General features: G+C 28.7%; 8 protein-coding genes across 10 annotated transcripts; 3 read left to right on the top strand and 5 right to left on the bottom strand.

Annotated features, from left to right (window-relative positions):
* Positions 1–10,843: 10,843 nt before the first annotated feature.
* LOC123294625 (cationic amino acid transporter 3-like) lies at positions 10,844–44,631 on the bottom strand. The gene is made up of 9 exons (XM_044875717.1): positions 44,582–44,631; positions 33,714–33,943; positions 16,425–16,553; positions 15,379–15,534; positions 14,506–14,610; positions 14,154–14,440; positions 13,395–13,735; positions 12,191–12,645; positions 10,844–10,988 (listed from the first exon to the last, which is right to left on the bottom strand). Exons 2-9 carry the CDS (start codon positions 33,937–33,939, stop codon positions 10,855–10,857), a joined length of 1,833 nt encoding a protein of 610 aa, XP_044731652.1. The 5' UTR covers positions 33,940–33,943; positions 44,582–44,631; the 3' UTR covers positions 10,844–10,854.
* Positions 44,632–56,485: 11,854 nt separating this feature from the next.
* On the bottom strand, positions 56,486–66,486 carry LOC123295791 (tektin-1). The gene is made up of 6 exons (XM_044877249.1): positions 66,315–66,486; positions 65,396–65,626; positions 64,846–65,118; positions 58,923–59,145; positions 57,183–57,401; positions 56,486–56,728 (listed from the first exon to the last, which is right to left on the bottom strand). Exons 1-6 carry the CDS (start codon positions 66,473–66,475, stop codon positions 56,591–56,593), a joined length of 1,245 nt encoding a protein of 414 aa, XP_044733184.1. The 5' UTR covers positions 66,476–66,486; the 3' UTR covers positions 56,486–56,590.
* A 2,012-nt stretch (positions 66,487–68,498) lies between these two features.
* On the bottom strand, positions 68,499–79,922 carry LOC123296316 (cytochrome P450 4C1-like). The gene is made up of 7 exons (XM_044877777.1): positions 79,886–79,922; positions 74,902–75,066; positions 72,953–73,059; positions 72,783–72,873; positions 70,366–70,988; positions 68,846–69,200; positions 68,499–68,740 (listed from the first exon to the last, which is right to left on the bottom strand). Exons 1-7 carry the CDS (start codon positions 79,920–79,922, stop codon positions 68,580–68,582), a joined length of 1,539 nt encoding a protein of 512 aa, XP_044733712.1. The 3' UTR covers positions 68,499–68,579.
* Positions 79,923–80,844: 922 nt separating this feature from the next.
* LOC123296315 (general transcription factor IIH subunit 2) lies at positions 80,845–83,529 on the bottom strand. Its single transcript, XM_044877776.1, has 6 exons — positions 83,363–83,529; positions 83,088–83,289; positions 82,320–82,622; positions 81,769–82,022; positions 81,166–81,415; positions 80,845–81,000 (listed from the first exon to the last, which is right to left on the bottom strand). The coding sequence occupies exons 1-6, from the start codon at positions 83,419–83,421 to the stop codon at positions 80,845–80,847; spliced, it is 1,224 nt and encodes a 407-aa protein (XP_044733711.1). The 5' UTR covers positions 83,422–83,529.
* Positions 83,530–83,722: 193 nt separating this feature from the next.
* On the top strand, positions 83,723–89,140 carry LOC123295295. Of its 2 annotated transcripts, none has more exons than XM_044876587.1 (10): positions 83,723–84,355; positions 84,414–84,553; positions 85,378–85,608; positions 85,670–86,038; positions 86,328–86,506; positions 86,567–86,764; positions 87,026–87,105; positions 87,171–87,257; positions 87,564–88,439; positions 88,998–89,140. In XM_044876587.1, the coding sequence occupies exons 1-10, from the start codon at positions 84,262–84,264 to the stop codon at positions 89,090–89,092; spliced, it is 2,349 nt and encodes a 782-aa protein (XP_044732522.1). In that variant the 5' UTR covers positions 83,723–84,261; the 3' UTR covers positions 89,093–89,140. The 2 variants fall into 2 exon arrangements, with proteins under 2 accessions (XP_044732522.1, XP_044732521.1); XM_044876586.1 differs by having other exon boundaries at positions 83,726–83,966; positions 84,195–84,355; positions 87,171–88,439.
* A 1,600-nt stretch (positions 89,141–90,740) lies between these two features.
* On the top strand, positions 90,741–103,976 carry LOC123296314. The gene is made up of 22 exons (XM_044877775.1): positions 90,741–90,923; positions 91,311–91,548; positions 91,870–92,068; positions 92,126–92,243; positions 92,594–93,052; positions 94,026–94,250; positions 94,481–94,605; positions 94,980–95,181; positions 95,489–95,589; positions 96,950–97,259; positions 97,617–98,207; positions 99,272–99,587; positions 99,952–100,106; positions 100,259–100,569; positions 100,747–101,026; positions 101,349–101,494; positions 101,592–101,928; positions 102,703–102,858; positions 102,921–103,044; positions 103,381–103,516; positions 103,727–103,825; positions 103,967–103,976. Exons 1-22 carry the CDS (start codon positions 90,741–90,743, stop codon positions 103,974–103,976), a joined length of 4,821 nt encoding a protein of 1,606 aa, XP_044733710.1.
* On the bottom strand, positions 102,864–107,334 carry LOC123294533 (tRNA (cytosine(72)-C(5))-methyltransferase NSUN6). Of its 2 annotated transcripts, XM_044875593.1 has the most exons (8): positions 107,150–107,334; positions 106,976–107,089; positions 106,716–106,920; positions 106,498–106,657; positions 106,227–106,434; positions 105,865–106,170; positions 104,496–104,793; positions 102,864–102,882 (listed from the first exon to the last, which is right to left on the bottom strand). In XM_044875593.1, exons 1-7 carry the CDS (start codon positions 107,252–107,254, stop codon positions 104,512–104,514), a joined length of 1,380 nt encoding a protein of 459 aa, XP_044731528.1. In that variant the 5' UTR covers positions 107,255–107,334; the 3' UTR covers positions 102,864–102,882; positions 104,496–104,511. The 2 variants fall into 2 exon arrangements, with proteins under 2 accessions (XP_044731528.1, XP_044731527.1); XM_044875592.1 differs by lacking the exon at positions 102,864–102,882 and having other exon boundaries at positions 104,461–104,793.
* A 98-nt stretch (positions 107,335–107,432) lies between these two features.
* On the top strand, positions 107,433–116,114 carry LOC123294535 (ADP-ribosylation factor 1). Its single transcript, XM_044875594.1, has 4 exons — positions 107,433–107,563; positions 108,029–108,202; positions 114,293–114,528; positions 115,537–116,114. The coding sequence occupies exons 2-4, from the start codon at positions 108,055–108,057 to the stop codon at positions 115,699–115,701; spliced, it is 549 nt and encodes a 182-aa protein (XP_044731529.1). The 5' UTR covers positions 107,433–107,563; positions 108,029–108,054; the 3' UTR covers positions 115,702–116,114.
* The last annotated feature ends 28,065 nt before the right edge of the window (positions 116,115–144,179 follow it).

Below are 144,179 nucleotides of genomic sequence, written 5' to 3'. Positions count from 1 at the left end.
TGTCAGTTTTTTGCTAGCTATCACATATGTGCATAATTTCGGCACCAGGCCTCCACATTCTTGAAACCCAATAGAGCTAGGCTAATACTGATCATAAATCTGAAATGTATGGCCCAAATTTAGTAGGATTCCATACTTGATTTATCAAAATTGGATAAAATTTGGATGTGATAGAGCAAAATTAAAATTTTTGGATTCTGATGACGTCATAAAGTTCAAAAATTTGATTTTTTTGATAACACAAGCAATTTTTATCCGATCTTATTGAAATTTTTTTGAAACCCACTAATTTTGGGTCATTCTTTTCAGCTGTGATGTCAGTTTTTTGCTAGCTATCACATATGAGCTTAATTCCGGGACTAGGCCTCCACATTCTTGAAACCCAATAGAGCTAGGTTAATTATATAATATAGGGAAAAAGGGTTAAAACTAAATATTTATAGACTGAAGGGGTTGTATAAAAGAATAACTAAGCTAACTTACAACTCGTGATGAATAGTTTAGGCTGAAACATCTATAAGTTATTAATTAACCCTGTATATGGAAGTCCACGACTTTATTCCACTTTTTTTATAGCAATAAAAAGAAATGAAAAATAAATATCATTCATTTGGAAGTGTAAACAATCAACGAAGCAATAAAAACAGTCGAGCCATTTTCAATGTTAACCGGTGCTTTACTTCACATAATTAACAATTCAGAAAACGCGTCAAAATTAAATTAATTACCTTCATTATATTAAAGTTGATTATACTTTGATAAAAAATTTTATATTCTCACGAAAATATGAAAAAAATCATATTTATTTGTTTTGAAAGCACATGGGAAGAAAAATATTGAATAAAGACATTTGAAAATTAAATCTGCTTCTATGGATTTATATAATCAACTTATTTTAATAATTCGAAAATCGAATATTTATAAAAACAAATCGATCTATAATTATTCTTTAATCACATCAAAACATGTATACAATTTTAACAAATCTTTTTCTACTAGTATTACTTAGTGCAATCATTAAATCCACTTTTATTCTACCAGAATCAACAAGAATGGAATTTAAAAATAGCTGGAAATGTGCTTCGAAAATATTAGCACAATATTCAAATAATAAATATGATTTTATATACATTGATATGAGCTTATTTAATATAAGTTATATAAAAATTATTTATGAATTAAATGCAATATATAATTTAAATTTAAAAAAATTTATAAATTCAGATGATATTTTATCAAAGGCAACTTTTTATTTAATTTTAATTACTGAGGATTATTTAAAAATAATGAATTATTTTATTTATAATTCATCATGGAATCCTCGTGCAAAATTTATATTTATTTTTGAAATAAATCATAAAATTGATTTATTAAATTTTGAACAATTTTTAAAAAGTTATTATATTAATAATTTTATTAATTTAATACCGGAAAATGAACGAAATACTAAAATTTTAAAATGGACAATTAAAGATTTGACTGAAATTTATTTAATTAAAAATAAATCGTTAATATATGAAATTGGAGAATGCGATGAAGAAAATAAAATAATTTTAAATATTGAAGAAATATTTTTATTTCAAGAGAGAAATTATTCAAATTTTACTTTTTTAAAGAATGTTCGAGTGTTACCGGTCATCTATCCTCCTTCTGTTATTAAAACTAATATAAGTAATCAAACTGTGTACACTGGAATTGAAATATCACTAATACAAACCACGCTACGAATTTTAAAATTACATCTTAAATGGGTACATAATCCACTTACATATGGAGGATGGGGATACAAGGAAAATGGGCAGTATACTTTACCACTGAGTATTTTATATCAAAGGGATGCTGATATTCTTCTGGGTTGGTATTCAAGTTTTAAATATACTCTTCACTGAAGATTACCTATTTCTTAACTCTTTTTATCTTTTTGCACTGTAAAATAAAATTATTAAAACTATTTACAAGAAGATATGTTCTTAGCATTGTAAATTTTTTCTTGGATCAAGAAAATTTTTAACCAGTCAAATACTTATCTTCTTGACTTAAAATAAGCCCAGAAAATGAGATAAGAAAACAACCAAGTTAGTTGATAAAAAAATTCAAGTTAAGTTTTTTCACCGGGAATATTTTTATTTGAATGTAAGAAATAATCTATGAGAAGTCCATTGCAAAATCATGTGCGCTAACAAGACTAATCAAGGTCAAAGCTCGCGAAAATGGGTTTTTTTCAAATATTTCGTAAAAAAATAAGTTTATGGCAGTTTTAGCTGTTATAAAATTTGTTCGTCAGATAATTTTACATAAAATAGGTTCTATACAAAATTTCCGTAAAAGCGCAAGCTGCCGTAAACTTATTAGCTTACGATATATTAGAAAATGATGGAATTTTCATAGATTCTTCCATCCGAATAAAGATAATCCCGGTGAAAAAACTTAATTTGGATTTTTTAATTTTAAGGGGAAAAACCTTTATTATCCCGGCTCTGTAGCATATTGTCTAGCAAATTTCTCCTCATTCTTTTCCTAAACTGACATAGTTTTTATCCCCCCTTCAAGGCAGGCGTGAGACATCATCTTACTATCTAAATGCGTGTTAAGAATAATCGATTAGTCTCTCGAAAAATGTGTCGGGTCTCTGATCTGACCGTCTCTCACCTCAATTGTTAGAGCCCCCCCAAAAAACATTTCTAGCCTACCCTTATAATTTTCATTCATGTTCAATTCTTTCATTCATATTTATTTCGAAATATAGCGACATCCAAATTTTTGTCCTTAAATCTGAGCATCATTTAAGTAAATATAAAACTAAAAATGCTTGATAAATCACATTTAGATTAGTTCTTTAACTCACATCACATTTGGACTAGTTCTTGGTTTAAGTTCTATAAATTTAAAACGGATTTGGAAAAGACCCGAAATTTTGATATATCTAGACTTTTACTTAATAACCTGTCCCACCCTTAAATATCTAAAAATTTTATCAGTTTCAGTTTTAGATTTTTTATCGATATTGTATCGATACAATATCGATATTGATATTGTATCAATATTGTAAATTCTGGCAGGGGGCCCTTGGTTTGCTCTAGGTTCTCAAGTTTAGGGTATTAAATAGACCAAACTGTTACAGTTAAACTTTTCTGGATTTTATATGAGCAAATTTAGAGATAACACTATCAATATCGACTTCTTTAAGGAAATCATGCTCTATATTCTGCAAAGTGAGATGATTAAGACGTTCTTGACCCATCGTGTTCCTTAATTCATTTTTAATACGTTTTAATGATGAAAAAGAACGTTCGCCACTGCAGTTGGTGATCATGAGAGACAAGTTGCGCAAGGCAATTTCTAAGTTTGGGAAACGCGATTCTAAAGAACTCGTTATTAAAATTTATACAAAAATAAAATTCTGACTCTTGAAGGGTAGAAAGGAAATATAGATGCTAGTGTAAATATATCAATTATAACTAAACATTAGAACATTAAAATAAAAAAGTTCGTAAAATACTTACTAAAACCTAAGCGCTTCGCGTTTAAGGCATGGAAGACATTTTACGCTTCTATCTAAATTAATATTTAGATAGAAGACCCTCGACTCATTTTTGGGCTAGAGACTGTTTAACACAGTAATAATAAGTTTATAACACTAGATTGAGACAGATTTTCCGCAGTCCTCGAATATGATCTCCTCCGCGTAGGAGTATATCAATATCTATTCAGTTCACTACGTATTCAATTTTACGTATCAGCGTGGCGTACGAAAGGAAGAAATCCATAATATAATTTTAGGTGCATGGCATGGAAACGATACTGAAAATGCAGATTTTGATGGAACGGTTTGCTATTATACAGATAAATTAAAATGGTTTGCTCCAGCTGCAAGACCAATCGAGAAATGGCAAAATATGGTATTTGTTTTTACAAAAGAATTATGGATATATTTTGCTAGTACTTTTATAATATTTGCATGTATATGGATTTATATTGAATATAAATACAATAAACTGGATCCAGTTCGATTAATTTTTGATCTAGTAGCATTATTCCTAGAAGATAGTCCATCACAAAAAAATTTACTACGATCTTTTCGAATTATATGGGTTTTTTTTAGTTTAATTATGATAACTGCATTTCAAGCGGAATTAGTAAGTATTTTAACCGAACCAATTTTTACATCACAAATTAAATCTGTTGAAGAAGGACTTAGACAAGACTTTACATTCGGATTCTTCCCGGTTGTTTATAAAACACTTTATGAAGATAATACAACCGTCAGCAAGCAAATATTAAAGAAACGAATACCATGCGATAATACAATGACTTGTATACATCGACTTATAAAAGATCGAAATGTCATTGTAGCAAAAGCGGAAAGAGGAACAACTTATGGATTACAAACTCTGTACAAAAACTCTGGTGGAAGTAAGACAGTTTATAAATTAGAAAATAGTGTGTTTATTTTTGGAGTTCATATGTTGGTTACTAAAGGTTATCCAATTTTTGATAGTATAAATAATATTTTTGGAATATTGGCCCAAAGCGGTATTGCATATAAATTGGAAAATGATTACAAATTACAGCATGTGGAAGACGATTATGATAGTGATTTAGTGATTTTATCATTGTATCATTTAGCGATACCATTTATGATTTTGATAGGTGGTTATATTTTTGCATTTCTTGTATTTATTTATGAAATAAATATGGTATGAATCTGTTATGGTTTATTTTTTAAACGATTTTTTTTTTCTGAACTCACTAAATGTGATAAATATTTAGAAATAAAGAAATCAATAAATAATTAATACAATAATTTATTTCAATCGAGGAAATATAATCGAAAAAACAGTCTGACCCAAGAATCGACTCTTCTCCAGTAGCAGTTTTCATGAGATCCAGTGGAAAATGTTTTTCTAAGTGTAGGTACTCAACAAAATCATATTTTTCCGAACTTCGGACTTTTCGATTTACCAGCCCATAAAATGGGATAGAAGTACTGTCATATTTTAAACCTTGATAATTTTTAACTAACCTCATCGGTTTCGAAATATAAGCCTTTGAAAAAAAAAGAGCGGGTTTTTGCCAAAAATCCATTATTGTCGAAAATTAAAATTATTTTGTGGTTGTGATAAAAAAATTGTTGAAAGCAATAACATATTATTCTAAGCATTTTTGACTCTAAATAATTTTCATCAAACCTAACCGTTTCCGATATATAAGCGTTTGAAAAAAATAGATACCTATACAGTTTTTTGCCAAAAATTCGTTATTAACAAAAATACGGATTATTTCGTGGTTCTGGTCAAAAATTTGATTTGAAAACCATATTACTTATATTTTGGACCATTTTTAATACTTTTTAATGATACTCTAAAAGTAGGCATTTTTAACATTGGTCTTATAGTAAAACGGTAGATGGACCATATGTTTTCTTTCTCCAAAACTAGTCGGCGGAAATTAAAAAAAAAATTAAAATTAAATCCTTAATAAGTTATTGAAAAAAAAAAAACCGTTGTGACCGACTGCTTAAGGATGTGTGAGCACGTTAGGCGGGGCACAATATTAAAAAAAATATATATTCAATTTTGATGGTGAATTATGTTATAACTTGACGAAAAGTAAGAATAAAGTTTTTCGATATCTGGAGTAATTTTCAAGATATAGACAATTGAAAATTGTGTTTAATTATTTAGCTTTCGATTTTTCGAAAACGAAGGCATCATCGTCAAAGTAAACTTGCCTTAGCGCTCGTAAATCAATTTTAAACCACATTTGATAGTTTTTGAAAATAAATTGAATATCAATTATATTTCAAATAATTTGAGCAAGGCTATTAATCTTTTTTAAATAATAAAATTTAATTACAGGTAAATAAATCAAATTGATTACCCAGCCAACTGTAAAAATTTTTAACGTCTATATGCACACCTTTTTTACAGGTAGCATTTTCATTATTCGTAAAAATCAGTGGTCGCGCACATATTTTTGTCTAGAAACGAATTTTTTTTATTAAACCATAAAAAATTTTTAATACTGGTGTTTTGTATATTTAAAATTAGTATTCCTACATGTTCGATTGTTTAAAAAATATTTTGTTTAACAAAATATATCATTATTCAAAAATGAAAACGAAGCCTGAATATAGAGGTGAAAGAAATTTCACACCAGACTGGTTAGTAACTAAACATAAAGAGAGAAATGGAAAACACAGTATCATATGCATTTATGCGAGGAACTGGAAGAATTAAGAAATTATAAATAACTGAATACACTTTCAATTTCAATATTTGCCGCAGTTTAATTTAATTTGATAAATAATTACCGATAATTTACGTCCAAAAAAAAAAAAAATATTGGATTTTAAATATAAACATTGAAATTTATGACTTAGTTTCTAAAAAACAAAAATTTTATTAAATTGCATCAATAAAATAATTTTTAATAATTGAAAAATTGAATCACTTCACTGAAAGATAAATTTCGCTTTTTTATTATAATTTAAAATCAATTAAAAATTAAACTTTTAAGAATTTAAAAAAAATGAAAATAGTTTTTACCAATATTTTTCTATTATTAATTTTAATAATGGTAATTCAATGTAATTTTATTTTACCAAATTATACAGAAATAGAATCCAATAATTGTTGGAAGTGTGCTTCAAAATTATTACTAAAATATTCAAATAACAATTTTGAATATATCTATTTTGACATGAATTATTTACATATAAATCACATTAAAACTATTTATGAATTTAATGCAATATTGAATTTAAATTTTGAAAAAATAAGAAATTCAGATGAAATATTTACAAGGGCTACATTTTATTTGATTTTAATTACTGAAGATTATTTAAAATTAATGAATTTGTTAATTTATAATTCATCATGGAATCCACGTGCAAAATTTATATTTATTTTTGAAATAAATCATAAAATTGATTTATTAAATTTTGAACAATTTCTAAAAAGTTATTATATTAATAATTTTATTTATTTAATACCAGAAAATGATCGAATTACTAAAATTTTAAGATGGACGATAAATGATTTGACTGAAATTTATTTAAATAAAAATAAAACTTTTGTAAATGAGATTGGATATTGCAATATGGAGAAATTAAAATTAAATATAGATGAAACATTATTATTTCAAAAGAAAATTTATTCAAACTTTACATTTTTGCAAAATGTTCGTCTATTACCAGTTATTTATCCTCCGTATGTAATTAAGAAAAATATTCGATATTATGGAATTGAAATAAAAATTGTACGAAGTATTATGCGTATTTTGAAATTACGTGTCAAATGGGTTCATAATCCACTTTTATATGGGGCATGGGGATACAAACAAAATGGTCAATATACTCAACCTTTGAGTATTCTACACAATAGGGAGGCTGACGTTTTTCTGGGTTAGTTTGAAGGTCTTTACAATTGAAATTGAAATGCAAGTTTATATTTCTGAAGTAAACAATATTCGATCTGAAGAAAGCTAAAAGTCTACACACAATTCTATGCTTAAACGATGCCTCAGAATAATCGAATATGGACAATCAGTAGGATAGTGAAAACAGACAAGCAGAAAAGACTTTTCGAACATTTTTGTAAAAAAATGAATACAGCTAGGGGGAAAAAGTTACATAACAGCGAATCTATCGGAGTGAACTAACTTTTTGGCTTTTCTGTTTCTATATTTTTCTCCATCTCACTGTTTGCCTGTTTAGCATAATTTTGAAACAACCTTCAGAACTAATTTTCTAAACTTTTTTCAGGTGCGTGGCACGGGAATGACACTGAAAATGGAGATTTTGATGGCACGTTTAATTATTTAATCGAAAAAGGGATATGGCACGCTCCGGTAGCAGAACCAATTGAAGAATGGGAAAATATGATATATGTATTTCCAAAAGACCTATGGATATACTTTGGATGTACTTTCATAATTTTTGGAACAATATGGATATTTATTGAATATAAATTTTTTAACCATGATCCAGTTGATTTGATTTTTGATCTATTTGGAACATTTCTAGAAGATTGTCCACCATCATTAAATTATTTACAAAAGTCATTTCGAATATTATGGGTATTTTTTAGCATAATAATGGTAACTGCATTTCAAGCTCAATTAATAAGTATTTTAACTGAACCAGTTTATGAACCACAAGTAAAAACTTTAGAAGAAGGAGTTAAACGTGAATTTACTTTTGGATTTCTGCCAGTTCTTTCTAATGTTCTCAGAGGAGACAATACAACAATCAGTAAACAAATATTGAAGCAATCAATTTTCTGTGACATTGGAATGGGATGTATAAATCGGATAATTAAACAGAGGGATTTAATTGTGGCTAGGGCAGAAAGAAGTACATCTTATGCGTTAGAAACGACGTACAAAGAATCTGGAGGTAGTGCATTAATTTATCGGCTAAATAATTGCGTGTTCATATATGGAATTCATATGTTGGTCACCAAGGGTTATCCACTTTTTGAAAGAATAAATGATATTTTGGGAATATTGGTCCAAAGTGGTATTATTTATAAATATGACAATGAATATAAGTTAGATAGGGATGACGAGATATTTGAGGATGATTTAGTTATCTTATCATTGGAACACTTGACAATTCCTTTTATACTCCTTATTGTTGGCTATATTCTTTCATTTTTTATATTTATTTACGAAAAAAAGACATTTTGAAAGATAAATCGAGTTACTAAATGATAAAACTACCCAGTAATTTAAAAATCTGTGTATTATGGAATCCTAAAGTATTTTTATTGGACATTCCCACAAAACGATTAGTAACGAATTAGGAATGAATCAGTATTTATAAATTTCGAATGAAAAAACTAAAATAGCAGCGTATAATTATAGATTTGGAAACTTAAAAGAAATTCAATAGAGTCTGGAAACTATTAAAAATTTAAAATTTAAGTAAGGTATAAACAAATAAAAACAAGCAATTGACTGAGTTAATTGTTTAAATACCATGCATAGTCAGTGTTGATTTCTTTATCACATTACACATACAAACATGTGACACATACATAACTGAGTAAGTATAGTACATATTATAAAATTTCCGCCTAATTGGCGCCCTCACGGGTAAACAGTGATGTTTACGAAAAAATGTTTCAAACAAAAGTTGTTTAATTTTTGATAAGGAACATTTTTTATATTTAAACTTTTGTTCTATCTCTAACGGTTTACAAGATGAGTCACACGGACCCAAGACCCAATTGACCTATGATGCTCATTTGCGAACTTGACCTCACTTTTTACGTCCTGAGTACGCTGTAAAAAGTTTGATATCTTTTTTCGTTTTTGAGTTATCGTGTCCACAGACGGACGGATATATATATATATATATATAAAATAAAAAATTATATAAATGTTTTAGTACTAATTTTTTATTTATTTTAAAATATTTTATCACAATTTTATTTCTTTCAGAATGTACTAATTATGGTAAAATTTTGTAATAAAATATTATTTACAAAATATTCACAAAAAATAAAATAAAATCTTAATATTAATTAATTTATAAAATTCATTAAAGGTAAAATACATTATTTACAGGCGTATAAAATTCATATGTGGTAATATATATTTATAAAGAATTGAATTCCGATTCATATTCACTGTGTTTGGCCAAACTTAGCGTTTTCTAGATAGTTGATTCAGTAAAACTGTGTGCTGTGATCATTTTTTCACAAATGACCATTTTCGTCTATCATTTTACAGGGTGTTCCGACTTATAACAGGACTTCATCAAATGCTAGATAACGTAAGAATAATAATAATTTCCCAGTACACTTATAGCTGGGGAAGCGTCATTTTCTAAACAAAGGATGCTCAAATTTTAGATAAAAAGTTTATAATTGTGAATTTTGCCAAAATATCTGTTTAGAAAAATTGAAAATTTGGACCACACAATGTCCCAAACTTGAGGCATTACATAACGTTATTGTATTTGTAATAAAGGTCGTACGTTAGAGATATTTTCTCGAACTTAGTTACGTCATACCAATTTCTCTACCGCAGGTTTTTTATAATTTTTTAACATAAATTAGAAGCCGCAAATCATAACTTTCCAATTTTTCTAAGCAGGTGTTTTGCCAATATATTCACAAAAAAATCCTTTTTCTTTCAAAATTTCAACACCATGTGTCTAGAAAAGGACACTTTCCCGGCTTTAAGTTTATTAGAAAATTTGTCAATATTTTGACGGAGTCTTACTGTGATAATTTGGACCATTCTGTAAATATCTACAAAGTGGTATAGAAACATAAAAAATAATTTTAATAATACACCAAGTTTGGAAGTTGTTTGAAAGACTTATAACTACGAGAAAATGACAGACTTAAATCCGAATGAATTTTATGCGTTAGCTCAACAGAAATGGCAAATCTCCAAGTAACAATAAATATGCAATTAGATATAATCTATGGGATTAAGAAACATGAGTTAATTCTAGTTAATTCTTATCAGTAATGACAGTTGAAAAACGTACCTGCATTTTCATATAATCTTTGAGTCATTGTATATATCGAGTTATATAATTTAAAGTGATTAATTTTTTTATTAAATTATGCTCAGAATCTTTAAAAAGGCCAAAAGGAGGGTAATCGGAAATCAATTGATTTTTTATATTAAAAGTATTATAACGTATTATTTTCATATAAAAAATCACAATATCACAAAAAAAAAAACTTTGTCGCTGAATATATTAAAATATTTTTTAACTTAAAAACTAAAATTTAAAACTAAAAACTTTCTTGTTATATACAATAAAATCTTTTTAAAAAATTAATCGAAAATTTAAAAAAACATAATTATTTTACTATTGTGAACGGTTATTTAAAATTTCGTAACTTCATTTGCTGCTTTTTGTTGATTGTGTATGGCATCCATTTTTTGTTGATATTTTTTCATATCACGAGTTTTTTTCTCCGTGCTGTGGCTGATACCATAAAAGAAGTAAATTGAATAACCTGTAAGAAAAAGATCAAAATTGTATTTAATATACTATTAAAAAATTAGAACTCTACCAGTTCTCGAAACACTATCCAGGCTAGAGTCTTCCATTGCGTCACAAGCTACGGGATATTCATATTTTTCTATTGCAAATTTTGAACTGATTAACATCAGGGAAAATTATTCTTTTCGAATTTGTCCAATTTAATATTTTAGTTTGATAATTCGAGCGCCATATCTGTTATTCAAGCTGCCTATATGTATGGTCAAATAACAACAAAAGAGCGTCATTTTAAAATTATAAGGTTGAAATAATTTGTACCTTATTTTTAACTTTTATGATGAATTTTGTTATAACTACATTAAGTGGAGGAAAAATAAGAATAAAATTTTTCGATATCTGTTGCTTTCGAAATATCGAAAGCTAAATAACTAAACAAACTCTAGATATATCGAAAAACATGTAACATAATTCACCATCAAATTTGAAAATATTTTTTAATCTGTGTCCCCACTACCGTGCTCATACATCCTTAATTAGTCGGGTTAGGGTTTAACTTTAATTTAAATACTTTTTTTGAATTTACGCCGACTAGTTTTGGAGAAATTTATAAAAACATATCATCCATCTACCATTTTCCCATAAGACCAATGTTAAATATGCTGACTTTTGAAGTCATTTATTTATTTAAATAATCGAGCAATCGGGGAACCCCCCAACACCCGTAACTTTTAAATTCGATAATGGAAGGCTCTAGAAATTGGTTTTCTTTCAGAAGTTGAAAATGGTCAAAATAAGTATGAGAATCAGTTGCAATCTCTATATATTATAAATGAGAAAGAAAGGATGTTTGTCTGTTTGTTTGTTTGATTGTTACGTTTGCATGCTAAAACAAGCGAATGGTTTTTAATGAAACTGTACAGCAATATAGCTTATACTTCAGAATAACACATGAGATATAATTTATAAAGAATATTAAAAAACTATTTTAAATTATAGTATTTTTTAAAAATTTAAAATAGTAAATGTCAAATCATTCAAATAAATGGCCAACTTTTCTGATATACTCAATGAATTATGGCTATTGTACATTTAACAAAATTAAAAACTGTGCACATCAAGAGAGAAGGAAGCTTTAAAGCGGTGTTTTTTACTTTTAAGCCCAGTGAAACGGACGGGTATCAAGCTAGTAAATCTATAAAAAAAACAATAACTTACCTATAATCAACCATACAATAAATCGAATCCATGTATGTATATCCAATTCCAACATTAAATATATATTCATAATAATACTTAAACATGGTAATAATGGTACACATGGTACTTTAAAATTAACATCTAAATCAGATGCTGGCTGTCTACTAATTATATATATTGATATTAATAATAATGTTGTTATTAATATAAATATTAATAATAATGGTAAATTATCATTAAATATTTCATGTCCATAATGTATAATTATAAAACAGAATGCAAATGATATAATTGTAAATATACATATGGACCAATTAGCAAATAATCGTGTATATTCATTTGGATATTTATTCATATTTAAATTAAATAAATATTTAATAAATGTATATGGTGTCATTGTTTGTGTTTGTTTAAATTGTATTGATGGGCTTGTTTGAACATTATTGTTTGAAGATGGATTATTTTCTTCATATCTGAAAAAAAGTACAATAAATAGTTAAATAAAAAAACCAAAAACGGCTACAAAGTAATGGTACAGGAGCTCACAACGACGGCAAAACAAGAATTTTATTATGGCTGATTTTATGATATATTGTTCTTCTTGCTCTTTTAGACTAAATACAAGGTGTTCTGTTAATAACTGCAGATCGTCGGCCAACAGAATAATCTCATAAAGACGAAGGAAAAAGTCATTTACCAATTTTGGATTTGAGCCATAGTTTGGGCGCTACAGGTATGGCAAAAATTGATAAATTTGTTCATTCACTGACTATGATTCGATAACCAGCAGCCAATGATAATCAGTAGATATTAGTATATTTTATTTAATAATATTAAACTAAAGAAGGGATATGAACTGATTTCAATTGGATTATATCATTTTGAAAAAACATTTTAAAAAAGTATTTGATTGGTTTGGTCAAATCCTCCTTTTTTTATTTTTATTATATTTTTGCAAGAAAACATTAGATTCTTAGTAAAAAAACAAATTACGTCTTAAAAGGCGTTGTTTTAATTTAACGTAACAAACGTTAGAGTCTTCGTCCAGATGGACGAAGCACTAACTGAAAAAGCAAAAAGAACAAAGTATCATAAAATCAGCCCGGATTGGATTTTTGTATTTTTGTTTTTGTAACTTTAAGAACCCACCCACATGGTCGCAAAGTGTGTACCTCAAAAAGTTGGTCTCCAAATAGGGGGACTGGGGACTGGAAATTATTACCTTAAAATTAAAACTGACATAGCCACAATTGTATACGCTAACAAAGTTCCAATTGACATCATATCAATTAATTGATTTAAATCGAACATTGCACCCATTATTCCAGCAAAAACTCCTGATAATAGTGTTGCAATTAATGGTGTTTTAGTTCGCATATTAATACTGCCAAACATAGAAAATATTAAACCATCATTTGCCATTGCATATAGAACACGTGGTAATGGAAACATTGCACCTAATAAACTAGTACATAAAGCAAATATAGCACCAGTGGTAACAATCCACTTGACTATAGTCCAACCAACTTGATCAAATACATATGGAAATGGTGCTTTTTCATTCTGAAATTTAATAAAAATTAGTCAATTACGCCAGTAAAATCTTAAAATAAAAACAGCTAAAATCACAAAACGTGATGTAAAGCTACATTTTTTATATGTTATTTGGACCCTTAGGGAAGTGTGAAATCACATTTTGCAAGCAAAAAGTTGTGCTTCCTGCATAATACGCGAAAAACAGAAAAATTTTCGGACTTTTTTCAGTTTGATAGTTTTTATTTTTTTTTGTAAAATTTTACTGGCGCAAGATATGCAATATTATTATATTAAAACAAATTTTGTTATCCAGCACCATATGGGGCCGACTTAATCAGACACACTGTATTTCGGGAGACATTCTCAAAAAACCTTCAACTCATATCGAAATCCCCAGGATTTAATCATATATTCAGTTAGATGTTGTGATATAAATTTTCCTTACTTGATCATAGTATGGCCACATTAAAGTTAATACCCCCGAAATAGCAAAATATGCCAAAAATATAATAATTAATGACAAAACAATAGCAATGGGTATAGATCGTTTTGGATTTTTAGCTTCTTCACCCGTTGTGGCAACACAATCAAATCCAACAAAACCATAAAAACATTTAGCGGCACCAGCCATCACACCAGCTATTCCAAATGGCATAAAACCACCGCTACCAGCTGCATCGGCAAATTCTGGTGGTATATCTTCTTTTTGTATATTCCAATTGTTGAAATCAACTATAAAATAAATTTTTTGTTTAATGAAGGAAAGAATCCTAATAGTGATGCTTGAAAATACTTACTGTTGGCTGAACCAGCAACAATTACTATACAGACGGTAATTATATTTAAAAGTGTAAAAATATTGTTTAAACATGTCGACTCTTTAACGCCTATCGATAATAATACTGTAAAAAAAAAATATTAAAATACCAAAAAATTAATTGTTTTGATGAAAATCTTTACTAATATTATAAATGCGAAAAAAAATCTCTCTGTCAATCTGTCTGTCTGGGTGTCTGGGTGGCATCGAATTCGATCTAAGTTTTCAGGTTTAATAAAAACCTCACTCTGAATCATAGATAACAAACATTAGTGAAACGATTTAAAGTTATTCTTTATAAATACGCAAACATTTTTTTGCACGTCGAAAAGTTGAGACAGTAATTGATAGCAAAAATTTAGCTTTTTGTGCGTTTGTTCATTCAATTTCGACAAAAATGGTCTTAAGGCCTTCTATTGGATTTATTAGAAATATTTTTTCGAAGAGAGCCTAAATTTTGCAGAAACGATTATACGAAATAACAATTTCCATACGAAAAAAATTTGTGTAAAACTTGTCAGTACGTTTTTACCTAAACTGCAATTTTTGCGGAAAAATATTTAGAACAAAAATGCTACTTTGTTAATAAATAACAACTTTCCACTTTAAAGTGTTCATCTATCGATTACTAGTTATGGAGTAGAATGAGCTTTTCATTGAGCTTGAAGATCTTAGTCTGCGTATGATGTACATCTACACATCCAAAGTTTTTTGCTTGAAGCATTTTTATCGATAAAACTTATTTTTCGGTGTCAACTTTCGAATATGTCAACTTAAAAAAGATCATATAATCTAGATATTAATCTAGCTTAAAAACTTTTGCAAAGTGGACAAAAAATTACAATTTATTTACCTGTTAATAAAAGGACAATCCCAAACGAGAAAAAGTCTGGATATGGTGACAGAAAATCAACATTCATTGGAAATATTTCACGTAAATGATATTGCATTGTGTCATTTGCTAATGCATCTACGTAACCGCTCATTCCTCGTGCCACACTTGCTGTACCTAGAAAAATCAATAAACTACCTGGTTTAAAAAATTCGATTTATTTCATAAATACAAAATTTTTTTACAGAACCTATTACTTAACATTTTTCTCTTTTTGAAATTTTTCTCTTTTTATGATTGCAAGTGTGAAATTTTCGCTAGAGTCAAATTCTCAATTGAAATTTGAGTCGATCAAATTAGCAAAGCACTAGGTTAGTTTAAGTTAAGTTATATTGGCTGTCCACGAAGTACACATTTAGGCTATAGAGCCCATTGCGATACCATATTTGTGTTTTACATCCTTTTTCGCTGATAATTTAATTTATCGGCTCCTCAATTATTTTGAGAGGCTGAGTGCACAAGTGCTAAGAACACTTTCCTTGCACTACACCAGCCCACTGCAACTATTAATTAAATTAATTTTCGTTGTGACGGCGGGAATCGAACCCGCTACCCAAGGCATACCGCGAACAGAATAAATTACGCCTAAAAAAAAACAAAAACAAAAAACACTTTCCTTAAAGTATATTAATTTTGGAAACTTTTTAAAATTTTTTTGTTGTGTATGACTAGTCAAAAATTACCAAACACCATAAAATGCTTTTGTCTAACACTCCCTGCAAGCGTGACTTAAGAGAAATTATATAATGTATATAAAACAAGCTTTATAAAGTAAAGTAGTTAAATTTTATAGCCTAGCCATAATAAATAATACTCTTATCAAGTGTAAAGATTGATATTTGTCAAATGAATGGCTTTTAAGCTAAGTTAACAAAATTAAGTGCGTTATAAACTTAGTGATGCATTTAACTTGATTGACTTTTTTTAATATAAAGTCGAATTTTTTTGGGTAGCCACATTTTTTACCTGTTTATGACACAGGTAAATAAATAATTAATAATACATACCTATAACATATTCTAAAATTAAGTTCCAACCAATACTGAACGCTGTAAATTCACCTACACTAACATAACTGTACACATAAGCAGAACCTGCTCTAGGAACTCGAGACGCGAATTCAGCATAACAGAGACCTGAAATAAAAATTAAATCTTTAATTGTATACTACCAATCAAGGGGGCAAAAATAAAAAATAATGTGTTTAAAATTTATTCGGCTCAATAGAGGAAGGAAGCGGCAACTTCGTTTAGCACAGCGGGACGAAAGTTTTCACTTTACACCCGACCCGAAGAAGAGAAAAAACTATTCCAGCTTTCAGAGCCCAAAATTTTTGTTTTTTTAATCCCTTTACAAAAAGAAATGGTTAATATACATCAAATTATCGGTCTCAAAAAGACACAACAAATTAACTTCATAAAAACTAGAATTTTGAAGTTCTCTCTCCATTTCTGGTCGATTTTCAAAGATCATACCATAAAGAGGTACACACATTCACACAGATCAATACTTAAAAATTGGTTTGCTAGTTACATATGTTTTACATTTCGAAAATTGCGAAAATTTTCGAAATATTTTCTAGAATTTTTTTGTTTGTTTTTCGATAATCTCTCGCTAGACCACTGGTTAACTTCAACCTGCAAAATTGCATATCTGCCTATTTTAAACTGCCTATCTTTTATAGTTTTGGAGAAAATGGACACCAAAGATTGTCCTAATTTTTGCCCTCAAGGATAAATTGTGATGTTTACAATAAAATGTTTCAATCAAAAGTTATTTATTTTTTTATAAGGAACGTGTTTTACATTTATACTTCTTTTTTTTAATTCCAACGGCTTACAAGATGAGTTTTAGCCAATACCCAATTGGCCTATGTTGCTCATTTACGAATTCAAACTAATTTTTTATGTCCTGAGCAAGCTATAAAGATTTAGGCTCGATATCTCTTTTCATTTTTGAGCATTACAAACTTGGGACTAAAAATAGTAGTATATCCTGATATATATTTCATATATGTAGGGTATAAATAGTATGTTTAAAATCAAGAAAGCGGGAAGTAAAGATCCATTGTTGAAAAATCCGTGAAAAAGATTAGCTTTTATATACCTACGTTGATGTATGTAAAATTAGCAAAGCAACTTTTACCCATTAAATTTGAAATAGGCCAATTATTAGCCGCTATTTAATTTATGGAATTTATTCAATAGCGGCTAATTATGGCTCTATCAAAAATTGATTTGTAGTTATAACTTTAATTATCTTATAAGATAAAATGTTGTTTGGCTAAGTTGACTGTGAAGTGAGCAAAGTATCAAATATCTCCGTTACGGAAAGAGCGGATTTTTTTCTCGGTTAATTTACGGTTAAATAGCGGCTAATTATTGGCCTATTTCCAATTTAATCGGGAAAAGGTGCTTTGCTAACTTGACATACATCCTACGTGCGTTGTTATGTATAGACATAGAGGTAATATTTAAAATAGTTAGTTCCACTCTTGTTATTCATAGTAGAGTCATCGTAAAGCTGTTCCGGTAAGCTGCGCTTACTGATATCAGGTACTAAATAATATTGTTATAATATTTGGGTATAAAAATTTTTTTGTTTCACATTTAAATGACTTTTATTCTCCCTTCTTACTTTCATGATTTTGTTTGAGTTTTAAATGTATTTTTGTTTGTATTTCCGAATAGTATATTTATTTAATGTTTATTATAATTTCAGTAAAATGTACGTAATTTAAATTTGTGTTAAAAATAGAACTTTATTGAAATTTTTTTAATTAATTGGTTAGTTTTTTATTATATTAATTCAAACGTCAAAATCTTAAATTAGAAAAAGTCTAAAAATAGGCAATGCGCTAATACTAAAATCATGGGCGTATCGAACAGGGAACAGGTTTCTTTCTAGCAAAATATTATGATTTGCCCACTCTTACTCCAAAAATAATATATTCTAATTTGCCTGAAAGGCCATTCATTTAAGTAAGGATGATTTAGACGATTTTTAACCCTTGACCCCTACTCCATGTAAGAGTACATAAGATTCCCCGACCCTTTTCCTCTTCTTACGTGAGATTCTATTTCGTTTTTCAGAATAATAAAATGCTGTTAGAAAAAGATCAGTTACACTAAAACTCATTTAATAACCTCCCTCGTCCTCGGGACCTTTACGCACTTAATGAATGGCTTATTACCATAAGCCTATAGATGGGATATCCTCATTACTACAATAATAGGAATTTTCGTAAAAAAAGTCAGCATAAGCTATTGTGTTGAGAAAATCAGTAATGACGTCAAGCAATCAATATGGCAGTCATATGAAGGCTTAAATTTAAAAGAAAAGGTAGGTGAAACAGCTAGACCATAAATAGGGAACTATTTTTATTTGGGAATTCATTCAAGCATTTGAACAGTATTGCTGTAAATTACTATGGTATCTTAATATCCATCAATTTGTTCAACGGCCGCTGTTATCCAATTTAAGGACTATTTAAGTCACCGGATGTCGCATAACAAAATGAGTTTTCCAATTAATAACTAACTAAAGCTTTACAAAAATTTCCAGAAGTTTATTTATTGATAATAACTTATGCTGATAGGTATTCAGTCTAGATAAGACGTTCTATAAGTCCAATATTTATTTCAGTTAATTATTATTTCAACCTTAATTATTATATCCTTAATTTGGTTATTGTTATTTTTCATTAACAACTTTATGTTTAAATGATTTTGATGATTTTAAATGATAAAAGCGAATTAATTGCTTTATAAAATGAATATTAATACTTAAATATCATGATATAACTAAAAATTAAAACTCAATAATTAAACATTAACTATTTATAGACCAGATAGGTTAGGTTATATTGGCTCTGCCCACGAAGGACACACTTAGGCTATAGAGCCCATTGTGATACCATATATGTGTTTTACCACCTTTCCGCTGATAATTTCATTTATCAGCTCCTCAATTTCAGAAGCTGGGTGCACCTCCATCATGCATATACCATGCACTACACCAGTCCATCACAACTATTAATTACATTAATTTTGTTGCGACGGCGGGAATCGGACTCGCTACCCCAAACATACCGCGGACGAAATTGGTTACGCCCTAACCAACTGGGCTATTTTAAGCTTTTGTATAGAAATGAACAGAATATAAATAGGTATATATTAATTTTTCAAATAAATTAATAACGATAATGGAAATTTGATGTAAAATATTTTTGCATTTATATTTTAATTTAAAAATACACATCGTGTCATTTATGGGCGTTGAAAATTGAATAGAATCAATAAAACTAAATGTTAGTTATCGTACATATATACAAAAACTAGCTGTGAACTACCCGCTTTGCTGGGCAACATCCCCACATGAACCCCTCCCTCCACATTTCCTTGCGTGGGATAACAGTTTTGTAAAGTACACGCCATGCTCTTTTATTTGATACCCCACTTAGGTATATTTGTAAATATTCGATAATTCCTTCCCACTTTCTCGCTACACCTTTCTACCCTCCGAAGGTTAAAAGTAGATAAAAACAATAGATCTTTGAAGCTGGTTGTTTATCGTGTCAATATTTGAGCTTAATCGATGCACAACTTATTTATTTTTTGAATCATATCCCTTTCAACACCTATTTCAACCCCTTACTCTACTATAATATGGATGTATTATACATAAAAACCTTCCTCTTGAATCACTCTATGTATTAAAAAAAAACCGCATCAAAATCCGTTGCGTAGTTTCAAAGATTTAAGCATACAAAGGGACATAGGGACATAGGGACAGAGAAAGCGACTTTGTTTTATACTATGTATTGATATCGTGGAAATGAATAGGTTTTATAGATTAAATCTAGAATATTATATCTTCTAAGGAAAATCAAGTAGTTATTTAATTTATTTTGGTGAAAAAACTTTGATTTAGTAAGAAAACATTAAGTTTATAAAAAATAATTTTATTTCATATTGAATTCTTTCGATTTGAAACATTTAATGCCGTGTCATTATGTAAACACACAAACAGAAAAACAAATACAAATTTCCTTCGTTGAATCAAACAAATTTTACTTTGATTATTTTACCAGCTTTCATTTAACTAGCAATCAGACTAAGAGGGACATACAAGTTTAATTTCGAACAAGTACATGAATTTTCTTTTGCGGAAAATGAAGATTTAAGGTTACTCTAACAAATGGCGGAATATCAGCCAGGCAACCGAAGACGTTTTTTGCAACGAACACGTACGTAGCTGATATTTTATCAAGAAAAATGTTTTTCTGATACATCATATAACTGTCTGATAAAACGCATTTGGATTAGTATAATTATGTTAAATTTAAACCGAATTCAAAAGAAATGTTGTGTTAAATGAGTATTTTTCGAAGTAACCTTAAATAAGAATTATAGAACTAATATATAAATGTTTTTCGACTAGATTTTAGCAGTTCGTGTGAGTCAAATAAATATCAATCAATATTGTATTTTGCTATCCTATTGCACTTCGTATTTTGCAACAAAATGTAAGGAAACTGGTCTATAATGATATTTATTTTTCATTAGCAATAAAACACGAACAAATTATTATGTAATTAAGTGAAGAAATTATGTATTTTATAATGTTTAAATTTTAAAATATAAGAATCAATAAAAATGTTAGAAATATCATAATATCATGTATGATCAAATATTCATAATTTTCCTGAATATCCGATTTCTAATGTATTTTGTTCTACCAAAAATACCCATTATGAAAAAAATATGATGATAAAATCTAGTGATCGAATGACCGTTCACTTTTTAGTAATGCTTGTGTTGAAACATTTTATTATTAGGTAGGTCGGGCCCTGTAGAACTCGCAAAGTCCACAGATTCGATTTCCCCAAAAGAATCTGTTCCAAGATGTCGTGCAGTGGAAGTTTAAATGACGAAAAGTAGTTGATCAACACATGGATTGTCAATTGGATGATCTTTTAACTTTCTAAGGTGTTCTGGTCCCCAAAGGCGAAATGTAAGTTAGTCGGTTGAGATAGTAGCAGGTCAAACTACGCCTCGTATAGATTCAATGTGACAACCCAAACGACTCTTACTTAAAGTCACTAAATGACGCTTACTTAAAACTTTTTAAGTCAAGAACTTCTCCTTTGGCAAGACGTTTGCCATCTGAAATAAAGAAATTTGGGCAAATGTTTTTATTTGTTAATAAAAAATAAATTTTAATTCAATGAAACGATCAATGCAACTTGAATATGAAATATGCAACTTGAATGACTTATATGTTATACAAGTATAATAGTTTTTGATTATTTGACAAACACTTAACATTTACGTCATACAAGTTGTCTATTTACTAATTTTTTAAGTGAACTTTAATATTGATCGTTTCAGTGGATTAAAAATTTATTAACAAATAGAAACATTTGCACCACTAACTCATGCCTTAATAAAGATATTCTACACCTAAGAAACCCATTTAATGATGCTTTAACAAAATTTGTGCGGTTTCTTTCATTTTCCATTATTAGCCGATTTTTGTAACATCTTTTACTGTACTCACCATAATTTTGTTAAATTTCTTAGTTTATTAATTCCATTACATTGAATTTGTATAGCTATATGTATCTGTTCCTGACAGTCCCCAAAATTATTAATTTAAAAACCAGTTTAAATAAAAATGATTCTTGGCTACATTTGATGAAAATTTGTTCAATAAGTAAATGTAAAATTCTTTAAAATGCAATGAAATTTAACTTAAAGAAATTTCCTTTTAAGAAGTTTGCATCATCGAGTGTTTTTTAATTTTTCTAAATTTGCCATAAATGTTCTGAATTCAATAAATTTTGACTGAAAAATGCTTTACCAGCTTAAATTATTATTCAGAAGTATTTTTAATTTAATTTTAAAACTTTTTTTTCGGTCTAGAATCGAGAGCAGTTTTTGCCACATTTTACATAGCCGAAAATTTTAATATAGAATATCTGAAAGAACAAATTCGATAAAACAATGGAATCTCTCTATCAGAAAAAATTAATATCATTGCATTTAAAATTGCTACTTTAGTAAAACTGCATAAAAATATCCAAACTTATTTTCGGATTATTACCGTAATATAGTTTATTTGTTTATTTTTAAAACCAACCGCTTAAACTCAGCGGGTTTTTTTATTATTTTATTAACGATAATAAAAGTAAAGTATTTAAACTGATACGTTTAAGTTGCCTATACACATTATAGTTATACTAACAATTATCATATTAAATAAATGGGCTATAAAAAAACATACAATTTTTAACATAAATTTTAAAACATACAAAAAGTGCGTAATTAATTTTTATTTCATATAAACATGAGCACGGTTTTAATAAATGTATTTTTATTAATATTTCTAACTGTAATAATTGAATGTAATTTAATTTTATCAAATTCAACGAAAATAGACTCAAACAATAGTTTTAAATGTGCTTCAAAAATATTAGAAAGATATTCAAATAATAAATATGATTATATTTATATTGACTTAAATTCATTGAATATAAATTATATTAAAATTATTTATAAATATAATGCAATATTTAATACAAATTTTAAGAAATTTATAACCTCTGATAAAATAATTTCAAGGGCAACTTTTTATTTAATTTTAATTACTGAAGATTATTTAAAAGTAATGAATTATTTTATTTATAATTCATCATGGAATCCTCGTGCAAAATTTATATTTATTTTTGAAATGAATCATAAAATTGATTTATTAAATTTTGAACAGTTTTTAAAAAGTTATTATATTAATAATTTTATTTATTTAATACCAGAAAATAAACAAATTACTAATATATATAAATGGACAATAAATGATTTGACTAAAATTTATTTGAATAAAAATGAAACTTTCATAAATAATATTGGACGCTGTGATGGAGAAAATAAACTTATTTTAAATATAAAAGAAAACTTTTTATTTAAAGAGAAAAATTATTTAAATTTTAATTTTTTAAAGCTTCGAATATTACCAGTAAATAACCCTCCGTCTATGATCATTAGAAAAGAAGGATATTTTGGAATAGAAGCAAAAATAATTAAAACTGTTTCACAAATTTTAAATTTGACCATCGAATGGGTCAATAATCCATTAATAAATGCAGCGTGGGGATTTAAACAGAAAAATGGTCAATACACAGATCCTTTGGGAATTTTATATCGCAGGGAAGCCGACATCTTATTAGGTTCCTGGTATGGAAACTATACAGAAAATTCTGATTTCGATGGTACTGTTTCATATTTAACGGATGAATTAAAATGGTTCGCCCCAATTGCGAATCCAATTCCAGAATGGAAAAATATGGTTTTTGTTTTTTCCAAAGAATTATGGATATACTTTTTAATAACTTTCATTTCTTTTGGAGGTATTTTTATTTTTATTGAATATAAGTTGTTTAATCGTGATCCTGGAGCAGTAACTTTGTATATATTTGGATTGTTCCTAGAAGATTGTCCACCCCCTTCACAAAAATATTTAATACGTTCGTTACGAATGTTATGGGTATTTTTTAGTTTTATAATGATTACAGCATTTCAAGCTGAATTAGTTAGCATTTTAACTAAACCAATTTATACATCACAAGTTAAGTCACTTAAAGAAGCTTTAGAACGAAAATTTAAATTTGGATTTATACAAATTACAACGCAAGTCTTAATGGATAAGACCGAAATTAGTAGGCGTGTTGTACAAAATAAAATTATCTGCGATAATAGTTTATATTGCATAAATCGCCTTGTAACCAAACGTGACTTATTGCTAGCAAAATCATCGAGAGGAGCAATTTACGCTTTACAAACCAAATATAAAAATTCTGGAGGAAGTAGACTAGTTTATAAATTAGATGAAGATGTTTTGGATTATGGTATTCACATGTTAGTGATTAAAGGACACCCAATTTTTTATAGATTAAATAATATTTTGGGTATATTAGTACAAAGTGGTTTGGTTTTCGAATGGGAAGAAGAGTATAAATTTATTGATCATATCAGGGCAGGCGGAAAATTCATCACGCTTTCATTAGAGCAATTAGCAATACCATTTATGCTTTGGATTATTGGAAATATTCTGGCAATTTTTGTAATTATTTTTGAAAGAAATAAAAGTCTGTTTGTTGGCCGTATTTTAAATTTTTGGAAAGAAAAATAAAAGTTTTGAAAATTTGTATAATATTTATTTAAATCCATTAAAGTTCAAAGATTTAAAATGTAGGAAAAATCGGAACATGGTTTAAAGATACATGTTTCAGAAATAACATAGTAAAGTAAAAAAAAATATACCATGTATTTTAGTAAGATATATGTATTTGACTATTCATTCCCAATAGAGTATTCGACTATTTTTGAAAAAGTACTCCAAAATGTTGTTTTTGCTAATAAAAAGCCAACAAAAATTTGTTTCGGAAAAATACACACGCTTTCTTGCCAAAAACTTAAATTAAATTTTATACCTTTTTTAAACTGTCAAAAACGCGGGCATCCAATTTGATGACGTAATATGGGTATCACTATACGAAATAACACAAATAAGTTTGACAGATATATTCATAGACATCTGATTATAATATAAATATAAATACTTATCTATGCATATATTATACCCAACTGTCTACACTGAACTAACTGATGGTCTATGACTCATACCGCTATGACATCACAGCAGGGGTTATCCGCATTTTAGGTCTCGTGATATACAGTTTAAAAATTACGATTTTTAATTTTAATATTTTAAAAGAAAAATGTACTTTTATGACTCAGAATCAGAATATTTAAATATGTTTTTACATAAATTTTAACTTTTTTCAAATTTCATGATTTATTTTTGACTAACAATAATACCCTATTCAATCATATAAGTGGTAATATCATACTGTATACATTCCCGTATATTAATTTTCAACTACATTAATTAGGGATACAACCGCCTTTGAGAAAGTTTCCGAAAAGAATAAATGGGCTAGGGTTATATTTAACCATCATTGTAATAACAAGATAGATATAATTTTGAACAAATCTGGAATTTCAGTTGGTTTTACATCTCAGAAATTACAACACACCTTGGGTCAAATCAAGGATCCAATTCCAGACGCAAAGAAATCGGGTATCCACCAAATTTTTTGCTCGAATTGTTCTAAAATTTATTTGGGGCAGACTAAGCGACAGATGTCAATCCGCGAAAAAGAACATATAAGCGATGTCAAAAATCATCGAATCGAGATATCTTGCATTGCGGACCATGTTTTAAATACAGAACACAAAATTTTACCTGCCAAGTTAATTAAATCTGTTAGACATCACAATGGTTTAGATAATGGTTTAGGGATAAAGGTCCTATACCTGACTCTGAATTGATAAAATGGGCAACTGTTAAAGGTCAAGCCATAAAACAATTCTCGTCAATTACAGCGAACTTGGACACACCCATTTCACAAACGATATCAAATTTTAGATATAAATTTAGGCCGGTAAAAGAATTTTTCAAACCCACTAAATAATTTGTTGCGAAATGTTGGTGGTATTGAGAAATTTTTTCTTTAAATTTGTGATAATTTTTGTATTTTTATTTTTGTAAATCGTTACTGTTTTGTTGGTAATGTTTTGCTTATTTATTTTTAATTTTGTGTAAAATGTTTGTAATGTGTTAAATGAATAAATTTTGCTACTGACGATGATTGCGTTGCAATTGAAATATCGATTTTTAGTGACATGAAATTCAGTTGTATGTTTTTTAATTGCATTTTTTAAATAGAATTTCTTAATATACAATTTTATTTCGAGTATCATGGTGTTTATTTCAATAACTATGTCTCAACTCGAAGTCAACAAAAATTCATCCTTAAATGGCTACTTCAAATTTTTCCTGATTTCTCAAAACATTTTTTTTCTTTGTCTCTTGCAATTTTTTTTTTCTTAAAAAAATTCGAATGAACTAAACAATATGATATGGGCAATTTATGCTCATTTAATGATAGAAACAAGCATGGAGCTGTTAAATAGCTGGGTCGGGCGGCAGAAAACATTTTTAAATCGAGGCAAGATGCAAGAGCAAAGGTGGACTATGGCCTGCACCAACAACACCATGGAGTAAAGGCGGCAGGTAATAAGGAACGACAAATATGTTTTTTTTAGAAAAATTTATGAAGACAAAAAAAAAATACACATAGAAGGAAGTAGACAATTTTCGAAAAAAAAAACGCGGCACTGACTATTATCACACCAACAAAAGACTATTATCGTTTCGCATCACCACTAGTTGTAAGCTCGCTCTCATAAGGTTTGTGCGAAGTATTTTAACGGGTTTTACGGATGTACGAAGGCCAGGTCAATTTTGGATACAAGACTTGATATTTTTTATATAAAATTGGACTAAGTATAAATTAATTCTGATAATTAGAGGGGAGGTCCCGATTATTTAAATAAATGACTTCAAAAGTAGGCATACTTAACATTGGTCTTATGGGAAAACGGTAGATGGATGATATGTTTTCATAGATTTCTCCAAAAACTAGTTGGTGGAAATTAAAAAAAAACTATTTAAATTAAAGTTAAAACCTTAATAAATTATTGAAAACAAAAAAAAAACCGTTGTGCCCGCTAACTAAGGATGTATGAGCATGAAAGGGGGACTCAAATTTAAAAAAATATATATTTTAAATTTTGATGCTGAATTATTTTATAACTTGACAATACAAGACGAAAAGTGGAAATAAATTTTTTCTTTATATGGAGTATTTTTTCAAAATATCGAAAATTGAAAATTTTATTTAATTTTTTAGCTTTCAATATTTTGAAAACTAAGGCAAATATCGAAAAATTCTAATCTTATTTTATGTCTACGTTCATGAAGTTATAACAAAATTCATCATCAAAGTTGAAAATGAGGTACAAATAATACTACCTTAATTTTCAATTTAAGTTAAAAATAATTAAAAATATTTTGATTTATAGGAAACCAGTTAAAAACTTTATAACTGGTTTCCTATAAATCAAAACTGTTTATTTTTATGTTGTAATTATGGTAAAAGCATTTCAGAAATATTATATTTATATGGCATTAATTATAGAAATAATATGTTTTGAGTATAAATGCGGATAGTTTAGTTTCTTTATGAAGTGATCATGAAAATAATTTTCATAAATTTATTTTTATTAATATTTCTAACTAGAATAATCCAATGTAATTTTATTTTACCAAATTCAACAAAAATGGAATCTAATAATATTTGGAAATGTGCTTCAAAAATATTAGAAAAGTATTCAAATAATAAATATGATTATATTTACATTGATAAGAATTTATTTAATATGAAATATATTAAAATTATTTACAAATTTAATGCAATATTTAATAAAAATTTAAAAAAATATATAAATTCAGATAAAATAATTTCAAGAGCAACTTTCTATTTAATTTTAATCAGTGATGATTATTTAAAAATAATGAATTTGTTAATTTATAATTCATCATGGAATCCACGTGCAAAATTTATATTTATTTTTGAAAAAAATCATGAAATTGATTTAATAAATTTTGAACGGTTTTTAAAAAGTTATTATATTAATAATTTTATTTATTTAATCCCGGAAAATGAACAAATTACTAAAATTTTAAAATGGACGCAAAATGATTTGACGGAAATTTATTTGAATAAAAATGAAACTTTTATGAATAATATTGGACACTGTGATGAAGACAATAAACTAATTTTTAATATAAAGGAAAGTTTTGTTTTTCAAGAAAAAAATTATTCAAATTTTAATTTTTTTCAAGTTCGACTTTTACCGGTACATTACCCTCCGTCTATGATCATCACAAAAGATGGATATGATAGAATAGAAGTAAAATTAATTAAAACTGTTTCACGAATTTTAAATTTGACCATCGAATGGGTCAATAATCCATTAATAAATGCAGCGTGGGGATTTAAACACACAAATGGTCAATATACAGATCCTTTGGGAATCTTATATCGTAGGGAAGCCGATATATTATTAGGTTCATGGCATGGAAACTATTCAGAAAATTCAGATTTCGATGGTACTGTTTCATATTTAACTGATGAATTAAAATGGTTCGCCCCAGTTGCGCATCAAATTCCAGAATGGAAAAATATGGTTTTTGTTTTTTCCATAGAATTATGGTTATACTTTTTAATAACATTCATTTCTTTTGGAGGCATTTTTATTTATATTGAATATAAGTTGTTTAATCGTGATCCTGGAGCAGTAACTTTGTATATATTTGGATTGTTCCTAGAAGATTGTCCGCCCCCTTCGCAAAGACATTTAATACGCTCGTTACGAATGTTATGGGTATTTTATAGTTTTATAATGATTACAGCATTTCAAGCTGAATTAGTTAGCATTTTAACTAAACCGATTTTTACATCGCAAGTTAAGTCACTTAAAGAAGCTTTAGAACGGAATTTTAAATTTGGATTTTTACAAATTACAACACAATCCTTAATGGACAATACAGAAATTAGTAGGCGTGTTATACAAAATAAAATTATCTGCGATAATAGCGTATATTGCATAAATCGCCTTGTTACCAAACGCGATTTATTGCTAGCAAAATCATCGAGAGTAGCAATCTATTCTTTACAAACCAAATATAAAAATTCTGGAGGAAGTAAATTAGTTTATAAATTAGATGAAGATGTGTTTTCTTATGGTATGCACATGTTAGTGATTAAAGGTCACCCGATTTTCGAAAGATTAAATAATATTTTGGGTAAATTAGTACAAAGTGGTTTGGTTTTTAAATGGGAACAAGATTATAAATTTATTGACCGGGTCATAGCAGATAATCAATTAGAGGATTTATCATTAGAGCAGTTAGCAATACCATTTACAATTTGGATTGGTGGAAATGTTTTGGCCATATTTCTATTTATTTATGAAAGAAATAAAAATCTATTTGATTGCTTAAATTTTCGGAAAGAAAAAGTACAATTCTGAAAAATATAGTATCTTTTATTCACGTTTTTGTTATCCACCTAATTTTCTCTCTTAAATCCAAGCCATTCAAAAAAATTAACGTCAATGAGAATCAACTTCTGTAGTTTTAATGAAGTTCTAATCTAGTTTTTAAATGAAATTTTAAAACCCTCAACGAAAAAACTGACTTATATTTAACAAGTGAAAACATTTGTTTTTTAACATCATGTAAGTAAAGAAAGAAAGCCACTCTTACACACAAAGTAATAAGAGTATCTTTCATCTCATTTCCTCAGTGGACCATGTATATGCTATAAACAAACAAACATATACATAATATAGGTAGCGAATAAATCATACTTAAATATATTCATACTATATAATATTTCTGACCTAATTTTCGTCCTCACGGGTAAACCAGTGATGTCTACGAAAAAATGTACAAGATAAAATTATCTGCAAATTTAGCTGAAACTATTTTTGTACGTTATATAAGGTATTAAATAATTATTCATTAAATACTACTTAAATATTGACCCTGCATTCAAGTTCGTATAGCTGAGCGCTCCATTTTCTGCGCCCCCTATTTAAAAACGGCCCAACGTATATAAAAAACTTCCAGACAAAATACGATTGAAAGCAAAGGAAACGAAATATTCTCAAAAAATTATATTTCGCGACCTTTGACCTTGACTATCTAAGGACGCCCACACGTGATATGTGACTTTTCAGGCATTTGTATTATCAAAATAAACGTTTGTACAAAAAATTCAGCGTATTCCGTTAAATTCCGAGGTTGGCCACTTTTTTTGACTAGGATGATCGGGCTATTTTTACATTGAATGGCCGGAATATTTCTGTTTTTTATTTGATAATTACTTTTTTATACCAGAAATTCATTACAATTGAATAATGTTTCGTATGATGTCCCAATACGTGGTTTGCTAAGAAGGCCCGGCCTTTCTAAGCTTATGAATATTATATGTGATTGCCCTCCAAGCAATGAAACATGATTTTGACTGAAAATAAATCACTGATAAAACTAATTTTTAACCCCCGAACTAAAAAAAGGGGTGTTATATGTTTGACCGCTATATGTGTGTGTCTGTATGTTTGTCTGTCTGTGGCAATCGATTTTAATTTTTTTGGTTTCATTTGAAAGTTCTTAATTAATCTAAACGGAGAATGTTCTCAGCTATGTTTCAAGTGCGAGATTAAAATTTCGTACCCGAAGAATCTAAAAAATTGGCGATGATCTTCTAAACCGATTCAGTTTGGCAAAGGCATGACATATAATTTTAACATAGAAATGGTAAAATAATTAAGTAATTCGAAACAATAATTTTAAAGAACAAACTCAACTCAAATATTTCAATTACAATTAAAATATTTCCAAAAATTTGTCCCAAAAAATGATAGCTCTCTAAGTATCCTTTTCATCTCACCTGATGTCCTTGGCCATCACTTTGATAATGATTTAAGAAGGAGTGCTATAAGTTTAAAGTGTTTATCTATACGTCTAAGTGTTTCTCAGTGGCATAGCCCGTAGCTCATAAACGGTCAAACCGACTCGATTGATAACATTTTATAGCTAAGTTTCCAAAAATCCAAAAGAGTTTTTTAAATTTTGTAAATTTCACTTGTTCTTTGTATTTTACTATAAATGAATATGATAGATCTCATATATTTTTGATTTAAGAAAAAAATTTAAGTTTTGTAGCAAATATATCTTCCTTAGGGTTAAAAACTAGGTCACTGTAATGCAGATACACACTTTTGTATGTATTACTAAAAAGCGATTTAGGTGATAGAGTTGAATCTCAAAGTTAGACCCATATTGTTGAAACCTAATTCCTATGTTGTTATGGTGGGTCCACACGATACAGACTATTGTTTGTATAGATATCTGTACAGAGTGAAACTCTGAGTAAAAATGTTCATGTAAATATGATGACGAAATGTGTGTGGAGACTTATCATTAGTATGGGAATACTTCCAACTTTCGGGCTCAGACTTTTTTAACTCAGACTTTTTTACCATCATGCGGACTTTTGTTTGCACTGATTTGTTGCGCAGACAAATTTCGATAAAAGTCTGTGTGAAGTTGGTATCGTGTGGACCTACCATTAGTGTGAGGTATTTTAACGGGCTTTCATTTCATTTAACTTAAAAATAAAAACTTTTTAACTGCTTTTATATAAATCAAATGTGTTTATCTCTATATCATAATTATCGTAAAGCATTACATCAATATTAGGTTTAAACGACATCAATTATAGAACTAATACATTTTAAAACATTAAAAATGTAAATAGTTTATTTAAACTTCATATGAAATCATGAACATAATTTTCATAAATTTATTTGTATTAATATTTCTAATTAGAATAATCCAATGTAATTTTATTTTACCAAATTCAACAAAAATGGAATCTAATAATATTTGGAAATGTGCTTCAAAAATATTAGAAAAGTATTCAAATAATAAATATGATTATATTTACATTGATAAGAATTTATTTAATATGAAATATATTAAAATTATTTACAAATTTAATGCAATATTTAATAAAAATTTAAAAAAATATATAAATTCAGATAAAATAATTTCAAGAGCAACTTTTTATTTAATTTTAATTAGTGATGATTATTTAAAAATAATGAATTTGTTAATTTATAATTCATCATGGAATCCACGTGCAAAATTTATATTTATTTTTGAAAAAAATCATGAAATTGATTTAATAAATTTTGAACGGTTTTTAAAAAGTTATTATATTAATAATTTTATTTATTTAATCCCGGAAAATGAACAAATTACTAAAATTTTAAAATGGACGCAAAATGATTTGACGGAAATTTATTTGAATAAATATGAAACTTTTATAAATAATATTGGACGCTGTGATGAAGAAAATAAACTAATTTTTAATATAAATGAAAGTTTTGTTTTTCAAGAGAAAAATTATTTAAATTTTAATTTTTTATCACTTCGGATATTACCAGTAAATTACCCTCCAAATATGATCATAACGACGGGCGGATGTATTGGAATTGAAGCAAAAATAATCAAAACTGTTACAAGTGTTTTAAATTTGTCCGTCGAATGGGTTAATAATCCATTAATAAACGCGGCGTGGGGCTATAAACAAAGAGGCCAATATACGGATCCTTTAGGAGTTTTATATCGTAGACAAGCCGATGTATTAATTGGTTCGTGGTATGGGAACAAAACAGAAGATTCAGACTTTGATGGTACTTTTTCTTATTTATCAGATAACTTAAAATGGTTTGCACCCGTTGCACATCCGATTGCGGAATGGCAAAACATAGTTTATGTTTTTTCAAATGAATTATGGGTATATTTTTCCATTACCTTCATTTCTTTTGGAAGCATTTTTGTTTTTATGGAGTGTAAAATATTTAATCGTGATCCTGGAGAAGTATCTTTGTACATATTTGGATTGTTTTTCGCAGTTTGTGCTCCACGTTCTCAAAAATATATGAAACGTTCACTTCGAATAATGTGGTTATTTTTTAGTATTATAATGCTGACAGCATTTCAAGGAGAATTAGTTAGCATTTTAACTGAACCGATTTTTACGTCACAGGTTAAATCGCTGAAAGAAGCCTTAGAGCGAAAATATGTATTTGGATTTTTACCAACTACAACAAAATCTTTGGTATTGGATAAGACAGAAATTAGTAAACGTATTGTAGAAAATAAAATTATATGCGATAATGGTATGTATTGCATAAATCGACTAATTACTAAAGGAGATTTAATGCTAGCAAAATCAGCCAGAGGAGCAATTTATTATTTACAAACCAACTACAAAAACTCTGGTGGAAGTAAATTAGTTTATAAATTAGATGAAGATGTATTTTCTTATGGTATGCACATGTTAGTGATTAAAGGACATCCAATTTTTGAAAGGTTAAATAATATTTTGGGTAAATTAGTTCAAAGTGGTTTGGTTTTTAAATGGGAACAAGATTATAAATTTATTGACCGGGCCAGAGCAGATAATCAATTTGAGGATTTATCATTAGAGCAATTAGCAATACCATTCGCATTTTGGATTTGTGGTAATATTCTTGCAATTTTTGCATTTATAATTGAAAGAAGGCAATTTGTTGATTTATTCAATTCTTAGACAAAAAAACTATCAATTTTGAAAATTATTTGTGTGAATTTTATTCATTTTCCTTATCGACTTAATTTTAAGTTAATCTAGAATTAATATGTATAAATTTTGTGGTACATATTTTTAGAGTTTCATTAGATTTAAAATAATACGTTTGATAAATACTTACCAGCTATGCCAGAAGCAATAGCAGCAACTAAAAACGACAGACATACAGCTGGTCCTGCTACGGTTTTCGCAACCGATCCAGCTAAAACATAAACTCCAAGTCCTAGAGTACTACCAACACCCAATGCCGTTAAATCAGTGATTGTTAGTACTCTGGCTAATTTTGTTCCTGTATCTGTTACATCGATGGTTTTTTTTCGAGATAATGCCGAATAAAATTTTTCCATCACTCTGAAAAAAAAGAAAAACTTAATAATAAATAAGTAAATCGAAATAGCTTAATTCCAAATTAAGAGATTAAAATGTAAATTATTATAAACCTTGATGAAAGAAGAATATCAAAAAGTTTATACGTGACTTTATTAAGTTTTCTAAATATATTTGTTCCTACAAATATGTGACTTCACCAAGTTCATAGATGACCACACTATCAATTAACCAACATTTGCAATCGTGGTCCTGTGGTTAAAGCGATCACTCCGGAAGCATGAAGTCAGAGGTTCGATTCTCGGCTAGCAGTCATTTTTTTCCCCCTTTCGGGAAAGTTTCAACTTTCGCCCCACTGTGCTAAACAAAGTAGCCGTATTTCTCCTCCGTCGAGCAGAAAAATAGTATACGCACCACGAGAAGTAAAGAATGACTCAGCTTTCATGTTTGTCACCCTCGGCAATGAACATGAAATCTATGACATAATTCTTTACTATTGCTCCCTAAATATACTAGGGAGCAAAGCCATATACTAGGTTAATTGTAAATTTTTGGGTACTTTTCAACATTTTCAAAATAAAAATTATGAAATTTTAAAGGTTTTTTAGGCTTGGTGGTCCATCAGCATACATTGTCATTTCGATCTTCTCAATTTTCAAGTTGATGGACAACGGACCTATCCCTTAATTCAATGCCGGACAAACCGGTTTTTGCATTTTCCTTCATTGATTAACACAATAAAGCGGATATTCGTCAGATTGAAAGTTGTGGGGGCGATTAAAAACGTTTGGTGTTGGCGTGAAATAAAACGTACACACACACAAACTATTTATTTTTAAACTACAGGCAAAAGGAGAGGTTGTTTAAAGTTTAACATATCTGTGTATCTGTATGCTTGCCTGTGGCATCGTAGCTTGTAAGCGAATAAACTGATTTAGAATTTTTTTTTTTGTCTTTTTGTTTGAAAGGTAATTTGATCGAGAGTGTTTTTAGCAATGTTTCAAGTACAGGCTAAGAAATGTAGTGACGACACCTAAGCAAATTTTTTTAAAACATAGCAAGCTTACTCTCGATTAAACTTATCCACCAAGCAAAAAATTAGAATCGAGGGAAATCATCCATGCGATGCACAAGTAAATTTTAATTTATGTGTTATTATGGGGCTATTCATGTAATCCAATGCTATTTTCTAAACTATTGGACGAAAGTTGATTTTTCCACTTTTCACCGAAGGCCAAGCAATGAATTATTCATTATTATTTTACAATTAAAACTAATAATGTAGGTAGATAAAATTTAATAAAACGTGATTATTTTTTATTTTATGACAGAAAATATGAATTAATTACCATGAATCAAAAAAAAAAAAATTTGTTTCGCACGTAGATGAAATAATCATTTATCTATTATTCAGTCACAATAATTTATAATTAAGGTAATTGTTTTGTTTTGAAACCAAAATGTACAAACAATTAAATATGCCTTGAACCTTGATACGAGTGAGGGTTAAGTTTTCGAGAATGAATTTTAACCCGACTGAATTTTGGATATTTTTTTTCGTATGGAAATTAGGTAGAAAGAACTGTAAACAAAAAATTGACTGCGTTAATTGTTGAAATACCATGTATAGACTCTGTTGATTACTCTGTCACATTACACATACATACATGTCACACACATATACCTGATATACCCATATAATACATACAATTTGCGCATAATTCTCACGGGTAAACAGTGATGTTCACGAAAAAATGTATCAAACAAAAGTTATTTAACCTTTTGTTCTATCTCTAACGGTTAAGAAAATGGGTCCTACGGACGCAAGATGCAACTAACCTATGTTACTCATTTACGAACTTTACCTCACTCTTTACGTCCTCAGCACGCTATAAAAATTTCACCTTGATATCTCTTTTCGTTTTTGAGTAATCGTGATAACAGACGCGCAGACAGACAGACAAAACGAAATGGACTAATTAGGTGATTTTATGAACACCTATAGCAAAATTTTGTTCATAGCATCAATATTTTTAAGCGTTACAAAATTGGAACTAAACTTAGTATACCTTGATATATTTCATATACATAGTAAAACAAGGGTGAACAAATAATTGACTGAGTGAATTGTTGAAATACCCTGTATAGAAAGTGTAGAATTTATTTTTAAGTTTCAAACAAAATTTTTCTAATTAAATCTTGTAAATAGAATCTTTGATCCTTTTAAGGACGTATTCTTGAAAGTTCATTCACTAGGAATGTTTTTATCTAATCTTTAATGCAATTTTTACTCGATATTTAAATCTTTTAAGACTTAGCAATTTATTAATTAGTTTTAAAAACAAAAATATAGGAATTATTGCAATATATTTAATGCGTCTAACTAGAAATAATATATTTACGCAATAATTTGTCGTGGAATATTCAAGGATTATAATAAAAATATTTCACAAAAATTATAGATATTTTCAAAATGCTTTAATGTCAATAGTGTCAGAAAATCAAGTAGGTATAAATTTTATTTATAGAAAAAACTGCCTTGTAAAGTTTTCTCGCAATAGTCCCATACTCTTTGAGTTAATCGCAGTTGAAAATATGTATAGATTTTTGCAAAAATGTATGGCTTGTTTTATTCAATCCCGTTTAAAACAATACTTTCGGCATTATGGCTCATTGAATGTAGAATTTTGTTATAGTACAAGATCCGAATTAGGGTCGACCTTCACCCATCTGTTTACCGAATGAAAGTTATTTTTTATGAAATGTAAAATATTAACAAATATTCCTGTAACGGGTTGCCTTTAAAAATATGGTCCAGACCATTTTTAATATAAATATCAAAACTTGGAAAGCTTGTAAACATTATTTTTGACCAATATTTTGTGGCCAATCATATGCCACCGTAATTGTAACAAAATTATCTTTATTTAGATATGCGAGTCAATGAATTAACAGATGCACGTAATTACTATTTTCAACTTGTATAAATGCGATAAAAGTGAACGAAAAAAGGCAGACAACATAGCTGCTGCATATTCTTTATGGCTTTTACTTTCGAGTAGATCAAAATTCGTAAGATATGCAAGTCAGTGAAAAATTTCTAAAAATTTTACTCTTGATATTTTCACTAAAAGTAGTCTGGACCACATTTTTTTAGGCAACCCATTGCAGGGATATTTGTTAACATTTTATAATTCATTAAAAATAACTTTCATCCGGTAAACAGATGGGTGAAGGTCGATCCTAATTGGGATCTTAGACTATTAGCTAAAAACGAAAGTTGAATTAGTTCTTCAATACCCTTATAATGGAGAAGTGAAATATTATTCGGTGAAAACTGTTTGAACTTCTTGATATTATAATACTGAAATTAACGTCTTTAAGCAAGGATTGAAATGAAAGGACATTTACGATCAATTTTCATGATAATTTCAATGTGATTTTACAAATAAATTATACAAAATAAATTTTTTTATTTTTTTACAAACAAGGTAAAATTTTAAAAAATATTTGTCAATGTTATGGATATTTATAGTCTAGCACTCACTAGCACCAGAATTTCGAATTCACTTTAGAAATACAGTTCATGTTTAAGTTATGAATTGGTTGGGTGAAAAGTGTTTTTACCTCTCAAAAATGATGTAGGTTATGGACCGCCATAATCAAAGGAAAGCTTTTATTTTAAGAAAACCAGAAGACGCAAAGTACCAGTTAATTTTTAAATTTTTAGGCATTTTTCGGCACACATGCATTGATATGAACTTGATTATCATAAGGATGTTTTTAAATCAATGAGATTTTTTTAAATCAATAAAAAATAACATTTCAATAAATTAACCAAAAAAATAATAATAAACACAAACTATAGCTTAAGGCCACAGCAAATTTTAAAAAAAAGTATTTGAAACTTCATTATAAAGTTATTAACTGGTTTGAAGCAGTTTAAAATTAAATATTTAATTAATTGTAATACCTAAACCTACATAAATATTTATGAAAAAAAAATTCATATTATTGCTTAAACTAATTTTCTAGTCATTCAACTTATTCAAGAGTGATATTTACAAGTGTTTTTAATATTTTTACGGATTAGATGAATATTAAGTCATGATTTTGTCACGCCAATTGAAACATTTCGATATCTCATAAAACTAATTTTATATTTTTATAGTTTTTTTATCAAAAATACTTAATCAAAAAGGAGGGAAAAGTTGGGAATATTGAGCTTTTCTAGAAAAAGCTTTTAAGGTTATGTAAAACTATTCTTCATGATAATTTTTAGAATTAGATGTTCACTCTGTAAACTTTTCTAAATATAGCCTCAACAAAATTATATTCAGATAGGTCATAAACCAACGGTTCTTTAACAGGTATAGCTATTAATTTTTTTTCCTTATAAAATTAATAGCTATACCTGTTAATTAAAAATATTTTTATAGTCAAATAAAATATTTTTTCCTAGAAATAAATTTTGAAATATATACGTCATTGTAGTTGATTTTTTTGCGCTCAAATAAGCGAGTGAACAAAGTTTTCCAATAGCAACGAATTAGAAGTGTAATTTCTCATACGATAATCAAGAAAGAAAATTTCCTTTCAATTCGTCTAAGCCATTATGCCCAAAATTGGTCCCCTAAAAATGTAGCACATATTATTTATGTAATTAACGATGTTCCAGCATGGTATTTGCAGTTTCTATGTTAAAGCAATGGTACAATTTTTTTTTCGACAGAATTTAACGAAAAATTAAATTTAAAAATTTAATAATGCTTACTATTAATTCCCAAAGTTTCAGAAATTTTGACTGTTTAAAATGGGAAATAATTATGCCAACGTCCCAATTTCGATCAATTTACGTCAAAATTAATATCTCGAAAGTGAAAATTAATTTCTAAATTTTTTTAGAATTTTATTGTATAAACATTTTTTTCTACTTTTTCTTCAATATAAATATAATAATATCATAAAAAATAGTTGGAGAGACCGGACATTTTACATGCTTTAAATGGGACATGACCCTCAAAATCGCGAACTTTGTCTTTAAATATCTCGCGATCTAAACGGTCAAAAATTATGAAATTTCAGGAATTCATAAATAAAGCTATTATAAACCCGAGAAAAAAAATTCGGCCAAATCTGTCGAAAAGTGATTTCATGCTGGTACTACCTTAACACATTTATTTTGTAAAAAGAGTTAAAATTTTGGACATTATTAATAATTAAATCATAAGTACCTACTAGGTATTTAAAAAATATTTAATTAACTAAACTGCGCAATACAATTTAAAAAAAAAAACTGTGTTACACTGTTACCTCAATAATTTCTAAATTATTTCAACTACCTATAAGGAAAACCCCTATTGGGGATTTTTGATTTTATAGCTATTTATATAACATTATAAATTCAATCATACAATATGCATACTTTTATTTATCTACTGCTTACAAAATAATAATAACTGATTTTACTTTCTGACAGAAAAAGTTATTAAATTCACTCCAAAAATCGAAATAAAACAATTTAAAATAATCTATTGACAATTGAACAAATGAACAATTGAGTTAATTGTTTAAATATTCTGTATACACACTTTTCAATACCTGACCTTACTTTTATGCCCTCCACCTATTTGGAATCTATCTATAAGTATATTAAGTTTAGTCTCAATTTTGTATCTACAATTTTTAAACGTCTATCTTGTTTAGTTTCGAACAAAATGAAAACTAAAGGTTTGCTCCTATTAACTCTTGCAGAAAAACTATGAAGTTTACGAAAAATATTTTAAACAAAAGTTGTTATTTTCCAAAGGGGCATTTTTGGTACCTATATATCTATGCTACATGTTATATTTTATAAGATTAACCTATTTTGCTCGTTTACGAACTCAAAATCAATTTTCACATCCTAAATTAAAAAATTTTAGCTCGATTTTTCATTTTGGATGGACAGGCATGGTGAAAGTTTAATTTTGTATAATTTATCCCTATATATTATAAATGTGAAAGTAGGGATGTTTGTTTGTTACACTTTCACGCAAAAACTAGCGATTGATTTTTTAATGAAACTGTATACAGCAATATAGCCCATACATCAGAATAACACATGAGCTATAATAATTGTCCGACCGAACGTCGATTTTTGGCCGAGGCCGAAGCCGAAGCCGATTAATCGGCTATCGCCACAACCTTCGGCCGAAGCCGAAGCCGAGCCGAAGCCGAAGGTTTAAAAACATTAAAACGTTAATATTAAAGTTGATCTCTAGAAGTTGGTTTAGAGGTTATGATCTTGAGAAGTTGATCTAGAAGTCAATCTAAAGATGATTAAAAAAATTACCTTGAAATTTATTTCAAAATAATAACATTTAGAACAATTTGTTCAAATCCGACGTTTGCTAAGAACCTTCGGCCAAAGCTTCGAATGTTTGACCGAAGGTGGTTTTTTTGCCCGAAGGTGGCCGAAGCCAAAGCCGAAGCTTCGGTCGGACACTAGCTATAATTTAGAAAGATTTATTTAAAAAAAAAAAAAAATCAATCAATTAAATTTATGGTTCATATTGAAGATCATAGGTAGAACAGATCTATGATCATGATTTTGAACCATAAATGAAAGATTTGTGTAAAAATTTAAAATAGTAAATATCAAACCATGGCCACCTTTTCTGATATACTCAATGAATTATGACTATTTTACAATGAAAAAAATTAAAAATTGTGCTTATCTTTTAGCTGCGTAAAACAATCCCTTCAAGTGTTATGGAAGGGTTATAAGTCAGATCAAGAAAAGTGGCGGCTATAAAGTGTCGGTTTGTACTTTTAGACCCAATGAAGCGGGCGGGTATCAAACTACTTAATTATTAAAATAATTTACTCAAACTAAATATGAAAGGTCTTTAGTCTTAAGATCATATCCAACACCAATTCTTAAGATTATTTAGATTAACATAGACGCGGGGTTTCACCTACAATGTTGTTTGGAAAATTTCATTACAGTTGGTTGAACTTCTGATTTATGTGGGTAAAAAATTATTTTTTTTTAAATATTTCCTTGTGTAGGTATAATTTAGTATTGTGAAAGTTCACCTTTACGTATAGATAAAAATTAAAATTTTTCCTACGTATCAAATAAAAATTTTATTTTAGAGTAGAAATTCAAACATCTTGAGAGAAAAATATTAAAAAAGCAGCACAGAAAATATAGAAATTTCACAGCAATTTAAATGCAAGGAATGTTGATTTTTGATTTTGAAACGAATCCCTGCAAATTAATTAATGTTAGTACCTATAGAGATGAAGTACGTTTGGCACCAGAGAGCAGTTGCGTTAATTGCGTTAAAATAGTACACATTCCCGAAAAAAGCTGTAAAAATTATTGATTTTAAAATCGTTTTAAGACAGTTTTTCCGTTGCTAAAACAATGCCAGATATTATTCTAATCGTTTAAAAAACGTATGGAAATCAATTAGGTGGCCATGTAATTTTCATAGGATTTAATTTTATAATGGGCTTTTGTCCCAAAAATTTTTTATTTCCTCAATCGACGTTCGTAATTGTGCCAAAACATCGTGTGAAATCAATTTTTGAATAGCATCAATAACTACGAAACTATGAAATATTTAAATATACAAATAGAAAGAAAAGAAATTTGGCCATAGCCTGTCATAGCCTGTCTTAACACAACCGCACTCAAATGCAAGACGTACTTCTTCACTACTAATTCCTAAGTAAGGAAAAAAATTTGCGAAATTCAACCGTTTTATAATAAATTCTCAACAACGTTGCCAGCTCTCGTACCATATTATGCATGGGACGTCCAAAAATACAACTCAATATTGATTTTCATTGATTTAGGTATTTTTCAATGATATTATTTAGTTATAATTACTATAATTAGTTATGTTATCGATAAATAAAAGATTTAAATCAATATTGACGTTTCACACAATAACGATCGATAAATAAATAAAAATAATTTGATCATGATTTTTTTTCATGGTCAACAACTTTGAATCAAAACTATTCGGAAGTAAAAATTATTTATAATTGTACATAATAATTGAACACTGCACCTTTTTATGGTGTATTATATTTATAAACAAAACCAGTATATCAAATTATTGTTAACAATAACATGGATTCAATGGGGAGTCTGTCTACATGATTTGTAAAAAGTTTACTTCAATCAGCAATTAATTGAAATAAAATTATATATACAATGTTCAACATTGTATAATGTTTTGGATGTTACAAACTCAGGACTAAACTTAGTATACTTTTTTATACATTACATATACACAGGGTATAATAGTATAAAAAAAAATTTTAACGAAAAGAAAACCGATTTCAAAAGAAAAACTTTTCCAAAACAAATTAATATGCACAAAATATTTGTTATTTTTGGAGTCGGAGTCGCATAATTAATTGTTATTCTTGGAGTCGGTGTCAGCCAAGGAAACAACTATGACAAAACAGTTTGCTATATTAGCTTGGCTGACATCGACTCCAAAAATAACAATAATTTTAACTACGTTATATTATCGTTATTTTTTACTTTTTAGTTCATATTAATTTGTTTTGGAAAAGTTTTTCTTTTGAAGTCAGTTTTCTTTTTGTTAAGAGTTTTTTTTATTTATTTTGTGATTTTTAGTGAATCTGAAGTACACTAAGTAATTTATCACTAAAAAAAGAATAATCAAAATCGGTTGAAGTGGTATTCAGTTATTCGTCCTCTTGTCGTGCGTACTTAATGCAAATTTAAGACTTTTATGATTTTCTCAGAATGATTTTTGTTGTAAAAATTTATTTCCTAAATAAATTAGCCAGCCTGTACAAATACGGAGGGAATTACAGCATTTCTTTCTTAATAACAATACATAAATTTTATTCGCTTGAATAAAATTAATAATCATAATTTATCAAATAATAAATAATAAATTGCGTAAAACACATTTTACTCTTTATTAGATATCTACATTGGAATTTAATTGAAATAGTTATTATGTAAAATATAAATTATTTAAAATTTTGTTTTTAAATTGATAAAAAAAAAAAACAAAAATTTGGTTTGTTTTTAATTCTTTTTAGTGGATTTCTTTACCTTAATTCAACAAGTTAAGACATAATATTTTTTTATTTTTTTTGCCTATTATAGCCGAAAATTAATTTACTTAAAACTAAGTCATTTTGTAAACACAAAAGATTGTGTTTTATCTATAAGTAATTATGCAATTAATGTATTCGATATCAGAAAAACCTTAGCATAAAATAAAAATTGTTTATATTTAAAAACTTCTAAGTGCAATATGTAAGTTTCTGGAGCTTGCCTAAAGTTTTCGCCAGGCTAATAATTTTTTGTTTCTAGATAAAATAAAGCTAATTAGAAGCAACACTTGTCACAAAAGTAGTTAAACGATTCTCAAAGCTAAAAGATCCAAAACTACTTATTTTAACCCGTAAGCACTTGCGTTATGAGCAGTTTGCTCAAGCTCGATTTAAAACACAAATAACCTTTATTAACTTCCCAGTGGGATAGCTATGGTAATGGGTCCGATTTTGCAAATTGAAAATTAAGACAAATCTTCACGTTTCAAGGCCTTTAGAGTCGAATAGTATGGTTTTTAAAAGAATGTCCGCGTGTGCACATGTCTGTATGTACGTATGTATGTTCGGATTCAATTTTCCGCTCGCATATCTCGAGAAAAAATGATGATATTGACATGGGACCAGTTTCATTTAACGCATAATTATGTAACTTAAACCTGATTAGATTTTGAGCAAAATCGGTCAAGCCGTTTTTTGTACCTACCGAATGAAAAATTGTATAATTGTTACTATTATCACTTATATAGTTTTAACGTCATGGGGGTGCAGGGACGCTAGGGTTCCAAGGGGTGAAGCCCTTGGGGAGATGCATGGAGCAAAGCCCCCGATGGGGGTTTCATGGAAAAATGAAAAAAAAATTATAAATATTAAAACATATGATATTTGTTTATCCTTTCCACTGGGAAGTTAGTCGTGTGGACCTTTCGGGTCGCACCTAGACCGCTTTTTTTTCAAATGGTATATGTGATTGAAACTTTTTCTATCTTCATATAATTTTATCTATTTTCGAAATATGAATTTTTCAGGTTTTTCCAACTTATCTAGATTTTAAAAAAAGAACTTTCAACTTTTTGAGAATTTTTCTCATCAGAAGAATGAAGGTGTAAGCAGACTATATAGTAAATTAGGACCAAACTTTGGTGACTCTCCGAAACTACAAAAGATAAGCAGTTGAGAATTTGCAGGTAACTTCAACTAGTGGTCTTTGGAAACAGTCTTTGGAAAAACAAAAAAAATCCAGGGGCCGAAAGACCGCCATAATTGTGTTGGTTTCTTGAACTTTTCTAGTTTATACAATATTAATGCAAGCACTGCTATTCAACACTTTTTAAACAGGATATTTCAACATCTAACTCAGTCAATTGTTTATTTTCACTTGTTTTTAATTTTTTTCAAATAATTATAATAAATTTCAATTTTATTTCAAATTAAATATACCTAATCTTCACACTTAATCACTAATTTACAATTTAAATTTTTCATAGCCCTTTCATTTTAAAAAATAAATCATATTTTAACAAGTAAAATACATCTAATTATAAAAAATACAAAATAAACACTTACACGTTTTTTTTAAATCAATTTTTGGTAAAATAAAATCTTAAAATTTTTTCATTATCACTAAACACAATATTTTCTTAAAAAAAATTTTGATATTTTTTACTAAAAATTGATTTATATATGAAAAATGATTTTTTTTACAACAATTATCGAACTATTAAATTTTTTTTAACACCTTTATTTTTTATTTAAATCAATAACAACCGTAACACATAGGTATTAAAATTTAAATAAAAACAACAACAACTATACGTATCCAATATTACCGATTAATAAACAAATTAAAAAGTTGGCAAGAACATTTAGCCGCGTAAAAGTAGCTAATAATAATTATAGTAAGTATACCATCAAATGGTTATTGTGACTCGCTGTTTGGTTGTAAGTTACCTTGATATAATAATTAACCACCTCCACTGACTGACATGAGGTTTATTATTTATGAAATTCTGTATCTAAATCTGTGTATAGGTATTAATATGGTACGAGAGCTGGCAACTTTATCTGGAGTTTATTTTAAGACGAGTAAATTTCTAATATTTCTTTTCATTATTGAACTAAGATATAGGGATTAAGGTAGTACGAGCGCCAAGGCAAGTGTATACTTGTAATTGAAATTATTTGTACCATATTTTCAATTTGATGATAAATTTTATTATAACTTCATGAATGTAGACGAAAAATAAGAATACAATTTTTCGATATCTGACTTCATTTTCAAAATATCAAAAACTAAATAACTAAATAAAATTTTCAATTCTCGATATTCTGAAAATATAAGTTTTGGATAAATAGATGAAAAAATATCATCCATCTACCGTTTTCCCAAAAGACCAATGTTAAATATGCCTACTTTTGAAGTCATTTATTTATTTAAATACTCGGGCAACCCCTCCTTAAATTTCAGAATTGATCTAGACTAAGTCTAGCTTCATATAAAAAAAAATCAAGCCTTTTATCCAAAATTATCTTGACGCTCTTATATCCATCCTCAAGTATGTCTTGCACCTGAGAACGGTTGCGTAATTTATAGTGCGTTACGCATTAGTAAAGCAACATAATTTCTATCTGAAATTTACCGAATTTCTATCTATCTTTTAATCATAAAACTAAATTATATTAAAACAAGTGAAAACAAACAATTGACTGAGTTAATTGTTAAAATACCTTGAATAAAAAGTGATGAATAACAGTGCTTGCTTTATTTTTATAAATTAGAAAAGTTTTAAAAAATTCAGCCTAATAAAGCTCTTGTTTTGGTTTTCGAAACTTTTCGAAAGTACCAGGGAGCTTTTTGGACAACATTTCATGTTCAGTAGAGTTGCCTATCTATGTATGTAATAAATTATAATCTGTGAAATCAACTGTTTTGCGACGTTACCAGCACTATCATTATCTAGTAGGTAAATAAATTATTAATATAACTAATTCTTTTAAATTTTTGTATAAATAACAATACTTACTTAATGATGATTTTTTATCAAGTCAATTATCATGCATTATTGTTTTTTTATGGTCTAGGATAATAAGATTTTCACAAAGAATTATTAAAAGATTTAAGGATGCGTTAATTTTATGACATTTTTCAATGATTTATTACCAATTAAAAGTTTTACGTTGAGTCATTTAATTTTTATATAATTTTTTGTTTATTTAAATCTGATGAAATGTCTATCAAAATTTTCAATAAAAATATTTTTTAAAAGATGTTTATTTGTAAACATTTTCAATAAAATAGGAAAAATCAAAATAGGTCATTTATTAATTATTATTTTTATAAAAATCAAATAATAATTTTTTTTTAATCGAGTTGATTTTTATAGTTTGTAATGGATTTGATTTTAATAGAATTCATTCCTCAAAGATAAGAATTAGGACAGTTAACAATGTACTTGACTTCCGTTTAGATGACCGTAGTTCAAATCTCGCTAGAGATTATGGAGTATGGAACTAAAATTTATTTTTATTTTTTAATGTACTTAAAACTTTATTCTTAATACTAATTAATTAACACGATCAACAGGATGACTGACTTCTACATAGTTAGTTGATCTTAGTTCAAGTTTCGGTAAAAAAGTCTCAATTTTTGTGAATCTATTTTTTTTTTTTAAATTATTAATTTTTTTAATAAATAAAAATTGCTATATTTTTATAATCTGGGACAATAAGATCTCAAAGAGTAATTACAAAATTTAAAAATATTTTAATTTTATTTTTATCTATCTTTTTAACTACTTATTTTATCTTTTTAATTATTTATTTGCTATATCTTCTTATTAATTAACTTAATTATATCTAAATAAAAAAAAAATTATTGAAGATGGAGTTTATTATACCATGTATATATGTAGTATACATACTTACTTAGTTTATCGAAATTGGATAAAATTTCGATGTAATAGAGCAAAATTAAATATTCTGAATTTTGATGACGTCATCAAGTTCAAAAATTCGATTTTTTTAAATAACACAGGCAATTTTGATCCGATCTTATTGGAATTTTTTTTGAAACCCACTAATTTTGGGTCATTCTTTTCAGCTGTGATGTCAGTTTTTCGCTAGTTATCACTAATGTACTTAATTCCGAGACCAGACCTCCACATTCTTGAAACCTATTACTGCTAGGTTAATTTTGACCACATATTTGAAAAGTATGGCCCAAATTTAGTAGGATTTCATGCTTTGTTTATCAAATTGGATAAAATTTCGATGTAATACAGCAAAATTAAATATTTTGAATTTTGATGACGTCATCAAGTTCAAAAATTCGATTTTTTTAAATAACACAGGCAATTTTAATCCGATCCTAATGGAATTTTTTTTGAAACCCACTAATTTTGGGTCATTCTTTTCAGCTGTGATGTCAGTTTTTCGCTAGTTATCACTTATGTGCTTAATTCCGAAACCAGACCTCCACATTCTTGAAACCTATGAGTGCTAGGTTAATTTTGACCAAAAATTTGAAAAGTATGGCCCAAATTTAGTAGGATTTCATAGTTTGTTTATCAAAATTGGAAAAAATTTCGATGTAATAGAGCAAAATTAAATATTTTGAATTTTGATGACGTCATCAAGTTCAAAAATTCGATTTTTTTAATAACACAGGCAATTTTGATCCGATCTTATTGGAATTTTTTTTGAAACCCACTAATTTTGGGTCATTCTTTTCAGCTGTGATGTCAGTTTTTCGCTAGTTATCATTTATGTGCTTAATTCCGAAACCAGACCTCCATATTCTTGAAACCTATTATTGCTAGGTTAATTTTGACCACAAATTTGAAAAGTATGGCCCAAATTTAGTAGGATTACATACTTTGTTTATCAAAATTGGATAAAATTTCGATGTAATAGAGCAAAATTAAATATTTTGAATTTTGATGACGTCATCAAGTTCAAAATTCGATTTTTTTAATAACACAGGCAATTTTGATCCGATCTTATTGAAATTTTTTTTGAAACCCACTAATTTTGGGTCATTCTTTTCTGCTATGATGTCAGTTTTTCGCTAGTTATCACTTATGTGCTTAATTCCGAAACCAGACCTCCATATTCTTGAAACCTATTAGTGCTAGGTTAATTTTGACCAAAAATTTGAAAAGTATGGCCCAAATTTAGTAGGATTTCATACTTTGTTTATCAAAATTGGATAAAATTTCGATGTAATAGAGCAAAATTAAATATTTTGAATTTTGATGACGTCATCAAGTTCAAAAATTCGATTTTTTTAATAACACAGGCAATGTTGATCCGATCTTATTGGAATTTTTTTTGAAACCCACTAATTTTGGGTCATTCTTTTCAGCTGTGATGTCAGTTTTTCGCTAGTTATCACTTATGTGCTTAATTCCGAAACCAGACCTCCACATTCTTGAAACCTATTAGTGCTAGGTTAATTTTGACCACAAATTTGAAAAGTATGGCCCAAATTTAGTAGGATTACATACTTTGTTTATCAAAATTGGATAAAATTTCGATGTAATAGAGCAAAATTAAATATTTTGAATTTTGATGACGTCATCAAGTTCAAAATTCGATTTTTTTAATAACACAGGCAATTTTGATCCGATCTTATAAGAATTGTTTTTGAAACCCACTAATTTTGGGTCATTCTTTTCTGCTATGATGTCAGTTTTTCGCTAGTTATCACTTATGTGCTTAATTCCGAAACCAGACCTCCATATTCTGGAAACCTATTAGTGCTAGGTTAATTTTGACCAAAAATTTGAAAAGTATGTCCCAAATTTAGTAGGATTACATACTTTGTTTATCAAAATTGGATAAAATTTCGATGCAATAGAGCAAAATTAAATATTTTGAATTTTGATGACGTCATCAAGTTCAAAAATTCGATTTTTTTAATAACACAGGCAATTTTGATCCGATCTTATTGGAATTTTTTTTGAAACCCACTAATTTTGGGTCATTCTTTTCTGCTGTTATGTCAGTTTTTCGCTAGTTATCACTTATGTACTTAATTCCGAGACCAGACCTCCACATTCTTGAAACCTATTACTGCTAGGTTAATTTTGACCACAAATTTGAAAAGTATGGCCCAAATTTAGTAGGATTTCATGCTTTGTTTATCAAAATTGGATATTTCGATGTAATAGAGCAAAATTAAATATCTTGAATCTTGATGACGTCATCAAGTTCAAAAATTCGATTTTTTTAATAACACAGGCAATTTTGATCCGATCTTATTGGAATTTTTTTTGAAACCCACTAATTTTGGGTCATTCTTTCCAGCTGTGATGTCAGTTTTTCGCTAGTTATCACTTATGTGCTTAATTCCGAAACCAGACCTCCACATTCTTGAAACCTATTACTAGGTTAATTTTGACCAAAAATTTGAAAAGTATGGCCCAAATTTAGTAGGATTACATACTTTGTTTATCAAAATTGGATAAAATTTCGATGTAATAGAGCAAAATTAAATATTTTGAATTTTAATGACGTCATCAAGTTCAAAAATTCGATTTTTTTAAAAAACACAGGCTATTTAAGAGTGGATACCTTTCTTTATTTACATGACGTCAAAAAACAAACTATTGCGTCATCAACACTGTCTATGCATGGTATTTCAACAATTAACTCAGCAAATTGTTTGTTCCCACTTGTTTTTTCTTTTAATTTGACTATATTCAATATCGAATTTATGATTAATTCAAAAAAAATTCTATAACTATTAATTCAATAAAGTGTTTGACTTGCGAGTTGAATTTTTTTACATTTTAGCACTTTTAGTAAATAAATCAGTGGATTAATTTCTTGAAAAATCAACTATCTACGTTATTTCTAGCCATTGACACTAATGAAGGCTTTTTAAAAAAATTTTATGCATTTCATTGGAAATACCTTTATAGAGAGGCCTGTTAAAGTAAAATAAGATAAAACTATCTAATTACTTAACCTTGAATAAATTCGTGTTTATTTTCAATTTAATAAAAATATAAAATTACTCAAATTAGTACACTTATTTGTACTTTACACCATTTAAATGTAAGGTGATTTGTCCACATATCGCTTAAGTTAATGTTTAAAATAAGTTACTAATTAAACTAATGAACTCTTCAATGAGTTTATCCAACAAAATTTTTATTTCAAAATATTTACATTAAGGTAGTCCTTTCACTAACTAGACCTAAGGGCGAAATATCGTTTTTTTCGAAAATTAATTTTTTCCCTCCAATTTCGATAAAACTCTGTATATAAGGTAATTTTGACCCAAAAAATACAAAAATCGGTTTCATTTAACGATTGGGCGAATAATTCTCGAGATAATACCGGAAATCGATCCGAAATATCATTTTTTTCGAAAATTTCTCGGCCAATCGCCAAATAAACTCGATTTTTGAATTTCTTGGTTCAAAATTACCTTATAAACTTAATTTCATCCAATTCCGAAACAAATAATTTTTTACGATTTTTTCGAATTTTTCTAAGGGGTACCCCTTGAAAAAATTGCAAAAAATCGATACAAATTTATCGTCTCCAATTTCGATAAAACTCTGTATATAAGGTAATTTTGACCCAAAAAATACAAAAATCGGTTTCATTTAACGATTGGGCGAATAATTCTCGAGATAATACCGGAAATCGATCCGAAATATCGTTTTTTTTCGAAAACTTCTCGGCCAATCGCCAAATAAACTCGATTTTTGAATTTCTTGGTTCAAAATTACCTTATAAACTGAATTTCATCAAATTCCGAAACAAATAATTTTTTACGATTTTTTCGAATTTTTCTAAGGGGTACCCCTTGAAAAAATTGCAAAAAATCGATACAAATTTATCGTCTCCAATTTCGATAAAACTCTCTATATAAGGTAATTTTGACCCAAAAAAAACAAAAATCGGTTTCATTTAACGATTGGGCGAATAATTCTCGAGATAATACCGGAAATCGATCCGAAATATCGTTTTTTTCGAAAATTACTCGACCAATCGCCAAATAAACTCGATTTTTGAATTTCTTGGGTCAAAATTACCTTATAAACTGAGTTTCATCAAATTCCGAAACAAATAATTTTTTACGATTTTTTCGAATTTTTCTAAGGGGTCGTAAGGTCATTTGGGTCTTTGCTGCGTAGTACCTATCTTGTAAACCGTTAGAGAAAGAACAAAAATTTAAATGTAAAAAATGTTCCTTATAAGATATTAAACAACATTTTTTCGTAAACATCACTGTTTACCCGTGAGAGCACAAAATTATATAGTATGTATGTTATGGTTATATCAGTTATAGTATCTATCAGACAGAGTAATCAACACTGTCCATACATGGTATTTCTACAATTAACTCAGTCAATTGTTTGTTTTCTCTTGTTTTTAAATTAAAACATGACTTCGCTAAAAAATTTTCGTCAAGTTATCTGATTATTAATTTCTGGCATTACGTAAATTTTAAAAAGAAATGATTTTTTCTTTTTCGGTACATTTTTAGATACTAATCCAAAATTTTTAATTTTCTAAATATACAAGATACTTACAAGAAAATATTAACTTCTTTTTTATAGAAAACTTTATTACTTTAAATATCACTAACATATATCGTCACAAAAATTTAATATTTTATAACGTGAAATAATACCTCGTGTCATTGAAAATGATTAGCATTTAATTATTACTAAAATAAAAATTATTTTATTCAATTGAAAAAAAAATTTTTTTTTTAACTCTATAGATTTCGCAAATTACCTAAAATTTACTACTGCAAAATGTTTACTAATTAAGAATGCTAAATGTATACTAATTAAGAAAAGCGCCGAATGAAAAGTCAAATGAAAATGTTATATAAAATTTTATCTAAATTAAATATAGACAACATAGACTGCAAATCCACACCAGAAAACTTGCAAATTACTGATTATCACCGTTAAAGCTTTGTACAAGATAACGCATTTTACTACAATGCTGATATGGTATGGAGACATATACTTCTAGTATCTATATTAGTATAAGTAATATTACAGAAGGGCTATCCACCAGAAGTATTGTGTGTATAGCCAACCAGTATGGGCATGACGCCCATACTACATTGACTTGTCCGCCACAACTATTGCTAATGTTACTATTCCCTCAATGGTTAAATCAGTATGGCATTCACTCCGATATTGGCATAGTTATATCTAAAAAAAATTTCTTACCGTGTATCTACAAAAAAATATTTACCGAGATAAGTGTTCTTTATGTCCTGTCGGGCAACTTCTTACAGAAGAAAATTCTCTGTAGAGAGTCAACATACTTCATGTTACTCGAAAAATTTTTTATTGCTCCCCTATACCTCAAATTGATGGATGTCCTTTTTTGTTACTCTTACAACAAGTTTGTTTTGAATGTCAGGCAAAATGATTTTATTTATAGTTCGATGATCTTCCTGTTAAAAAAACAATAAAAAGACTATTCATTAATTTGAAGCTCTCAGGATAAATCTAAGCTACATGAAATATAAATCCCTGTTACCGAGAATTTTCTTTTATATAGTTATCCCACAGGACATACCAACAAAGTCTCTATACCCTATAATAATGTTAGCAATAAATGTTTTAAGGATGGGCTTTCGGACTAACATATTAAAAATTTTAAATGAATAGGTAATAATAAAAAAGTGCTTTAAAATTTAAATAATTCTATTTATATATTTTTATCATTATAATATTATTTTATGTGTTTATTACTTAACATTGTGTGTGTGTGTATAAAGCTATTTAATTTCAAGTATAAAGCTAAATATTAAGTTAAATAATAACGAAAAAGTAGTTTCTTTTTTTTAAATGAAAGTAAATGTCTTGATAAATTGGCTCTTTTTTGCCCCGATTTTTTTGGATCCATATGACCGAGAAAACAGACAATGAAAATCATTAAAATTCAAATGGCGAAAACGATCCGGAAACACACGAAGCTATACGAATGTCACTGTGACGTCAGTTCGACAGTTGACTTTTATTAATTATCATAAATATACGAATTGCGAATGAAATTAGCCGGCAATGACAGATGAATCGGTCAATATTGAAGATTAAAAATCGCGAATAAAAATATATCGGGCGTATTTTGTGCCTATGTGCCCAGATACTACTTCAAAACAGCCAGAAAAACTTAATTTTTCCGTTTCTAATGGATATGGCTATTAGAAAAAAGTGGTTTGATCGTGCTCATCGCAATGGTCCGACTGAAAAATTTAATTATTATTGTTGCAAAGATCATTTTGTAGTAAGTACAGTACGAATATTATCATTGTCATGATGAACATTTTCTTTTACTATACATGATGAAATTTACCAAAATTCAACATGCTACAAAAGTCCCCATAGCTATCCCTCGAAGACCTAAGAATTTTTTTATGAAATTTTATCAATCACTTTTTTTTCTAAAATGTTACGCATTTTCTTATTAAAATTACTACTTACAACTTCGGGTGCATTGTACCTGCTATCTTGCACTAAAAACTCCCATACCATAAAAATAATTATTAGATTTCCTTGATCTGCCATTGAAAATCCGTCGATTTTTAGTTACAGTTTATTCTTCACTTTCAAGAAATGATATAACATAGACAATACCCCTTTAAAGTTGCTATCAACGATATATTAATACGACTGTTGACACTGTTTTAGAGCCAAAAAACTGAAAAAAAATCGTTTTAAATTATTTCAAATATTGAGACTTTTTTACAATTTTTTTCATAGTGTTTTTATTGTTAAAAATGTGTAATTTTCGAGTTACAGGCTCTACTCGACCTATATTTTTATAAAAAATTAACAAAAAGCATTTCTGTTTTTCATGAAAAAGGTCTATTATTTTAAAATTATTTGTATGAATAATATACTATTTCAATTCTAGTATTATTTTTTTAAATATTTTCAAATTTTATGAACATATAAAACACACAAAAAACAAATCCAAAAAAAATAAACGGAGAAAGTGGAAACAAAATGAATATTACTATTAAATTAATTACTGGTTATATTTAGTTTCTATAATTTTTATTTGGCCTAAAAAACAAATTTTTAACACACTTTAAATAAAATTATATTTATTGATGTTGATTGTTGGGAACTGGTTTTTTTTTTCAATTTTAATTTATTTTAATTGACTTATATGCAATTGTATTTACATAAATATATTTTCTATAGTTTGAATTTCACGATTTCCTTATTTTTTATTGCAGTTGTAAACATTAATATTAATTTTTTAATAAGCATTTATTAATTAAAGAGAATTGAAAAAAAATACTCGAACCAGGACTTGAACCCGGACTTCTTGGATTCATGTCAAGCGCCCTAACAATTAGGCTATTCGAGTTCAAGACACGAATGCAATTTTTTCAACTCTGGTAGGGCGCTTGACATGAATCAAAGAAGTCCGGGTTCGAGTCCTGGTTCGAGTGTATTTTTTTCAATTCTTTTTAATTAAGATTACTAGACAAGATATTTGTCAATATTTAGTATACGAATGTGTAACATATTATATATCAAAATTAGTCGAATAGACCATGATGTAAATATCGTGTGCATGATTAAATGTAAACAACAACAATAAGTAATAAGCATTTAATGTTTATGAAATAATGTCATTCTTCATCTTTTTGGTGCTGCATACGGGATTATAGAATAATAAAACGAAAGAAAACTTACCGTGAAAAGCAATTTCATCATCTCTTGTACGAAAATGAATTAAAACATATAAAAATGTATAATACCTACGTAAAGCCCTAAAAGCGTAAAATCAATACCTACCCGAAATCAAAATCTTAAAAATTTCTAATCTCATATCTTGAAAATCATTTTTCACTTTTTTCTAATTTGTCCTTTAAGCAAATCGTAAAAAAATGGATAAGCGTTTTTTGAAACCAATTTTCAGAAAAACTTTATTTTAGATTAATTTGAAGATCTATCTTTACTCATTTCTTCCAAAACCAATTGTGAGAAAATCATAAAAATTCGCTTAAAAAAGTTAGAACCCCATTTTAATGAAAACTTGGCTTTAGACTAATTCGGACCCAGTTAAAATGATGCCATTTGTTAACATTTTCATTTTCAGCGTATGCCAATTTATAAATTACGAGGTATAGTTACATAGAACTCATTTAAGAATTATGGAAAAGTGTCAATCTTATATCCATAAAGCCGTAAATTTTAGATTTAGGCTATCTAATGTGTCGTATATTTCGTGTTACTCATATGCACGAAAATAATCTACATCAACTAAACATAAAAATTTGCACAACTACTATTGAAAATAGCTGAAAGTGCAAAATAATTATGTGAAAGTAGATTTTAAATACCGACCCTGGAATAATTAATAACACGATAAATTCATCTATTAGATGTTCTTTTTGCTTACACTTTTTACACACGGTGTAAAAAAAAGGATAGTGCTATCTAACGTTTTAACATCTTATTATTTTCTACTACACCAAACGTAAAAAGTTTATGCAAAAAGAACACCCTTTATGTAAATTTATTTTGCAATCATATATATGTACTAAATCAATCATGTGTACTAAATCAATTATGGCTGTTACTTAACAGATGTATAAATTGTTACTTATAGCAAATTAATTTCCATTCATAACACTCTGAGAATGAGATAATAAATCAGATTGACGTTAGAAGAATAAAAAAAAATCTAAATTTGTGTTGGAAGAATGGGTTACAGGCAACGGGACAGATTTTATTGAGTTCCTGTTTCGATAAAGATGGATGGGGTGCCTAGGTCGTTGCCAAAATTTGATGCCTTTAGATGCAAATTCAAGTCCTTGAAAACTTTACATTTTCTACACTCAGAAAAATTCGTGCTCGTGCAACGAAAACTGCAAACTATTGATTGCTTCTAAAAAATATACTAAAATATTGCTGCAAAAAAATTAAAATATTCAAGATTTTCGGATAAAAACTATTCTTGGCTGAACTGAGCTCCTAGATAAAATCAATAGAACACAATTAAGAAGAGCAGTGGGGCTCTTGACAGGATACTGTTGATTGAACTAACACCTTCATAATTGGAGGATGTCTGATGCTTCCCTGTATAGGGCCGGTAAGGAGGACAAAAAATTAAATCTAAAATTTAACAATGTTAATCTTTAAAACTCATAGCAAATAATGGCTTTCCCATGTGACTTATTTTCTAAAATATACATAAGTAATTCTCAAACAATCTTTAAAAAAATTTAATTTTGACTTCTTCAACATGTTTAAAAACCATTTCTCAAAATTTTAAGTTATTGAAGTTGTTTTTCTGCAGAGCCTCCACAACATTAAGTTCTCAGTCAAAAAAAAAAAAAAAAAACAAAACAAAACAAAACAAAAAGCAAACACAAAACACAAAAAAAAAAAATATTTTTCCATTTTTCCAATGCTTTTATAAATTATATTACATTTAAAAAAAAAAAATTTAATTGTGTGTATAACAGATATTTATAATATCATTTTAATAATTTGTGCAATTCGATTTTCGATTTCTAGATTAAATTATTTTTCCAAATAAACAACTAATTCATGAAAATTAATACAATCAATATGCATGATAATCCATAGCTTGACGAAGAGTCATACAATCAACTTCATCAATTTTCAATGCGGTGATTTTAACATTAATATCTTCTTCCAATTGAATTTGACAACGCATCAAATAACGTAAAGAAGCTTGAGCCTGAAAATTTATCGTTATTAATTAGAATTAGAGAACCAATCCGATTATTTTAATTTTAAAATCACTATTAAATATTCATTGAATCTTTTGTTCAATCTCTAACGGTTTACAAGTTTGGTCCTACGGACACAACACCCAATTCACCTATGTTGTTCATTTAGGAACTCGATCTCACTTTTTACGTCCTATAAATGCCTAAAATTTCAGCGTAATATCTATTTCTGTTCATTTTCGAGTTATCGTGGTGACAGACGGACAGGCAGACAGGCAGACAGAGAGATGGACAGTCGGTAATGGACTAATTAGGTGATTTTATGAACACCTATACCAAAATTTAGTTGGTAGCATCAATATTTTGAAATTTTGCCATAGAAATTTGAAATAATGCAATTTTAATTTCATGGATGATTCAACTTTAATATCAATTCATAACGAATGGATCGTACTACATTACCTCTGCTAATGCAAGACGTAATTTATCAGCATTACTTTCAATCTCACTAATTTCATTAACCAATTGAATTTCTGCATGATCACGACATAATTCAACACCACTTCGTTGACCACGATTACCAAGTCGTGTATGTGCTAAAGCTAAATGGTTTTCCATATCAATAACCGCTGTCTCTAATTTATTGATATTGTTAATCATTTCATTTGCTTTTCGTACGGTCTGCAAAAAAAAGTTAAAACAAAATATTAAAACGGGAGCAGCATATATATTTCCCTCCAAGGATATTTACTGTTTCTTGAAGAACAGTACAGGAGGCGATATAAGATCGAACTTCATTCATCTGGTAACCTGATGAGACATATTTTTATGACAGTTTGGTAGTTTGTCTATCGAAAAGTATTCATGACTATTTTTAATTGATTTAAAAAAAATTTTTTTTCATAAAAGTTTTTTGCAAGCGAGTCTATACCATTATTTTTGTAATTAAATTATCTTTCTTCTGATACCAATTTCGATTATGGCCAACAGATCCAACTTCCCTGTTATTTAATTTGTTTATATACTTTTCGTTTTGGGCGTGATAAAATATTGTAATTAAAATAAGAATATTAGATATAATTTAATTAATAATAATTATATTCGACAGTTTTTAAGTCCGACTTGAATAACGGCGAAAGCTCTATTCGTATTACAGACACTTAAACCTACGATAAGAATGCAAGCGATACACAATCCTACAAAGAACGAGGTAAATAGAATCTGGTACAAATTTTGAACTTAAAAGTAACCGCTAGTTCCAATAGCCATCTGTCGTTTAAATCGGGACGTAATCAAATTGCAGCTCCATCAACCAATTTATATGTAAATATCTAACTAGGGCTTCTCTTTCATTATTATTTATTCTTTATCTCTAAGAAGGTGATTAAACATAAGAAGGAATTGGATATCTATTTTCGTTCTTTCCACCATCAATTTCTCTAACAAAACAAATCGAGAGATTAAATCTCAATCTCCTCGGTTATTACCTCGAATACCATTTCAGAACAAAGGAGGCTTATAAAATATGATGGCGAAAAGACTTAGGTTTTTTAGTTATCCAATAGGCGTTTTTACTAAATTATTTTTATCACTTCAGGTGAGGAATTCTCACTGGATGGGCAGAAAAGTGAAGTCGATTTTTGAAAATCTTTAGTAGTATGCAACATATGAACGATTAAAATTCCTAATTAAACAAAGAGAATGATTTAGTTTAGTGATGTCATTGACCGGTATCTCCATATAGAGATTACATATAAAACTTTTTGTTAAAAGGAGATGGGCAACAATCTTTGAATGCTTATAACAAAGAGGGAGATACAGCTTAGTGATGTCATTGACCGGTATCACCATAGAGATTACATATGAAACTTTTTGCTAAAAAGAGATGGGACAACAATCTTTGAATGCTTATAACGTCTTGGTTTTTTTATCAATTCTAATTTCACTTGAAAATTTTGTTATGGAATTAAGTTTAGTTTTACATTTTTATGGGTAATATGGCAAATTCGGCATCAAGCAACTACCGTAATTACAATTTCGAACTTCCATCAGCTCCACTTATATTATCAACTTATTCAGTTTCAGTAAAAATTATCTTATTCCGGATTAAGAAGTGATTCATAAAAATTATTGTAATTAAATAAACGGTAATTAAATAAATATGATTTATTTTGAATGATAAAATGTGTTTAACATACTTACTTGAGCATGTTGTAATTCAAGTTTATTTTTTGCTTCTTTAGTTTCATCAATTCGTCTTTTAAACGCATTGTTTGTAGCATCACGTTGTTCACGTAAATCTTCCACACATTGTGTTAATAAAGTATCAATATATGCTCTTAAAGGACTGGCACCATTCAATTCTTTCGATACTGCTTCTAAATTGTTTAATGTAAAACGACTCCATTCGCTCCATGAGATGTCCCTGAAATAAAAATTCTTAAGATAAATCTTTCTTCACAATCAGTTTATAAGTTGCAGCAACAACTACGAAAATGGGCAGATACCAAACAGTATATAAAATCGCAAAATTAATACAATCCATCATTTTGAGATGTTATATACCCGTTGGATGGGGTTGGAGGGCGCTAAATGGTCCGCAAAACAAAAAATTGATGAATAATTTTTATTTTTATTATATTATATTTCTGGAAAGTATATTTGCTCAGTCATTTTTAATTGAGCTTCAACCCAGGTTTTTCTCGAACATTTTATTTTTGTATCATCAGCATAGGCAGAAAAACAATTTTCAGGAAGTTCTTTAAAAATATCATTCATGTATAAAAAGAAAAGCAGCGGTCCCAATATTTTGTCTTGTGGCACGCCAATTTTAACTTTACGTGACTTGCTCTTTACTCCCATAAGTTTAACTACTTGATACCTATTAGTGAGATAATTACGAATTAGGTCAATAGCAACACCTCTGATTCCATATTAATACAATTTATCCAACAAAAAAACGTGATCTACTGTGTCAAAAGCTTTCGCTAAATTCAAGAAAGCTACTACTGTTGGTTTGTTTATGTCTAGATTTGTATAAATAAAATCAGTGATGGCTTCAACAGCATCCTTGGTGCCTTTATTCTTTAAAAATCCATATTGATTATCAGCAATAACATTTCAGTCCGTTATAAAGTTATAAATTCGTACATGTATAATTTTTTCAAAAATTTTGGCTATGTTAGAAATTAGGGAAATTGGACGATAGTTAGTAGTTTTATGCTTATCACCAGCTTTATAGATTGGTATGATTTCTGCACATTTCAAAGCATCAGGCAATAATACCACTATCCATGCACTTATTGAAGATGAATTCTAACGATTTGCTAATAAACATACTAATTATTTTTAACCCCACTTAACATGGTTCGTGGATTTTCATTTTTTTCTTTTTCACAATATGGCGTCTTGTGGTCGCCATATTGAGTTTCCATTACTGCTGTTTAGTGACCTTCGCAAGATTAAGACAAAGCGATTTATCTCAGAATCATCAAAATCTACCCCCGCGTTTTGTCGCTAGTGTGCCACTAAGGAGCAAACATAAATTCATATATAGGCTGATAAACACAATACCACTGCTTTTGCGACACTCAGTCAGGTAAAAAAAACACATGATTAGACTTTGAAAACCTTTAAAACTCGAAGGATTGATTTCATTACGTTCACAGTTGAAAAGTTTTGCAAGTAGGCAAGATGTGGAGAACAAGCCCGTATAAGTTGAACTTTCGAAACCAACTTGAAATGTATAAATGTCCAATGTCCTAGAACCTTCATAGCTCAAAATCTTCTAGGTCGCAATAAATTTAACATCGATTACTGATTTGAAAGATTCTCTAACTCTTTTATATTTCCCTGTGAAAATCGAATTATCGAGATTTGCTTTTGTAATACGACTATAAAAGAGATATTCAAAATTATATAATTATTAATTTATTAATTGATATTTTTCCCAAACCAATAAAATATCTCCAATTCTCCAGGAAATTATTAAGAAATCTGACCACATAGAATATTTCCAAGTAGGTGTATAGGTGATTAATTATTGAAAACAAGTTTTATGTGTTTTTAGTAAAAAAAATGCAGATTCCTTGCTAATAATTACCCTTGAAAATATGCTAAACATGTTCGTTAATTAAATTATCGTCATATAAATATCATTTTCTTTGATTTTTCTATTCAGTATTCCGTACCATTAATTTGTTAAACTAAGGCTTAAGGATTAAACGCCTAAATATTAAAGCATGTAATTCCGCTAAGTTTGAGAAATAATTTTCAAATTTTTGGTTAAATCTAACGAGACTGCAATGTTTTCAATATTTCAACATCACAGTTTCTGAATTTGGCAAAAGGACTGGTAAAAGGGAATAACTATTACAAAAAATGAGAAAAAAGCAAAAAAATTGGTTTCCACAAAAATTTCATTAAAATCGTATAAAATTTGGCCAAAATATTTTTAATTAAGTTGATTTTTTATACTTTATGACGTCATTAAAATGAAAAAATTTGATTTTGCTCTATCTCACCCAAATTTTATCTTAACTTAAAAAAACAAGTATGTAATTCCTCTAATTTTGGGTCATACTTTTCAAATTTAACGTAACTACAGTATTTTTCAAAATTGCAACCTCATGGTCTCAATATTAATTTGGCACATGGACTGATATAAGCGAGTAACTAACACGAAAACACGACCCAAATTTAGTGCAAACGAACAAACTTTACACTGAGTTTCTGATCGTATAAATAGCATATCGAATATTTTCACATTAGCTATAACACACTGTAGGGCAGAACGTTCGCTTTCATGTTTGAAAAGAGGAATCAAATTGCTTACAATCCTCAATGAGTAGGAATAAACTAAATGGCTTAGCTATTCTGTGCATAGAATCGGCTGTACTTCAACGCTCAGATAGTGAAAATTTAATTGATCACTTTCCAAATCAAAAAGTCAGACACGTTTGTCTCTATGAAAATATAAACAGTATATTGCAATTTATGAGTAATCATAATCCTTAGTACACATGATAGCCTCCTTAAATTCTCTGCTATAAATGAGTCATTTTATTTAAAAATTGTACATCGTAATTTTATTCATTTTAAGTAAAATTTCGATAATGAGGTGACATTTTTCACTTTGCCCAGGGACGGCGCTAATGTTAAATCCGGTCCTAATAATGTTTATTCTTAAAAGATGAGTATGTAAATTATTAATAGATATAAAAGTTATAAATGAATCTGCACTGGAGTAATACCTACACAATTTTTTCTAAATACATAATCACTACTATAGTCTATTCGACAAGTTGAAAATGATGAAAAATAGAGATACTGCTATGTTTAGAAAAATGTGCCGAAAGCATTTTTTAACACATAAAAAATTGAACAAGTTATAAACAATTAAAAGGAAAAAAAGATATATAATTTTTAATAATAAAAACACAATTTTTATTTGCATTAATTCCGCTTTTTTATTATGTATTAATGCAAATAAAAATTGTGTTTTTATTATTAATCATTATGGAATTCCACAAATTACGGCTCAATACAATTTATAAATTTCTAGAAAATTTAAGGGGTACCCCTTGAAAAAATTGCAAAAAATCGATACAAATTTATCGTCTCCCATTTCGATAAAACTCTGTATATAAGGTAATTTTGACCCAAAAAATACAAAAATCGGTTTCATTTAACGATTGGGCGAATAATTCTCGAGATAATACCGAAAATCGATCCGAAATATCGTTTTTTTCGAAAATTTCTCGGCCAATCGCCAAATAAACTCGATTTTTGAATTTCTTGGGTCAAAATTACCTTATAAACTGAGTTTCATCAAATTCCGAAACAAATAATTTTTTACGATTCTTTCGAATTTTTCTGAGGGGTACCCCTTGAAAAAATTGCAAAAAATCGATACAAATTTATCGTCTCCCATTTCGATAAAACTCTGTATATAAGGTAATTTTGACCCAAAAAATACAAAAATCGGTTTCATTTAACGATTGGGCGAATAATTCTCGAGATAATACCGAAAATCGATCCGAAATATCGTTTTTTTCGAAAATTTCTCGACCAATCGCCAAATAAACTCGATTTTTGAATTTCTTGGGTCAAAATTACCTTATAAACTGAGTTTCATCAAATTCCGAAACAAATAATTTTTTACGATTTTTTCGAATTTTTCTAAGGGGTACCCCTTGAAAAAATTGCAAAAAATCGATATAAATTTATCGTTTCCAATTTCGATAAAACTCTGTATATAAGGTAATTTTGACCCAAAAAATACAAAAATCGGCTTCATTTAACGATTGGGCGAATAATTCTCGAGATAATACCGAAAATCGATCCGAAATATCGTTTTTTTTCGAAAATTTCTCGACCAATCGCCAAATAAACTCGATTTTTGAATTTCTTGGGTCAAAATTACCTTATAAACTGAGTTTCATCAAATTCCGAAACAAATAATTTTTTACGATTTTTTCGAATTTTTCTAAGGGGTACCCCTTGAAAAAATTGCAAAAAATCGATATAAATTTATCGTTTCCAATTTCGATAAAACTCTGTATATAAGGTAATTTTGACCCAAAAAATACAAAAATCGGCTTCATTTAACGATTGGGCGAATAATTCTCGAGATAATACCGAAAATCGATCCGAAATATCGTTTTTTTCGAAAATTTCTCGGCCAATCGCCAAATAAACTCGATTTTTGAATTTCTTGGGTCAAAATTACCTTATAAACTGAGTTTCATCAAATTCCGAAACAAATAATTTTTTACGATTTTTTCGAATTTTTCTAAGGGGTACCCCTTGAAAAAATTGCAAAAAATCGATATAAATTTATCGTCTCCAATTTCGATAAAACTCTGTATATAAGGTAATTTTGACCCACAAAATACAAAAATCGGTTTCATTTAACGATTGGGCGAATAATTCTCGAGATAATACCGGAAATCGATCCGAAATATCGTTTTTTTCGAAAATTTCTCGGCCAATCGCCAAATAAACTCGATTTTTGAATTTCTTGGGTCAAAATTACCTTATAAACTGAGTTTCATCAAATTCCGAAACAAATAATTTTTTACGATTTTTTCGAATTTTTCTAAGGAGTCATAAGGTCATTTGGGTCTTTGCTGCGTAGGACCTATCTTGTAAACCGTTAGAGATAGAACAAAAATTTAAATGTAAAAAATGTTCCTTATAAAATATTAAACAACATTTTTTCGTAAACATCACTGTTTACCCGTGAGAGCACAAAATTGTATAGTATGTATGTTATGGTTATATCAGTTATAGTATCAGACAGAGTAATCAACACTGTCCATACATGGTATTTCGACAATTAACTCAGTCAATTGTTTGTTTTCTCTTGTTTTATACTTTTTATTGTTTATAACTTTTGCAATTTTTTATGTACTAAAAAAGAGCTATTGCACATATATTTAAGAGCAGTATCTATGTTTTTCACCCTTTTCAACTTGTCGACTAGACTATACTCTCTTATAATGAATGATAATTTATGAAAAATTATTCATATGTAATCCTGGTTTTAGTAGCTTAATACATTCAATCATAATTACATTTGCATGTAATAAATGTGTTTTGATATTAATTACATGTAACATTTACAATGCAAACATACACAAAGGAAAAACCACTTAGGATAAACATTAAGTGACCTCAGGTAAAGAAAAACTTTATACTCAGCATATTTTTCATCTGCAGGGTAAATAACTTTAATCTGATGAATTCCATAAAATATCATTTCCGTTTGTATATTTTAAGTTCGCATTCATACACGGTCGTAGCGAATGGGGAGGGTACTGTGGGGAAATGCCCTACCTTTAAATCACAATGCCCTCCTTTAAAAATAGAGCAAAACTAAGATAAATTATTATAATTAAATTGTTTGTTCCTAGTTTGAGATAAAAAAAATTGCTTTTGAAGCACCATCACATGAAGCGATTGGTCTATTTAATTATAACTCTTATAGCCACTTTAAATTGATATTGACGGTAATTTGATGTTGAAATTACCTGAAATTTGCTGCTCGAATTCGCCGACAGTTTGACAGCAAACTTACGATTTACGATTTCTTTTAATAAAAAAAAACTCGTTGGATACTTACGATGGTGTTAAAGGTGTTACTCCATGATACACGCGCAAACTCGTACTTTTCTCAGTTAATTTAGTATTTAATTCATCAATTTTCAATGCATTTTCTTTATCTTCTAAATCACGATCAATTAAATAGAATGTTGATTTAATTCGACGAATTTGTTCTTGCGTTTGTTCTAATGTACGCCGTAACATTTGTTGAACGCTTTCAATCACTTCGTACTCTTTACGTAATTCAAGTTCCACATCATCGTGAGCTAAATCGATACCAGCACGTTGTTCTCTGAAATTAATACAAAAAGTTTCTGACTGGATTTATCTTTTTTTTTTACTAAAACGGTACATAAGCAAAAAGATGCCGTTTATCACATAATTCAGGTAGAAGTCTTTCTGGTATAAAGTTTTCTGGCTCAGTCCAATATTCAGGTATGTGTTCTATATATACATAACAACCATCACACCTGCGCCTTCAGGAAAATTAATAGATCCAATTTGACATTATAGCTTGGAATCACGGTCTTCAAAAAGTTGTAAACCTTATCTGCTAGTATTTATTTTACCTTAATAATAAACATTTTTTCACAACAGCCATTGCATTTTTATCTACAGAAGCCATGCCATCGTAAATCCGATCCTTATAAACCTCCAAAGCGTCCAATTCAACACAGATTTTTTTTCGTTGTAGTAAAATTTCATTCTTGTAAAAGTTTAAATCATTCACTCGTTCACGTAAACGATGATCACTTTCCATCTTACTACGTTTCGATTTGCCAAGAACTTCATCGTAAACCCTATAAAAATACAAATATCACAAAAAAAATTTATTAACTAATTAAATTTATTAACACTAACGGGCAATGTAAAAGTGAAGCCCGAAAATCGAGTTGTAGAATACAAGCCCATGCAAAAATTTTTGGGAGAAATGACACACCAGGATTCATTTTGAAAAATATGTTTCCATATGTAAAAGTAAGTCTAATCACCATAGCGTCAGTTTTGCACGATACTGGTGAGTACCAGTAAGAATATGAATATCACATCCCTTGGTGTGCAACCCCTGCACCAGCAAATATGTACGGCATTGCTGGATACTAAATCTGTATAAGTATTCGAAGCGAATTACATAAATGTCATGCAGAAAAAAACCGGTAATTTCGGTACCGAAAGATTAAAAAAATACTTATGCAGAGCTAGTTTCCAGCAACACCGTACATATTTGCTGGTGCGGGGATGAGACCAAGGAGTGTCTCATTCCCGCATTTATATTCTCACGTCTACCCATCGCGCAAAACTGACGCCATGGTGCTTAAACTTACTGTTACATATAGGAACATCTTTTTCAACATGATTCCTGGTGGTCTATTAGTGTTCTCTATCTAAAATTTAAAATTGCAAAAGGTCAAGATTTGAATACCTATTTTAACATTTTTAAATAAAATTTTTGTCATTCTTGATTTCAAAATGAGAAATTTTAATTACCTCTGAGATTCTGCTATAATCCGTTCTGCTAATTGTTGTTGATCTTCAACAATACCCGATCTTCGCAAATTACTGATTGTCCATTCATCTAACGTAAATTTTGGCGGAGGTGGTGGCATGCCCTCAAGGGCTGATTGAGCTAAATTTCTCATAACATACATTTGGTAAGAATATTTCTAATAAATATTTAAAAAATGAAAAATATTTTTTTTATAAAATAATTTTTGTATACAAAAATACACAGTATATAAAATATTTTTGTTAGATCAATAATTATGTTTCAATAATTTCCATGGTATTGCTAGAGAAACAAATTTACCTAATTTTACGTTTAACGGTTTCGAATATATTCATCCCTTTCAAGAGAGTAATCGATATATTTTTTAAAAGGTTTCAAAGTAAAACAATGAAAACTTGTCCCACCTTAATCAATACAATTTTTCATTTTAACGAATAACAATAAAAAGAGTAAAGAAATATTTTTATACCATGTATATATGAAATATACATGGTATAAGTATTTAATTTCAAGTTCGTAACGCTTAACAATATTGATGATACGAAAAAAAAATTTGGTATAGGTGTTCATAAAATCATTTAATTAGTCCATTTTCAGTTGTCTGTCCGTCCGTCTATGAACACGATAACTCAAAAACGAAAAAAGATATCAAGCTGAAATTTTTACAACGCACTCAGGACGTAAAAAGTGAGGTCGTAAATGAGCAACATAGGTCAATTGTAAACCGTTAAATATAGAACAAAAGTTTAAATGTAAAAAATTTCCTTATCAAAAAATAAAGAACTTTTATTTGAAACATTTTTTTGTAAACATCACTATTTACTCGCGAGTACACACATTAGATGCAAATTTTATAGTATGTATTAATATGGGATAATCAGTTATGTCTGTGTGACATGTATAGGTATATGTGAAATGTGAAACGTGACAAACGATTGCGTCATCAACACTGTCTATACATGATATTTCAACAATTAACTCAGTCAATTGTTTGTTTTCACTTGTTTTTTCTTAAAAACCCTACATCTTATGAACAAAATGCACATTAAATCTTTCACGAAAAACGAAAGTCTATAATACTATTAATTATTGAATTTTCTCTTCACCATTAATACAAAGCCGTAACAAGAAATGTAAATGAGGAGGGGGGTCTACAGAAAACATCATATTGTCGATTGACATCTTTTCAAGAAATGATTTACATCTGAAATTTGAATACAGCTTTGCAGTCATATAAACCTTATAGACGAACTTTGTTTGAGTCCGCTAATATTTCTAACAAAAATTTTAATATTTTCTTCGCTTCTACTATTTCTAATAAGTGCCTACATTTTTTCCCTCAATATCCGATGTAGAGAAACACATAACTACATATACCGGGAACAGTGGCGTCTTTACGACATTTTCTTAGGGGAGGGGGGGTAATAACTTCAAGAAGTCGCCTTGTAACTGTAAGAGAGGGTTAAAGGAAAAAAATTTAACGTTTTTGAGTCAAAAAAACTTGCTTCCGGTATACCAAGTTCTCTGAATTTTGGAAAATTAAATGCGCGGAATGGGAAAGTCGGAATTCTCGTCGAAACTCTCGACTTGGAAGGATATTTAAATCTGATTTTCGATACAATAATTGAATTATGACTCTGGGAACTAACTACTACCGAAGATTTGATTTTGTTTTCTCTTTAAGATTCATCTATTCCATTGTTTTTGTCAAACTTCAAATTTTATTTGAGACCCGATTTTCGTTTTTGTTTCCTGATTTCTGGGGGGTAGTTACACCTATCCCCCCCCCGTAAATACGCCCTTGACCGGGAATCGAGCCCATAACTCCTTGCAATTCGGGCCAGTACTTTAAAGTCACTAGATGATTTTGTGACTAAGTATTCTTCGAATTAGTTTTTTTTTTATATATACAGGGGTTTAATTAAGTCGGATACATATGGAAAACATTCTTATCGAACTTTCTCAATTTGTGGACACCCTATATCGATGTCAAAAGTGAATAGCTGAATGTAAATATTTTCGAAAGCAGAGATTTTTTTGGAGAATAACTTTTTTTCTTAAATCTTGTAATAAAAAAGTTTTTCATATGTATCCAACTCAAGTAGCCACTCGACTGTATAACACTTACATGATATTCATATAGATAATAAAAAAAAACTATGGTATATTAAATAAAATACAAAAATGTACATTTATTGTTCCTGTTCTTGTACAATAAATCAAAAAATTATCTAAAAATATAAAATTTATTTTCGTAATTCTATTTTCATTTTATATCCATTTCGGGAACGCGTCGATATGTCACTACAAAGCTGTAAGTCTTCAAATTTATCTTCACTGGTTACTTTATAACTTCTGATGACGTGGGTTACGATTGTTTTCATAGCAGCCATGGCATATTTCGGAGCTGAAAACAAGTAAATAAAAATAAAATGTTATATATATATATATGTTATATTATATATATATATATATATATATATATAATTCATCATGTTTTAGGGATACGTACCAATGCAACTCCTAGGTCCGAAACTAAACGGTACATAAGCAAAAGGATGCCGTTTTTCACATAATTCAGGTAGAAATCTTTCTGGTATAAACTTTTCTGGCTCTGTCCAATATTCAGGTAAACGATGTGTTCTATACATAACAACCATCACACCTGCACCTTTTGGTATAACAATATCATTTTTTAATTTAATATCTTGAATAACTTCTCTCATGATTGTTGGACCAATGGGAAACAATCGTAATGATTCTTTTATTACCATTTCTAAATATTTAAATTCTGGATATGTTTCCCATTCAGTATAATAATCTTTTGTTTCGCCGCTTACTTCTAATATTTCTTTATACACTTTTTCCTACAAAAAATTTAATAATTGAAAAATCCACTAAGAACATTAGAAATAATGACTCTTATAGAGGCTAGGAAAAAGAAATTTTATTTTTAGAAAAATAATTTTATTTTTAGAAAAATAATTTTATTTTTAAGACGGCGGATAAAGAAATTTTACGTCCGTAGGCAGTTTCAAAAATAAGTAATCTCCGGTTCGAGATATCCTTGTTAAATCAGTGGATGAATACATTCATCAACAAATCACTTTTGTAAATCTCCAGGGTACATCGTTACTAACAAACTTGCATTATTTTAACAACTCTCGCTTCTTTTTAAGTTCAACCACAAGTCTATCTATAACTACAAGATATACTGTCACTCTGTCTCATTTACAGAAGGTTCCATTAATAGAGGCCAGAATACAGGTTATTTAAGTTATAGAGGTGTGATGATTAAAGAAAATAACGTAAAAACTATACCGTTCCTTTTTTAAACCCTTCGCCTTCCAGCAAACCATTGTTGCAACAAAAATTATAAATACCGAGGCTTCGCGCGTAATCTACTGTCTTTTCTTTAATCGTCGGTCCACTTACCGAAACATTTTTGTTACGAAGTTACTTGACCCATGTTAACAAACACTTTTCAAGTTTTGCTTGTCTTTCAGAACATAGTGATTGAATTTTATCTTGATTCTGAATTATTCTACAAAGAGTAGATTTTGGCACATTAAATTCGACACAGACTTCATCGCGTGTCTTCCCACTTTCATAAACGGATATTAACTTCAATTTTTCCCGTGATAACGATTTGAGCCTTCATTTCGGTATTTTTCAAATAAACATAAGTAAGTAAACAAACAAAACGATGTTATCTCAATTCTCAGTTACAGAGGGTAGCGCACATAAAATTAATTCGCTGTCTCAGTTATAGAGGTATCTACGAGGATAAAATCGAAAGAATGAATCCCAGATATAAGGCTTGCTTCGTCCCACTTACAGAGGTAATTCAGTGCCGAAGTGTTGGGATCTCAGCATGAGTTCCAGTTATGGAGATTTCTCACTTATGCAGATCCCACTTAAACAAGTTTCACTGTACTTAGTGTAGACTACATACGCTAGCACTTAACACTTTCAAAACCTAGCTAAACATTTGCATACGCACTTTGATAAATCAAATTGCAAAAAATATACCTGTATTTCTGGATGCATGGCCAACATCAAAAGAATAAACGCACATTCTGTAGCAACAGTATCTTGACTCGCTGTAAATAAAGTATACGTTTCATCTCGTAATTCTACATCCGTAAAAAAATCATCACCCTTCTTATTAATTAGCAACAAATGTTCTAACGTTGTACGAACATTGTGCTCATCAATAAGACCATCTTGATATTTTTGATTAAATTCAGCTTTAAGGGTTGTTAATTGTTTCCTTGCAAAATCATGTATAACCTTTTGTGCTTTCATTGTATTACGATAACATTTTGATAAACGAAAAATCGCATCTAAATGTAACCATCCTTTGAACATTCGTTCTGCGACCATTTTATAACCCAGTTCAACATGCTCAACGAATTCATCGATTTTATGATCTTGTGCACCGGCTTCAATACCTAATATTGTTGATAAAACTATATCAACTGTACATAAATTTAATGGATCGATTATATTCACTGTTTCTTTACGTTCTGCTATCGGTTGCAATTTTTCGACAAGTGTTTTCGCATGTGTATTAAATGACTCGACATAGTAACGTAATGTTTTCGAAGTAAATGTTGGTATAATTAATCTTCGATGTGTTTTCCAAAGTGAGCCTAAAATAAATTATCGAAGTATAAAAATGACTCGGATACGTTTTTTATCAAAAACTCAATTATTCATCATTCATAAAAAGGCAATTAGATTCTTTCTTCTGGTCTATATTAAAGGAAAGGCATACTTCAAGTATGACAAGACAAGATATTAGAAATTGGAAATTAACACCATGAAGTTAGTCCCTAAATCTCCTTTTAGTATAGCATGAAGTGATATCTATATTCAAGATATTTATTCCGATTAGTGATGAGCGAAGCCAAGATCAAAGCCATAGTTATCTTGGTCTTGATATTGGTCTTGGGGATTGTATCTTGATATTGGTCTTGAATTGTTAGTTTAGGTATTGGTCTTGGTCTTGGGCGTGCATAAATAAGTCTTGGTCTTTCAGAATCGAGTCTTGGTCGAATTATTTTGAGAGACTGAGTGCATCTCCTTTATGCATATACCATGCACAACACCAGCCCATCACAACTACTAACTAAATTAATTTTTTTGTGACGGCGGGAATCAAACCCGCTAAACTAAGCATAATAAGCATAACCGTGAACGAAATTGGTTACGTTTTAACCAACTGAGTTACTAGGGTTGACTTCATTCCTCAGTTAATTTTATTATATTTGAATTTACTGAGATATAATAAAGAAGCACATTTTCAACAAGAAGTAAAAGTCTTGTTATGAGTCTTGGTCTTGCACAAATAAGTTTTGATCTTGCAGAGTTAGGTCTTGGTCTTGTAAAGTTGGATCTTGGACCTGATCTTAACTAATATGTAGAGATAGGGTCTTGGAATTGGTCTTATCGTAGTGATACTATATTGGTCTTGATCTTGGTCTAGCAAAATTTCACAAGATAAAGACTAAGACTACAAGACTTAGACTAATTTCCTTATCACTAATTTCGGTATTTCTATATTAACAACATTTGTTTTATATCGATATGCTATGCCAAAGAAGTTACACACCAGTTTTTTTAATTAAGAATATATTTTGCAAATATATTCAATGGTTTTGCCAAACCTAATATGCACTTAATTCGTAGTTTTATTTTGTCATGTGCTACGTGGTAGGTAACTGGCTAGCTGAAAAACAGGCACTCACGCCCTAAACTAAACCACTGGAAAAAAATTATAAATTTCAAATATGTATCTCTTATTAGAAGCTGTAAAAGTATGCTAAAAGGAAGGAACTTAAAAAATTCGTAAGGAGGGAAATTAGACGATGAAACGAAATTTTATTGAAATTCTGTTCTTTTGCTGTGGATGTTGTTGTTGGATGTGGTTTTTGGCATTCGATTCGTAAGAGTGTCCAGAAATTTGGTAAAAAGTTCGCAATTTGCAGAAATAATATGCATTTTATAAAATAATTCCAATTTTGTAACCCGAGGATTCTTGTGGTCGCTGAACACGAATATTGCGTCAGAATTGGCCCCCGAGATAACTGGTGCCCAGGGTAATTGGTATCTCCGCCCGCCCTGATGTTTTCAGGAAATTCGTTATATAATAGGCCGAAAAACGCATTCAAATCCGACTTACTATTCAAATTTTTCTAACTACATTGCTTCGCTTCTGCGTCTATGCTGTAAAGTAGAGGATAAGAGTTTCTATGGTATTAACCTTCGTGTCTGACGAAGGCTGAAGGTAAGGTAATAATGACAGTTGTTTTGTAGTTAATAATATGCAAGTAGAATAATTATCACAATAACAAAATAAATCTAGATATAAAAAAAAAATATTTTTAAGGGAGTCAAACATAATACTCACATACATACACGCACCTTGATAATAAGTTGCTTACCAGAATTACTAATGAGTCCTTGTCCAAGAAATGGTTCTATAAAACTATATGTGTGATCTTTTTTAATATTCACAGTATCACTAAGAACTACCTGTACATAAATTATTAAGTAAATTAGTCATCAACAATTCATATAATTAATAGGGTTTTCTATTTCTAGGAACGTTTACCTCTAAATCTTCTGGTGCATAGATTATGGTCATTAATTTATGGCCAAACCATAGTCGACATGGTGATGAGTATTTACAAACAATTTCATATATTCTATTTAATATATCTATAACAAAAACCTATTCTTAATATATCAAAAGTTTTCTTACGAAATTAATCATCTTAAGGTAGTACAAGCGGCAATGCAAGTTTAGACTTATATGGTTGAAATTATTTGTACCTTTCAACTTTGATAATGAATTTTGTTATAACTTTATGAATGTAGACGAAATATAAGAATAAAATTTTTCGATATATGCTTGGGTTTTCGAATTATCCAAAGCTAAATAATTAAACAAAATTTTCAATATTTTGAAAAGTACTCCAGATATCGAAAAACTTGATGATAATTCAGCATCAAAATTGAAAAAATATATTTTTTTTTTAATTTTTGTCCCCAATACCGTTCTCGCACATCCTTGACCGATATCTATTCTTAAAATTTATTAAACAATAAAATTCTAATAATCTAACTTTTTATTCTACAAATTTCCTACAACTTTTACTTTAAATCTTTTTTCTAAAAGTAATATTTATGAAGTTTTTACGTGCTCAATATTGCACTACTAAAAATAAGTATATTTTAAATTTAATTTAGTTTTTCAATGAATATTGCAAAAGTTTGAATATACGTATTCCAATACGAAATCGTAATTTTTCAAGTGCTCTTTTTACTTAATTTCTCCCAAACAGTCACGCAGTAGTTAAATTATCTTAACGAATCGTAATAAACCAACAGGATTATACTTTTCACAATAATTAATATTATGCACTATGCTATAAAAAAAAAAAAAAAAAAAAAAAAAAAAAAAAAAAAACTATGACGTTCAAATAAGAAAATTGCAGAATACAAATTAAAAAATTATAAAATACTTCAGTTTAATTATTTTTTTAATTATCTAAGTAGGTTGCTTTATTATAATTAAATTGTCTTATCAAGCACGAAAGGTTAATGATAGACAATTCCATTAAAAAATTTTATAACTCTAATTAAATTAAATTAAGAAATTTAAAAAAACTTCCATTTTTAAGTCTATTTTGTGAAATCCCTACGATCCTATATCTACTGAGTTCAATACCAATAAATGAAAGTTTAAAAACCTAAATAACACGCTTTTCCTCTGAACTAAAAGATAGAAAATCAATTCTTCAAATTCAAAAAAATCATTTTATCGTAAAAAAGCGGGAGGTGCTAAATTTCAATTATTGTAATTATTTTATAGACAGATATTGGTAAAAGTAAAGTCATTTTAAAATATCTTAAAAAGCACTCCACGCTTTTTTACGATAAAATGATTTTTTTTTAATTGAAAGAAATTATTTTCTACCTTTTAGTTCAGCTTGTCACAAAAGCGTATTTTTTAGTTTTTTAAACTATTATTTATTTTGTTTTTTTTTGGTTTTTTACACTTTTATTTATTTATGAAAAATTCAGTATAAAATATGGTGAGAGCGCAAATAATCATTAATCTTGAAAATCCTGATCAGGATAATCAAATAATCTTAAGTAGGTATGCCAAATTTCGAGTTAATCCGACGTTTTGTAGGGTGTGAAAATCATGGTCAAAGATTCAAAGATTATAAGTTACATACTAACATACTAACATACGTATGAAGCTAATAAAAGCGTGTTAAAAATGAGTCAATCGTCATAGAAGACACAAAAAAAAATTTTTTTCACATTTTTTAATATTGTTTAACGTACGCAGAAAAAAAGGATTTCACAGGAAATAATTGCTTAAATCAAGCAATTTTTCGTTAAGTTTTTAATATTCTTGAGCCAAGAAAACCTCTTTTTCTGTGTTCTGTGTAGAGGGTATCTATTTTGTAACCTCTGACTAGAAAATTCAGCTTTTAATTTTCAACAAGAAAAAATAAATTAAATTATTTATAGAAGAATTAATCTTACCTTCGGGTTGTACAGCAAAAAGCAGAGCATTCCCAAGGAGCGGTATAGCTGTGGGTCCAGAAAATTTCAATGCACATATATATAATCGACGTCGATCCCAATAAAATTTAATAACACTAATTACAATAATTGTCAATAATGTATATTTTAATAAAAAATAAGTTGATAAACTATTATCATTATTATTAATATCATTTAATTTATTTTCAATCATTTTAATAAAAATTAAAAATCCAACTTTATTTACACACAAATTAATTACAATTGAATATTTATTTATTTAGATTTAAATTATTTTTAATAAATAATTAAATTAAATTTAAATAAAAAATTTAATTATTGTCGATTTATAATTAAATCACGTGCAAAAACAATAATATTACGTTTAATTTAATTTTTGGACGCCTTAAAGTACAATCATTGATTTTAAATTAACAAATTAAATTAACAATAAACATTTATGATTATTAAAATGCAATTTCATGTTGCAATGTAACAATCGATTACATCAAAAATAACTCAACTCGTCCTCGCAGTAAAACAGCATCCGATTTTACAATAACCAAGAGGTAACGTTTTTCAATGAATAATGCAAAACTTTTTAAATTACATAAAAAGCCTCACCTATATATTTTTTACACAATTAACATAAAATTATATTGCCTGCTTATTTAATTAATAGAGCAAGATAATATCCGACATTCTAATTTTATCGATTAAATTTTTTAATTGAAAAAAAGCTGCAGCAAGAATATATTAATATTAATTTTTATTCACTATGAAAGCACTATCATTTTTTTTTTAATTAAGTCATAATAAATACTAAAATTTAATTTTCCTAGCTATAGTACAGCAGCTAACGATTAACTCTACTCACGATTTCAGCAATAGTTAGCCGTACACTGAGGGTTGGCGACATACTTTGGGTGCTAACCATACAAGTTCTTTATAAATTAAAATATTGTGGCATGTTTCGTTTAATACAGGGTATCCATAAAAACAAAAGCAGGGCCCAACTAAGGGGAGGCCAGCCGAGCAAATGCCTGGAGCGACAAAAATTAGGGGCGGCAAAATTGAGTGCGCCGGACAGTTCCACGGAGTCATTAGTTTTTTCAAGAAAGAAAAATCTTATTGAAATTACCATAATTGGAAACCAATTTTTTAATTCGGTCTCCTACGAAAATTCTAAGATCTATATAATGATTGCTCGTTGTTTTAAGCGAACCATTAAAGCCATCTAGTATATTTATCGATAAATGGCTTTCACGTGATCAAATAATTAATCGTGCAACAAAGATTAATGGCGATGTATGAGCTATTTTGTGTTTGCAAATTTCAACGTAAAATTTCTTTTTTAGTTTAGTTATCGCCTGCTGGTTGTTTTACTCTTGGCTTCTGTTGAATTTTATTAATATTATAACACATTTTGATAGACATATAAAAAATTTTAAGGTCAGTTTTTATGACGATATTCAAATATGTCGTTTCGAGTAAAATGATCCCATTTATATACGTTAAAATGATCCCTATTTTGTGTGTAAAATTATAAAATGATTCCCCATCATGTGGTGGATCTTGAATGTGTGAATGTGTTGATTTAGATGATTTTATCAGTGATTTTTGTTTTCTTGCTAATCGTTGATGCAATGAAAAAAAAAAACAATTAATTTATTTATGTCAACTGTTTAGTAAAACATTCATTGAAATCATTTTACCCACCTGGTCTTATAAGGCCAGTAAAACGATCCCTTTTGATAAATTTTGCCTATAAATTAAATTTTTTTATAGGGGGATCATAATAGGACACCTTCCCCTAAATAGAAAAGAACGAACCAAATGTTTCAATAAATATAAATTTTAAATTGAGAACATAAAAATTATCCCGAATTTTTTACCGATTTTTCATTCCTGAACTGGCAACCCTTTGTATTCGTTTTCCGTTTATGTTTGACGGTATTTCCCACAAACGTTGATATATATAGTTATTTCCATTAGTTTGTATTATGGAATGTAGAGATTAGGAATACAAACACAGAGATATGTGTTCTTTATCTCTACATTCCTACAATGCGACATTTAAGGGGAATCCCTAAAATATGATATACTGGCTGTCACAAAACTACCGTAATTTAGTGAACGCCTCTTATTTTTATACCATGTATATGAAATACACATGGTATATTAAGTTTAGTCCCAAGTTTGTAACGCTTAAAAATATTAATACTATGAACCAAATTTTGATAAAGGTGTTCATAAAATCACCTAATTAGTCCCTTTCCGGTTATCTGTCTGTCTGTCGTCTGTCTGTCCGTCTGTCATCACGATTACTCAAAAACGAAAACAGATATCAAGCTGAAATTTATATAGCGTGTTTGGGAAGTAAAAAGTGAGGTCAAGTTCGTAAATGAGCAACATTGGTCAATTGGGTCTTGGGTCCGTAGAACCCATCTTGTAAGCCGTTAGAGATATAACAGAAAATAAATATATTTATAATGTTCCTTATAACAAAATAAACAACTTTTGTTTGAAACATTTTTTCGTAAACATCACTGTTTACTCGTGAGAGCGCAAATTATGCGTAAATTGTATAGTCCGTGGTCTCAATCTTTTAAACCGTTAGAGATAGAACAAAAGTTTAAATATAAAAAATATTGCTTATAAAAAAATTTACAACTTTTGTTGAAAACATTTTTTTGTAAACATCACTGTTTACCCACGAGGGCGCTAATTACGTGCAAATTTTATAGTATGATTAATATGCAAATATCAGTTGTGTGTGTGTGGGTATTTAAAAGTGGATATCTTTTTTTATTTACGTGACGTCAAAAAACAAACGATTACGTCATCAACACTGTCTCTACATGGTATTTCAACAATTAAATCAGTCAATTGTTTGTTTTCACTTGTTTTTAGACAAAAATAATCTACGGCGGCATCGTTACCTCTTGTAGTTTCTCCGTAATTTTAATGTTTTAATATATATTTATCGAAAAAACTTGTACTTTCAATCTGAGTCCAAATATATTACTATATTACCTTCTTCAATTACGTATAAACAGGAGTTTATTGCATTACAGGGTTTTATGAACTACAGGGTTTATTGTGTATTGTGGTATAACATACACTCTTAGCTTATCACATCAAGGTGTTAGAGAAAATTATAATGTAAGTAGTTAAAATTTTTTGTTAGCTATGTCGGAATTTCGTAGGACTCAAACTCAATACCTAAAAAAATAATAATTACACAAAAGTGTATATTCCAAGAATGCCTATGCAAAAAATTATGTCGTGTAAAAAAATAATATTTAATAATTACCTTTCATGCAGCATATGGTACTAATAATCGAGGAAATAAAACCGAAAAAACAGTCTAATCAAAGAATTGATTCCTTCTCGAGTAGATTCTTATACAACCCGGTTGAAAATTTTTGCCTGAGTGCAAAAATTTTTTTGTACTCAAACTAAGTCATATTCATGCGAACTTGTTTTTTTTTTCGATTTACACCCATAGGGTGGTACAGAAGTCTCCTACTTTCGGACACCACATTCTCTTTATTTATATTTTAAAAAACAATTGGATAATTTCCTGCGTTTTTTGATTCTTGGCATTTTTTACCTTACCTCATCTTTTTCGAGACATACGCATTTAAAAAAAGCGAATTTTCCGCATTCTCCGAAAACTCATTATTGACGAGAATAAAATAATTTGTGCAGATAATTACATCAGCTACAGCTCGGTCGAATGCTTCATTTCCTACAGTATAAATTGAATTGTGGGGAAAATTTTTGGCCAAATAGTTCCTAAGCTCCTTACCTACACATAAAACTTTAGGTATTCATAATGTTTTGATGAATAATTAAAGAAATTATTGAATAAAGAATATACTCAGAAATCATTTATTATAATTTTGTCCTTCGCAGGAATCATAGTTTTATAGAGGAGAATCATAATTATTAGTTCTAGTGATAACATCTATAAAATTGTAATTATGGAAAACTTATCTTCAAGTGTGATATTGATATTATTTTTCGATCCGATTAGCTCAAAATACATTACATCGAAACTTAAAAAACGTTCTAAATCTATATATTTCCAAAAATAGGCTGGATTCAACTTTTTATCGCTATATGATTCTACTAGTTTTTATCCAAATCGTAAACTAACGTTTTCTAAGAATTTTTGATAAATTTATAAATTCTATTTGAAAAAAAAAAATAATAATAAGCAGAAAATTAAATTTTTTTGTTTGTCATTAAATATTTTAATTTCGACCCAAAAAAACAAAAATTTGGTTCATTCTTATTTAGAATAATAGGTAATAATTTTCGTGACATCGACTAGAATAGATCCAAGATATCAGCCTCGCTTTGAATTTTAGAGAATATCTTGAAAACTACTGGACCAATCATCAAATAAATTCGTTTGAGATAAATGTACACAATAAAGGGGTGTACATTAAATCTGGGAGTTTTTTTATTTTAATCAAAAAATGATTGAAAACAAACAATTGACTGAGTTAATTGTTGAAATACCATGTATAGACAGTGTTGATTACGCAATCGTTTGTTTTTTTACGTCATGTAAGCAAAGAAATATAGTCACTTTTCCACACAAAGTAAGTATCTTTCTTGTTGCGTTAGTTTTAATTGATAAATTTTTTAATTTTTTAATCGACAAATTTTAAGAGTAAAAAAAAGGGTTCATGTCGAATAGCTACGGAACCTTATCACGTGTATGTACTCTGGCACGCTCATGGCCGAATAAGTTTTCCAAATAAAAATTTTTATAGTACCTATTTAGCCGCCAAGATTAGTTGTTTTCTCGTTTCGCATGATTTCGCATCCGGATTCTTCTTCGTATTTCATGTAAAAAATATTTAATTTATGTAAAAACGATTGTAAAGAAATTTTTTTCTATAAGCGGGGTCACTGAATCTAGGATGATTTATCTAATGTTATTTACACATTTGTTTATTGCACGTACAACTGTGTAACAGAGGTTCCCAAACTGTGTATTGCATAATTGGACCTTACGAGATCTTTAGAAATATGAGGAGCGTACATTCTTCAATGCATGAATTGCCAATTCAGTCATTACTTGTTTTTCTTTAGCACTTTCTACTCTCTATTCTAGATCCGGGTTTTGCTTTTCCAGCTTAACCTGTGATTTTTTTCACAATATAAGTCAAATAACGAGATTTAAGCTCTTAAAATTTCGTAATATTGTTTTCCTCTATTTTACCTATGCTTTTCAAACAAAAAGTAAATAGTACTATAAGAGATGCTAAACTTAAAACTATAATATATTCTATTAAAAAAAAAAAAAAACAAACAAACAAACCCAACCCACACTGACTACAAATATCTATTTCTGACTTCTGAAGAAGAAGTTCTTCATATTTTTTCCAGAAGTAGCAGATTGCATCACTCATACACTTGTCTTTTCTATTTAAAATTTCCACTGCATTTTTGTCTCTTAGCCGATGCTATATCATAAAAATTGTTTCTCAGCACTATCATTCCGTAGCACTCATTAAAAACATGCTCAAGACTCTCTCTCCTTGTCTACATAATGGACATATTTTGTTCCCTTTTTTATCTCTGTTACTGTCCCAATTCTAGTTTCCTAGCCTTATTCTTGCCATTATATTTAAAACCTTTATTATATGCTTATGAAATATGCGTATAGTTTCAAGATTTTAAACAAACATTTCCGTTAGATTTATGTATCTATGGGCGTTCTGACAATACTTCTTTTTTCTATCGCTGGACAGAGTCTTTCTTAGCATTAAAATCCAATAAGATATTAAAGAATCGCAAGGAACATTTTAGGAACTAATGCTTTAAGATACAATTTGCAAATTCACGATTCATTTGATTTTAATAATCTTTTATTTATAAAATATACAAAGTAATTAAATTCAATAGTACAAAAATATCTATTTATTTTCCATGATTGGAATTGCTTAAATGATCCGTGGTATTATGTTGAAATGTTTTTGGATTTGACGCACATCCTGGACATGTGTGTAATGTTTCGTGGACAAATATATCACAATCAATACAAAATATTTGTTTACAAATTTCACATCGATAAACCTAAAAATACAATGCAAAAATCTATAATTTGGATTCTCAAACTCAAACTTATTTATGATTATCTCACTCAGATAATATGATATCTATGATACTAGTTTGAAAATAACATCGGCGTAGATTCGCCACTTTCAATTAATTTAAGCAAGAGAAACTTAAAAAACTTACGTGTTTATCTGTATCTGTAAAATTTTTCTGGCAAGCATAACAAATTTCAACTTGATTTTCATTATCAATTTCAGTAAATGGATCAACCGGGAATAAATGATGATACGATCTGGCTAGATGTGGTGCCGATACTAACGTTAGCCCGCAAGCACGGCATTCAACAGGCAACTCACAATATTTACTTGAACATTGTGGGCAATAATAACCACCAGTGGTTAATTTACTTGCTTCATCTGTACTATCCACGTGGCTAAAATAAATTTTGAAATTATTTAATTGATAATACCCTCAGGCGAACCTAGAAAGTAATAGAGAAACTAGGTAGAGAACCTACTTTTTATTCCTTAATGACAAATGAATTAATGATAAGGTTTGGGGAAGCAAGAGGATTATATTTAGAAACGCAGTGAATTCAAAAGTCACACAGACCAAAGGCTAAGATAGATAGAATGACAAAACTAACAACACAAAAAGAACAAAGGTTTTCCATTTATGCCAATTTACTTTACGCCAGATTAAAGTTAATTCTTGAAGGTATTGAAAGAATTATTTAATGTTAGTAAATTAAAATAAAATAAATTCCAAAAAAGGTTAAATAATTACCACATGCACATGGTCAAAGGTTCTTCTTTTCTCTCTGTAACTAAATTATGTGGAAATCCCATTTTAATTAAAGACGATTCTAAACACACTGCAGCTGCAGGTGGGTCAATATGTTGAAATAATTGATCTCTATAATGGCAATCATCCAAAATAACGCCATATAAACCACCAGTTTCAAGTGTTAGTTGTCGACAAACAAGAATATCTGCGGCTAAACCGATAACAGAACATCTAACACCTTCAGTTTTTAATACCTACAAAAATTTTAAATATTATTTAGATCTAATTATATTGTCCTACGAAGAGACCTCATATTTCCTGAAAAATTGTCCCGATAATTCGATTTTTGTCTAATCCCCTCATTTTTCTTTTTTCAAAAACCACAATTAGGTGAATTTACTTTGTAGTATAAAGAAAGGTCAATGACTGAAACCATTAGAGCTTAATATTGGATATTTTATTTCTCGGGAAATTCGATATCGAGCTTGTATTTCAGAAAATTTTGAGGTGCTCTCTCCTTAAATGGACTATCTATATGAGATATATCTTACATCGATAGTCACTGTAATGTCGCCAGGATCACATGTAGTTAAACTTCCTAGAATGACTAATATTTCTCGACTGGCATGTGATGGTAAGACTTTTAACGATTTTAAAGCAAGATCTAATCCATTCTTTAACGATGGTTCCCCAATCAAGGCAGTTGTATTTAAACCATGAATTATTTTTACATGTTTACGACTATTTCCAGCTAAATCTATTATTTTTTCTGCTCGTTTATTACGCAAAATTATTACACCTAATTGACTAATTGGATTTTGATCGAAGAATTCTTCTACGAAACCTTCTAATAACTAAAAAAAAATTTTACGTGTTATTAAACACTTAAAATATTTTGGCAATTTGGCGAGCGGTTCACGAATTCTCTAAATTGGTTGCGTTTTGTTGAACTTAGCGCTCATGTACGATAAATTAGCACCAGCATGTACCTCATTTATAAACAATTCAATTTTTTCTTTAAGATTTAAGGGTGTAATGTATATGAAGATAGCTCAATAAATTAACCGAGCGTTCAGTTCTGCCAAGCGCGCCCATTGATTCCGGTAACGAATCTATCATTTTTTAAATATGTATATGAAATATATTAACTTTCCAAATTTCTCCTCTTTCGATATAATATCATTCGAATACAATACTTGCAATTATTCGAAAACAAAAATTGAAGGGTGGATATTAGATTTTAGCAGCTAATGAAAGGGGCTATTTAATATCGTTTGTTGACAGAATATAAAAGAATGTGAAATTAAAAAGGATCGTACTTTTAAGGTACACAAATGCCTAGTTGGTTTTAAATCTTGATTGGACATAGATTCTGAACAATCTAAAAGAATGTACAAATGCCGCATCATGCCCAATTTCGTATTCCCCTTCTTTTGTGCTTGTCGTTTTCGTTTGGCCCGTTGTATAATATCAGCGACCGATGCTTCAAGTAATCCATCTTCATTTTCTTTTAAATCTTCCCTTTAAAATAAAAATAAAAATTGAATACACTTTAAGGTTAAATATTTAAAAAAATGGTCATTTATTTATTTACCAAGTTTTTTCATAACCAGTTTCCCAGCGATATTCTTTAGCATCTTCTTCATCACCCATTTTTACAGTTGAAAATTAATTAAACTAATTAAAATTAATTTATACCACACTAGATAAAAATTGTTGGTTATTTTCTAAGCGTTTCCAAGTATTACTTGGATAAATACTTCGGCTAGCCTATTTCTGTGGTAATGGATTTTATTATCGCTTTGACAACCTGTTACGTAATTTTTTTAATTTTTATTAATTATTAAAAAAGTAATTGAATTGTACAAAATCCTTTGGTAAAGAAAATAAAATATAAAATAATAAAGTTCCCGGGGATTTTTAAGCAGTACAAGAGGCAGCACCAGTGATAGACGCTATGACAGCCATAAGTAAATTGGAGGTACCATTTTTCTACAGTAAAAAGATTTTTGGTGCAGTGGATTTCGTTTCGATTATCTAAATAATAAATATTTCGAATACAATTGTACTTTTATAAATGCACAATGTAAATACAAGAAATGTGCTACAATTTTATCAAATATTAAATTAATAATTGTTATGGTGATTAAACAATAGGTGTACATGCCGTAAGCCGTTCAATGCAAAGCCATTTTAAGGTGAGCTCCAAATTCGAACAGAAATGAGACATTCCTATAATATAACTTGACATCAATAATATATTTAAGAAAAAAATGAGGCAACATATGTATTTTAATTAATTAGTTAATTAATAGTGTTTTTTTTTAAATTACTACCCAGCAATTGGAATAAATTTTAAATAAAAATGTATTAAAGTGTGTAGTTTAGGTATGTTCAATAGTGTTTAACCTATCTTAATTTTTAAGTGGCGGGAAACCCGGCAAAAAGTGTTTTATTTAAATTGTGTTTTGATCAAATAATAAATAAATAAATATGGAAACAGACAATAATACGCCAGAAAATGTGGCAAATGCTGCTGTTACCACTGTCACAGCTGATATTAATAAGAATCCAAGTATTATTAAAGGTAAGTTGTAATAAATTGTACGAAGAAATAAATAATTTATGGAGTTAAAATTCTGTAGAATCCCAAAAAGAAGTTGGTCATATGGATGTGTTAGTATGTGGAGGATGCCATTCTGTGTTTCATTTTATTCAAGAATTTCAAAATCATCGACAAAAGAACGAATGTACTGAACAATCATCTATAAGAGATGGCAATGTTGTAAGTTTTATATATAGTTTTAGTACCAAAATTAATTCAAATGCTTTGCAACAATATGGTTAAGCTTTGTTCCAGTTCAATTAAAAGTTTGCTCGATTTTTTAACCTAAAATAAATTTTCTAACCTCATTTTTTTTTTCTTCAAAACGAAACATTACCTAATCTGGGCTTGTATACAGTGATATCAGACCTTTTCTGATAGGTTTTGATGATTCACACCGAGTAAGACTCAGAGATTAGTAAAATTTTGATGACTGGCAAATCAAATTAAATCTTTCTGAGCAAACAACACCTTTTAAATACACAAAAAGAACAGGCAAAGGCTATAATAATTAATTTGTACTAAAATATATAATACAGTAAATATAGATTTTTATTTTTTAAAAACGCTTATACTTTTCGCTGCTGTTACTGACACTATCCACGGTGTAATTAGAGCCCCAAAAAATTCGAAACTAACCTGTTAATTCCCGTAAATCAGTGAATAAACGCAATCACAGGATTAACCAAAAAGCCAAAAAAATGCAGACCCGTGTCAACTCGATCCCATTAAATGCTTGATCAACCCGTAGATCAGTGAATGAAAGTTCGTAAATTTAAGTCTGGGCAACCATAGTTAACCCCGACGACCAATTACTAGAAGGATAGGATTGGTCCGTGGATAGTGTCAATAAGCACATCATATAGAGTGACAACAAATCTTAGCAAGAAGTTCAAGGGAAACGTTAAAAAAAAGTTGGATACGAGTATTTTACTAGAAAGTAGCTTTTGCTAGAAAATTTTTGGGTTATAATAAAACTAAACAAATAAAATTTAATATTTTAGAATGAACCCAAACCCCAAGTGTGGGCATTTTTACTGTGGAAAAATACACAGAACAAAGCAAATAAAAATCCAGGGAAACCACCCGACAAAGATAACTCATGGATTATGTATCAAAAATGGTGTAAATTGGAACAACAAGATAGGGAAACATGGATTACTGCAGGAAAGAATGTTCAAACATTCACAAAATTGAGCACAACTAAAATCCCTCTAGTGGCGTCAAATACAAATGTAAGATTTAATCATCATTTTATAATTACAATAAATTATTCGAATTATTTTCTTCTTTTAGAAAAGGAAAACTGATGAAGTATTAGAAGAAGGTGAAATTCGTTTACCTCAATCTAAAACTCAAGGTGGAGCTAAATTAACGACAGTTAGATCTTTTGTTAAATCTGATATGAATAAATCAAATATGAATAAAACAGAAGACGATCTGGAGGATGAAAGCGAAGAAGAAGACGATATTGATTCAGAAAGTGAATTAGATACTGAGGAGGAAGCCGAATTAGCTGAAATGGAACGTGAAGCAATGAGACAACATAATAAAAAAACTGTTATTAATTCACAGTCTCAACAAGCTAAAATTACAACTTCTGTAGTAACATCAACAAGTAATACTACAATATCTCAAACCAAAACTACTGATGCAGCTGCAATTGTAAGTTAGAAGTTTTGTGTCCACTTTTAACTCTTTCGATAGTCTAAAATCTATTCCTATTATTAGAACTCAATCAAATATTGCCGAAACTTGTTTAAAAATATGCAAACAGTTAGCTTACTAGTGGGGATATTATAATTAGAGCTTGAACACGACGTATAATCGCCATTTTTGGTCAAAGTAATGATCATTCTAATGTCATGGAATTGAACAATTTCTTTTTTTCCTTTTCGTTAAATACAAATATATGTCCCACCAAATATGTAAAAGTAATAATTTTGTTTTTAAGGTTTCTAAGTCAACACCTATTATTGATCGATCTTCTAGGATAGCAAAACGAACTGGAAAAGCGCCTTTAGATAGTAATGGTGATACCACTGACTATGTTGTTGAAAAAATTTTAGCTAAGAGATATAACCCTAGAAAAAAAGTACACGAATATCTTCTAAAATGGGAAGGTTATCCACAGTAAGTGCACAGAAATATTAAAACTATTTATAAATACATTAAAATATCAATTTATTTTAGCGAACAAAATACTTGGGAACCAGCTGAAAATATGAATACTTGTAAACATCTTCTAGAAGAATTCGAAAGAAATTTAGCTAAACAAAAAGAGAAAAAGGCTGCACAGGCCGCTGCTGAACAAGCAAATAAACGATTAGCAGCAGCCGCTGCCGTCAAACAAACACCACCAACGCCTCCTGTAGTTTCGGCAATTGCTGGGTAATAAAATTCATTGAAAGCTTTTCTATGTTTTTGAAGTGAAACTTCTTTAGTGGCATTTCTACTTAAAATTTTTCGGCCCATTTAAAAAAAAGGCTCATTAAAGATGAAAACCTTTAACATGCCCATAACATATATAAGTTGAGGGAAACGTACATAAAAACGATTTTTCAATTCATAATTATTAAAGAAATTTCATTTCCACATCTTGCGTGGGTGCGGCTGAAAAGCTATTTAAATTGCGCATTTGTTATATTCCAGGCGACCAGTACGAAATAGCAAAATAAAAGCTTTAGGTCAAGTAAAAGCTTGGTGTGGGTCAATGACAGAAGATGAAACAGGTATTTATAAATTTTAAATATTAAAATAATAAATTATTTACAAAACATGTTTATTTGTCCTGCAGGAAAACGGAAAGTCTCAGATAGTGATGGTGACGATGATCCAATCGAGAAGAAATCTAAACGTGATACAGACGGAAATTGGAGCGGAGGTGAGTGGGATACAACCGGTTTAAACGGAAGCGATTTAAACAAAACAAAATCTAGTCCGGCTCCAGTGTTAGTTGCACATGCTAAAGGTGTTGTTAAAGTCGATCCAACACAAATGCCAAATTTAAAATCGGGTGTTTATATTATGTCAAAAGATTCTGGACTTGTCAAAGTTGATGATGAGTCTGTGAGCACTAACAACAAACCTAATATCATGAGGGTGAAAACCCCCGGTCAGCCGACCGCACAAATTCGTATTGTGCAAAAAGGAGAGTCTCAACAAAGCGGTATAGTACGTATGTCCACAGGAATGAGTGCTGCGGCACCTGGACATAAAGGAGGCGCAGTCATTCAGAAATCAGTTACACCCCAAAAGCGAATTATCAATCAACCGACTGTACGAGTTGTGCAACGGAAACAAGTTCCTGTAACGAAGACACCACCAATGCCAATAGTTAAACAAAAACCAACAACGCCAGTTGCAACTGGAAATTCTATTCATATGGAGTTCCATACACAGTCGGAAGAAAGTAGTGATGATGAATTGCCTGATCCATTTCCCAAAGACTTACCACCACCGGAGCCTGATAGCCCTCCAAGGCCTTTAACATTGTGTCCACTTACTGGTAAAGTACTCTCACGTGCTGAAGGTGAGCGAACACCAGAACCAAGCCCACCTCCACCTGAGGAACCAGCAGAAGTTCCTGTAGAAGTAAGCAATACCTCAGAGCAAGCCACTACTTTAGCCTCACTTGTGAATACCGAAGAAATTAATAAGATAGGACCGACTACTGTACAGATTCAAACGGCTACTAATAATGAGACTGATATGATATTAAGTGATGCAAGTGAACTTGCATCTGATGCTCCACTCATGATTACCGGTGAGGATGGTACAATTTATCAAGTTGCTGGACAAGATGAAAATGGACAAACGTTACTTGTGGCGCAAGGCGCAGATGGAGAACAACAATGTGTTTACTTAGCAGCTGGTGGTGAAGATGGCGAAACAAGTATGTTAGCATTAGATCCTGAAACAGCGGCTGTAATGGGAGACGAATCAGTTGCACAACTTGTAACAGACGATCAAGCTGTTCCCGCCGATCAACAATTAATGGTTAATACTGAAGGCGATGATTCTCAAGTTGTTGCACAAGTTGTAAAAGCTGAATTACCATCACCAGGTAATTTTTGTTTACTTTGTTATAATATAATAATAATGGGGTTTAACTTCCTTTTTTCTGATATACGCCTTATCACAGAGGCCATCCACATCATTATTTGTTAATCTTTATTTATTAAATTTAAATTACATTCATATTTACAATTACTTTTTTGATGTTTGTGAAATCGGTTACTTCGTCCTTATCCATGCGACGACAATGTGATCAATTCCACAGCTTCCATTAATTATAATTAAATTTACTTTGTTAAAAGGATTTTAAATATATTCGAAAGATTTGGGTGTTTACTGTTTATTTGCCTTTTTATATTTCGTTGCCTCATTTCAACATCTCATTCAGGATGGAAACATATAGTTGCGACACTCATTTTATTAGTTTCTTGTGTTAACATCTAGCCTTTATTTTACAAAATAAATTAGCAGATTTTAATAAACTCCTGTTTTTCGCATACATTTAAAATTTTCTCTCAAAGCTGATTAATTTTGTTCTCATTTTGCAATAATAATCGAATTTTTAATAGTTATTTGAAATTAATTTAAAATTTTCGTATATTTTCAGGTGGTTCACGAAAAGTTGTACTTTTATTGCCAAATGGAACATTAGCTATAACGACTGTCGATGCGGCACAATATTCGGCTTTAGAATTGGAATAAATTACTATTTTTAAAAACTTATATAAAATATTTAAAAAAAACTGCAGATATTGAAAAACCAAAAGCAAAAATTTTAATATAAATAAAAAATAATTTAAAATTTGTCTTTACGTATGCAGAAATTGTCCGTTCGAATAATCTGTATTCATGGGCAAATTTTTTTAGAGACATACTCAAATAATTTTATTTCAAATAAAGGATGGTTTTTGAAAATATTTGCAGTTTTATTAAACCCGATAAAATTTTTTTTGAGAAATTATAATTTTATATACTTCTTTTTTGTTTCTTTGTAAAAAGACACAGATATGATTGAAGATTTAATCCAAAAATCGAAGACAATTGATTAAAAATTATATGTATTTAATATAATTACTGCTCTAGTGATTGAAAACATAAACAAGTTTTGAACGTGGTGACCAGTGATATTTTCAAAAAAAAAGTGTGTTTTGTATGATGAAAGAGAGTAGAGTGGACGCGGACACACAGTTTATCATGTGTGATTTTTTATGTTATGATTATGTATAATAATATTTAGTTTATAATATTTACAATATTCTAATAATTATTATGCTACATAGATTCATTCATTCACTTTCTTTGAAAAAAAGTCTTTACCTGTGTAGATTTTGGCATTAATATTTAATGTATTCTTATATATAATGATGAATCTTTACTCGACAAGTAAAAAAAAAAAATAAATTCCATATTATAAATTAAAATTATTTATTTTTTTAATATTTTTATTCAGTTCCTTCACGTTCAGGTCTGGAAAGCTTTTAGAGGGGACTTTGCAGGAGAATTTTCTAAGTAATTAGTAATTTTATACTTTTGAAATTACTTTTTATCTTGTTTGGTTGCCATATGTCACTTTTGTCGGACCCGATTTTTATATTTTCAGATCAAAATTGTTCTAGAAAATGATTTTTTATCAAAAACTTTTTCGAATTTGTGGAAACTTGATATTTTACAATAATTTTGACCCAAAAAGTACACAAATTTTGAGATCTCGCCTAAAATTGTGTTTGAAAAGCTTATATTTAAAAACGATTTTGATAATATTTCATAAAACACTCTTCTGATCTTTAAAATAAATTGGATTTTTATGTTTTTTCTTTTGCATAATCTATACATATAAAATGCTTTGTTCTGAATGACTGACGGATCAATGCATAGCCTAAACCGCTGATTGTAAAGACTTGAAACTTGGAGGGTGAGTTTTTTAATAAGAAAGGATTTTCCGAAATTCTACCTCTAAGGGGTGAAAAATGGTGGCAAGTGCTTCCTGGTTGGAATTGATTGAAGTATTTGTATATATTTATAATTCAAGTTACCCAGCGAAGCGGATGGATAACTGCTAGTTACCCTATATAATCCAAAGGCATGAAAATATGGTTAATTTGGCGATTGATAGGTAAAAATTAATTAAGAAAATTATTTTGATTCAAAACGTAGACAAAAAATGTTCCCAATTTTCTTAAGGAGTACTACTTTGAATAATATTGACTCAATTCTCATCTAATCTTAAAATGAGTTAGATATTTATTTACTTTTACATCCGTGATATTTAGAATTTGTTTATAAAGACACAAGCATGCCTTGTATGTCAAAAGTAATGTATTATTTTTATACAAAAGTAATTTAATTAAGAATGGAATCGTGGCCTTTAATCAAGAAAAATGCTAATTTAACATGTGGAGATGTTACACATGTTGTTCGAGAAACTTTTCGTGATTTTTTCAATGAAAACATTACAAACTCAGAGTATACAGCTAATATCAACTGTCCAGTTAGTCATACAGAATTACAAAATTGTACTGTTAAAATAAAGAAGGTATCCGCTACGTTAAAAGTCATTGTGCATCAAGGCAGTCATTAGGCAGGATAGCGGACGATCAATCATGATCTTCGAGTCGAACGAAACTGGGAATATTTCATACTGTTTTGTTTTAAATCTAAAATATTTCAGATTGCTTCACATTGGAAGACAATTGTTCGCCTACTTGCTGCATAATGTGTGCTTTATGATGTAAGAAGATCGGGCAAAATAGACTCGCTAATATGGCTGATTGTGGGATGATCTTACTATCGAAGCAAACACATGTTACCGTTTCTTTGCATCATAGTGCGATTTCCAATATATTCTCATACGTCGGGTTGACCGTGTTCATTTTAGAGCCTACTTTATTTTATAGCATTCTTTAATTTTTATTTTCACTAGGTGTTCGAAGGACATCAACGTTATGTTCGAGATATTCAAGAAGTAGAACAAATAATTTCTAAAGATATTGAGCAATGTATTGAAAGAGATAAATTTATAAAGGAAAATGTAATCGCAAGTGCAAATATGAAATTAAGGAAACATCCCGTTTTTAAAGATATAGATCCAGGAATAGTTCAAAAATATAATCTTATTCAATCTGACGACTTGTTACCAACACCAATAGAAAGGATAACTGGTATGACTTGGAAATACAGAATAGAATCTCAGTAATACGAACATTTGACACGTTCAATAATCCGCCACTTTTCTACGCCTTTACTGTCTGTAACAGTGCAATCATATAAAAATTACAATCCCCGTAATCCGATACCCCCCCTGATATTTAATATATTGGATTGGTGATAATACTGTATTTTAATTTTTACAAATTGATTAACCAATTGAAGTGCTTTACCCGATTCAGATTATAGCGAATGTTGATCTAAATTTAACTGCAAAATTCGAATGAAGTCAAATTTTTTTCTCTTATAATTAAGTTTTTTAAATTAATTTTTAGACTATGCATATGATTATAATCTTCGAAATCATTATAAAAAACATTTAGAAAGCAATACGTATGGAAGTCTCATTCATTGTAATTATACTGAAAGTAATGTATCAAATCGTTTTGGTGTGTGTCCAGTAAAATTGGGAAATGTAAAAAAGGATTGCTTTGAGAATAAACGAAAGAAATTAGATGCTATAAAATTCCCATCGTATGTTTTAAAATTAATAAGAAAAATACATTTGCAACTTAAAATAATTTTTTAAAGGTCTTTAAAAACTCTATCATGTGGAACTAAAGGCAGTGTTAAAAAAGAAGAAGTAAGATTAAAAGCAGAGCCAGAAAGTGTGTTGTTTTATGATTATAAAATAAATGTCCCTTATGAGGTAAGATTTGACTTAATTACAAATTCGCATGCATGTTTATACTTACCTTATTATCCTCAATTGCGCATATCAGAGAAATTTTTTCTTACCTCTCACAAGTAACATGTTTTTTTATTGTTGTGTTCATTATTTATAATAATTAAACAAAAGTACTTACAATTAATCTAAATGCTATCTGGGAACCTTAGTAGACTCGGTATTGTAATAAGAATAGAAGGATCCAATGTTTCGCTATCCAAATCCCCATTCTCAAGTTTATAACATGAAAACAGCAACGTTGATTCATTTTTTTAACCACTAACAATCTTTTACAATTCTCGATTTATTTAAACAATTTATTTTTTGTGTAGCACTTAGTAAAAATACGTAATATAGCTGGATCAATTACACGTTTCAATGTACCAATATTTAACCATCATTCAAAATTTAAAATAGTTTGGAAACACCTAACAACATCTTTGACACCAGGCATGTGTGTTTCATTTATCGTACAATTTTTTACGCAAACATATGATGATACACAAAGTTATTTACAATTTCGTGTAAAAGATGGTAAAGATTTAATTATCAAGTTAATATCAAAACGTCCCATATCATTATTAACTGGTGTCATGTTTTATGGATCATCTTGTATGAATTGGAATCATAGTACAACAACACAAATTAATAAAGTATTAAATTCAACAATTGAATGTAAACAATGTTTAATTGGTAGAAAAAATGAAATTATTTTAAGTTTTTGTAAGTGTGGAGCTGATGCATCATATTTTTTGATTAGTGAATACAGCTGGTATAATATGGTCGTAAATGTAAGTATTTGTTTAACTTTAAGCCTGTTTTTACCCGACTGCTTCATAATGAACGGGTCATTCAAATATATTAGGAAGCAAGCAAATTTTTAGTGATGATAAACCACTCTCAATTGTTGATAAAATGAACTACTTAACAAAGTTAACAATTTTGACGGAACATCACTTCACTTTGTACGAATTGTTCTAAAACGCGTAGATGAAAATTTTCCTAAACTGTTCCGTAATGACATTTGGTAGAAATTTTCATTGAACCCTAGTTTTCGATTTAAGAGGTGTTACCATAGTACACTTTTTCGCTTAAAACTACACCCAGAAATTCAAAATCGATGCTGTTTTTGGAATAAAGATAAATTTAGAATAAAGAAGACACTCTAAAAACATATAAACTTTCTCAAACTTCATTTGATGGCTAGATTAGTATTTCTAGAAATACCAGCAAAAATCTCTACAAAATGTAGGATTTTATACAAAATTTTCGGGCAATATCAGAGATAATTATCGACCAATCGTCAAATTTTTGTATTGTTTGGGTGAAAAATACTCTATAAACTGAGTTTTATCTAAATCTGACACAAATTTTTTTCTTATTTTCTCAATTTTTTCAAAGGGATACCCTTTAGAAAATTGAGATAAATATTTTGTCTGCAATTTCGATAAACGTCAATATAATAAAACATAAAGATAATTTCGACCCAAAAAATTCAAAAATAGGTTTCATTTCATAATTGAATGCATGGTTTCTGAGATATCGTCCGAAATTCCCGACAAGCGATGTCTTGGATCCGATTCGGGCAATTTCTTGGAAAATATTTATTTTATAGCCAAATGAAGTGGATTTTCGTGATTTTTAGGTCATAATTACTGTGTATACATCGGGACACTATCTGCCATCTCGGCAAGAACCACAATTCTTCATACAATTATTTTTCTTCAACAATTTTATCAATTTTAATAGAATTTTTATTTTCAGGAAATTAACACAAATCTTGAAATAAAATTACCACCTTTTACCATTCATCCTGCATATTTTACAATAAAATCGAATGAAATTATTGATATTCATATTGAATTTGCCCCCCAAGAATTTGGTTTGCATTTAAATAAATTAATTGTAATTTGTGATAATTGTACTTACGATTATTTAGATTTAGTTGGTGATGGGGTATACTTTCAACCTGATTTTATTAAAATACAGGTATCCACATACATACTTCTCCCCTTAACTGTATTATTTAATAGTATTAACTATTTGCAGTTTTTTTTGTAAACTAACCCGAAAGACACAACTATATGCCCCCATATTTCAAAAGAGATGTCTTGCATATGCCTCTTTACTTTTAAATTTTTTGATGTAATGACGATGCACATTAAAAGACTCACCTGTATAAGATAAAATACTAAAAAATTTCAATATTATTTTTTTAGGCGTCCGAAAAAGACTATTCAGTTATATACGATTCAGATTATGAGTCTAAGTATGTACTAAATTTAGGTAATGTTTTAACTTTTAGAAAGTCGTCTACGTTTGAGATCTATGTAACCAACAAAAGGTAAGTCTTGGATTTCCTATAATTTTTATAAAGAAACGAATTCGTATCTTTTTTACAACTACATAGAATACCAGAGAAAATGCAATACACTGTAGTCTTCTCTCAGCGTTCTATATGCAAATGGGGATCAAATGGAACACTTCTAATAAGTAAAGAAGTCAACTTTTTTTTTAAAACTATTACAAATAATTCGCAGGATTTAGCCACATAAAACAGTCGAATTTTTAATGTAATTGAGTATTAAAATGGTGTCATATCTGTAGGCAGCGAAACAAAAATAAATAAAATCATGAAGTTCGTATCTCTGTTTGGTTTAGTGAGGATACGAATTCGAATTTATACACGGCTTTAAAAATAAAATAATTTATTTTAAGTATACTTAAATTCAACTATCGATGGGAACTACGTGCTCCGGATTTTAAAATGAATACAAGCACAGCATTACGAATGAATCCAAAATGGATTAAATTAACACCATTAAAAGGACGTTTGAATCGTGAAACTGATTCAAAATTTACAATTAGTGTATTTGGTAATAGTTATACAGGTGGAAGTTATCGTTATGTAATCGAGCAAGTATTTATATTTTTTACAAGAATGTTTTCATCAATTATAGAATCAAAATTCTTTTCAAGGTTTTATATAACGGACATTCCTGTAGCGGCACTAGCTGATAATCATAATTTTACAGTTGTGGATTCGAATAATGATGAAGGGAGTAATGTAACAACTGAAAATTTGTAAATGCCCTTCACAAATCTTACAGACATTTACAGAAATCTAGTATAATTGAGTAAACTCTACTGAAACGTATTTTCAATAAGATTGTGAAGGGTTCTTTAACTTTTCAATGATATTTTATTTATTTTTATTAACTTTTCAGTTAGTTGATATTCTTATTGGGGAAATTGAATTATGGCTAAACATTGATGAGGCTTCAATTATGATTGATCCTTGTTCGATCATCGTTTATGTGAATGAAGGGTGAGCTAAATAACCTAATATTTATTAAAATTTTTGAGAAATTGATCTCACGTATGGCCTAGACAGGCTCAGGTAGAGGAATCATCCAAGGGAGAAGGGATTCAAAATTTTGTCCATCATCTTAGGTCATAAAATCAATAAAAACAAAAACTCTTTTTTCGAATAAGAGAACATTTTATTATTTAAAAATCTGATAATCTGCAGTCACTATATTTTCTCTGCGAGGTACAAAAAAAGTTTTCCAAAAATCTGTGCGCATCAACCTCCGCATCGCGATTTATATTGAGTGAGGCTAAACCGTTTAGCCGATCTTCAGACATCGTCGATCTAAGACAATGGTATGTTTTGAGACGACGTAAAGTTAAAAAGGAGCGTTTGTTCATTTTTTTTTTTTTTGAGAAGCAAACAAGCCAAATTTGATAAAATATTACGATGATTCAAAAATCGATCCTGTAAATGTGTCAGAAACACATCGATCTCCACGAGATTGTGGTCCGGAAATAATCTTCAACTGAACCAGTCCCTACACAAACCATGGCTTCCGCAATTCCATTTCGAATTATCACAGACCTCACGTTTTTTACAAAAAAAAAAGCGTCGAATATCCATGGACAACCGTCTGGTCAAAATCCATTAATGTCAAAACAGCTTGGACAGTTAACTAGTCAGTGGAAATGCTTTTCATAAACGGCTGCATTTGCAGGACCATATATGGTTCAAATTTATGTAGAAATTTTCAGGGGAATTGAACTTACTCTCCTCCCCTCCCCTGCGCCCAGGCCTGTATTATATGAAAATGATTGACTAATATTTTACTGCATAGAAATGCAGCTACAAGACGAATTCAAGTATTCAATCTTTGTCATCATACATTAAATTGTGCTTGGATTAATAAATCAAAAAAAGTTGAGATGGCCATATATCCTGCAGAATTTGTGTTAAACTCCGATCAGATTTATGAATGCAAACTTGAGATTACCCAATGTATAACGAAAGATGTAATGGGAGAATTCATGTATGTATACAATTTTTGTATGTAAATTTTTTAAACCCCCATCCACACTATCGCTGAACATCCTTACTTAAGTTAGCCGAAGTGAAGCACTTGTCACCATACTCTCGTCTTACTTTGCAAGTATCCGATTGCTATGGCTACAATAGCTACTGAACTACACAAGTAATCTCGAGAATGTGGAAATTATACTCGCCTGCACACACATGCAAAATATTGCAGTTTTAGCGAAGTTGAACAAGGCGAGGCGATGATAGGAGAGACACCACAACGTTCACGCTCTAGTTCCTCGAACGACTTGCTACTTCGCGAGAGTGTGGAGGAGCCTTATCACTTACTTCTTTGCAGATGTCAAGTAGTGGGAACAAATGTTGAAATGCCTTTACCTGTAAATATCCTCGTAACAATCCCAATTATAGAATCATCAACGCATATTCTAAATTTTGGTTATGTAAAATATTCTGCTAATGTAGCAAAATATTTTCGTATATCCAGTAAAGGTATAATTCCATTAAAATGGTATATTACTGAGTATATTTATGATCAGAAAACTCAAAGTTTACGTAAGGCGGCTAAACCGTCTTTGAATATATATCATGGAATTTTAGATGATCGAAATGGAATGAAATGTGATTTGGAGTACGGTTTATGGACTGGAGTAAGTTAACACCAAAATTAAAATTAAATGTAATATTTCAAGTTTTATTTTTACTTCCATGTCTGCATACTTGGCAGAAAGAAATTGATTTTCTTGAAGTAGGAAAGAGAGAGAAAGTTATGTCTTAGCTTCTGTGTAACTGTTCCGCCATGGGAATGATTTACCCACTTCTGCCAATCCTTCTGCTTAAAATCCGTTGCCATCAAAACCAATATTCTGCCTTCGATCAACTTGTATTGCTAAATAAACGATCTTTAGATATTCCATTGAACCTAATTAGACATTTAACTTAGTAAAAACCGAAATACTAATCTAACTTTAAATAGTAGTGTATCAAGTTTGATAAATTATTTGTAGACTACTGGTAAATGGTGTTCCATACTTATAATCACAACTAAAGTGGGTTGTGAGGTTCAAGGTACAGATTTTGTTCTTGTTTACGGAGAAATATTAGCGCCATTGTTGAATATTCTTGCGCCACCGGCATTTACTGCAACTCTACGAACGCCAATCAATTACATAAATGTAAAAAAATTTTATTCGATATATTTACGTAATATTTCATCAATAAAATGTTCGTACACATGGGATCGACCTGAAGGACGTGATGTATCAAAATTAGAATTATATATTTGGCCATTAGGTGGCATAATACAACCTATGACTACTATTAAATTATATGTTGTACTTGAGCCAAAAAAAATTGGAGATGTTACTGATTTTCATGTACCATGTTTTGTTGGCGGTAATTTGGAACCGTTGTGGTTGTCTGTTGAGACCACAAACAAAGATATTAGTGTATTAATTTATCATCCGTATAGAAGTAATCCACATGAATATGTTGAATGGCCGCCAAAATGGGAAGAATATTATCATACGATGGCTATAACAAATTCAGACGAAGCTACAACTTCTATAACTCCTACTACAACAAGCAACGAAATTGACGTAAGTACTTAAAAGCAGGCCTGTGCTTTACACTTTAACAACACTTTGAGAGATCCATAAATTGAGTTTACTTTAAATCTTCAAAAAATATTTCAATATTCACTACTATACGTATACAATCAACACAATATATAGTCAGAATAAATGGTCAATAATCAAGGAGAGTGTTAAGGTTCAAATCAAATATTTTGCTATAAGGAACATGTGCCTGGAAATGCTCCCCTTCAGAGCTACAGCTATTAGAATTTGCATGACGTGTCTATTTTCTGCTGAATTCTTTGGTTTTTTGAATAATTATTTCGAAAAAAAAATATTTGTTTTTTAATGCAATCAATTTTGTTATTTAAAGTTTGACTTCAAAAGGTTGCATCTCCGGACATATTTTCCATATAACAAAATACTTATTTTGGTGTACCTTTGCATCTCCTAGATTTTAGACTATTTATTCTAACACACCCGATTTAAAAAAAATTAAATTTTGAAACCACTCTTTTGCTATTTTACTACCCGACTATTCACACGATTATTCACATCGAAATTTGTAATAAGAATATTCGTGCCAGAGAGAAAGGATTGCATATGACATTTTAAACACAGGTACAATCATTCTATAGAAATAGACCTGTATCTTAAAATTTTTTAGTTCCCCAATCGACGTTCGTTATCGAGCCAAAACATCGAGTGAAATCAATTTTTGGATAACAAAAAAAAAAACTACGAAAATATGAAGGATTTACACTTACAAATAGAAAGAGAGGAAAATAGCACGTGGTGACGTCATAACTTGCGACTGCCATAGAAACTACATATCAAAAGTTGTTTTGCAAGAAAAAGATAGATAAAATTATTTAATTGGTTATATCTTTCATGTTTATCAATCCACTTTAATTTTTATTTTGGATCTTTGACATATATTCTCGCACATTTTAAAATTTTAACGAATGGTATATTGTAATCGACATCAGGACACTAGCCTATTATTCTTTTTTCTGAAACTTGAAGCTTTAACAATACAATAATTTTTGAAACTTTCTCTAAATTGTTTTTTTTGTTTCTATTAATAGCTTTCAACAATCTCAAATAAATCACTTTCGTATCATAAGAGTGAAGAGTCATTATTGTTCTACGATCCAGGTGGTACTCATATCGATTGGAAATTCACAACAAAATCCTCTGTAGAACAACAATCGGATTTATGGTCAGGTGATTTCCCTTCTAGCATGTCTTACACAACATATTCTTCAAGAGAATCATTCATAAGTTTAGCACCTATAAAGAAAGCTCGATTGCGATTTAAAAGTATCAATTCTGCTGAAGTGCAAAAACAATTATGTACATGTGAGATGGAATTGCGAATAAAAAATATTAATTTACGTAGAGGTATGTAAGCATTCTTCCGGCGACGCTTTGTGATGCTTTTTTTAGGTTTCATATCAAGAACATTTTTGAGAGGACTGGACAGTGGACACACGAATTGAAATCGTAGAACGTGAGATGTGAATCTAAACGTAAAGATACGTATTTCTAAAGATACTATACCTCTTTCTCTCTACAGCCTTCTATTTTAAAGCCATATCCACTTTATGTATTTTAGACCCGTTGTCAGATAACTCCCACTGAATGTTATCTGACAACTTAAAGCAGACGGTAGACCAATATACGTATTTTTCGGTCCTTTCTCTAACTCCATATTAATAGCAAACTAAGCAACGTTCATTTAACATTAATTTTTCATTTTTTATAGCTCATAAAAGAACTGTATTAATTAAAAACCAAACTCCAATATTAGGAACTTATCGAGTGTCAGCGAAAAATTTTGCTTTTGCTGATATAAAAATACCGGTAGATTTTATAGATAGAATAGAAACTGAATTATCAAATAAAAAAGGTATATTTAAGGTATTTCTATCGGCACAATAGAGAACGCGAAATTTTTCTCTACTTACAGCTGTACGTCGTTGAAACCTTTCCGAAATTTTTCGTGTAAAACTACTTATGATAGTCTCATGTCGATAGAATAACCTTATTTGGATATGCAACGTTTATCAAAGATCAGTTCATACGACAACACATATTTATTAGATCGTTGGACTCATCATCTAAATAAAACTTGTGTTGGATTCATATTACATATTGAACCCAAATGTGGACGTATTCAACCAAATGATTACATCACGTTTGATATTTGGATTTATGGTGATACATGGGGTACTTACCAGGATGAAATAATAATTGAAATAGAACGTCAATCGCCATTTAAAATAAATTTGATAGTCGATATTATTGGCCAACCTATAATATTTCCAATGCTCTGTGATAATGCTGTTAAAAATAAGAAAGTAAAAAATGTTCCAATTGTGAGGTAACGTTTGCTGAAGCTATTCTTTATATTTCAGAAAATCTCTAATCTTGAAATTTCCGGTTTTTGTTTTCTTCGTAAATTTACCTGGGACCCTTTTGTCTTTGGGGGGTCCTTATCCTAAACCGTTTCACCTAAAAATTAACATCTTAACAAATGATATACATAATTTTGAAATAGATTTGGTTCTATGGCCTATGAATCAGAGTCAATAACTAGAAGAGTAAAAGTAAAAAATATATCAGCAATTGATATTACTTTGGTCTGGCATGTATACTTACATAAACATAATGGGCATAGAAAAGATGAACATGTTTCCAGGCATCAGCGGCCACCACCATTGAATCTTGCATTAGATTTATTTGATGCACCAAGTTTGAACTATGATCATGATAATTTCACAAGAGTCCAATTATTACTGACAAAATTTTGGGGAGATGAAGATTCTTATATATTTAGAGTAAATATTTAATTTTAATTAATAACGACTAATGGCTATTCATAAAATACGTCGTGCGAAAAGGGGGAGAAGGAACTATAAGAAAACGTGATATTCGCAGTTCATTTCAAAATTTTTATTTCATCATGTTGATATTTTGTAAAGCGGAACTCCAAAAAGACTAAACTTAGCGTGATGTAATTTATGAATGGCCTCTTTAGTTGTGATTTTTGCATGCCGTTATTTGCAAAACTGCAGTCGAAACGCACCCGACTGCATGCAATCATTTCCAGAACTATGGCGAACTCACGAGAAATTTTATGGAATACTCTTTCATTTTCAGATACATCCTAAAGAAATGAAAATTAAGCCACAAACTACAGATGTGTTGGAAATAACATTTAACCCTCAGGAATTTCATCCTATTTGGGGGGAGCTTAAGATTGAAGCGTATGTTATAGGACATGTAAAAATTTCTGAAAAAAATAGGTATATAGAATAGTAATCAGAATTTCAAATTATAAAATCCAAAGTTTTTTTTATATAACGATTACAGTATACATTAGAACAAATTGTTTCATTTTAGAAAGAGTCATGGTGTATATCATAGGAAACACCTCCATAATATGAATCCAACAAAAATTAAACTAGAGGCAACATTATTATTACCTTTAACAAATTTACAATTGATACAAGGTGACATTAAATTTAAAGTATTTGCCGCTACTGTAATGTCACAATTTAAACGAATGAGTATCCATCGTACATTTTTAATGCAAAACAACAATAATGTTCCCATAAATGCTAGACTTCATATACATCCACCATTTAAAATTATTGAAGTAAAAACTAAAGGACACGTTGAAAAAACTACGAAAAATAAAATAATGAATGTTAATATAGACCCTGGATTATGTGCCGAGGTAAGATACAGAGGATTAAAAAATATACACACATATCAAGAATCGAACTCGGATTTCTTGGATTCATGATATGCACCTTACCAACTGGACCACATGTGCTCTAGGTATAAAGTGTAATTTTTTCAATTTAACGAATTTTTATTTTGGTTTGTTAGTCAACACTAACTTATATTATTTTGTGTTTGTTTACTAAATTTGGTATACAAATTTAAACATTAAAGTCGATTTACAATTATTATTAATGTTTATGACACAAAGGCGTAAACTATAAAGACAAATAACTTGCTGATGTATTTTTAATTAAAGAGAATTGAAAAAAATACACACATATCAAGAATCGAACCTAGGTCTTCTTGGATTTATAAATAAGTTAGCGTTGACTAACAAACACGAATATTTGTATTTACAATGAGTTGAGTTGAACAAATTACACATTGCGCATATGGCCCAGTTGGTAAGACGCTTGGCATTAATTCAAGAAAATCGGGTCCGATTCCTGGTATAAGTGTATACAGTGATTCCTGGTTTTCTTTAATTTAGGAATAACTCGACAAGCTATTTTTCTCTATAGTTTACGTAATTGGTTCATAGATATTAATAATAATCGTATATATTGACTTTAATGTTTAAATTTTAATATAAAATTTAGTAAACAAACAATAAATAATAAATTAACTTTATTTCTTATAACATAAGTCTTACTGAGCGGAGATGTATTGTATAAGTTGCATTTTATCGAATAGCATTGAAATCAAATTAGATTGCCTTTTTTAGATTTTATTGAAATGCAGTTTCAGCAAAAAGTTTATACAAGAAGTTTCTGAAAATGTGGATATAAATGTTGATAAATCTAGTAATTACAGTATTTCAAATAAAACAGTCATAATACCTCATGAATTAATAATTGAACAGCCAAATTTAATTACACAGGTGATTTAATTCATTTTTTTATTTCTGAAATGAAATTGTAAAATCACAAATTATCATTACAGAGAGTTCCATTGGAAATAATTGTTATCTATCCAAACATTTCAATTTCTACAACTGACTTAGATTTTGGGCCAGTTTCAGTTGGATATAAAAAGACATTAACAATTTCAGTTACTAATAGAACATGTACGTGTATTTACTGCTAACGTATTAATTTTTATATTATTATAGTAGGAAAACTGCCAATTAATTGCTGTGCTAGCTACCGCAGGAAAATGTTTATTAACGTGGCCACCTTACACTTGTCCAAACATTCAGGTGTATGTCGAAAATCCAACATATTCGACAGAAACCCAACACGGTATGCAAAATTTCTAAAGTCTGTTGCTCTAAATGAGAACATTTTCGGACACATGACCCTCATACCAAAATGCTTGTTTTGGTGTACCTTAACGCACTCTAGATTATTGACCGTTTATTCTGATAGAATGTTTTTTAATGTTTTTTTTTTTTTTAATTTAGGTTCTGATATTGAATTTTCGATTTCTAAAACAACAGAAAATTCTATTTTTACAGTTGAACCATTGGAAGGCATAATGCCTAAAGTGGTTGCTGGACGTTGTTATCGTTTTGATATCGATGTAACTTTCGTACCATTGTAAGTATGATTTATAATAGTTTGAGAGAAAATCGTAAAAGTCTTCGCACAAGCCCTAATTTAAAATGAAAAGGTCTATTCAATAAAAATAAAATTAAAATTGTATTGTTAACAAGAACGTTACAAGCGTATTGTAATTACTTCGAGCGTAATATTTTTGTATACGATTTTAATACAGATGTATTCTTATATTTATTATTATTTTTTAAGGGAAATCGAGTGGTATTTGGACACGATTGTTATATGTGTTGGAAAAACAAATTTCATTCAAGATATTACTCTCAGTGGAAATGGAACAGTCAATTTAAGGTTGAAATACTTATATAGTTTAACCAATGAATTTATTTTAAAAATTATTTTATTCAAATCCAGCCGTATTTTAAATTGGTTTCTACTACTAAAGATTAAATCTTAGATCGAAAACTACTAACTAATACATCTTTCTTTTAGATATGCATAATGATTCAATGCAGGATTCTTTCTAGAAGTTTTAAACGAATTATTTTACTTTTAAATTCCAAGTTGTGTATTATAAAATAAACTTATAATTCGAAAAATCGTAGTAAATAAAAATAAAAAATATTTTCCAAAAGTATGTATTAAAAATATTTAATTTTTCCGACACGACCAACGTTTTTTGATAAAATCATAAAAAAAAATAAATGAGCCTTATTAAAATTGCAATATACAAAATGGCACTTTACGATTTCAAATTTTTATATTTTGTCAAAACTATGTATGCAAATATTGTACACGTATTTTTTGAATTGTTGAGATTTAACCAGGAAAACGGTAATACCATAAAAATGATTCATGCATTTTAAGATTACACCATATTGAAACAGAAACAAAGATTTCAATTAAATGGTTCTTTTTTGTAATTAAATATATTTATTTTAAATTTAAAAATTAGAAAGTTATAAAAAATACAATTACTGCTCGATTTGATCATCTATATATCAACTATCGTGACTCATACCTGCGGTTAGTTATAATCATTGTGGATTATTTATTTCAATTTTTTCAAAATGAGCTATAAAAAATCCAACACTGTCGCAATTTTCATCTTGATAAGAAAATCGTTGAAGGTTATCACATTGTTCTGTTGTTAGGGAAGATATTTTCCAACCAGAACCACCAATTTTGGGAACAGCTGGTATTAGTTTTAAACACGAAAATGTTTTCAAGGCCCATGCAACCATTCCTTCATTTTCTGCTAATGTAATAGTACAAGTACTGTAAACTAAATGACCATTCGTTTTTAATAAATCGACACCCTAAATACAAAAAACAAAGTAAAGTAAATTTTTAATCAGGGGGAATTATGAATCTATATACACCAGTTTATTAAGGTATAAAATTTGGAAAATTAATCCCATTTTTTTAAATTTAAATTATAAATTTAAATAATGTTCTATTTTTTTTTTTTTTTTTTTTTTTTTTTGAGCTTTAAAAAAACCTTTACTTCAAAGGAAGAGTTAGACCCAGCTACTACAGATTACAGATTCGTGCTCAACAAGGATAATCAAGGAGAAATAAAAACCTCCATCATGGTCTCTCGAAATTCATATTCTAAGAAAAAAATGCCGACGCTATTAAATTAGGTCAAAAAAAAACCAATGAGTGGGAGGCTTATAAGGCCTGCTTGAACATAAACCAAGCGTTAAGGCTTGTAAAAAGATCCTCTTGAAGAAAACTTTTGCGGGAAAATAGAGGAAAGCGAGCCTGCTAAGGAAAGATTATCTTCACGAGACCGGCGACATGAGGATATCCGGAAGACCCTATCACTGGCCAATGAACAGAATCAAGCTTGGGTAGTTGGGTACATCTACTCAACAACCATTTCCCTAATCAAGAAGAGCGGGAATATAATAGCTTAAAGGCTATAGCTAATTTGTATACTTTCGCCCAAGCGCTGATTGAAAAGATCTAACGGGCTATCTACCTTAGAGTTTGAGCCATACAAATCGCCAGAATTAAATGGCATCATGCCAGTAGAAATACAAGCGATTTCAGAATGACTAGACAGAATATACGGCCCACATTCCTCAAAGTTAAGGTCGTTTTTATACCTAAAGAGGGGCGTATCTCACAAAGTACTCCCAAATTAAGACTTTCGGCGTATAAGGCGGCCTTTGATCTAAGTGTGACCCGTCCCAGGACAGCCAATCTAACCTAACTTTAGAAAAAGAAAATAAATAATAAGAAAAATATTAGTGAAATTTTCCATAAAACATACTTTTTTTAATATTCAAATGAAAAACCTGTATAATTGAGTAGAAAAATTTAATTCTCGATATTTTATACCTTACTCAAAAACCATGATATAGGTACTCAAAATTACATACCGCTCTGAAAATTTTCCTTTGCAACGACACATAAGATTTTAATTCTTTATTCGTAATTTTATTTCTTAATTGTGGACGCTGTCCTAAGGCACTGCAAGGTACGTCTAATAATATTTTATCAAAAGTTTCTTTATTAAATGGAGGTACTAAATTTAATTTTCCAGATGGATTGATTTCATTATCAACTACTACAGCTTCAGTTGCATCAAAATGATAAACTTCAACGCAACGCGAAAAAAATATTTTGCAGCGTTCTTTTAAGCTGTCTATTTTTGACTTATTTTTATCCAGAGCAATAATTGTGCCCTAAAACGAATTTTAATTAGTAATTAATAATTAAAACCCCTTTTTTTTAAGTTTACCTGATTATTTATTATTGTAGCTAAATGGGTAGTTTTATTTCCAGGAGCTGCACACATATCCAAAATAATATCATTACGTTGAGGATTTAATACGTGTCCACATACTATCGATGGTAAATTTTGCAATATTGCACCATACTTCCATAATTCTTTATCATCTATTGGAGGACAATATGAAATCGTTCCTATTACTTCTACTGCCAAACCCCTAATAATGATTACAAATTTATTTTTACGATCTCAAAATACATATTCGTAAATTTTTATTTACTTTGGTTCAGCATTATTTTCAAATATTTCTTTCCTACTTTGATGTAAAATCCCATTTCCAATAAAAACTTTCCCCGGATTTTCGAATTTTTTTAAATAGCCTCTTTTACATTCACCTGTAAGATCCGCGTAAATACTAACCTTGTCTCCAATTTGACTGGCTAAAAAACAGTTTTGATTATTGAAATTCAACAATGAGACTATTTTTTGATTATACACCTGATAATAAGCCTAAAACTCCTGGAGCAAATATATGAGAACCTCTTAATATAGCAGCGCCACAAATTGGATCAACAATGACTTCGTTTAAATTCTTATCTAGTTCGTCAGTATATTTTGTTAACTTTTCAACAATGATAACGTCAGGCAGCGAGGGATGTTCATAAATTTTAGGAGCAATTTCAATATATTTATTTGCTAAAATCTTAAATTTGATTATAAATCATGCAAGTTAATTTTTTAGTTTTAAAAATAAAAACCTTTTCTGTAAGAATATTAATAAGCTGATCTTTGGATGTGAGAAGCTTATTAAATCGAATTGAACTAATTTTAGGAGATGAACAAATCCACAACAATAATTTATTTAATTTATCCTTAAAATTAAATTAAATTTTAAATTTCGAGCGTTTTCAATACAGCCAACATACTTATACCTCGTGCTCGTTTGAAAGGTTATCTGCGTTTTGTTCATCCGAATGAATTGCTAATATTTCCTTCACATCGAAATTTTCATCAAAAGGATTTTCAGGATAAGACATTTTTAATCAGCTTGTTGAAAATAAAATTCTTATAAATCCAAACATTCGTAATGAATTCTAGACAAACAGTTAATGGTATTGACAATAGGTGTCTTTTTTTAAAAAAACAGTCATTGAACACCATATGATTGGTTGAATTGTAGTCACATGGGCTGTAATTGACCAATCTACACAATTGTGACCCCTAGACGTGGCATGGTGTACGAATTCTATTCCACGTCCGCCATATTGACAGTAGGCACCTTTGGGAGTAATTGGTTAATGTGTTAGCATTCTTTATAAAAATTTATATATTTTGTGATTAGAAAAGTAAGTAAAAATGTTTGTAAATACATAAATCAAATGCTTATTTCATATCATCCATTAAATATCAGTTAATTGATCGTAGTTTGATTGTATTTCGTATAATTAAATATCAACTCTTTGGGAGGTGACGAAAGGTGACAGTCCGTCAGAATTTAACTGTCGGCGTTTGATTTCATTTTTGTTCCATTGATTAGTATGTATTTCATCTTCCATATATTTTAAAACACGTATATTCTTTTTTAATTTTCCTTCCTAATTATAATAATTTTAGTTCAACATTTATTTTGTATATAAAATAGTTTATTTAATCAATATAAATAGTAATTTTTCTCTCCATTTTGCAACAGCATGATTCATTGTCATTTTAATTTTTTATAATTTTTTACACGTTGTGCTTGAAACAGTATTCTAGTGTGTGATTTGTTTGAATACGACGTTGAAGTTTAATAATTGGAAATTATTTCTTAGGTTTTTTTAATTATACAACTGCCAACATGGGGAATATGTTTGCAAATTTATTTAAAGGCCTTTTTGGCAAAAAGGAAATGCGGATATTGATGGTAGGATTAGATGCTGCTGGTAAAACTACGATTCTTTATAAACTCAAATTAGGAGAAATTGTAACAACTATTCCTACAATTGGTGAGTATTTTGTGTTTTTGTAATTAATTTTAATATTTGCCACGTAAATGAAAGATAATAGAAATTTATTGTTTTGACAATATGGGTACTTAACATATTATTTCGGTATTACCCGAATTATTAGTTTCGATATAAATTTTCTGGATGTGAATACTCAGTATATTACTTGATTTATTTATCACCAATCACTGGGCTAAAGAGTAAATAAATTTTAATATTATATATTTTGTGTTTGTGTGTTTATATATTTCCATTCTGTTAATCAGGGTGAACGGCCGGGAATTATACAGTCTTAAATATAATTCAATTATTGCATAATAATAAAAATATTACTTTTGGATAGGTAAAATTGACTCAACTTGATATTGAAATTAGCTGTTCTATACGAGTTTCTTTATATAGATAGAATTTATTTTGATGGTTAGAAAAGCGAAAATTTTAAAATTTGGGAATGTCGGAATATAATTCGTTAAATTTGAAATGTGTTTTTAAATGTTTTGATAGTACTTTATTTATTATTTAAAAAAAATAGGTTCCGATTTGTACGAACCTCAAGGGTAATGCAAAAAATTTCGATTTGAATTTTGACTTAACAAGTAGTTCCAGATACAAATGATTTAATTGTTAAATTTTCGATTTAGAAAGGCGCGATTATAGTTTATTAACTACAACTAGAAATCCGAGAAGGATTTTTAAATTCAAGTTACAGAGTATAATAAATAATGATGGGGTTTAACCTCCGTTTCTCTGACATTTACGCTGCCTGGATTCGAACCCGCAACCTAAGTCTAAATGGACAAACAGTCAAAGAAACACGTCTTAGACCGCTCGGCCATTTAGGCCCCACAGAGTATAAATATGTATTATCACGGAAATAAAATTTTGTTAGAGTTGCAACGTCTAAATAATTGAAGATAACCGCGTATTCATGGCTTCAATGAAATTTTTTCGACTTATTGATGGTTGCGACTTTAAGAGATTCGAGTTATCGAAGTTTCACTGTTATAAGTTCAAAAAACCTGAAGAAAGGCTTATCTGTTGTGGGTAATTAGTTTTGAATGATTACTCGATTTTCTTTAATATTTTTACATTAAATGTATTATAGTTCGAACCTTCTTACAGAAATAATTTTAAAAGACGATTAAATTCACATAAAGCCGTCCTTGTAAAGTTTATACATTTATACAGGCAGATGAGCACTGAATATTATATTAAAACAAGCGTTCGTAAAAACTTGGTTGAATGATTGGATTATGTTATTCATGACACCGTCATTTAACGATAAAGTATTTACAAATTAAACTGAAAACAAAGAAATAGCTTTCAATATTGCAATTGTATTAGAAGATATCGAAGTTTGAAAGTGAAAATTGTTTTAACATTCTCAAAAAATATAATACTTACGTAGGGCGAATGATTTTAGTTATATTTTATCCCAAAGTTAGCAATAAAACCTTTAAATTTACAGTGTTTTTAAATTCTCAGTAAAATATATTGATTTGACAAAACTTTAAAATTTCTTTTAATATAAGCACTTTATAAACAATTACAAAGCATTTTCATTCTGTTAACAAATGAAAATATTTTGCTTTTCCTTCAGAAAATCATTTTTGTTTTATTTTATAAAATTAGTTTCTAAATAGCAATTTTGGCAATGATTTGTCAATATTTTACACGTAAATACAGTACACGTATTGTTGGTTGACATTCAGCCAGGAATACCACAAATGAGTCATCTGTAACCAATTTAAATTACACCATGTTAGAACAAAAACAAAGGTATTGTTTTTAACTAAACAATTTGTTTATTATGATATTTTGGAACTTAAATTTATTTGTAATTTTTTCCTGTTTAAAAAAATTAGTGCATAAATGGGATTGCAAGTTTACTTAAAAATTAATTTGAAATTCTCTTAAAGATTTCAAGATCGGACATTTATCTCAATTCGTTTCATTATTAATTTTCAAAAATTTCAACGAAAGTAAGGAATATTTATCGTTTGGAGATGATTTGAAATTTAATAGATCTACTGAAATAAATTTTCTTGAAATTTCATTTTGTGTTATGAATTCCGACCTAAATATATTGTTATGGAAGCTGTTTGTACCTTCCTGCACTATCATTTATACTTAGGGAACTATTTTTGATAATTTGTGAATGGTTAATTATTTTGATATAATCGGGGCTTTTAAAATAAAATTTTTTGTTGTAATCATAACTCCTGAAAGCATTTAAACAAAAACTTACATTTTATATTCCATGAATTCCATTAAAGTTTATATAAGGAATATTGTGGAAATTTTATAATACAACGCTGTGCAGCATAAAAGTTATTTTTTAAAGAATTTAATTTCATAAGTTTTAAGTATTTTAATATGTCATCAATACTGATAAAAAAAACTTAAATATGAGCGCTAAAAATGTAATAAATATTTATCTGTTTGACCATTTTGAGTGAATATAAATTATGATGATATGATAGTGTATTAATTAATATTAATTTGTAATGAATCAAACAATACAAGTGCATATTCATACATTTTTTTTGTTGTTAAAAAATGTATATTTGTACGGTAACATTCAAAAATAAAAATGCGACACTTTTTATTCTGTAATTTTGGTTGTAAAAATACACAATATTTGTAGGGCCACGTAACTTTGTTATTCTAGCCCCTTAAGAATCTACCAAGGCTCCGGGGGGAGGGCAAACATTGATCTTTTACGAACGGTCTTTAATTTTCAATTGCCATGGCAATACTTTGAGTTCGTGCAAATATTGTGTATTTTTAACGAAAAAAAAATCGTCGTATTTATATCTTTGTGTAGTGTATTTCAATATTGTAGAACTCTGAAGGGGTATATTTTAACAAAATCTCTACTGTATTCTCTTTATATTTCGTTTTTCATTAAGTTTCTCATTAAATCTATTAAATTTTGCAACTAAACAAGTGAAAACTAACAACTTAGTGAGTTAATTGTTGAAATACCATGTATAGACAGTGTTAATGACGCAATCGTTTGTTTTTTGACGACATGTAAGTAAATAAAGATATCCACTTTTAGATAGCCACACATTCATAACTGATATTCCCATATAATAAATACTATAAAATTTGCATCTAATTTGCGCCTTCGTGGGTAAACAGTGGTGTTTACAAAAAATGTTCCAAACAAAAATTGTTTATTTTTTTAAAGCATTTTTTACATTTAAACTTTTGTTCTATCTTAATAGTTTACAAGGTGGGTCCTATGGACCCAAGACTTTTTACTTTCACTTTTTACGTCCTGAACACGCTGTAAAAATTTCAACTTTTGAGTTATCGTGATGACAGACGACAGACAGACTGACAACCGGAAATGGACTAATTAGGTGTTTTTATGAACTCCAAAATACACCAAAATTTTGTTCATAGCATCAATATTTTTAAGCGTTACAAACTTGGGACTAAAGTTAGTATACCTTGATATATTTCATATACATAGTATAAAAATAAACCTTCCGATTAAGTTTAAAATACTACATATTCGGTTGATATTTTAAACACAAACTGATTTAATATTAAATTGTTATATTCAATCTTTTTTTATGGTGACTAGCAATAAAAATATTATGTTTTATAACAGGTAAAATATACCAATAAACGGTTGATAACATTTAGGTAACAGCTGACGCGTACGTCATATTAAAATTTGACATAAATTAAATTTTACGTGTATAGTACGTCACTTTAGGCCAAATATTATAATATTAATAGTAATCTAGTAAAAATTTTAATAGGGCTACGCAAAAACTGAAACCATGAGTAAAATAGAGAAAGATCAAAGGTCAAAACTCTTGATTCTATTATAAAAGTCGTATTAAAAAAACCAAAGTACAATTTTTTGCTGCAACTATTTTGAATATAAGTTCTTTGGAATGACATTCAAGTGATGATCATTTTTTATAATCTTTTATTTTTTTTTTTTTTCATTTGGATTTTTTTAATAAATTTTTTTTTTTTTGGTAGTCTTTGATTGTTCAAATGGTAGAAAGATTATTTATACTGTCATCTACAAATAGCTGTTAACCAGGAATATGACTATAAAAAATGAATAAAATTACCAATTAATTTAGTGAAATCTTTAATTATCGAAAATCTTTTATGGTTAACACAATTTTGAATCAGTGGTGACTCTCTTGGTCAATCCTATCTTTAATTTGCCTGACTTTTTTCATCTCAAGTAAAGAAGCCTATTGGTCGCGGAGCCCACAACATTTGATCAAAATGTCCAATGGGAAAGAAAGATCGTTCGTAACGACACCTTCGTGTTTATTCAAACCTATTTCAATTAGATTATTCGTCTTTGCATTCTTTTTAAGTAAACCATTATAGACGGAATCCAATGGGTGATAATAAAATACTACTTGTAAAATTTCAAAAAACAGATTATGGATTAATCTTATAGAATATCCAGTAGATTCACTTGAACTGCTGTTTTATTTATTACATTGCTGGAGTAAAATTGAACTGAGATATATGTTGATCTGGTTTCATATTTACGGATATTTATTTATTTAAAAATATTCTTGTTTCTGTTATTTTGAACTACATTGATTGGTATTTTTTGTGTGTAGATTTTCAGTATAAAACAAATATTTTACGTGTTTAATTAAATAAATGTTTAAATTATTTGAACGTTAGCGTACAAACAGGTATGCTGCTGTTTCTAATAAATTGTGTATTCTATTTATTATTATATATTATTGAATGAAATTCAAATATTATTATGTTGATTTATCGATAATTATTGAAAAATGATTCTTATTTTATAACTATTTACATTCCTTATGAAAATAAAACATTTATTGGTTTTTCGCATTACAAAATGTACTTATTATGTATCATCGAAAATTTAAGACAATATTTTTGCCTGATTACGAATCGAAACGATTATATGGTTATATTATGGCTATAAATGGACGATTATAAAGCCATAAAATTATACTGTTATTCTATGGGTGTGTTTTTTTGCTAATTTATTTAATTTATAATCAAACAGCTGGTTTTGTTGTCAAATTACATTTTTCTCAAAGAGTGTTTCTTGTCAAGCTGTCAAATTAAACTTTGTTTTTATCTTATTAAAAAGCTTAAATTATTTCTTAGCTGGAAAGACCAATATCATTTTAATTTTAAATAATATTTATTTTTTAATATCATTTATATGACAAACTAGGTTTGGAATTGAAATCATTCTTTTGGAATGCAAATAATTTTTCCTGTTGATGGAACTGTTTAGTCATCCTAAGATGATTTGTAGTATTTAATTTTTGCGTTAAACTTTAAAATAAAAATTACTTATTTAAAAAAAAATTAAAATAAGTTCATTGAAAATGAATTTTTTACTGATAATATTCTATTTTTGTTATTATTTGCGCAGTAATTAATTTGATGCGTCTTTTTTTTAAAGATTTTAAATTAGTAATCAATTTTATAAAATTTCTAATCATTTTGAAAACAAAGTAATGTTGACGTTTCATTGGACAACATATGTTTCTCAATATTGATTTAAAAAACAAATTTCTTTCACATGGGAATAAATTATATTTTTTTTATAGAAATTTGTCGCATACTTCTCATTAATTTTTAACTTGCATGTTATTTTCACTGCTTGCCCTCGCTTAGTGAGCCTTGGTTCTAAAATAAAGCGAATATTATAACAGTTTTCATATTGTTAGAATAGTGTTTTATAATTTACTGATCAAAAATATAATAAAAATAAACATTAAAAAAAAACAACTCATTTTTAAAGAAACTCAATAGTTTTCATAAAAACTATTGAATATGTCTTTAAAGAATATTAGGAACGTGTCAAAAAAAACTACCTATATTCGAACACCGGGCGTGCAGTATACACGGCGAGAGTTTTTCTTTCCACTATAAATTAGTTTTAATTTTTTTTTTTAATTTTGCGAGCTTAGGGAACTTTTCTAAAATTTAAATAGGTGAAGATTTTAAAGTTCTGACTTTTATCTCCTCTCATTTTTAAAATTAGCCCAAAAAATATGCAAATTTTTGACATTTCTAATTGTATTAAATTTTTGTTTACAGGTTTTAATGTGGAAACCGTAGAGTATAAAAATATAAGCTTCACTGTATGGGACGTAGGTGGTCAAGACAAGATTCGTCCATTATGGCGGCACTATTTCCAAAATACTCAGGGATTGATCTTTGTCGTAGACAGTAATGATAGAGAACGTATTGGAGAAGCAAGAGACGAATTAATGAGAATGCTAGCCGAAGATGAACTTAGAGATGCAGTTTTACTTATATTTGCAAACAAACAGGTAATTTTAATGAACTAAGTATTTGAAATAAAAAAAGGAAGGAAATGTTATACATTTGTTGCCTTTTTCCGTCTATTTGTTCGCCGTTTAGCATCATGGCTTTCAAATCAATACATGGAGACTACACAAGGAAACCAAACTCAAGCGAGAGAATTGACAAAATTTGTTAACTTATTTACAGAAATTATCATTAGCCTAGCTAGTTTTCCTTTTGCACCGAAGTGTATTAATAACGAATTAATAACTGACATTTTATTTGTGACAGCCTTTTGTTTACATAGAGTTCGGTCGCCTTAACTAGTCTCCATCTGTTACAAGGTGTCTAAAATTATTTGAGCACTAATTATCATTAATATTGATTTTTATCAAAATGAAGACAAAATTATAGGCTCGACTTTAAAATTTTTTTAGAGTAATTAAAACGTAAAAGTCACGGAAATTCTGTTTGTTTTTTAAGCAATTTCGAGAAATATTTTTTCATAAGGGATTTTGGACGATATCTCAGAAACTATGTATCCAATCATTAAATAAACTCGATTTTTGTAATTTTTGGATCAAAATTACTTTATATACCGAGTTTTATCAAATTTGGAAACAAAAAGTTGATTTCTATCTTCTATTTCGACAAAACTTAGTGTATGAGGTATTTTCGGACCAAAAATTACAAAAATCGTGTTCATTTGATCATTGGATGCATAGTTTTGAAACATCTTCCAAAATCTCATTTGAAGAACTGATTTCTCTAATCGATTTCAGATAGTTTTTTAGAAATCTTGCGTGGTTGTAAAATGAAGTGAATTTTCTGACCATTTAGATTCTATTTACTCTAGAAAATTTAAAAATCTGAGGTAATATTTCTTTGGAAATTGCTATGGAATTCACAAGGCAACAAAAATCACCTCTTAAATAGTAAAAAAGATAAAGAAAAAAGAACGCGTTTGCGCTTAATTTTAAAGTTTTATTAATATTAAATAAACAAAATTATTTTAACAAAATGTATGTGTTTAGGATTTGCCAAACGCAATGAATGCAGCAGAAATCACGGACAAATTGGGATTACATTCGCTCAGAAACCGCAACTGGTATATTCAAGCAACGTGTGCTACAAGTGGTGATGGTTTATATGAAGGTTTAGACTGGCTTTCCAACCAGTTAAAGAATGCCAATCGTTAAAGTTCACTAAGCATCGCGCGCATGTACACACCAACACATTCGACGACCACCTCTTTATTATTTGCTAAAAAAAATTATAATCAAACAAAAAAACCAACAAATATAAACAACAAATTTTGAAAAGAAGATTTCAAGGGAGAGCGGCATTGGCAGCAATTATTGACTGTTTGTGTTGTGGGTACTTTTACTTCATAAATAGTGTTTTTTGGAGGTGGGTTTATTTTTCTGAGCTTGAGTAGAACGTTCACACAGGGGCATTCGTTTCAGTATTTCATCCCCTGTACATTCTACACATGCTACTTACTATTATGCCGCCTCCTAAAAAAAAGTGCGTGGACTGCTATTATATAGTGTGTGGGCAAAATTGTTCACACTTTTTATTATTAATAATAAAACAAAATACTTCTAAATAATTATAGTTTGATCGTCCTCATTATTATTCTGTAATTCCTCTTCCTCCCCTTTTTATTATTATTATTTTCTACCTACTTCCCCCGTTTTTTTGATTTGCTCCTCTACATAATATCAGTTCAGGATTAGTTTATATAATATATATATATTTTTTGAAACGAGCCGAGCTCATTGTGCATTTTAAAGAAAAGGTCTCTTATTATTAGTTATTATTATTTGTTCAATGTTTCTAGCGTTAAGTTTAAAGAAAAAAAAAGCCTTTTTCAAATAATTTTTTGTGCACTTTCTTTTATTATATAAAACATGACTTCGAAATAATTATACAAATTCAGATTAATTAGTATAATTTTTGTACATTAGTTTTTTTGTAAATGCCGATTTATACATCAATAAAAATTATTTCACATAAATTATGTAACATAAGACTTTTTTTATTTGAAATTTTTTTTAGTGAAAATTCTGATGTTCAAATGTTATGTGAAATAAATTAAAAAAATATATAACCTGTCCTCTGTACCTTCTTTGTATTTTAAAATGGATGATTTATTGCTAATAAAAAAAATTACAAAATGTCATTAGAAAAAATTGTTGTGTAATATTTTGTAAAAAAAAAACAAGAGAGGGATACTTATATTTCAAAAGTTAAATCTTTGTAGTTAGTCTTTTTGAAATGTAATATTTCTCTCATTTACAGGAATTCTTACAAAAAAATATGCGAAAAATTTAAGGTGTCTAATTTGAAAAACACCATTAACTAGTGACTCAAAAGTAGAATAGAGCGAACTCGAAATGAAAGACGTTGTGGTTTAGAGTCCTGAATAGTAAATTTAATCGATACGGACCCAAAGGAAAATAGTAACCCAAAACAGTGGTTTTTAAGATTCTTAATTTTTTTTGCATATTTTTAGCCGGTTGTTCAATCTTGTAGCAAAGTAAATTTATAATAGGGGTGTATTTTTAAACTATCTACATGCTTTAAGAAAATGTTTTTGAATTTTTCGAGGAGATTTCTTCTGCAAGGCGAGTCATGAGACCTAAAAGTTCGGAAAACTAAAACTTTATATGAAATAAATTTTTTTCTGTTATCGACTATAGGAGCTATGCTTGAGCGTAGAAGATGGAGGATTCTTAGACTTCTAGTTGCTAATTCGCTACAAGTACAATCGGTGTTAGGATCACCTTAGATACTAGTAAAAAGAACAAACTACTTTTTTACTGAAAAAAATGTAAATAAAATGAATTTTTATGATGTATAATTCAAATTTAGAAAAACTTGTTGTATTCTTAGAAATTTAAATTGTTATTAAAATGAGTTTCGTACAATTATTTCTGGGTACATTTTTTATATAGAAAAAAACTAAAACAACATGAATCTAAAACATTTTTCTAAGTTGGATTTTTTTTTGTTAAGGGGCTTTGACATAGACAAATGTATATAAAAATAATTTTATCATAAATTTTTTAAAACAAATAATTATTAATTATTATTGTGCCCCAAATTAATTACTTCTACAATAAAAAAAAAAGAAATGCTTTAGTTACAAGTTGTAATCAATATTTTAATAGATAAAAAAAATGAAAAATCTTTAAGAGAAGTGAAAAAATACTGTTGATATGTATTTTTCTTTTATACTTTACGAATCCAAACATATGCGTGATTGGAAAATTCTAATTTGTATAGTTTAATTTTGATTGGATGATCGTGTGTCTTTTCGACTTCTTTTAAAGACCCTCTAAAGTATTTTCAACGAGTGAAAAAAATTCGTTTTTTGTGCTAGAAGGGTAATCGATCCTTATGATTTCACAACAAAAGTTTGTGATTTTGTTTGTGAAATCGTAAATTCGGTTGTACTTTTTGGGCTCGTATGTGTTAATTAAATAATATTTTATTATATAATTTTTTTCGGCAGATACCGTTGCATATATATTATTATATGAGAAAAGTAAAACAAAATTTTTTTTTGGGTTTACTGATGGCGAAATGTTGACATTCCGGTTTGTCTTTGTGCTGTATTAAAATGAAATAAATTTATCCTCTTAACTTATTTCTGTGTTTATCTCTTTTTGTTTAATTTTAGTTGAACATTTATACTTACTATTATTACACACCCGCTTGAAAAATTGTAATAATTTTATTTAATAAAATTTCGTTTTGTATTGTAAATTTTTTTTACAATATTTTTAGGATTTAAAAAACTTTTTTTGTTTATTTGTTTTTATTTTTTACTCTTGCGGATTTTAATAATTCCAAGATGTTGTAAGAAGCAATGTTGTAGTATATTGAAAAATTTTTACCCCTCATCCACACCCTAGCGGAGTATAATCGTCAAAGTTTGCTGAAGGGAAGCACTCACTATCACACACTCGTCTTCGGAAGGATCTCGTTCCATCGAAGTGGCAACAGCTGCCGCGGTAGCTTTCTGTTCGTATGTGCTAGTACAATTATCTACATATTTATTACAATAAAAAAATAATAATGATAGCAACAATTATTTTGTTAATTGAAAAAACGTTTATTATCAACTTAAGCGTTACCAATAACAATAAATTTTGAATAACAATGCTTTAGTCACAATAGCTATCGAATTACTAGTAATTACAAGAATGTGGAGAGGAAGCTTGCCTGTTCTCGTCTGAATGCCTTGTGTTGTCTTTGACTCGGATACAAAAAACAGTTTTTTTTAGCGAAAATGGGCAAGGCGAAGCGTCAATGTTGTCACATACATATTCTCGTGACATTAAGCGGCTTTTAGTGACATTTTGTGGTTGAAATAATATTTGAACTACGTATTATATTATTTTCTTTCCATAATTACACATTTATAAATAAATATATATGATTTGCTAGGTGCTGTGAGAGTACGGGTTCCGAAAATCCTTTTAAGAAAATTAAAAACTTTCTTATTACGATGAGAAACTGTTGATTTCAGAATTTAAGTAACTAAATATCTTATTTGATTTTATTATTCTATTTTAATTACAAAATATGTAATTATTGTGATCTGTGAAAGGGGGGTTAATGTCTGGAGAATTTTTGGCAATGCTTAGACTGTACTTCTATTTTCAGTTTAAAGCAAATCATGTGAGTGTGTGCCCTAGGATAATGCACACATTGTGTATCTACATTCTGGAATTAAGGAATCTTTCACCATCCCTATGTTTGCTATGCCTCTCACCAAAGGCCACGAATGCCAAAAGGATAACAGGTACAGTATTTTAATATCATTTATCCTTATAAACATATTTATATGTCTCACCAATACCATTCCTACGGCAGTGCATAGGGCTTTTTCATTTTAAAATCACGATTCACATTTGTTTCGTACTAAATGATTTATAACCAATGTGATAAAATGCATGACAAATATCTTCTATCTTAGTCCTACTTATTGCTGTCAGTACGAAAAAATAAATTCTGCACTTGCGCATATGACATGATGAAAAGGCCTATTGAAGTAGATAAAAGTGCTTTATATGCAAATTTTTGGCAGGAAAATATACTCGATACTAAAAGTTCAGTTAAATAAAAATACCGTATTAGCTGTCTTTACTTTTATGTTGTATGCTAATAGCTTCGAGCTGGAATTGTCTTCAAAGGAGAAGATGCAGCTATAATTAGGTGCAGATAATTAATTAATCCGTAATTGAAGTTTGGAGCTTAAAAGAGAGAGACGTAAACTCCGAATTTCGAAACCAGGCAAGGTTATTTTACGGAGAATTTTTTTAACAAGTAATTCAATTTTTTAGTAAAATGGTTTTGGGCAGTTTGAATTTTTGTTTAACTTTTTTAAATTTTAAACTTAGTACTTTGAATTAAAATGTTTGAAATACTTTTTATTGATGTTTTCTCGTGATAGATTTGAGAATTCTCTAATTTATCGTAGAATTTAAAGTGGGGATTGCTCACAATCCACTACTAGTTTGTCATATGTCATTGTGGCTTCGTTGAGGAAACAGGGTTTTTTCAAGGACGTCATCAGTTATTGGCCCAGGGGATTGAAAGCTCATTGGAAGAGCTCATGTTGATCGACTTACAAAATTTATAGTTTAGTACTTAAAAAACTACAATAAAAGATGTTACAAAAATCGGCTAATAAAGAAAAATGAAAGAAACCGCTCGCATTGTGCTAATATTTCATGGAAATTGTTTCCTAGGTGTTAAATATCATTAGTAACGCATGAGAGTGGCGCAAATGTTTCTATTTGTTAATAAACATTTAATTATTAATTCAATGTTGTTCACTTAAAAAATTAGTAACTAGGCAACTTGTATGACGTAAATGTTATGTGTTTGTCAAATAATCGAAAACTATTATATACATGTATGATGTGTATGTAATTCAAGTTGTCTATTTATTAATTTCGTAAGTAAACTTTAAAATTAACCGATTCCATTGAATTATCAATTTATTGTTTATTAACAAATAGAAACATTTGCACCACTAACTCATGCCTTATTAATGGTTTTTTGATACCTAAGAAACACATTATATGAGATTTTAGAAAAAAGGATATATAACTTCTTTGGGTTTTAGCAAAATTCGAGCGGTTTCTATCATTATCCTTTATTTGTAACATCTTTAACTGTCTTAATTGTAAAATGGTGAATATAATAATTTGAAAAACTACTGCAAGGGATTTGCGAAGGTGACTGATGAATTTAAAATGATGTGGAATCCTGCAAACCTACGAAATTTGATCTCTCAGGCTGAAATTGTAAGTCGGATACTCTTTTGATTTACGTGAAAACCTGCCATTTAGTTAAATTTTGGATTTTTTCGATACTTTAGGGGGCAGCCTCCCATTTGGCGACGTGCCTGAGTTTCTTATTTCTTTATGGGTAAGTTAAAGGTTGCAATTTACATTATATATACAACTAAGCCTGTTTTCATAATTTATGTATTTCTAAAACCGGAGATTTATCTCATACAACCGAAGTCGGGTCGTAATCTGAGAGGTGGCAATCTTGGTGTGTGCACCCTACGTATGTTATTTATATACCAACAAATCAAAAATAAATTTATTATTTATATTATTATAATATTTGTTTGAAAACCTACTTTGTACTGTACATACAATAAAGTTAATTTGTAAACGTAATAAATCTTTCAACACCCGCACCTCATAAAATTAACATTCTTGTCTTAACGTTTGTGGTTGTTTGTTGTCATTCTAGATTTTGCAAATTGATAAATACTATAAATCTTTGGAAAAAGAGTTAAATATATCTGTTACGAATAAAAAATATATTGATTAAATTATCTAATTTATATTGTTTAGTATGTAGGCTTTCAATTTTTATTTTTGAAAAACAAAAATTAAATACTTTTAACTTCGTAGTTTAAAGATTAGTATCTGATCACAATTTTATGGAAAAGTTTTCTTTGTTGGATTCAAATTGGAGACTGATTGTAAAATAAGTCACAAGAAATCTCACCCCCTTTTGCACCAATCACTTTATACATGTTATCTGCGCTCTAAGACTGTAAATTATAACTCTCTTTTCCTTTTTATACCATGTATATTTGAAATATACATAGTATATTGAGTTTAGTCCCAAGTTTGATGCTACGAAAAAAGTTTTGGTATAGGTAAATCGATCGGAAATCGATCCGAAATATCGTTTTTTTCGAAAATTACTCGGCCAAATAATTTTTTTCGAATTTTTCTAAGGGGTACCCCTTGAAAAAATTGCAAAAAATCGATACAAATTTATCGTCTCCAATTTCGATAAAACTCTGTATATAAGGTAATTTTGACCCAAAAAATACAAAAATCTGTTTCATTTAACAATTGGGCGAAAAATTCTCGAGATAATACCGGAAATCGATCCGAAATATCGTTTTTTTTTCGAAAATTATTCGGTCTATCGCCAAATAAACTCGATTTTTGAATTTCTTGGGTCAAAATTACCTTATAAACTGAGTTTCATCAAATTCCGAAACAAATAATTTTTTACGATTTTTTCGAATTTTTCTAAGGGGTACCCCTTGATAAAATTGCAAAAAATCGATACAAATTTATCGTCTCCAATTTCGATAAAACTCTGTATAGAAGGTAATTTTGACCCAAAAAATTCAAAAATCGGTTTCATTTAACGATTGGGCGAATAATTCTCGAAATAATACCGAAAATCGATCCGAAATATCGTTTTTTTTGAAAATTACTCGTCCAATCGCCAAATAAACTCGATTTTTGAATTTCTTGGGTCAAAATTACCTTATAAACTGAGTTTCATCAAATTCCGAAACAAATAATTTTTTACGATTTTTTCGAATTTTTCTAAGGGATACCCCTTGATAAAATTGCAAAAAATCGATACAAATTTATCGTCTCCAATTTCGATAAAACTCTGTATATAAGGTAATTTTGACCCAAAAAATACAAAAATCTGTTTCATTTAACAATTGGGCGAAAAATTCTCGAGATAATACCGGAAATCGATCCGAAATATCGTTTTTTTTCGAAAATTATTCGGTCTATCGCCAAATAAACTCGATTTTTGAATTTCTTGGGTCAAAATTACCTTATAAACTGAGTTTCATCAAATTCCGAAACAAATAATTTTTTACGATTTTTTCGAATTTTTCTAAGGGGTACCCCTTGATAAAATTGCAAAAAATCGATACAAATTTATCGTCTCCAATTTCGATAAAACTCTGTATAGAAGGTAATTTTGACCTAAAAAATTCAAAAATCGGTTTCATTTAACGATTGGGCGAATAATTCTCGAAATAATACCGAAAATCGATCCGAAATATCGTTTTTTTTTGAAAATTACTCGTCCAATCGCCAAATAAACTCGATTTTTGAATTTCTTGGGTCAAAATTACCTTATAAACTGAGTTTCATCAAATTCCGAAACAAATAATTTTTTACGATTTTTTCGAATTTTTCTAAGGGATACCCCTTGATAAAATTGCAAAAAATCGATACAAATTTATCGTCTCCAATTTCGATAAAACTCTGTATATAAGGTAATTTTGACCCAAAAAATTCAAAAATCGGTTTCATTTAACGATTGGGCGAATAATTCTCGAAATAATACCGGAAATCGATCCGAAATATCGTTTTTTTTGAAAATTACTCGTCCAATCGCCAAATAAACTCGATTTTTGAATTTCTTGGGTCAAAATTACCTTAGAAAACTGAGGTGTGTAATCAGTCTCTTTTTTTCGGAAACTTGGTTTCATTCCATGATTTTATGCAGCATTATTTGGCCCGAACTTTGGACAAAATTCAAACATCCTCTTAAAAATTGTGTAAAATATTTTCTATGACCCAATAATGAATTTACGTAAATAGTTATCAATTGTTTATAAAAAGTAGGTGAATCGAACTGCATGTTATATTAATGCAATATCAATTTAATTTAAAAAATATTTTTTTTTTGTTCAATATGTTATTGATAACAACTCAATCATAAAATATAGAGGAAAGTCACAATCTTTTTTAGTAATTTGTATCTTCGGGTAGCTTTTTTTCTTTACTTCACAAATAAAATTTTATTTAATCGTGCTTTTATCGATTAATTGTGTTTTATTTAGACGTATTTAGTTAGTAATAGACGCAAATGCGAAGCGAAAAGTGCAAAGTTGTGCTTATTAAGGAGGTTGTTTAAGTCAAGATGGACAATTTTTCAAGAATCATTGAAGGAGGGGCAGCTTTGCCACGGGAAAAAAATCTAATAACTTGAAGTTGAAATTCCATAATAACTTACTAAACTCTGTGGACCAACTTGTGTTTAAAACATAAACCCCGAATCTACAAGCCCACGAATGTACTACACTTGCCATAGCAAGGTATGAATTGTCAGAGCTATCAGAACCACCCCAGGTTTTCGGGTTGAAAAAAGCTTTTTTTGTGTTTAAAATTTAGCGAATACATTTTTAAAATACATTCTTTGTGAGAATCTTTGTTGAATCTTGTGAAGAGTATTTCGGCTTCATTATACAAAGTGGGAATATTTTCAAACAACTTGCTGACCTGAAACATCAAAGAATCGCCTTAAGCAGATTAGTGGATTAAATTTCCCCTACAGAAATGCAATATAAATTGATATATGAAATTCTCTACATGTGTTTTTACAACAAATTTATCTATTGCTCGTTTGTATAATTTTAATTCATTGTATAATTTATTTACAATCAACTTTTAATTGAATATGAGGGTTGTATTAAGCAATAATTTTGGCGAAATTTATTAAAAAAATATCTTAAATTATTTGACTACGACATAGTTAGAGAAAGCTTTTCGTTTACACAAACAGTTTAATATAGTTTTATTTAAAAAAAGTAAAATTTCCTTAAAAAAAAATTTTTCCATTTTCTTTTGTGTAGCTTTCTTTTTATCGGAAACTGATTGTTTTAAGAAGGCATCCCAATAATCAACAATAAACTGGCTGTTTTAAGAAGGTATTCAAATAATCAACTTTTGGGTTATTTGATTTATTAGTATTTTTATACGAATAAATTTACAATATTTATGTGTTAATTTACATAAATAAACTGCAAGTTGCTTGTTATATACCTACAGTTACCTAAAACACATTTTGATTGATTTAAAATTTTAATATTAAATTATAAATATTAAATTATAATATTTGATAATCTTTTTATACATGCAGTCAATAAATGGTGGAAACGCAGTTAAATTATGTAATATACCAATTCACTATACGCATTACGAACTTAATTGCGCTTCCACCATATTTATTAAACTTATTTATTTGAGAGAGATACAAATTCAATATTCAATTTTATCTACGCTCGTGAGATAAGAACTATTTAACTCACTCATTTTGCATGGGATAAATAGTTTATTATCAAATGCATTTTCATTACCATGTGCATTTTCAATCAACTAAATTAGTCAAATTACAGTCAAAATCTAAACTAATAAGAAGTTAGTAAAGTGACTTTTTTTAATGTTATTTTTCTCAATAGCTCGTGACTAATTTTAAATTATTATTACAGTTTAGATAAAGTTTCGTACGATATACCTACGTGTAATAACGCATTATTCACGTACTTCTACGATTGCCTAACCCGTGTTACGCATTCTAGGTGCAAATTTAATTGCTCTTAACACACTTCTATCGTAAACATATAATTCCATGAAATATACATAGTATATTAAGTTTGTAACGCTTAAAAATATTGATGCTACGAAAATAATTTTGATATAGGTGTTCATAGAATCATTTAATTAGTCCATTTTCGGTTGTCCGTCCGTCCGTCCGTCCACCTGTGGACACGATAACTCAAAAACGAAAAAATATATCAAGCTGAAGCACTATCAGCGCACTCGGGACGTAAAAAGTGAGGTCGAGTTCGTAAATGAGCAACATAGATCAATTGGGTCTTGGGTCCGTAGGACCCATCTTGTAAACTATTGGAGACAGAACAAAAGTTTAAAATTAAAAAATGTTCCTTTAAAAAAATAAACAATTTTTGTTTGAAACATTTTTTTGTAAACATCACTGTTTACTCACGAGGGCACACATTCGGTGCAAATTTTATAGTATGTACTAATATGGGATTATCAGTTATGTATGTGTGACATGTATAGGTAGGTAAATCATATGTGTAATGTAATAGAGTAATCAACACTGTCTATACATGGTATTTCAACAACTAACTCAGTCAATTGTTTGTTTTCACTTATTTTCTAATGTTTTTAAAAACCATTCGAGAAGAATGCGTTGCATTAAGCTGAAAGTATTCGCAAAAATTTGTTTATTAATTTAGCTCTAGTACTTTTCTAGGGAGTTGCGAAAGAAAAATTATGATCGATGTTTAAGGCCATTATTAAATTTGATTGTATACGGATCTGATTTTTTATTGATTGGTATATATTTAAAAATATTGATTGTTGTATTCTATTAATATTATTATTATTAATAATAATTTTTTTTATTTTATAAATAAATGAATTATTGCCTTTCAATGTTGACATCATAATTATTTTATTTATAAAAACAGATTCAATTAAAAATAAAACACTTAAATATTAACGTCATTTTAATTATTATAAATGATTGGAAAACAAAGGCTGTCTAATTGAACAAAAAATATCACACCTACGAATCACTTTTTAAATTTTGATAGCATTTTTGACGTAATTATATGTCGATTTATAAACAAAAACTTTAACATTTGAAAGTTTAAAATTCTTTTGTGGTTATCGAAATAACTTTAAAAAAATGCTCTTTGTTTTTTGATACCTACTTCATCAATTTTAATTTTGTTTGTCGTGAAAATTTTTTAGATGAAGTAGTGTACAGAAAAAAATCTATCTATAAGATTTATGACTTTTTAAATTTTTCTGGATATTTTAAGAAAATTTTCAAAAATTGAAAAAGAAGAGATTTGTCTCCGATTTGAATAAAAAATCATTTTTGAAGTAATTTTGTATCAAAAAATGCAAATATTGGTTCATTTAACGATTGGGAATTTAGTTTTAGAAATATCGCTTAAATCCATATTCGAAGGGTGATATTCAAGGCAATTTGAGTCGATATTTCAATTTGTCGTTTAATCTTAAAATGAAACGGATTTTCGTATTTTCAAAATTAAATCCAAAGTCTTTGTGTCAGTAAGTACAACAAAACAAGCTTAAAAATAAAATCATAAAAAAAATAATTTATTCAAAAAAATTTTCATCAAGAATTTCTTATTGCGAACTAAAAAAATTTTTTTTGGCCCCATACTTAACGAAGGTACATAGGAGAAGGCGTCAAACGATTCGAGATATGTATAACGTCGTAATATTTTTGGTTTTTTTATTCCAAGTGTTGTAATTGGCATGATACTTTCTTTTTTGTTAAAATTATTAGAACTATTCAATATTTCTCAAAAGGGATCATTTTACCGACCTTGTAAGAATAGGGGGTAAAATGATCCGATTGCATTTTTTACTAAACTGTTCACATAAAATACTAATTGTTCTTTTATACATAAAATATTAACACATTCAAGACCCGTCACATGATGGGGGATTATTCTACCTATTATAATATTACACACAAAATAGTGATCATTTTAACGTATATAAAAGGGATCATTTTACCCGAAACGACATATTTGAATATCGTCATAAAAACTGACCTTAAAATTTATTATAAAAACTGACCTTAAAATTTATTATTAAATTTATTATCAAAATGTGTTATAGTATTAATAAAAGTCAACAGAAGCCAAGAATAAAACAACCAGCCGGAGAAGGCTAACACAAAAATAAGAAATTTTACGTTGGAACTTGTTTTACCATAGATCATAAGTATTAAAATTAATATTTTTCTACAAAACACAAAATAGCTTTTACATTGCCATAACTCTTTGTTGAAAGTTTAATTTGATCACGTGGAAGTCATCTATCGATAAATATACTAGATGGCTTTAATGGTTCACTTAAAACAACGAGGGATCATTTTATTCTGAGGGATCATTATATAGCACTTTCCTCTATTATTTGAGAGTACCTATTATTTTAAATGTTATTTGAGACTTTGAGAGGGTGTATTCTGATAAATATTCATTAACACGAATAATGTTAATTTCAATTTAATTAATTTTATTTTCAAAGAATATTTTTAAAACAACAAATCTTTTGAAATTTAATACCAAAAACAATAAATATTGAATTAATCACAAACGTCTCATATATTATCATATTATCTCTATATTTTATAAATGCGAAAGTAAGCATGTTTGTTTGTTTGTTTATTTGTTTGTTACGCTTTCACGCTAAAACTAGCGAATGATTTTTCATGAAACTGTATAGCAATATAGCTGATATATCAGAATAACACATGAGATATAATTTATAAAGATATATAATAAAAATTAATTTAATTTGACATTACCATAAATTACAGATTTCTGTAACAGTAGCCATTTGACATTACCATAAATTAGAGATTTCTGTAAAAATAGTCAATATAAAATATTTCACAGCCATCTTTTCTGATATACTCAATGAATAATTACGAAAATTATACATTTAAATAAATAGAAAACCATACATATATTTTACCTGTGTAAAACAATCCTTACCACTATTTCGAGTGTTATAGAAAGGAGATAAGCGAGAGCAATCTTTATCAATCTTTACTTTTAAACCCAGCGAAACGAGTGGGTATCACTCTAGTATTATATAAATTTCCCATGAAAACTTTGAACAGTATTAACATAAAATCTATAATTAACAATACTAGGTAATTTAATTAATAATTTAAAATAATTATTTAACACAATTGGAATGTAAGGTATAATATTTTATTATATTAATCTAGAATTATTAATTATTAAATAATAATTTCATTTTTAGACGAATTACTTGATATTATTAATAATAAAATAAAAATTAAATACTTTAAATGTTAGTTGGGTACTTAATTATAGACATCAAATATTATACCTACTTATGTTTCAAAACGATAAATAATAATAATTGTGATTTATTTGTTGACAAATGACAATTTATGTGTATTTCATTTTTTTTTATTTTGCCTGTATTTATGATTACTTATTATTTGTAATTTCATGACATGATCTTGGTTTTTTTTTTTTTTTTTTTTCTTTAATAATCTTGTGGTTCTAAAGAACATAGTCAAGCATTAACGAAAAATGTAAAAAACTTAGGTAAATGTAAAAGCACAAAATAAATTTTCGTCCGCGGGACAGCATCCTTTTTAGTTGATGAATTTCGAAAAATTCTTTCTAATTTGAAACCTGAAGTATAAAATCAATATTTTCTCGAAATTTCAAACTTCTATCATTAGCAAATCAGGCTGGTCGTCGATATATTAGTCGCGACATTGCCTATTCCTTCTCCAAATTATTTCCCCCATCTGAAATATAAAAAAAGAATCATTTTGAAGAAAAATAATCAAAATCGGTAGGCATATTTCAAATTGGTTTTATGGGAAAACAATAGATGGATGATATGCTTTCATAGATTTCTCTTTAGTCGGTGAAAATTAAAAAAAAAACTATTTAAATTAAAGTTAAAAGCTTAATAAATTATTGAAAACAAGTAAGACGAAAAGTAAGAGTAAACATTTCGATATCTGGAGTAATTTTCAAAATATCGAAAATTGAAAATTTTGTTTTAAAATTTATGATCAAAAGTGAAAATAAGGAACAAATAATTTCAATCACAAGTCTAAACTTCCCCTTTGCGCTCGGCACTAACTTAACTATTAAGTTTACGAACTTATTATGTTGTTTTTAAAAGTGTAAGTGAAAAGGTAAGCTCAGTTTAGGCGCTTTAACAGGTATAGGTACTCTACCCTGTAATGAGTGGTTTATTGCCATGATTGAATTCCAATATATTCTTATAATAATAATATTATTATTAGTATTATTAATAATATTGTTTGCATTTATTATTAATTAATATAATTAATATTGATTATTAATAAAAATTTGTTATTTATCACCTTGTTATGGCAATTACTTGTATCAAATGTTCCTAATCAACTGCACCCATATTGGGCACGAGAATTAATATAATTTTTTTTAACATTTCATTTCTACTATTTTACTACCATTTTTTTTTTCATATTCGAAGCTAGAACTTGATATTAAAATAATTTTGTCATAGTTAAGTTTCTAATCTCAAAACACATTTAATTTAGAGATACTCCCGTACAATTTTATAGATTTTTTACGTATTTGTCGTTAATTTTTTGTGAAAATTTGAGTCTAAAATATGGATGATACGTTAAAGGTTCTATGAGCCGGATCTAGTTTTTTATGTTGTATACAGCAGTATTTTTCAAAACCTTGAGTATGAATCGTACCCTAATAATTTATATTTTTTATTTTTAAAAGAATTAAAACAAGTGAAAACAAACAATTGGCTGAGTTAATTGTTGAATATATCATGTATAAACAGTGTTAATGACGCAATCGTTTGTTTTTTGACGTCACGTAAATAACAGAAGATATCCACTTTTAAATAGCCACACACACATAACTGATATTCCCATATTAATACACACTATAAAATTTGCACCTAATTAACGCTCTCGTGGGTAAACAGTGATGTTTACAAAAAAATGTTTCAAACAAAAGTGGCTTGTCAAACTCGTTGACATACTGTATGGTATTAATTACTTATATTTTGTATGGTATTACATTGAGTTATATTATTCTACGACTGTTTATTAGAAAACTTCATAAAAACGAGTATAAATTCTCGTGATTATAATTGATGATACATACAGCGTAAACTAAATATTGATAAATATCTTGTCTAGTTATCTTAATTAAAGAGAATTGAAAAAAATACATTCGAACCAGGACTCGAACCCGGAATCCAAGAAGTCCGGGTTCGAATCCTGTTTCGAGTGTATTTTTTTCAAATATCTTTAATTGTCATTATACATTGAACTGTCACCAATTGACAGGTCACATATTAATTCGTCATCAACAGAGAGCGCCAAAAGACTGCGTTTAACATCTCAAAATTATTCTGTATTTTAAATATTTTTTTACACTTAATTACAGCATTTTTAAACAGTATTTTATTTATTTATTTTTTTAATTTTTTTTTGTAGGTTTTAGGGCCGCATCGATAACTGAGATCATTAGCAGCCCACGTCATCTAAACAGAATAGTGACAATTATAACATTTACAGGACATTTAAAATCATACAACACATCCTAACAGAACTCAAAAGTAAAATTATTAAAAGAACACTGCATTAACAAGCCAGTATGTATTATCACAGGTAAGTACAAATATACAAACAGTATTTATATTTTTTACTATGGTATAACGGTGTAAACAATGAATTAAAAATATTTTAAAAAATACATGAATATTCCCTAATTTTTTGGTTTTATTTCGTGTTATAGATTTCAGTATTTTCAGATGTAAGAGCAAATTCTTTCAATTCAAATAAAAAAAGAAAAGAAAAAATATTTTGGAAAAACACATTCATAAACTAGATTGTGGGCTAAATCGGTTGAAAATCTTAATTGGGTTGATATTCTTGAATTTAAGTTACCTTTGAAATTGATTAAGACAGTTTAAATTATTTTGCTAAACCTTTTGATAAGCCTAGTATAGATTTAAATAATGGTTTTCCAAATATTTTGTATTTTACGTTTTCGAATTTGAAATTATCGATCTGAAAGGATATATACAAACATTTTATGTTTTAAAACGACAAAGGTTTTTCTTAGATTTCAATAACTCTGAGAACATATACATCATTATGAACCTTTTAAAAAAATTTTTTAAGGTGTATATAAGAATACAAAAACTTAAAAATATCGAAAAACTATAATTTTGAAAAAGTTTTGAAAATTTTATCAAAAATTTAATTTGAATAATTGTTTTTTACATATAACGTCATAAAGACTTTATTTTGCGAACTTCAGAAATTGGTAAAATAATTAATAACTAGCCGGTAGTATCAGGATACTTTATCCATAAAAACAAAAGCCTTTAAACTCTCCTAGGAAAGTATCACGTTTGAAAAACAGGTATTCTATTTACTCTGTGGGATTAATTGCTTTGTCTTTCAAGGTAGATCGGCGCTTGTTGAACAGGTCTTGCAAAGAGCATTTTATAATTTTAAATTTTCATACATATCTTTCTGATAATTATAGAAATAATGATAAATGATTACAAATTAATTAATTAGAATTACTAATTATTCTGTAATTACTACTTACAAGAAAATATATTCTTAATATACCTAGTAGTCAGTAAATATTTTTTTGGTTCAAGATAATTTTTAAGCAGTAAAAAACTTATTTTCTTGAATTAAGTATTGAAATCGTTGACTCAATAAATATTTACTCGTTGTATAAACATTAACAGCCAATTAATTACGCTTACTTCAATACAGTAATTTTTTTTACTGTGTTATTTAAATAAAAATACTTTTTAAAGGACAAGCGTTTTTATTATACTAAAAAGTAGAAAATAATTATTTCTATGAGTCACTCATACATGACTATTTTGTAAAGTTAGAGCCTCTGAATTGAAAATATCAAAGATCATTTGAAGCTCCTCAAGCTTTTAAAAATAGTAATGTATGAGTGACTCATAGAAATAATTATTTTCTACTTTTTAGCACAGTAAAAGCTTGTATTTTGAAAAGTATTTTTTATTTAAATTTTTAATTTATATATATATATATATATATATATATATATATATATATATATATATATCAAATATGGTGGAAGCCATTGGAAATCCAAACTAAGAATGTATACAAAATTTTAGCTCAGTCCGTAAAAGATATTTGCTTAAAAATTGAGTTGCAAGATTCCACCCGAACAAAAAATACATTGCAAGTTAAACGAAAGCTTGTAGAAATAGATCAATTGATAATTTTTATACCATGCATATATGTAATATGCAAGGTATACTAAGTTTAGTCCCAAGTTTGTAACGCTTAAAAATATTGATGCCACGCACAAAATTGTGCTATAGGTGTTCATAGAATCACCTAATTAGCCCATTTCCGGTTGTACATCCGTCCGTCCGTCTGTGTACACGATAACTCAAAAACGAAAAAAGATATCGAGCTGAAATTTTTACAGCGTACTCAGGACGTAAAAAGTGGGGTCAAGTTCGTAAATGAGACCCATGAGACGTACCCATCTTGAAAACCGTTAGAGATAGAACAAAAGTTTAAATATAAAAAATGTTCTTTATCAAAAATTAAACAACTTTTGTTTGAAACATTTTTTCGTAAACATCACTGTTTACCCGTGAGGGCGCCAATTAGGCGGAAATTTTATAATATGTACTATACTTGATTAACAGTTATGTATGTGTCACATGTATGTATGTGTAATGTGATAAAGAAATCAACACTGACTATGCATGGTATTTCAACAATTAACTCAGTCAATTGTTTGTTTTCACTTGTTTTATAATAAACTATGTACTTGGAGCATTTGACTTGAACTTAAATTTCTAGAGGTTTAACTGTATAGACGACGTATTCTTTTTATTCAAAACGAACGCGCTTTTAAATGTTTGATTTTATGTTTCTTTATACACGGTGTTTAACTTTAACTTACACCTTTGTTAATTTTGTATTATTTTTTATTTCGTCAAAAGATTAAAATGTGATAATAATACAAACCCACAATTCTACAATATAATATAGCAGCTACATAACCCAAGTGGCTGGAATCGGACCATCGATTGTCTGTCTGTCTGTTTTAATATACAAGATGTCCCATAAGAAATGGTATGCATAAATTCATGTATGTAAAACATCAAAATATATTTTTAAATTTTTCTTGTTGACCATATAACAAAAAAAAAAAATGCAGATTTTTGTTAAAACAAGTGAAAACAAACAATTGACTGAGTTAATTGTTGAAATACCATGCATAGTCAGTATTGATTTCTTTATCACATTACACATACAAACATGTGACACATTCATAACTGATAATCAAGTATAGTACATATTATAAAATTTCCTCCTAATTGGCGCCCTCACGGGTAAACAGTGATGTTTACGAAAAAATGTTTCAAACAAAAGTTGTTTAATTTTTGATAAGGAACATTTTTTATATTTAAACTTTTGTTCTATCTCTAACGGTTTTCAAGATGGGTCCTACGGACCCAAGACGCAATTGACCTATGATGCTCATTTACGAACTTGACCTCACTTTTTACGTCCTGAGTACGCTGTAAAAATTTCAGCTCGATATCTTTTTTCGTTTTTGAGTTATCGTGTCTACAGACGAACGGACGGACGGACGGAAATCGGAAATGGACTAATTAGGTGATACACCTATAGCACAATTTTGTGCGTGGCATCAATATTTTTAAGCGTTACAAACTTGGGACTAAACTTAGTATACCTTGTATATTACATGTATGCATGGTATAAAAATGATTGTACTTACTTGTACCAACAAAGCTTACTTGGTGAACCATTTTTGCGAATAAGAGAAAAATGGGCATGTCCATTCTTTTTTGTTAGTTTCATCTCCAAGGGAAAAAAGTACTTATGGGGTATTTTGGACAATACAAATTTGGTGTGACATCCGGTAATCGTGTGTGACAACTAAACAGAATGCGGCAGTTATCCTGACATTGAATGTTAGTTTTTGTTAGTTGTAACAATGTACCGCCACGCCGCGCGTTATATTGTGCCTACCTAACCGCTTGCTTATATTTTAGTTTTACCTATATCATACAATTTATTTTATTTATTTTTTAATGTATGTTATACTTCTTTTATAATCTGATCTTTAAAATAATTCTTTTTTGTTTTGTTTATTTTATTTTTTGGTATTCATTTGTCCTTGTATGGGTTAAGACTTTTCTGTAGGCTAAGATTTTGATTAAAATATTGTTCGTAATTCGAGAGTTTCACGAGTTTCATTTATTAGGCCCAGAATCTAAATTTCTTAATTTTTTTTACATCAGCAAACGGTAAATAAAAGGCAAGAAGAAGTTAGAACGCTTTAAAATTGAAAAATATAGCCTTAAAGTAATACTAGCGCCAAAAGAAGTTTATACTTGTGTTTGAAATTATTTGTACCTTACTTTCAACTTTGATGATGAATTTTCTTATAATTTCATAAATATAAATGAAAAATAAGAAAAATTTTTTTCGATATTTGCCTTGGTTTTCGAAATATCGAAAGATAAGTAATTAAAACAAATTTTAAATTTTTGAAAATTACTACAGATATCGAAATATTTTATTCTTACTTTTCGTCTTATATTGTCAAGTTATAAAAAATTCACCATCAAAATTGGAAAAAAATATTTTTTAATTTTGTCCTTCACTAAAGTGCTCACATTCTTAATTAATCGGGCACAACGGTTTTTTTTTCTTCAATAATTTATTAAGGTTTTAGCTTTTATTTAAATAGTTTTTTTTTTTAATTTCCACCCACTAGTTTTGAAGAAATCTATGAAAACATATCATCCATCTAACGTTTTCCGATAAGACCAATGTCAAATAAACCTACTTTTGAAATCATTTATTTATTAAATTATCGGACAACCCCAACTAAAATTTTCAGAATTGATTTAGACTTAGTTCAACTTCATATAAAAAAAAAAAGTCTTTTATCCAAAATTGCCCAGGCGCTCGTACATCCTTAAGAATAAACTATTGAAAAAATTATTCTGGTATATTGTGACGTAGGTATACCAGTCACATAAGTAACGCAATAAAAATTCACTTTGGTGACAAATAAATTTTATCTAACTTTAACGGTTAAACTTTATCTAACTCGAATAAGCTTCGTATATAATTTTCTGTTAAAAAGTCATAGTTTTCAAATTTTCCTGCCCAATTTTTCGCCTTTTCTTATAAATTTCCAGACTATGAGGTAATAGGCCTTTGCCCTAATGTCGATTTCAATGTATAGTTCGTTAAAATTTGAAAATGTGCGAGAATAGATTACCAAAATCTGAAATCAAAATTAAAATCGATTATAAGTAATTTAATAATTTTTTCTATCTTATTCTTGCAAATCAATTTTTGATATGTAGTCTCTATTGCAATTCTAGGTTATGACGTCACCAAGTGTTATTTTCTTTTCTTTCTATTTGTACATTTAAATCCTTCATATTTCCGTAGTTATTGATGCTATCCAAAAATTGATTTCAAACGATGTTTTTGCTCGATAACTAACGTCTTATGAAGCAATACAAAAAAAATTTAGGGCAAAGGCCCATTGTTTCTATATGTAAAAAAAAAAACAGTAAACCTAAGCCAATAAAAAATGAACAAATTAACGTAAAAAATATTATAAAATTAATGTATTTAAAAAAAAATCATTAAAATTGTCTTAAAATTTTTTTAAAATGATTTTTGCGTCTTAACATTTTTAATTCTTGAAGACATTCTGTATTTGATTCGACATTTAATATCAAACTTAATTAAATTTATGATTGAATTGAAAATATTTAAAATATGATTGGTACACCACCAAGCCTTAATTATACCAAATCTTAATAAGTCTTAAGTATAAGTAACCTATTTGTTTTAAAGTTAAAATTACAATATTCAATCTTAAAGGTGTACTTAGTTATATTTAATAATAGATAGGTAAATAACATTAGTAACTATACATATATAAAGTAAAAGTCGTTTTTTGTAATATAAAACTCTATTAAATTAATCGTTAATATATTATGTGATTAATTATATTATAAATGAACAAAAAATAATATAATTGTTATTAAGCTTTTATACGGATATGTAGGTTTAAACATAACACAACCAAAAATTACAACACCCCCAAATATTTTTGTTCTTGGCAGATTGTTTATTCTTTAATCGAAGATCAAATTAAAATTTTAACAATAATAATGTGGTGTTAACAATCCGTTCACACACATATTATCTTAAAAACAAGTGAAAACAAACAATTGACTGAGTTAATTGTTGAAATACCATGCATAGACAGTGTTGATTACTCTATCACATTACACATACATACATCATCACACATACGTAACTGATATCCACATATAATACATACTATACAATTTACGCCTAATTTGCGCCCTCACGGGTAAACAGTGATGTTTACGAAAAAATGTTTCAAACAAAAGTTGTTTATTTTTTGATAAGGAAAATCTTTTATATTTAAACTTTTGTTCTATCTTTAACGGTTTACAAGATGAGTCCTACGGACCCATAGGTCAAGACCCAATTGACCTATGTTGCTCATTTACTGAACTTGACCACACTTTTTACGTCCTGAGTACGCTGTAAAAATTTCAGATTGATATCTTTTTTTCGTTTTTGAGTTATCGCGTTGGCAGACAGACGGACAGACAACCGAAAATGGACTAATAAGGTGATTTTATAAACACCTATACCAAAATTTAGTGCAAAGCATTAATATTTTTAGGCGTTACAAACTTGGGACTAAACTTAGTATACCTTGCATATTACATATATGCATGGTATAACAAATGCATCATATTAAATCAATTACATCAATGATAATCGAAGAGACCATGATGTAAATAAATTACGTATGCATGATTAAAAGTAAACAACAAAATCAAAAATTAATAATATCTAATATATTATTTGTATTCACAAGAAACAACATATGAACCTTATGCATCCTATACCTAATGGTTTATGTTACAGATTTAACAGATTTTATATAAAAATACAAATTAACACTTTATATGCGTTTGTTAGTTTAATATAATAACATTTAAAATTGTTTATTAATAATACCTTTCTAAAATTTTACTTATCAGATAATTATATCTTTATTTAATAAATTATGATAACAACTTACTATTTATAACTTATGGCAATTATATTACATTTATGTTCATGTCATTGCCTATATAATATGCAATATATAATGTTATCTATATTATATATGACTATGTAATTATATATTATTTCATATAAATATTATTTGTATAATCAATTTATTTTTATCAAACATAAAATTGTGTTGAATGATTAACGAGCGATAGTTTTTCATATCTTAAAGAAATTCAAATATATATTTTTCGATAATCAAAAGTGTGAGGAATCAGTAGACTTTTCGATATCGGAAATCGAAATTTTTATTAACATTAAAACACTTCATGTTTTTCATTCTTTATAAATTATTTAATTTTACACAAAAAAATGTATTCTTTCAAAAACTACCTCTTATCAGTTACGTAATCAATAAAAAACGTTAAAATACACCGAGAATTACAGGTACAATTTTTTTTCTTCTTATTTTTAGAGCGGGCGCTGGATGGGGTTGTGTGTGCAAAATATGAGTACCGCATTTTGTCAATTGATTCTTGATCAGAAAAGCTTATAGATTAATATTCTGGATCTTGCCAGAAACCCCATTGGTCCAATTTTTGCATACCCCCCCTCCACAGAAACAGTTAAATGACATTATTATGAATCAAGTAAAAGTTACTCTACGATCTATGGGTCCTTTAACGTCAAAAAGGCTCTTTGTGATTTTTTCGTAAACTTTTTCGTTTTCGAGATATTAACAGTTTAATGTTTAAATCCAAAAATTTTTTTAATTCTTTAAAGATGTTATAATTCTTATTAATAACAGTGTGTAAGACTGAAATATTTAGTATCTCTGTCTTACTCATTGTTAATAGTGGGAATTAAACATCTTCTTAAAAATTGAAAAATGAGCCTCTAGAATGAAATAACCTGTATTACTCTTCAGATCTTAAATAAAAGATGTTCAAACATTATTTTAGAATTTTGATAAACTCAAAAATCTAATTTTATGCCCTGCTTTTTTAGCTTTTAAAATGCCATTTTGGAGTTTTTCCAAAAATCAAACTGTTACTGTCTCGAAAACGAAGAAGTTTATGAAAAAATCACAAAGAGCCTTTTTGACGTTAAATGACCCAAAGAATCTAGAGTAACTTTTTTTTTGGTTCAAAAAATGTAATTTAACTGTTTCTGTGGAGAGGGGATATGGTATACAAAAATTGAACCAATAGGGTTTCTGGCAAGATTCACAATATTAATCTATATGCTTTTCGGATCAAGAATCAATTGACAAAATGCGGTACTCATATTTTGCACACTCAACCCCATCCAGAGATAGATATCCTGCATTATTTAACAACTTTCAACTGGTTTTCTTTCTCGTTATTTATATAATCAATTTATTTATTAAAGTTCAATAATATGTGTAATGAAATCATGTTCATAATATTATACATGTTTTTGATAAGTGATCTATGCTCACTTTTAATTTCTCCGTGTTCAGTCCGTGTTTGGATTTTTATATCTCTTTAAGCGGTCAGTTTCTTTCACAAAAATCGACTTTGTTTTTTTGGAGAAACTTTTTATGGCAAAAGTTGTTTTTTTTTCGACTAAAAGCACTTGTTTACAACACGATAAATCCCCATCTCTAAAATGGGATTCGAATCAGCTCCAGCACTTGTCCCGCACTTGCATTGCTTTCGTTGATCAGAAACAAAAAAAAATAAACAAAATTTTGTTAGAAATATCTTTTCTAGTCCTTAACGATGTTCCAGCATGGTATTTGCAGTTTCTATGTTAAAGCAATGGTACAATTTTTTTTTCGACAGAATTTAACGAAAAATTAAATTTAAGAATTTAATAATGCTTACTATTAATTCCCAAAGTTTCAGAAATTTTGACCGTTTAAAATGGGAAATAATTATGCCAACGTCCCAATTTCGATCAATTTACGTCAAAATTAATATCTCGAAAGTGAAAATTAATTTCTAAATTTTTTTTTTAGAATTGTATTGTATAAACATTTTTTTCTACTTTTTCTTCAATATATAATAATATCATAAAAAATAGTTGGAGAGACCGGACATTTTACATGCTTTAAATGGGACATGACCCTCAAAATCGCGAACTTTGTCTTTAAATATCTCGCGATCTAAACGGTCAAAAATTATGAAATTTTACGAATTCATAAATAAAGCTATTATAAACCCGAGAAAAAAAATTCGGCCAAATCTGTCGAAAAGTGATTTCATGCTGGTACTACCTTAAATGTCAAACTAAGTTATAATAAATAGAACGAAAAAAATTGGACATGTTTTTGTTGGAAAAAGGTTTTTTTGGTTTAAAATGGGTATAAAAATGGCAATAAAATAAAATAAATTAAATTTTTGACAAATTTTTGACATTTGGGGACTGATTTTAGATAATTTCAATTTGGTTATGTTTTTGTATTGTTTTTGTCTTAGACTTCTATATGTGAGAAAAATCAACCCCGTATCTGTATAGTGAGAAACTATAGTTTAATATGTGAAACCTTCATAAGCGAAAAAGATTGGAGCCCCTTTAATTCTCGCTTAACCAGGTTCGACTATATTAGATTACATGTGTGAAAATGTTTTAAAGGATATACTGATATTTAAACAACTGGTGATTTCAAGGATTGCATATTATTGTAGAGTGAGAAAACAGACAAATTGAGTATTTGTTCGTTTTCTGGCGTCAGCTAAAATCAAGTTATTATACATGGTTTCTAATGCAAATCATTTCCAATAAATAATAATTAAACCATGTAAATTTCATCATATATTATATATTTTTCATTCATTGAAGTTTGAAAAAGTCATTTTACAGAGAGGCGCACCCATATGTCGTGGAGATGTGAAAATTTTAAAAATTTGTTTTCTCCTTGTAAATATGGAACATGGCAGTAGTGTTAAAATATTGGAAAAACTGTGGGTTCCACGGACCCAGCATAAAAAATAGTTTAAGAAAAAGGTCTTCATTGTTAGATTTTTGTAACTGGGAGGCGGTAATCGAAACTACCAATAGGCGCCAAACATCTAAATCCTAAATCGTGATACTCTGCGGGATAAGATGTGATCCGTACTGTATCCTATGAGGAAAAATGATGAACAAAAATTTTGTTAAATATAATAATGAGGAAAGAACATTGTTGGCAAATGGGATAATCATTATTAACTTTAAGATTTCGACAATAAATTTGTTATGTTTCTGTCTAGCTATTAACGTCTGCCCGTCTTTAAACATGATAACTCAAAAACAAAAAGATATATCAAGCTGAAATAGCGTGCTTAAGACTAAAAAACTGAAATCGAAATAAGCAACATCGGTCAATTGGGTCTTGGATCCGCAGGACCCATCTTGTAAACTGTTTGAGATAGAACAAAAGTTTAAATGTAAAAAATGTTCCTTTTAAAAAAATTAAGTACTTTTGATTGAAACATTTTTCCTTAAACATCACTGTTTATTCGCGAATCGCGAGGGTGCAAATTATTTAGGCGCAAATTGTTTAGTACGTGTCATATGGGAATATCAGTTATGTGTGTGTGACATGTACGTATGTGTGGCTATCTAAGGGTGGTAATATATTTTTACGTAAAAAAACAAAATATTGCGTAATCAACATTGCCTAAGCATGGTATTTCAACAATTAACTCAGTCAATTGTTTGTTTTCACTTTTTGTTTAAAAATTGAAATGCAAGGTTTACATCGATCTGAAGTCAGGTTTGCTTAGAGGCGCTTTGGGAGAGACATCTGAGAGTGTTACTACACTTTATGTAAGTACACCCTGTCTATATATTACAAAAATAACTATAAATTTCCACATAAACAAAAAAAAAAACGGATAACATAAAATTTATCAATAAATATTATATATTATTATATATGTATACAACAAACATCGCACACTGGATAAACTATAAATGATGTGTTATACCACCCGTGGGGTAAACCATCAGATTGCAATTAATATCAATTAAGAATCTTTGTAGCACCCAATGGAGAGAGTCATACGAATATAGTAATGCTTATGATTATATGATGTGTAGTATATGGTTTATATAGACCAATATCTAGTCAGGAACGTGGGCCTCGACTCTAAACTAAACGTTACTTATCTCAATTATACCAAATTTGCTACGTTTTAAACGGCCGCTTTATAGACACACAGGTATATGAAAAAAGTCAGTCATGATCGACGACCATTCGGCCTGGTTGGAGCCTTCGTCAGTGGAGCTCCTAGCGCTTGCAAATAGTTCTAATAAATACCTATTCACGATACCTGAATAATAATAAATACTTCAATAGTACATCAAATAGCTGTTCACAATTCTAGATAAATATGGTGGGAGCGCAAATAAATATATTTGAATAGTAAGATGTAATGTAATATATTAATTATATGCGTTTCCACTATCTATTTCATGGGTTTTAATTTTTTAGTACAGAACCCTCAAAAACATTTTGTGAATATTGCGAATTGTGAATATGAACCATCCTCGCATCTACTTGAACACATAGAAAAAAAATCATTAAAATCGGTTCATCCGATTGGGAGGAGTTCAATTACAAACATCGATGATCGCCAAAATTATTCACTGGAAGCGTTGGTATCGATTTTATTGTCCCTTCCATGACTACGCACACAACGAATAACATGAAAGTTTAAATCGTCATTAATCGAAGAAAATTTAAATAAAAATTACCACTCTATTCTAGAACTGTTAGTAGAAGAAATTTCAAGGATATAACAGTGACGTCTAGATCCATATCAACGTCTCTTTTCGGTATAGATACAGGTCTAATAGTAATGTTTTGGACCATACACAACATTTTTCTCAATTCTATGGTGTGTGCCTAAATGGCGTTCATTATATATTTTATATATCATAGAGGTAAGACTTAGATAGATATGCTTACACCTTTTTAACCCATTATATAAATCAAAAATATTGTATTTTATTTTAAAATGTGTTAAACTTGTTGAGTATATTTTTTATTCTATTTATAGATATTTTTTTTTTTTTTTTATTAGCAAATATATATATATTGAAAATATAATTTGTTTATTATACAAAAAAAATGTTTATTATTATACCATGCATATATGAAATATACATAGTATATTAAGTTTAGTCCCAAGATTAAACAACTTTTGTTTGAAACATTTTTTCGTAAACATCACTGTTTACTCGTGAGGGCGCCAATTAGGCGGAAATTTTATAATATGTACTATACTTGATTATTAGTTATGTATGTCACATGTTTGTATGTGTAATGTGATAAAGAAATCAACACTGACTATGCATGGTATTTCAATAATTAACTCAGTCAATTGTTTGTTTTCACTTGTTTTGTATGAATTGAATTATAGAAAATCATTTAAATTTTTCCTGTAACAGTCGTAAACAATATAACTTTTTCCATGAAATATGTTGAAAATGATCATTATTTTGTCTTTCATTTTGTCTTTAATCAAAAACTAATAAAATTCAATAATAAAACCAAATATATCTATTTTAATTAAGAAGAAATATTTTTAAATATTTATAAAAATATTTTACCTATTGCAGGTAATTTAATATAATAAAATTGACATTTATATAATTTTTTTTAAATATAAATTTATTATTTTATAATATTTTAAATTTTATATATATTTATTAGTTGTCAAGAAGGAAAACTAGTTGAAAAATGAAACGGTACTATTTTTTAACGGAATTTTATGTATTTTGTTTGTGAAAAAGGCAAATTTTAAAGGCAAATTAAATCTGTATTATTCGTTGTGTGCGTAGTCATGGTAGGGACAATAAAATCGATGAAAGCGCTTCCAGTGAAAAATTTTGGCGTTAAAGGAGGCTGTTATGACAAATTTGCAGTTCTTTACATGTTAATGTTATAGAAAATGTCAAATTAAAATTATTGAAAAACACTTACTAATTAAACTTAATGCTTTAAAAATTGTGAAAATAAGAAATCAAATTGCACACATATTATTTTTCAAATGTAAATTATCATAATTATTTATTTAAATTTGTGAGACAATGATATTAAATTTTCAATGTAAGTCTTAAATGCAATCCATACAATTATATATGCATCCATACAATTCTATAATTAAAGTAGTGTATCGCTACCATGGAAACGAAACTCACGCACAGAGCGAATATTTAATGTATTACATATTGAAATACTTTTCAAAGGAAATAGTCCATTTGTTAAAAATTTAATTGGTCCGTCTTTTAAGGATTATCAAATGTTTTTCTACTTTTATTGAATTTTTTTTTATCGAATGGTGGAAGCGTTGGGAATTATTTGAGATGTACAGTATGAATTTTTATATTAACAACACTAGTCTTAGTATTTTGTGCATTTTATACGAAATCATGGCATAAAAATTACACCGGAAGGTATCACGTCGAACATATAACAGTAACACACATCGAACATAGAACAGTTTTGATAATTATATATGAATGATAATTTGTGTATAATATGAAATATTATTTACATTGAATTATAAAACGCGTCATATGTTATAATAATAATTTATAAATTTAATAGTTTATTAGTCAGTTATTTAAGCATTTCCGTTACCTATAAATAATACTTAATTTTTATTATCATTTAATGATTTTTATTTTTTATTTTCATCATTTTTATTTGAGCAATCTTTCGTTCTATTTTAGTTAATAATCCTTTAGACAGTTTAGTTTTTATGGTTACGATTGTTTACCTCGGTTATTACAAAGACGAGATGAAAATAAAAATTTTATAATTTTTTAAGACTTAAATTTTGTACGCTTTTGTTTT

The sequence above is a fragment of the Chrysoperla carnea genome, chromosome 3 (genome assembly GCF_905475395.1).
Source record: "Chrysoperla carnea chromosome 3, inChrCarn1.1, whole genome shotgun sequence".
Taxonomy (NCBI): Eukaryota; Metazoa; Arthropoda; class Insecta; order Neuroptera; family Chrysopidae; genus Chrysoperla; species Chrysoperla carnea.
Note: the sequence above shows the minus strand (reverse complement) of the source record. Positions and strands in the feature narration are given on the sequence as shown.

Excerpts from the sequence above, each read along its gene's own strand:
- LOC123294535 (XM_044875594.1), top strand. The coding sequence starts at position 108,055 with ATGGGGAATATGTTTGCAAATTTATTTAAAGGCCTTTTTGGCAAAAAG. Across the intron at positions 108,203-114,292 it reads AACAACTATTCCTACAATTG|GTTTTAATGTGGAAACCGTA; the intron begins GTGAGTATTTTG and ends TTTTGTTTACAG. Across the intron at positions 114,529-115,536 it reads TTATATTTGCAAACAAACAG|GATTTGCCAAACGCAATGAA; the intron begins GTAATTTTAATG and ends GTATGTGTTTAG.
- LOC123296316 (XM_044877777.1), bottom strand. The coding sequence starts at position 79,922 with ATGCAATACACAGTTTGGGAACCTCTGTTACACAGTT. Across the intron at positions 73,060-74,901 it reads TTTTGCTGTACAACCCGAAG|ATATATTAAATAGAATATAT; the intron begins GTAAGATTAATT and ends TTTTTGTTATAG. Across the intron at positions 68,741-68,845 it reads CGGACCTAGGAGTTGCATTG|CTCCGAAATATGCCATGGCT; the intron begins GTACGTATCCCT and ends ACTTGTTTTCAG.
- LOC123295295 (XM_044876586.1), top strand. The coding sequence starts at position 84,262 with ATGGAAACAGACAATAATACGCCAGAAAATGTGGCAAATGCTGCTGTT. Across the intron at positions 84,554-85,377 it reads CTATAAGAGATGGCAATGTT|AATGAACCCAAACCCCAAGT; the intron begins GTAAGTTTTATA and ends TTAATATTTTAG. Across the intron at positions 88,440-88,997 it reads AGCTGAATTACCATCACCAG|GTGGTTCACGAAAAGTTGTA; the intron begins GTAATTTTTGTT and ends GTATATTTTCAG.
- LOC123296315 (XM_044877776.1), bottom strand. The coding sequence starts at position 83,421 with ATGGGTGATGAAGAAGATGCTAAAGAATATCGCTGGGAAACTGGTTAT. Across the intron at positions 82,623-83,087 it reads GGCATTTGTGTACCTTAAAA|TTATTAGAAGGTTTCGTAGA; the intron begins GTACGATCCTTT and ends ATTTTTTTTTAG. Across the intron at positions 81,001-81,165 it reads TTACAGATACAGATAAACAC|GTTTATCGATGTGAAATTTG; the intron begins GTAAGTTTTTTA and ends TTGTATTTTTAG.
- LOC123296314 (XM_044877775.1), top strand. The coding sequence starts at position 90,741 with ATGGAATCGTGGCCTTTAATCAAGAAAAATGCTAATTTAACATGTGGA. Across the intron at positions 94,606-94,979 it reads ATCTATGTAACCAACAAAAG|TATACTTAAATTCAACTATC; the intron begins GTAAGTCTTGGA and ends ATTTATTTTAAG. Across the intron at positions 102,859-102,920 it reads AGCCAAATTTAATTACACAG|AGAGTTCCATTGGAAATAAT; the intron begins GTGATTTAATTC and ends TTATCATTACAG.
- LOC123294625 (XM_044875717.1), bottom strand. The coding sequence starts at position 33,939 with ATGGAAAAATTTTATTCGGCATTATCTCGAAAAAAAACCATCGATGTA. Across the intron at positions 14,611-15,378 it reads GATTGTCCTTTTATTAACAG|TATTATTATCGATAGGCGTT; the intron begins GTAAATAAATTG and ends TTTTTTTTACAG. Across the intron at positions 10,989-12,190 it reads TATTGTATGGTTGATTATAG|GTTATTCAATTTACTTCTTT; the intron begins GTAAGTTATTGT and ends TTTTTCTTACAG.
- LOC123294533 (XM_044875593.1), bottom strand. The coding sequence starts at position 107,254 with ATGTCTTATCCTGAAAATCCTTTTGATGAAAATTTCGATGTGAAGGAA. Across the intron at positions 106,658-106,715 it reads AGTTTTAGGCTTATTATCAG|CCAGTCAAATTGGAGACAAG; the intron begins GTGTATAATCAA and ends ACTGTTTTTTAG. Across the intron at positions 104,794-105,864 it reads AAAGGAAAATTTTCAGAGCG|GGTGTCGATTTATTAAAAAC; the intron begins GTATGTAATTTT and ends TTTTGTATTTAG.
- LOC123295791 (XM_044877249.1), bottom strand. The coding sequence starts at position 66,475 with ATGTATGTTATGAGAAATTTAGCTCAATCAGCCCTTGAGGGCATGCCA. Across the intron at positions 65,627-66,314 it reads ATTATAGCAGAATCTCAGAG|GGTTTACGATGAAGTTCTTG; the intron begins GTAATTAAAATT and ends GTATTTTTATAG. Across the intron at positions 56,729-57,182 it reads TACGTCTTGCATTAGCAGAG|GCTCAAGCTTCTTTACGTTA; the intron begins GTAATGTAGTAC and ends ATAAATTTTCAG.